This window comes from Lepisosteus platostomus, chromosome 27 (assembly GCF_059453375.1).
Source record: "Lepisosteus platostomus isolate fLepPlt1 chromosome 27, fLepPlt1.hap1, whole genome shotgun sequence".
NCBI lineage: Eukaryota > Metazoa > Chordata > Actinopteri > Semionotiformes > Lepisosteidae > Lepisosteus > Lepisosteus platostomus.
In genome coordinates this window covers 9,774,195-9,900,723 of record NC_142637.1, presented here as the reverse complement: position 1 = coordinate 9,900,723, position 126,529 = coordinate 9,774,195, and the positions used below count along the sequence as shown (strand labels likewise).

General features: G+C 48.8%; 6 protein-coding genes and 1 long non-coding RNA gene across 18 annotated transcripts; 3 read left to right on the top strand and 4 right to left on the bottom strand.

Moving 5' to 3' along the window:
• Positions 1-22,890: 22,890 nt before the first annotated feature.
• fsd1 (fibronectin type III and SPRY domain containing 1) lies at positions 22,891-34,009 on the bottom strand. The gene is made up of 13 exons (XM_088621854.1): positions 33,869-34,009; positions 31,817-31,908; positions 31,203-31,334; positions 30,376-30,477; positions 30,132-30,154; positions 29,556-29,677; positions 29,174-29,383; positions 25,049-25,147; positions 24,805-24,952; positions 24,584-24,666; positions 24,178-24,429; positions 24,013-24,101; positions 22,891-23,917 (listed from the first exon to the last, which is right to left on the bottom strand). The coding sequence occupies exons 1-13, from the start codon at positions 33,885-33,887 to the stop codon at positions 23,807-23,809; spliced, it is 1,482 nt and encodes a 493-aa protein (XP_088477980.1). The 5' UTR covers positions 33,888-34,009; the 3' UTR covers positions 22,891-23,806.
• Positions 34,010-34,388: 379 nt separating this feature from the next.
• LOC148639326 (uncharacterized) lies at positions 34,389-40,515 on the top strand. Of its 5 annotated transcripts, none has more exons than XM_088621862.1 (7): positions 34,389-34,498; positions 34,792-35,167; positions 36,666-37,046; positions 37,452-37,496; positions 37,643-37,684; positions 38,624-38,731; positions 40,090-40,515. In XM_088621862.1, the coding sequence occupies exons 1-7, from the start codon at positions 34,433-34,435 to the stop codon at positions 40,266-40,268; spliced, it is 1,197 nt and encodes a 398-aa protein (XP_088477988.1). In that variant the 5' UTR covers positions 34,389-34,432; the 3' UTR covers positions 40,269-40,515. The 5 variants fall into 5 exon arrangements, with proteins under 5 accessions (XP_088477988.1, XP_088477987.1, XP_088477990.1 ...); XM_088621861.1 differs by having other exon boundaries at positions 38,624-38,740; XM_088621864.1 differs by lacking the exon at positions 37,643-37,684.
• A 134-nt stretch (positions 40,516-40,649) lies between these two features.
• Positions 40,650-60,309, top strand: LOC148639325 (semaphorin-4E). Of its 5 annotated transcripts, XM_088621851.1 has the most exons (16): positions 40,666-40,791; positions 45,518-45,617; positions 50,806-51,107; positions 51,731-51,876; positions 52,015-52,077; positions 52,501-52,599; positions 52,686-52,785; positions 53,030-53,140; positions 54,628-54,779; positions 55,225-55,397; positions 55,582-55,738; positions 56,350-56,572; positions 57,091-57,206; positions 57,529-57,698; positions 57,826-57,878; positions 58,303-60,309. In XM_088621851.1, exons 3-16 carry the CDS (start codon positions 50,999-51,001, stop codon positions 59,070-59,072), a joined length of 2,442 nt encoding a protein of 813 aa, XP_088477977.1. In that variant the 5' UTR covers positions 40,666-40,791; positions 45,518-45,617; positions 50,806-50,998; the 3' UTR covers positions 59,073-60,309. The 5 variants fall into 5 exon arrangements, with proteins under 5 accessions (XP_088477975.1, XP_088477977.1, XP_088477979.1 ...); XM_088621849.1 differs by lacking the exon at positions 45,518-45,617 and having other exon boundaries at positions 40,650-40,791; XM_088621853.1 differs by lacking the exon at positions 45,518-45,617 and having other exon boundaries at positions 50,903-51,107.
• A 247-nt stretch (positions 60,310-60,556) lies between these two features.
• Positions 60,557-70,360, bottom strand: cactin. The gene is made up of 11 exons (XM_088621847.1): positions 69,854-70,360; positions 69,265-69,502; positions 68,908-69,219; positions 68,607-68,702; positions 64,159-64,304; positions 63,128-63,290; positions 62,939-63,053; positions 62,379-62,571; positions 62,155-62,277; positions 61,652-61,971; positions 60,557-61,319 (listed from the first exon to the last, which is right to left on the bottom strand). Exons 1-11 carry the CDS (start codon positions 70,168-70,170, stop codon positions 60,829-60,831), a joined length of 2,514 nt encoding a protein of 837 aa, XP_088477973.1. The 5' UTR covers positions 70,171-70,360; the 3' UTR covers positions 60,557-60,828.
• A 3,974-nt stretch (positions 70,361-74,334) lies between these two features.
• On the top strand, positions 74,335-78,995 carry LOC148639323 (uncharacterized). Its single transcript, XR_015930816.1, has 2 exons — positions 74,335-77,121; positions 77,177-78,995. It is a non-coding gene; the product is annotated as an uncharacterized LOC148639323 (long non-coding RNA).
• scamp4 (secretory carrier membrane protein 4) lies at positions 75,710-89,092 on the bottom strand. Of its 3 annotated transcripts, none has more exons than XM_088622006.1 (7): positions 88,808-89,092; positions 86,770-86,853; positions 86,431-86,559; positions 85,788-85,944; positions 79,505-79,606; positions 78,329-78,446; positions 75,710-77,624 (listed from the first exon to the last, which is right to left on the bottom strand). In XM_088622006.1, exons 2-7 carry the CDS (start codon positions 86,774-86,776, stop codon positions 77,445-77,447), a joined length of 693 nt encoding a protein of 230 aa, XP_088478132.1. In that variant the 5' UTR covers positions 86,777-86,853; positions 88,808-89,092; the 3' UTR covers positions 75,710-77,444. The 3 variants fall into 3 exon arrangements, with proteins under 3 accessions (XP_088478132.1, XP_088478131.1, XP_088478134.1); XM_088622005.1 differs by having other exon boundaries at positions 86,770-86,815; positions 88,808-89,091; XM_088622008.1 differs by having other exon boundaries at positions 86,770-86,815; positions 89,007-89,089.
• Positions 89,093-90,258: 1,166 nt separating this feature from the next.
• rorca (RAR-related orphan receptor C a) lies at positions 90,259-106,038 on the bottom strand. Of its 2 annotated transcripts, none has more exons than XM_088621992.1 (10): positions 105,607-106,038; positions 99,968-100,053; positions 99,396-99,537; positions 98,468-98,887; positions 98,261-98,382; positions 97,445-97,577; positions 96,328-96,435; positions 95,710-95,820; positions 95,054-95,166; positions 90,259-94,833 (listed from the first exon to the last, which is right to left on the bottom strand). In XM_088621992.1, exons 1-10 carry the CDS (start codon positions 105,611-105,613, stop codon positions 94,672-94,674), a joined length of 1,404 nt encoding a protein of 467 aa, XP_088478118.1. In that variant the 5' UTR covers positions 105,614-106,038; the 3' UTR covers positions 90,259-94,671. The 2 variants fall into 2 exon arrangements, with proteins under 2 accessions (XP_088478118.1, XP_088478119.1); XM_088621993.1 differs by lacking the exon at positions 105,607-106,038 and adding an exon at positions 100,612-101,039.
• Between the last annotated feature and the right edge of the window lie 20,491 nt (positions 106,039-126,529).

The following is a 126,529-nucleotide window of genomic DNA, read 5'->3' as shown; positions in this document are numbered from 1 at the left end:
TGTCCGTGTGGTTTAATTTAGATGGATACTTCTTCATCATTTGGGTCACGTATCCGCCAATCTGCCTCCTCCTTTTTAGAGGACGTTATAAACCTTTAGGAACAATATGATCTAGCAACAAGGTTATGTCACTGTAATTAGGCTTAAGACAATCAAGAACAAGGCGCTTGCCTTTCTTCTAAATTCTTTACGATCATCAGACAATTTAGGAAAAGACTTAACTAATGCAAATAATTCACTAGGAGACCAATGTCAATGTACATATGCTGGAGTTCCTTCTGGACCTGGAAAAGTGCACATTGGCATTTCACAAACAAGTGGCTCCGGACCGCTTTCTAATTTCGGTGGAGACTTTTTCTTTTTAGTACGCATGGCCATGACTTTAGCTGCAGCTTGCTGTTCTTTAGTTTCAAGACTAGTCTTATTTGAAGCTTCCCATTATTTCTGTGATTCCTCTTTCCATTAAATAAGTTTTCCAATTCAATTTCTTTCCTTTCTTCTCCTTCTCTTCTAAGTTTCCCCTTCTTCAGGAAACTTCTTTTTCCTAATTCAACTTTCCTCTGTCCATTCTGATTCACTTACAAAGATCCTTCATAGTTATGGGCCCCTAATTATCATATATAAATTATGTGCAAGTTCCCTTACACCTATTACCCTAGCTTTACAGTTCATGAACATAATTTTTTTTCCTAACCCAGGCTATAATTGTTTCTCCGAATTTGTCGTACATGTACTTTTGCTGGACTGCTCGGTCCCATTTTCGTCTTTGAATTTTAATTTCCCATTTTTACCGATCGGTGCCTTACTTAGAACCTTATCACATTAACTACTCCGCAGAGCAAAAACCACACGTCTGTGTTAAGATAAGTTCTTTATATGAGTCCCAGACTCATCAAACCCGCGTGAGAACACCCCTGTGGCTCGCTTCTCAAACTATTAATTTTTAAGGATCACTTACTGACGTCAGACAGCTGCCAATTCTCCAGACGCGTCTCTGGAAGGATAAACAGTTTATCCTCCGAGGTTCGTCCAATTTGCAAAAATTGTCCGGGTCCGGATGGAGTTTCAGCTGCCGTTCGCGTTCAGGTTTGTGATCCCGGACGAGCCCCCAAATTGTCATGGAAATATAACTATCAAGGAAGCCACAAGAGAGAGTTCTCACCTGAGTAAGGTCTTTATTTCAATATTGCAATATTGGGAGCCCTGCTGCCACTTCGCCAAGTGCAACCAGAGACTCAATTTGTTACAAGCAGTACAGGGTTTTTATAAGACGTTGCGCTGTAAAAAAGTTCAGCACTTGGTCCCTTCTAAAACTTCCCCTTTCTCTAAGAGAAAACAGATTACATCATAGAGCGAGAGAAGAAAAACTAGATTTGTTATTCAAAGCTTATCAGTTACTTTCAGCTAATTCTAATGACCCAGACAGCATATATTGTTTTGGTACATTGTCTTCTAAACTAACCTAAACAGTGTACTTTGTTGACGAACTGTTTTCTAAAACTCTGCACATACTGTAGCATAGCAGTTATATCCTTGAAATATTATCTAAAAGCACCAATATATTTTTTTGTAAATCTCTCTACATTTTTAAGAATCAATTAACTCATTAGATTTCCACTACAGTGTGTACACTGAGGACTGAGATATCCAGTGTGTTACTGTCAGTGTGTGTACAGTAAGGACTGAGATATCCTTCGAGTGTCTGTACAGCGAGGACTGAGATATCCAGGGTGTCACTGTCAGTGTGTGTACAGCGAGGACTGAGATATCCAGCGTGTCACTGTCAGTCTGTGTACAGTGAGGACTGAGACATCCAGCGTGTCAATGTGAGTGTCCTTACAGCGAGGACTGAGTTATCCAGCGTATCATTGTCAGTCTGTGTACCATTAGGACTGAGATATCCATCGTGTCACTGTGACTCTTTACAGCGAGGACTGAGATATCCAGCGTGTCACTGTGAGTGTCTGTACAGCGAGGACTGAGACATACAGCGTGTCACTGTCAGTGTGTGTACAGCGAGGACTGAGACATCCACCGTGTCACTGTCAGTGTGTGTACAGTGAGGACTGAGATATCTAGCGTGTCACTGTCAGTGTGTGTACAGTAAGGACTGAGATATCCAGTCTGTCACTGTAAGTTTGTGTACAGTGAGAACTGAGATATCCAACGTGTCACTGTCAGTGTCTGTACAGTGAGGACTGAGATATCCAAAGTGTCACTGTCAGTGTGTGTACAGTGAGGACTGAGATATCCAGTCTGTCACTGTCAGTGTGTGTACAGTGAGGACTGAGATATCCAACGTGTCACTGTCAGTGTCTATACAGTGAGGACTGAGATATCCAGCGTGTCACTGTCAGTTTGTGTACAGTGAGGACTGAGATATCCAACGTGTCACTATCAGTGTCAGCACAGTGAGGACTGAGATATCCAGCGTGTCACTGTGAGTGTGTGTACAGTAAGGACTGAGATATCCAGCGAGTCTCTGTACAGCGAAGACTGAGATATCCAGCGTGTCACTTTCAGTGTGTGTACAGTGAGGACTGAGATATTCAGCGCGTCACTGTCAGTGTGTGTACAGTGAGGACTGAGATATCCAGCGAGTGTCTGTACAGCGAGGACTGAGATATCCAGCGTGTCACTGTGAGTGTGTGTACAGTAAGGACTGAGATATCCTGCGAGTGTCTGTACAGCGAGGACTGAGATATCCAGCGTGTCACTGTGAGTGTGTGTACAGCGAAGACTGAGATATCCAGCGTGTCACTGTGAGTGTGTGTACAGTAAGGACTGAGATATCCAGCGAGTGTCTGTACAGCGAGGACTGAGATATCCAGCGTGTCACTGTGAGTGTGTGTACAGTAAGGACTGAGATATCCAGCGAGTGTCTGTACAGCGAGGACTGAGATATCCAGCGTGTCACTGTGAGTGTGTGTACAGTAAGGACTGACATATCCTGTGAGTGTCTGTACAGCGAGGACTGAGATATCCAGCGTGTCACTGTAAGTGTGTGTACAGTAAGGACTGAGATATCCTGCGAGTGTCTGTACAGCGAGGACTGAGATATCCAGCGTGTCACTGTGAGTGTGTGTACAGCGAAGACTGAGATATCCAGCGTGTCACTGTGAGTGTGTGTACAGTAAGGACTGAGATATCCAGCGAGTGTCTGTACAGCGAGGACTGAGATATCCAGCGTGTCACTGTGAGTGTGTGTACAGTAAGGACTGAGATATCCTGCGAGTGTCTGTACAGCGAGGACTGAGATATCCAGCGCGTCACTGTCAGTGTGTGTACAGCGAGGACTGAGATATTCAGCGCGTCACTGTCAGTGTGTGTACAGTGAGGACTGAGATATCCAGCGTGTCACTGTGAGTGTGTGTACAGTAAGGACTGAGATATCCAGCGAGTCTCTGTACAGCGAAGACTGAGATATCCAGCGTGTCACTTTCAGTGTGTGTACAGTGAGGACTGAGATATTCAGCGCGTCACTGTCAGTGTCTGTACAGCGAGGACTGAGATATCCAACGTGTCACTGTCAGTGTCTGTACAGTGAGGACTGAGATATCCAGCGTGTCACTGTGAGTGTGTGTACAGTAAGGACTGAGATATCCAGCGAGTCTCTGTACAGCGAAGACTGAGATATCCAGCGTGTCACTTTCAGTGTGTGTACAGTGAGGACTGAGATATTCAGCGCGTCACTGTCAGTGTCTGTACAGCAAGGACTGAGATATCCAACGTGTCACTGTCAGTGTCTGTACAGTGAGGACTGAGATATCCAGCGTGTCACTGTCAGTGTGTGTACAGTGAGGACTGAGATATCCAGCGTGTCACTGTCAGTGTGTGTACAGCGAGGACTGAGATATCCAGTGTGTCATTGGCAGTGTGTGTACAGCGAGGACTGAGATATCCAGCGTGTCACTGTCAGTGTGTGTACAGCGAGGACTGAGATATCCAGCGTGTCACTGTCAATGTGTGTACAGTGAGGACTGAGACATCCAGCGTGTCAATGTGAGTGTCTTTACAGCGAGGACTGAGTTATCCAGCGTGTCATTGTCAGTGTGTGTACCGTGAGGACTGAGATATCCAGCGTGTCACTGTGACTCTGTACAGTGAGGACTGAGATATCCAGTGTATCACTGTCAGTGTGTGTACAGTAAGGACTGAGATATCCTGCGAGTGTCTGTACAGCGAAGACTGAGATATCCAGGGCGTCACTGTCAGTGCGTGTACAGCGAGGACTGAGATATCCAGCGTGTCACTGTGAGTGTCTGCACAGCGAGGACTGAGATATCCAACGTGTCACTGTCAGTGTCTGTACAGTGAGGACTGAGATATCCAGCGTGTCACTGTCAGTGTGTGTACAGTGAGGACTGAGATATCCAGCGTGTCACTGTCAGTGTGTGTACAGTGAGGACTGAGATATCCAGTCTGTCACTGTCAGTGTGTGTACAGTGAGGACTGAGATATCCAACGTGTCACTGTCAGTGTCTGTACAGTGAGGACTGAGATATCCAGCGTGTCACTGTCAGTGTGTGTACAGTGAGGACTGAGATATCCAGCGTGTCACTGTCAGTGTGTGTTCAGCGAGGACTGAGATATCCAGTGTGTCATTGGCAGTGTGTGTACAGCGAGGACTGAGATATCCAGCGTGTCACTGTGACTGTCTGTACAGTGAGGACTGAGATATCCAGCGTGTCACTGTCAGTTTGTGTACAGTGAGGACTGAGATATCCAGCGTGTCACTGTCAGTTTGTGTACAGTGAGGACTGAGATATCCAACGTGTCACTGTCAGTGTCTGTACTGTGAGGACTGAGATATCCAGCGTGTCACTGTCAGTTTGTGTACAGTGAGGACTGAGATATCCAACGTGTCACTGTCAGTGTCTGTACTGTGAGGACTGAGATATCCAGCGTGTCACTGCGAGTGTCTGCACAGCGAGGACTGAGATATCCAGCGCGTCACTGTCAGTGTGTGTACAGTGAGGACTGAGACATCCAGCGTGTCAATGTGAGTGTCTTTACAGCGAGGACTGAGTTATCCAGCGTGTCATTGTCAGTGTGTGTACCGTGAGGACTGAGATATCCAGCGTGTCACTTTCAGTGTGTGTACAGTGAGGACTGAGATATTCAGCGCATCACTGTCTGTGTCTGTACAGCGAGGACTGAGATATCCAACGTGTCACTGTCAGTGTCTGTACAGTGAGGACTGAGATATCCAGCGTGTCACTGTCAGTGTGTGTACAGTGAGGACTGAGATATCCAGCGTGTCACTGTCAGTGTGTGTACAGCGAGGACTGAGATATCCAGTGTGTCATTGGCAGTGTGTGTACAGCGAGGACTGAGATATCCAGCGTGTCACTGTCAGTGTGTGTACAGCGAGGACTGAGATATCCAGCGTGTCACTGTCAGTGTGTGTACAGTGAGGACTGAGACATCCAGCGTGTCAATGTGAGTGTCTTTACAGCGAGGACTGAGTTATCCAGCGTGTCATTGTCAGTGTGTGTACTGTGAGGACTGAGATATCCAGCGTGTCACTGTGACTCTGTACAGTGAGGACTGAGATATCCAGTGTGTCACTGTCAGTGTCTGTACAGTGAGGACTGAGATATCCAGTGTATCACTGTCAGTGTGTGTACAGTAAGGACTGAGATATCCTGCGAGTGTCTGTACAGCGAAGACTGAGATATCCAGGGCGTCACTGTCAGTGCGTGTACAGCGAGGACTGAGATATCCAGCGTGTCACTGCGAGTGTCTGCACAGCGAGGACTGAGATATCCAACGTGTCACTGTCAGTGTCTGTACAGTGAGGACTGAGATATCCAGCGTGTCACTGTCAGTGTGTGTACAGTGAGGACTGAGATATCCAGCGTGTCACTGTCAGTGTGTGTACAGTGAGGACTGAGATATCCAGTCTGTCACTGTCAGTGTGTGTACAGTGAGGACTGAGATATCCAACGTGTCACTGTCAGTGTCTGTACAGTGAGGACTGAGATATCCAGCGTGTCACTGTCAGTGTGTGTTCAGCGAGGACTGAGATATCCAGTGTGTCATTGGCAGTGTGTGTACAGCGAGGACTGAGATATCCAGCGTGTCACTGTCAGTTTGTGTACAGTGAGGACTGAGATATCCAGCGTGTCACTGTCAGTTTGTGTACAGTGAGGACTGAGATATCCAACGTGTCACTGTCAGTGTCTGTACTGTAAGGACTGAGATATCCAGCGTGTCACTGCGAGTGTCTGCACAGCGAGGACTGAGATATCCAGCGCGTCACTGTCAGTGTGTGTACAGTGAGGACTGAGACATCCAGCGTGTCAATGTGAGTGTCTTTACAGCGAGGACTGAGTTATCCAGCGTGTCATTGTCAGTGTGTGTACCGTGAGGACTGAGATATCCAGCGTGTCACTGTGACTCTGTACAGTGAGGACTGAGATATCCAGTGTGTCACTGTCAGTGTCTGTACAGTGAGGACTGAGATATCCTGCGAGTGTCTGTACAGCGAAGACTGAGATATCCAGCGCGTCACTGTCAGTGTGTGTACAGTGAGGACTGAGATATCCAGTGTGTCATTGGCAGTGTCTGTACAGTGAGGACTGAGATATCCAGCGTGTCACTGTCAGTGTGTGTACCGTGAGGACTGAGATATCCAGCGTGTCACTGTGACTCTGTACAGTGAGGACTGAGATATCCAGTGTGTCACTGTCAGTGTCTGTACAGTGAGGACTGAGATATCCAGTGTGTCACTGTCAGTGTGTGTACAGTAAGGACTGAGATATCCTGCGAGTGTCTGTACAGCGAAGACTGAGATATCCAGGGCGTCACTGTCAGTGCGTGTACAGCGAGGACTGAGATATCCAGCGTGTCACTGCGAGTGTCTGCACAGCGAGGACTGAGATATCCAACGTGTCACTGTCAGTGTCTGTACAGTGAGGACTGAGATATCCAGCGTGTCACTGTCAGTGTGTGTACAGTGAGGACTGAGATATCCAGCGTGTCACTGTCAGTGTGTGTACAGTGAGGACTGAGATATCCAGTCTGTCACTGTCAGTGTGTGTACAGTGAGGACTGAGATATCCAACGTGTCACTGTCAGTGTCTGTACAGTGAGGACTGAGATATCCAGGGTGTCACTGTCACTGTGTGTACAGTGAGGACTGAGTTATCCACCGTGTCACTGTGACTGCACAGTGAGGACTGAGATATCCAGCGTGTCACTGTCAGTTTGTGTACAGTGAGGACTGAGATATCCAGCGTGTCACTGTGAGTGTGTGTACAGTGAGGACTGAGATATCCAGCGTGTCACTGTGAGTGTGTGTACAGTAAGGACTGAGATATCCTGCGAGTGTGTGTACAGCGAGGACTGAGATATCCAGCGCGTCACTGTCAGTGTGTGTACAGCGAGGACTGAGATATCCAGTGTGTCATTGGCAGTGTGTGTACAGCGAGGACTGAGATATCCAGCGTGTCACTGTGACTGTCTGTACAGTGAGGACTGAGATATCCAGCGTGTCACTGTCAGTTTGTGTACAGTGAGGACTGAGATATCCAGCGTGTCACTGTCAGTTTGTGTACAGTGAGGACTTAGATATCCAACGTGTCACTGTCAGTGTCTGTACTGTGAGGACTGAGATATCCAGCGTGTCACTGCGAGTGTCTGCACAGCGAGGACTGAGATATCCAGCGCGTCACTGTCAGTGTGTGTACAGTGAGGACTGAGATATCCAGCGTGTCACTGTGACTCTGTACAGTGAGGACTGAGATATCCAGTGTGTCACTGTCAGTGTCTGTACAGTGAGGACTGAGATATCCTGCGAGTGTCTGTACAGCGAAGACTGAGATATCCAGCGCGTCACTGTCAGTGTGTGTACAGTGAGGACTGAGATATCCAACGTGTCACTGTCAGTGTGTGTACAGTGAGGACTGAGATATTCAGCGCGTCACTGTCAGTGTCTGTACAGCGAGGACTGAGATATCCAGCGCGTCACTGTCAGTGTGTGTACAGCGAGGACTGAGATATCCAGCGTGTCACTGTCAGTGTGTGTACACTGAGGACTGAGATATCCAGTGTGTTACTGTCAGTGTGTGTACAGTAAGGACAGAGATATCCTTCGAGTGTCTGTACAGCGAGGACTGAGATATCCAGGGTGTCACTGTCACTGTGTGTACAGCGAGGACTGAGATATCCAGCGCGTCACTCTGAGTGTGTGTACAGTGAGGACTGAGATATTCAGCGCATCACTGTCAGTGTCTGTACAGCGAGGACTGAGATATCCAACGTGTCACTGTCAGTGTCTGTACAGTGAGGACTGAGATATCCAGCGTGTCACTGTCAGTGTGTGTACAGTGAGGACTGAGATATCCAGCGTGTCACTGTCAGTGTGTGTACAGCGAGGACTGAGATATCCAGCGTGTCACTGTCAGTGTCTGTACAGCGAGGACTGAGATATCCAGTGTGTCATTGGCAGTGTGTGTACAGCGAGGACTGAGATATCCAGCGTGTCATTGTCAGTGTGTGTACCGTGAGGACTGAGATATCCAGCGTGTCACTGTGACTCTGTACAGTGAGGACGGAGATATCCAGTGTGTCACTGTCAGTGTCTGTACAGTGAGGACTGAGATATCCAGTGTGTCACTGTCAGTGTGTGTACAGTAAGGACTGAGATATCCTGCGAGTGTCTGTACAGCGAAGACTGAGATATCCAGCGTGTCACTTTCAGTGCGTGTACAGTAAGGACTGAGATATTCAGCGCGTCACTGTCAGTGTCTGTACAGCGAGGACTGAGATATCCAGTGTGTTACTGTCAGTGTGTGTACAGTCTGTTGGTGTGGCTCACCGACCTGAGCCACACCAACACTAACCAGCCTCAGGACAGCACTGCTAGAGCACCACAACCCAGACTCAACCACATCACAGCACAGATCAAACAGCAATATCTCACACACTGGGACACACACACACAAACACAACATAAACTGGAATGCTACAGAACCTTAAACAGACAATACACACTAGCTGAATATTTGACCAAAATAAAAAATAACAAACAGAAACAGACCCTGACGAAGTACAGGCTCAGTGACCACAACCTGGCCATAGAAACTGGGCGACACAGGCAGACCTGGCTGCCCAGAGAGGACAGGCTGTGCTCCCACTGCCAGCAGGGAGAAATAGAGACAGAGGTGCACTTCCTACTGCACTGTGACAGATACTCTGGGATTAGAGAAACATTCATCCCGAAATTCAGAAATCTAATCCCAGAGTTCCCACACCTGCCAAAACCACAACAGGTCCCAATCCTACTGGGAGAGGGAGGAGGGAACTCAGTTGATCTGGCAGCCCAGTATGTGATCTCCTGTTACAGCCTGAGGAACAGTGAGTCCGTCTCCCAATAATGCTCCAGCCGCCTACAGTATATGTCGATATTATATAATATGTCTTTGTTGTAAATGTCTGTAACATGTCTGTAGATTTTACTTTACTTCTATTTTTTGTTTTGTTCTATGTTAATTTTATTATTTTTATTTGCTTTGGCAACACTGATTGTACCCATCGGTCATGCTAATAAAGCACCTTGAATTGAATTGAATTGAATTGTGTGTACAGTAAGGACTGAGATATCCTGCGAGTGTCTGTACTGCGAGGACTGAGATATCCAGGGTGTCACTGTCAGTGTGTGTACAGTGAGGACTGAGATATCCAACGTGTCACTGTGACTGTCTGTACAGTGAGGACTGAGATATCCAGCGTGTCACTGTCAGTTTGTGTACAGTGAGGACTGAGATATCCACCGTGTCACTGTGACTGCACAGTGAGGACTGAGATATCCAGCGTGTCACTGTGAGTGTGTGTACAGCGAGGACTGAGATATCCAGCGTGTCACTGTGAGTGTCTGTACAGCGAGGACTGAGACATCCAGCCAGTCACTGTCAGTGTGTGTACAGCGAGGACTGAGACATCCAGCGTGTCACTGTCAGTGTGTGTACAGTGAGGACTGAGATATCCAACGTGTCACTGTGACTGTCTGTACAGTGAGGACTGAGATATCCAGCGTGTCACTGTGACTGCACAGTGAGGACTGAGATATCCAGCGTGTCACTGTCAGTTTGTGTACAGTGAGGACTGAGATATCCAGCGTGTCACTGTGAGTGTGTGTACAGTGAGGACTGAGATATCCAGCGTGTCACTGTGAGTGTGTGTACAGCGAGGACTGAGATATCCAGCGTGTCACTGTCAGTGTGTGTACAGTGAGGACTGAGACATCCAGCGTGTCAATGTGAGTGTCTTTACAGCGAGGACTGAGTTATCCAGCGTGTCATTGTCAGTGTGTGTACCGTGAGGACTGAGATATCCAGCGTGTCACTGTGACTCTGTACAGTGAGGACTGAAATATCCAGTGTGTCACTGTCAGTGTCTGTACAGTGAGGACTGAGATATCCTGCGAGTGTCTGTACAGCGAAGACTGAGATATCCAGCGCGTCACTGTCAGTGTGTGTACAGTGAGGACTGAGATATCCAACGTGTCACTGTCAGTGTGTGTACAGTGAGGACTGAGATATTCAGCGCGTCACTGTCAGTGTCTGTACAGCAAGGACTGAGATATCCAGCGAGTCACTGTCAGTGTCTGTACAGCGAGGACTGAGATATCCAGCGTGTCACTGTCAGTGTGTGTACAGTGAGGACTGAGATATCCAACGTGTCACTGTCAGTGTGTGCAGTGAGGACTGAGATATCCAGCGTGTCACTGTCAGTGTGTGTACAGTGAGGACTGAGATATCCATCGTGTCACTGTCAGTGTGTGTACAGTAAGGACTGAGATATCCAGCGCGTCACTGTCAGTGTGTGTACAGTGAGGACTGAGATATCCAACGTGTCACTGTCAGTGTGTGTACAGTGAGGACTGAGATATTCAGCGCGTCACTGTCAGTGTCTGTACAGCGAGGACTGAGATATCCAGCGCGTCACTGTCAGTGTGTGTACAGCGAGGACTGAGATATCCAGCGTGTCACTGTCAGTGTGTGTACACTGAGGACTGAGATATCCAGTGTGTTACTGTCAGTGTGTGTACAGTAAGGACAGAGATATCCTTCGAGTGTCTGTACAGCGAGGACTGAGATATCCAGGGTGTCACTGTCACTGTGTGTACAGCGAGGACTGAGATATCCAGCGCGTCACTCTGAGTGTGTGTACAGTGAGGACTTAGATATTCAGCGCATCACTGTCAGTGTCTGTACAGCGAGGACTGAGATATCCAGCGTGTCACTGTCAGTTTGTGTACAGTGAGGACTGAGATATCCAACGTGTCACTGTCAGTGTCTGTACTGTGAGGACTGAGATATCCAGCGTGTCACTGCGAGTGTCTGCACAGCGAGGACTGAGATATCCAGCGCGTCACTGTCAGTGTGTGTACAGTGAGGACTGAGACATCCAGCGTGTCAATGTGAGTGTCTTTACAGCGAGGACTGAGTTATCCAGCGTGTCATTGTCAGTGTGTGTACCGTGAGGACTGAGATATCCAGCGTGTCACTGTGACTCTGTACAGTGAGGACTGAGATATCCAGTGTGTCACTGTCAGTGTCTGTACAGTGAGGACTGAGATATCCTGCGAGTGTCTGTACAGCGAAGACTGAGATATCCAGCGCGTCACTGTCAGTGTGTGTACAGTGAGGACTGAGATATCCAGTGTGTCATTGGCAGTGTCTGTACAGTGAGGACTGAGATATCCAGCGTGTCACTGTCAGTGTGTGTACCGTGAGGACTGAGATATCCAGCGTGTCACTGTGACTCTGTACAGTGAGGACTGAGATATCCAGTGTGTCACTGTCAGTGTCTGTACAGTGAGGACTGAGATATCCAGTGTGTCACTGTCAGTGTGTGTACAGTAAGGACTGAGATATCCTGCGAGTGTCTGTACAGCGAAGAATGAGATATCCAGGGCGTCACTGTCAGTGCGTGTACAGCGAGGACTGAGATATCCAGCGTGTCACTGCGAGTGTCTGCACAGCGAGGACTGAGATATCCAACGTGTCACTGTCAGTGTCTGTACAGTGAGGACTGAGATATCCAGCGTGTCACTGTCAGTGTGTGTACAGTGAGGACTGAGATATCCAGCGTGTCACTGTCAGTGTGTGTACAGTGAGGACTGAGATATCCAGTCTGTCACTGTCAGTGTGTGTACAGTGAGGACTGAGATATCCAACGTGTCACTGTCAGTGTCTGTACAGTGAGGACTGAGATATCCAGCGTGTCACTGTCAGTGTGTGTACAGTGAGGACTGAGATATCCAACGTGTCACTGTCAGTGTCTGTACAGTGAGGACTGAGATATCCAGCGTGTCACTGTCAGTGTGTGTACAGTGAGGACTGAGATATCCAGCGTGTCACTGTCAGTGTGTGTTCAGCGAGGACTGAGATATCCAGTGTGTCATTGGCAGTGTGTGTACAGCGAGGACTGAGATATCCAGCGTGTCACTGTGACTGTCTGTACAGTGAGGACTGAGATATCCAGCGTGTCACTGTCAGTTTGTGTACAGTGAGGACTGAGATATCCAGCGTGTCACTGTCAGTTTGTGTACAGTGAGGACTGAGATATCCAACGTGTCACTGTCAGTGTCTGTACTGTGAGGACTGAGATATCCAGCGTGTCACTGCGAGTGTCTGCACAGCGAGGACTGAGATATCCAGCGCGTCACTGTCAGTGTGTGTACAGTGAGGACTGAGATATCCAGCGTGTCACTGTGACTCTGTACAGTGAGGACTGAGATATCCAGTGTGTCACTGTCAGTGTCTGTACAGTGAGGACTGAGATATCCTGCGAGTGTCTGTACAGCGAAGACTGAGATATCCAGCGCGTCACTGTCAGTGTGTGTACAGTGAGGACTGAGATATCCAACGTGTCACTGTCAGTGTGTGTACAGTGAGGACTGAGATATTCAGCGCGTCACTGTCAGTGTCTGTACAGCGAGGACTGAGATATCCAGCGCGTCACTGTCAGTGTGTGTACAGCGAGGACTGAGATATCCAGCGTGTCACTGTCAGTGTGTGTACACTGAGGACTGAGATATCCAGTGTGTTACTGTCAGTGTGTGTACAGTAAGGACAGAGATATCCTTCGAGTGTCTGTACAGCGAGGACTGAGATATCCAGGGTGTCACTGTCACTGTGTGTACAGCGAGGACTGAGATATTCAGCGCGTCACTCTGAGTGTGTGTACAGTGAGGACTGAGATATTCAGCGCATCACTGTCAGTGTCTGTACAGCGAGGACTGAGATATCCAACGTGTCACTGTCAGTGTGTGTACAGTGAGGACTGAGATATCCAGCGTGTCACTGTGACTCTGTACAGTGAGGACTGAGATATCCAGTGTGTCACTGTCAGTGTCTGTACAGTGAGGACTGAGATATCCAGTGTGTCACTGTCAGTGTGTGTACAGTAAGGACTGAGATATCCTGCGAGTGTCTGTACAGCGAGGACTGAGATATCCAGGGTGTCACTGTCACTGTGTGTACAGCGAGGACTGAGATATCAAGCGCGTCACTCTGAGTGTGTGTACAGTGAGGACTGAGATATTCAGCGCATCACTGTCAGTGTCTGTACAGTGAGGACTGAGATATCCAGCGTGTCACTGTCAGTGTGTGTACAGTGAGGACTGAGATATCCAGCGTGTCACTGTGACTCTGTACAGTGAGGACTGAGATATCCAGTGTGTCACTGTCAGTGTCTGTACAGTGAGGACTGAGATATCCAGTGTGTCACTGTCAGTGTGTGTACAGTAAGGACTGAGATATCCTGCGAGTGTCTGTACAGCGAAGACTGAGATATCCAGGGCGTCACTGTCAGTGTGTGTACAGTGAGGACTGAGATATCCAGCGTGTCACTTTCAGTGCGTGTACAGTAAGGACTGAGATATTCAGCGCGTCACTGTCAGTGTCTGTACAGTGAGGACTGAGATATCCAGTGTGTTACTGTCAGTGTGTGTACAGTGAGGACTGAGATATCCTGCGAGTGTCTGTACAGTGAGGACTGAGTTATCCAGCGTGTCACTGTCAGTGCGTGTACAGCAAGGACTGAGATATCCAGCGTGTCACTGTCAGTGTGTGTACAGTGAGGACTGAGATATCCAACGTGTCACTGTGACTGTCTGTACAGTGAGGACTGAGATATCCAGCGTGTCACTGTGACTGCACAGTGAGGACTGAGATATCCAGCGTGTCACTGTGACTGCACAGTGAGGACTGAGATATCCAGCGTGTCACTGTGAGTGTGTGTACAGCGAGGACTGAGATATCCAGCGTGTCACTGTGAGTGTCTGTACAGCGAGGACTGAGACATCCAGCGTGTCACTGTCAGTGTGTGTACAGCGAGGACTGAGACATCCAGCGTGTCACTGTCAGTTTGTGTACAGTGAGGACTGAGATATCCAACGTGTCACTGTGACTGTCTGTACAGTGAGGACTGAGATATCCAGCGTGTCACTGTCAGTGTGTGTACAGTGAGGACTGAGATATCCAGCGTGTCACTGTCAGTTTGTGTACAGTGAGGACTGAGTTATCCACCGTGTCACTGTGACTGCACAGTGAGGACTGAGATATCCAGCGTGTCACTGTCAGTTTGTGTACAGTGAGGACTGAGATATCCAGCGTGTCACTATGAGTGTGTGTACAGTGAGGACTGAGATATCCAGCGTGTCACTGTGAGTGTGTGTACAGTAAGGACTGAGATATCCTGCGAGTGTGTGTACAGCGAGGACTGAGATATCCAGCGCGTCACTGTCAGTGTGTGTACAGCGAGGACTGAGATATCCAGCGTGTCACTGTCAGTGTGTGTACAGTGAGGACTGAGACATCCAGCGTGTCAATGTGAGTGTCTTTACAGCGAGGACTGAGTTATCCAGCGTGTCATTGTCAGTGTGTGTACCGTGAGGACTGAGATATCCAGCGTGTCACTGTGACTCTGTACAGTGAGGACTGAAATATCCAGTGTGTCACTGTCAGTGTCTGTACAGTGAGGACTGAGATATCCTGCGAGTGTCTGTACAGCGAAGACTGAGATATCCAGCGCGTCACTGTCAGTGTGTGTACAGTGAGGACTGAGATATCCAACGTGTCACTGTCAGTGTGTGTACAGTGAGGACTGAGATATTCAGCGCGTCACTGTCAGTGTCTGTACAGCAAGGACTGAGATATCCAGCGAGTCACTGTCAGTGTCTGTACAGCGAGGACTGAGATATCCAGCGTGTCACTGTCAGTGTGTGTACAGTGAGGACTGAGATATCCAACGTGTCACTGTCAGTGTGTGCAGTGAGGACTGAGATATCCAGCGTGTCACTGTCAGTGTGTGTACAGTGAGGACTGAGATATCCATCGTGTCACTGTCAGTGTGTGTACAGTAAGGACTGAGATATCCAGCGCGTCACTGTCAGTGTGTGTACAGTGAGGACTGAGATATCCAACGTGTCACTGTCAGTGTGTGTACAGTGAGGACTGAGATATTCAGCGCGTCACTGTCAGTGTCTGTACAGCGAGGACTGAGATATCCAGCGCGTCACTGTCAGTGTGTGTACAGCGAGGACTGAGATATCCAGCGTGTCACTGTCAGTGTGTGTACACTGAGGACTGAGATATCCAGTGTGTTACTGTCAGTGTGTGTACAGTAAGGACAGAGATATCCTTCGAGTGTCTGTACAGCGAGGACTGAGATATCCAGGGTGTCACTGTCACTGTGTGTACAGCGAGGACTGAGATATCCAGCGCGTCACTCTGAGTGTGTGTACAGTGAGGACTGAGATATTCAGCGCATCACTGTCAGTGTCTGTACAGCGAGGACTGAGATATCCAACGTGTCACTGTCAGTGTCTGTACAGTGAGGACTGAGATATCCAGTGTGTCACTGTCAGTGTGTGTACAGTAAGGACTGAGATATCCTGCGAGTGTCTGTACAGCGAAGACTGAGATATCCAGGGCGTCACTGTCAGTGCGTGTACAGCGAGGACTGAGATATCCAGCGTGTCACTGCGAGTGTCTGCACAGCGAGGACTGAGATATCCAACGTGTCACTGTCAGTGTCTGTACAGTGAGGACTGAGATATCCAGCGTGTCACTGTCAGTGTGTGTACAGTGAGGATTGAGATATCCAGCGTGTCACTGTCAGTGTGTGTACAGTGAGGACTGAGATATCCAGTCTGTCACTGTCAGTGTGTGTACAGTGAGGACTGAGATATCCAACGTGTCACTGTCAGTGTCTGTACAGTGAGGACTGAGATATCCAGCGTGTCACTGTCAGTGTCTGTACAGTAAGGACTGAGATATCCAGCGTGTCACTGTCAGTGTCTGTACAGTGAGGACTGAGATATCCAGCGTGTCACTGTCAGTGTGTGTACAGTGAGGACTGAGATATCCAGCGTGTCACTGTCAGTGTGTGTTCAGCGAGGACTGAGATATCCAGTGTGTCATTGGCAGTGTGTGTACAGCGAGGACTGAGATATCCAGCGTGTCACTGTGACTGTCTGTACAGTGAGGACTGAGATATCCAGCGTGTCACTGTCAGTTTGTGTACAGTGAGGACTGAGATATCCAGCGTGTCACTGTCAGTGTCTGTACTGTGAGGACTGAGATATCCAGCGTGTCACTGCGAGTGTCTGCACAGCGAGGACTGAGATATCCAGCGCGTCACTGTCAGTGTGTGTACAGTGAGGACTGAGACATCCAGCGTGTCAATGTGAGTGTCTTTACAGCGAGGACTGAGTTATCCAGCGTGTCATTGTCAGTGTGTGTACCGTGAGGACTGAGATATCCAGCGTGTCACTGTGACTCTGTACAGTGAGGACTGAGATATCCAGTGTGTCACTGTCAGTGTCTGTACAGTGAGGACTGAGATATCCTGCGAGTGTCTGTACAGCGAAGACTGAGATATCCAGCGCGTCACTGTCAGTGTGTGTACAGTGAGGACTGAGATATCCAACGTGTCACTGTCAGTGTGTGTACAGTGAGGACTGAGATATTCAGCGCGTCACTGTCAGTGTCTGTACAGCGAGGACTGAGATATCCAGCGCGTCACTGTCAGTGTGTGTACAGCGAGGACTGAGATATCCAGCGTGTCACTGTCAGTGTGTGTACACTGAGGACTGAGATATCCAGTGTGTTACTGTCAGTGTGTGTACAGTAAGGACAGAGATATCCTTCGAGTGTCTGTACAGCGAGGACTGAGATATCCAGGGTGTCACTGTCACTGTGTGTACAGCGAGGACTGAGATATCCAGCGCGTCACTCTGAGTGTGTGTACAGTGAGGACTGAGATATTCAGCGCATCACTGTCAGTGTCTGTACAGCGAGGACTGAGATATCCAACGTGTCACTGTCAGTGTCTGTACAGTGAGGACTGAGATATCCAGCGTGTCACTGTCAGTGTGTGTACAGCGAGGACTGAGATATCCAGCGTGTCACTGTCAGTGTCTGTACAGCGAGGACTGAGATATCCAGTGTGTCATTGGCAGTGTGTGTACAGCGAGGACTGAGATATCCAGCGTGTCACTGTCATTGTGTGTACAGTGAGGACTGAGACATCCAGCGTGTCAATGTGAGTGTCTTTACAGCGAGGACTGAGTTATCCAGCGTGTCATTGTCAGTGTGTGTACCGTGAGGACTGAGATATCCAGCGTGTCACTGTGACTCTGTACAGTGAGGACTGAGATATCCAGTGTGTCACTGTCAGTGTCTGTACAGTGAGGACTGAGATATCCAGTGTGTCACTGTCAGTGTGTGTACAGTAAGGACTGAGATATCCTGCGAGTGTCTGTACAGCGAAGACTGAGATATCCAGCGTGTCACTTTCAGTGTGTGTACAGTAAGGACTGAGATATTCAGCGCGTCGCTGTCTGTGTCTGTACAGCGAGGACTGAGATATCCAGTGTGTTACTGTCAGTGTGTGTACAGTAAGGACTGAGATATCCTGCGAGTGTCTGTACAGCGAGGACTGAGATATCCAGGGCGTCACTGTCAGTGCGTGTACAGCGAGGACTGAGATATCCAGCGTGTCACTGTCAGTGTGTGTACACTGAGGACTGAGATATCCAGTGTGTTACTGTCAGTGTGTGTACAGTAAGGACTGAGATATCCTTCGAGTGTCTGTACAGCGAGGACTGAGATATCCAGGGTGTCACTGTCAGTGTGTGTACAGCGAGGACTGAGATATCCTGCGTGTCACTGTCAGTGTGTGTACACTGAGGACTGAGATATCCAGTGTGTTACTGTCAGTGTGTGTACAGTAAGGACTGAGATATCCTTCGAGTGTCTGTACAGCGAGGACTGAGATATCCAGGGTGTCACTGTCAGTGTGTGTACAGTGAGGACTGAGATATCCAACGTGTCACTGTGACTGTCTGTACAGTGAGGACTGAGATATCCAGCGTGTCACTGTCAGTTTGTGTACAGTGAGGACTGAGATATCCACCGTGTCACTGTGACTGTACAGTGAGGACTGAGATATCCAGCGTGTCACTGTGAGTGTGTGTACAGCGAGGACTGAGACATCCAGCGTGTCACTGTCAGTGTGTGTACAGTGAGGACTGAGATATCCAACGTGTCACTGTGACTGTCTGTACAGTGAGGACTGAGATATCCAGCGTGTCACTTTCAGTTTGTGTACAGTGAGGACTGAGTTATCCACCGTGTCACTGTGACTGCACAGTGAGGACTGAGATATCCAGCGTGTCACTGTCAGTTTGTGTACAGTGAGGACTGAGATATCCAACGTGTCACTGTCAGTGTCTGTACAGTGAGGACTGAGATATCCAGCGTGTCACTGTGAGTGTGTGTACAGTGAGGACTGAGATATCCAGCGTGTCACTGTGAGTGTGTGTACAGTAAGGACTGAGATATCCTGCGAGTGTGTGTACAGCGAGGACTGAGATATCCAGCGCGTCACTGTCAGTGTGTGTACAGCGAGGACTGAGATATCCAGCGTGTCACTGTCAGTGTGTGTACAGTGAGGACTGAGACATCCAGCGTGTCAATGTGAGTGTCTTTACAGCGAGGACTGAGTTATCCAGCGTGTCACTGTCAGTGTGTGTACCGTGAGGACTGAGATATCCAGCGTGTCACGGTCAGTGTGTGTACAGTGAGGACTGAGACATCCAGCGTGTCAATGTGAGTGTCTTTACAGCGAGGACTGAGTTATCCAGTGTGTCACTGTCAGTGTGTGTACAGTGAGGACTGAGATATCCAACGTGTCACTGTCAGTGTGTGTACAGTGAGGACTGAGATATTCAGCGCGTCACTGTCAGTGTCTGTACAGCGAGGACTGAGATATCCAGCGTGTCACTGTCAGTGTCTGTACAGCGAGGACTGAGATATCCAGTGTGTCATTGGCAGTGTGTGTACAGCGAGGACTGAGATATCCAGCGTGTCACTGTCATTGTGTGTACAGTGAGGACTGAGACATCCAGCGTGTCAATGTGAGTGTCTTTACAGCGAGGACTGAGTTATCCAGCGTGTCATTGTCAGTGTGTGTACCGTGAGGACTGAGATATCCAGCGTGTCACTGTGACTCTGTACAGTGAGGACTGAGATATCCAGTGTGTCACTGTCAGTGTCTGTACAGTGAGGACTGAGATATCCAGTGTGTCACTGTCAGTGTGTGTACAGTAAGGACTGAGATATCCTGCGAGTGTCTGTACAGCGAAGACTGAGATATCCAGCGTGTCACTTTCAGTGTGTGTACAGTAAGGACTGAGATATTCAGCGCGTCGCTGTCTGTGTCTGTACAGCGAGGACTGAGATATCCAGTGTGTTACTGTCAGTGTGTGTACAGTAAGGACTGAGATATCCTGCGAGTGTCTGTACAGCGAGGACTGAGATATCCAGGGCGTCACTGTCAGTGCGTGTACAGCGAGGACTGAGATATCCAGCGTGTCACTGTCAGTGTGTGTACACTGAGGACTGAGATATCCAGTGTGTTACTGTCAGTGTGTGTACAGTAAGGACTGAGATATCCTTCGAGTGTCTGTACAGCGAGGACTGAGATATCCAGGGTGTCACTGTCAGTGTGTGTACAGCGAGGACTGAGATATCCTGCGTGTCACTGTCAGTGTGTGTACACTGAGGACTGAGATATCCAGTGTGTTACTGTCAGTGTGTGTACAGTAAGGACTGAGATATCCTTCGAGTGTCTGTACAGCGAGGACTGAGATATCCAGGGTGTCACTGTCAGTGTGTGTACAGTGAGGACTGAGATATCCAACGTGTCACTGTGACTGTCTGTACAGTGAGGACTGAGATATCCAGCGTGTCACTGTCAGTTTGTGTACAGTGAGGACTGAGATATCCACCGTGTCACTGTGACTGTACAGTGAGGACTGAGATATCCAGCGTGTCACTGTGAGTGTGTGTACAGCGAGGACTGAGACATCCAGCGTGTCACTGTCAGTGTGTGTACAGTGAGGACTGAGATATCCAACGTGTCACTGTGACTGTCTGTACAGTGAGGACTGAGATATCCAGCGTGTCACTTTCAGTTTGTGTACAGTGAGGACTGAGTTATCCACCGTGTCACTGTGACTGCACAGTGAGGACTGAGATATCCAGCGTGTCACTGTCAGTTTGTGTACAGTGAGGACTGAGATATCCAACGTGTCACTGTCAGTGTCTGTACAGTGAGGACTGAGATATCCAGCGTGTCACTGTGAGTGTGTGTACAGTGAGGACTGAGATATCCAGCGTGTCACTGTGAGTGTGTGTACAGTAAGGACTGAGATATCCTGCGAGTGTGTGTACAGCGAGGACTGAGATATCCAGCGCGTCACTGTCAGTGTGTGTACAGCGAGGACTGAGATATCCAGCGTGTCACTGTCAGTGTGTGTACAGTGAGGACTGAGACATCCAGCGTGTCAATGTGAGTGTCTTTACAGCGAGGACTGAGTTATCCAGTGTGTCACTGTCAGTGTCTGTACAGTGAGGACTGAGATATCCTGCGAGTGTCTGTACAGCGAAGACTGAGATATCCAGCGCGTCACTGTCAGTGTGTGTACAGTGAGGACTGAGATATCCAACGTGTCACTGTCAGTGTGTGTACAGTGAGGACTGAGATATTCAGCGCGTCACTGTCAGTGTCTGTACAGCAAGGACTGAGATATCCAGCGAGTCACTGTCAGTGTCTGTACAGCGAAGACTGAGATATCCAGCGCGTCACTGTCAGTGTGTGTACAGTGAGGACTGAGATATCCAACGTGTCACTGTCAGTGTGTGTACAGTGAGGACTGAGATATTCAGCGCGTCACTGTCAGTGTCTGTACAGCAAGGACTGAGATATCCAGCGAGTCACTGTCAGTGTCTGTACAGCGAGGACTGAGATATCCAACGTGTCATTGTCAGTGTGTGCAGTGAGGACTGAGATATCCAGCGTGTCACTGTCAGTGTGTGTACAGTGAGGACTGAGATATCCAGCGTGTCACTGTCAGTGTGTGTACAGTGAGGACTGAGATATCCAGCGCGTCACTGTCAGTGTGTGTACAGCGAGGACTGAGATATCCAGCGTGTCACTGTGAGTGTGTGTACAGTAAGGACTGAGATATCCAGCGAGTGTCTGTACAGCGAAGACTGAGATATTCAGCGCGTCACTGTCAGTGTCTGTACAGCCAGGACTGAGATATCCAGCGTGTCACTGTGAGTGTCTGTACAGTGAGGACTGAGACATCCAGCGTGTCACTGTCAGTGTGTGTACAGCGAGGACTGAGACATCCAGCGTGTCACTGTCAGTGTGTGTACAGTGAGGACTGAGATATCCAGTGTGTTACTGTCAGTGTCTGTACAGTGAGGACTGAGATATCCTGCGAGTGTCTGTACAGCGAGGACTGAGATATCCAGCGTGTCACTGTCAGTGTGTGTACAGTGAGGACTGAGATATTCAGCGCGTCACTGTGTCTGTACAGCGAGGACTGAGATATCCAGCGTGTTACTGTGTCTGTACAGTGAGGACTGAGATATCCAGCGTGTCACTGTCAGTGTGTGTACAGTGAGGACTGAGATATCCAACGTGTCACTGTCAGTGTGTGCAGTGAGGACTGAGATATCCAGCGTGTCACTGTCAGTGTGTGTACAGTGAGGACTGAGATATCCAGCGTGTCACTGTCAGTGTGTGTACAGTGAGGACTGAGATATCCAGCGCGTCACTGTCAGTGTGTGTACAGCGAGGACTGAGATATCCAGCGTGTCATTGTGAGTGTGTGTATAGTAAGGACTGAGATATCCAGCGAGTGTCTGTACAGCGAAGACTGAGATATTCAGCGCGTCACTGTCAGTGTCTGTACAGCCAGGACTGAGATATCCAGCGTGTCACTGTGAGTGTCTGTACAGTGAGGACTGAGACATCCAGCGTGTCACTGTCAGTGTGTGTACAGCGAGGACTGAGACATCCAGCGTGTCACTGTCAGTGTGTGTACAGTGAGGACTGAGATATCCAGTGTGTTACTGTCAGTGTCTGTACAGTGAGGACTGAGATATCCTGCGAGTGTCTGTACAGCGAGGACTGAGATATCCAGCGTGTCACTGTCAGTGTGTGTACAGTGAGGACTGAGATATTCAGCGCGTCACTGTGTCTGTACAGCGAGGACTGAGATATCCAGCGTGTTACTGTGTCTGTACAGTGAGGACTGAGATATCCAGGGTGTCACTGTCAGTGTGTGTACAGTACATAAATACAGTGTCACGCTAAAACGGCTGTATCTGCTGTTCTATGTGAGATGTCTAAGACTTTGCACACTGTGATGTCAGTGACCCTGAAGCCTCCTAGAGCACAGGACCAGCTCTGCGGAGTCAGAAAAGACACAGCAGCCCTGGGCTATTGTATTGGCTTTCAAAAACAGTGTCAGTGCAGACAGACAATCTGGAGACACAAGAAAAGCCAAAAGTATTTACAGGTGAGCAGTTTATTTTTTCCTTTAAATAAATTTAAAAATCCTAGGCTTGAAGTTGACCAAAAAGCAATGTGAGCCTACAAACCAAATTACATTCACACCACACCTGTCTCTTTCTGAAAGAGCAGGAATAATCACTTTAGTGCTTGTCATGAAGAGTCATCTTTAATAAATTAGGATGACAGGTGTTAATACTGGTTACCACAGCAGTATTCCCCTCCCATAAATCAAAACATCCTCTATCAAACACACCTTGTGTGGCACACTGATCCAATATCCCCAAGTCGCATGACTAAACATTGACCGTTTACAGCCACCAGGGGGAAACATATCACACAAAATGAAGGCAAAATTCATTTTCACAAATTCCTCTCAGAATTCAGCACAACCTTTACAAAACCACATCCACCTCCCCCTGCCAGTCCTTTTCAATCTGATGAAGCAGTTAAACAGTTAGGGATGCCAGACCTATCCCCTCCAATCCCCACAAGCATCAGTCTCTTTCAGCTCAGCTTCACCCCTCTGACTCAAGGGATAAGGGACTATGTAGCCTCAAAAAGGATCATCCTAGATTGTGATATTCGTGCTCATACTGAGACCCACTACAATAATTATTCAAGACTATTAAGATTAAAAATATATGTTACTACTTAAAAGGCACAACACATTGGCCAGCCATGGTGAAAAACTGAGGTGAGACAGACTGTATTCCTCCCCTGTCAGAGTCACAGGCAGAGTGTTGTGGATCAGATGTTGAAGAGCGCTGGTTCTGATTGATGTTCTGCAGTGACCAGGTCTGTGTGATGAGCTGGCTTTGGCTGAGCGAGGTTAGTGTCAGGAGCAGCCCCGGACAGCACCCAGGGCCGGGTTTGGATGAGGTTCTGCAGTGGTTCTAGCCCGATCCAGTGGGCACTAGGTGAGGCTGGCGTTGGAGCTGCTGGTGCCGCTGTTCCTCTTCTGCAGGCACTGCACAGCGCTGGGCACCTGCAGCCCCGTCTGCACCGAAAAACTGCCATTCCACACCTGCGGGGGGCGACAGCAAGCCAGGGAGTCAGCCTGTGTGCAGCTGTGTGACAGAGAGCTGTTTCCCCCTCCCCTCTCTCCCCCACAGTCCTCACCATGAACGCAGGAACTACAGGTTGGGTGAATCTGGATCTGAAGGTGTGGATCAGCTGCTTGGTTCTGGCATTGTAGAAGGACAGCAGGCCTGCAAGACAAGCAAGCCAGTCAGACTAGAGAAGGGGACAGGGAGGGACAGGGACAGGGCAGTGCGCTGCTCTCACCCTCCTCGTAGTTGCAGTAGACCCCGATGCGGTCTGGCACGGGTCCCTCCAGGCTGCGCGCCTTGTTGTTGTGCTTGGCGGTGAAGCTGAGCTGCAGCCAGTTGTTGAGGTGCAGACACCAGGAGGCGCTGCTCTTCCCCAGCTGGTCGAAGCGGCCCAGCGAGCGCAGCGCCACGCCCACCGCAAATGCCTTACTGTCGCGGTCAAAGCGCACCTCCCAGTACTGCTGCCCCCCCTCAATTGCCAAGTCCCCTGCAGGAGGGAGGGGGGGCAGACAGGCAATGAGGGAAACAGAAGACAGGAAGGGTAAGAGAGACCGCTGGACAAACAGGCTATACTCTGTCTCTGTATCCACCAGGACCTCTGTACTATCCACACCCAAAGCATCTGCCGCTCCCACTCTCACCCAGGACAGTGTAGGACTCCGCGGTGAACCGGTCTCGGCCCCCCCGAGACGAGGGCGCTCTCTTGGGAGACATCGCCGCTGTCCTGCAGGGGGCAGAGCAGAGACTGAGGGATAGAGCAGTCCAGGCTGACCGGACAGGAGACGGAGATGGACACTGACTGACCGCAGGACAGATGGAGATGGACACTGACTGATGGATGGACAGTGACTGAAGGACAGACCTGGCAGGAGAATGCATGGGCGACCCGGTCCGGTTCTTGTCCTTGCGGATGTCCTGGACCTTCCCGCCCGTGGCATCCCACTCCACACTAAGCTCTTCCACTCGCAGGTTCTGGTGGGCCGAGGCAGCGTCCAGCTTGAACAGGAAGGCTGTGAGACAGCAGGGTTAGCAGTCTTGCTCTCTCGGCTCCAGCCACCCGCCTGGTCCCAGAGCTCTCCTCACCCTCCCACCCCCCAGGTGCTCACCGCTTGTTTCCAAGGTAATGGGTTCTGAGAATTCCCCGGCCACAGCCTTGTTACACGCCTTCACACGGAACGTCATGTATTGCGTGTCGAACCGCAGACCTGCAGGCAGTACAGCACAGCAGTCACACACAGAAAGCAGTAATCACAAAGAGACACTGGTTATCACCCACAGACAGCACTAATCACACACAGACACCAGTAATCACCCACAGACAGTGTAATCACACACAGACACCAGTAACCCTACACAGGGCGGTGCGGTGGCTCTCTGGCTAAGGATCTGTGCCTGTGGCTAGAAGGTTCCCGGTTCGTATCCCGCAGCCGGCAGCCTACTCTGTTGGGCCCCTGAGCAAGGCCCTTAACCCTAACTGCTCCAGGGGCGCCATATAAATGGCTGACCCTGCGCTCTGACCCCCAGCTTCTCTCTCTGTCTGTGTGTTTCACAGAGAGCAAGTTGAGTATGTGAAAAGACACATTCCTAATACAAGAAATTGTATAGGGCCAATAAAGTGATCTTATCTTATATAACAGTAATCACACACAGACATCAGTAATCACCCACAGAAAGCAGTAATCACACACAGACATTGGTAATCATCAACAAAAAGCAGTAATCACATTCAGACAGAAGTAATCACATACAGGCACTGGTAATCACCCACAGACAGCAGTAATCACACACAGATACCGATCATCGCCCACAGACAGCAGTAATCATACACAGAGAGAACTGTGTGAGAACAATTAGTATGTGGAACATTCGGGGTCTGGGCTCGTCAGCATTTGGGCTGAGGAGCACTGATCCTGAGTTTATCAAGAATGTAAAGGAGACAGACATCATGATCCTACAGGGGACATGGTGTCAGGGAGACATGGCTACCCACTGTCCCCCAGGCTACAAGGAGATCATGGTGCTCTCTGTCAAAAAAAAACAAATCACCGAGGGCAGAGACTCTGGGGGGATCATTGTGTGGTACAGAGCAGAGCTCAGTCATACCATACAATTAGTAAAGAGAGAAGAGTCACGAGTTTGGCTTAAAATCAAAAGAAATATCATCTGTACAGAAAATGAGGTTTTCTTGTGTGCTGTCTACATCCCGCCCTCAGAATATCCTTACTATAGTGAGGGAATTCTCCCTAGTCTCCACACGGAGATCAGTCATTTCCAGGGCCAGGGTAACATGCTGCTCTGTGGAGACCTCAATGCACGAAGAGGCATACTGTCAGACTTCACCAGCACATAGGGAAACACTCACGTATTCGGACAATCCCCTCTGTACCACATACCGGTCACCTCACACAGGTGCAGCCATGACACCAAGGTCAACAGCACCGGGCGCGAGCTGCTCCAGCTCTGTCAAGGGCTGGGCCTGTACATCGTCAACAGCAGGACTAGAGGTGACTCTCTAGGCAGGTTCACCTACAGCTCAGCTCTGGGTAGCAGTGTGGTGGACTACGCCATCACCGATCTGGACCCCCCCTGTATCTGTACCTTCACTGTCAGGCCACAACCTCCTCAGACCATAGTCAGATCACACTCAGACACATTCCTAAACACTCTATATCAAACCAACAAATTAGCCATAAACTTGGCCACACAAAAACTAAATCACCTATTCCACAAACTAGCATCAAAATCTAAGCTAAAAATAACTAAATAAAAAAACATAAAAAAAACAAAAGCAATAGAAAAGTGGTTTGATACGGAATGCAATAACATCAGAAATTACTACGAAAACTCTCAAATCAAAAACACAGACAACCACACAACACAGATCTGCGCCTCAGCTACTGTGATTCGGTAAAACTTTACAAACACACGCTGAAAAAGAAAAAAACACATACATAAACAAACAACTTGCAGAAATTGAGGAGTCACTTAATCAGAACTGTTTCTGGGAGAAGTGGAACAATTTAAATAAATCAAAACCAGAAGAATTGGCCATCCAAAATGGAACAATCTGGCAAACATACTTTGAAAATCTCTATCAAAAACTCCCAAATACAAATCAATAATTAATAATCAATGAACCAAAACACCATTTATGAAAAACTTGAAATGTTGGAATTGGCTATCAAAGACAACCAAAACTCCCCAGTCACTGAGCAGGAGATACTGGACAAACTCCAGGCCCTCAGACCACGCAAAGCCTGTGGCCAAGATGGAGTCAACAACGAGATGCTGAGACAGAGCAGCTCAAAGTTGCAACAAGCCCTGCTCAAAGTCCTCAATCTCATCATGACAGTCGGATGTTTCCACGAGGCCTGGAACCAAGGACTGATCACACCCATCTGTAAGAGTGGAGACAGACTCGATCCCAACAACTACCGGGGCATCTGTGTGAACAGTAACCTGGGGAAGGTATTCTGCAGTATCCTGAATACTCAAATTCTGGCCTTCCTTACCAAACACAATGTCCTGAGCAAGAGTCAGATTGGCTGCAGAAGAACCTGGCACTGCTGGAGCAGTACTGTCAGTTCTGGGCGCTGATAGTCAATCTGGACAAGACCAGAGTCATGGTCTTCCAGAAGAAAGCCAGACCTTGGGGAAACAGGTACAAATTCACACTCAACAATAACACATTGGAGCACACATCCAGCTACACATATCTTGGTCTGACCATGAGCTCATCTGGGAGTTTTGACCTGGCAGTAAAGGCACTGAGTCAGAAGGCACTCAGGGCTTTCTACGCAATAAGAAGGAGGCTCCTCAACATCAACCCACTAACAAGAATCTGTCATCAAATATTTGAAAGTGTAATCCAACCCATTGCCCTATATGGCAATGAAGAGTGGGGTCCCCACAGAAACTCTGCACATGGAGTTCTACAGAAAAACACCTAACAACAGGTGCAGGGGTGAATTAGGCCAGTACCCACTACTGATAAACATACAGTATTAAATTATTGACTACACCTAAAAAACAGTGACCAAAATTCCTACCACCACAAAGCCCTGGTGAGCCAAGAGCTGAGCCCAAAACAGAGCCCCCTGAGCCAGCTGGTCCTGAGGCTCACTGACCCAAGCCACACAGACATTAACCAGCATCAGGACAGCACTGCTAGAGCACCAAAACTCAGACTCAACCACATCACAGCACAGATCAGACAGCAATATCTCACACACTGGGACACACACACACAAACTCAACATAAAGTGGAATGCTACAGAACCCTAAACAGACAATACACACTAGCCGAATATTTGACCAAGATAAGAAACAGCAAAAAGAAACAGACCCTGACTACTGTAAGTACAGGCTCAGTGACCACAGCCTGGCCATAGAAACTGGACACAGGCAGACCTGGCTGCCCAGAGAGGACAGGCTGTGCTCCCACTGCCAGCGGGAAGAAATGGAGACAGAGGTGCACTTCCTACTGCACTGTGACAGATATTCTGGGATTAGAGAAACACTCTTCCCTAAATTCAGAAATCTAATAACAGAGTTCCCACACCTGCCAGAATCACAACGAGTCCCAGTCCTACTGGGAGAGGGAGGAGGGAACTCAGTTTAACTGGCAGCCCAGTATGTGATCTCCTGTCACAGCCTGAAGAACAGTGAATCTGTCATCCAATAATGCTCAATATGTTTACAGTATATGTAAATATTTTATAATATGTCTTTGCTGGAAATGTCTGTTGATTTTATTTTATTTTTATTTTGTTTCATGTTAATTGCATTATTTCTATTTGCTTTGGCAACACTAATTGTACCCATCAGTCATGCTAATAAATCACCTTGAATTGGATTGAATTGAACTAATCACACACAGACACTGGTAACCATCCACAAAAAGCAGTAATCACATAGAGACCTGTAATTACACAAAGACAGCAATAATCACACACAGACACTGGTAATCCTACACACACAGCACTAATCATACAGAGACACTGGTAATCACTCACAGAAAGCAGTAATCACACACAGACAGCACTAAGCACACACAGACACCGGTAATCACCCACAGACTGCAGTAATCATGCACAGTCAATGGAAATCACATACGGACAGTAGTAATCACAAAAAGGCAGCAGTAATCACACACAGATGCTGGTAATCACACACAAACAGGGTGTAATTGTGCCACCTGTTCAATGTGTATTGTGTTGTGTAACCTGTACCTGTCAAGGTGTACTCGGTGTCGCGGATGCCCTCCACCACCATCCAGGGATGTTCCTCTTTGGCGCGTGGTGGCCCCGGGTGGTTGGTGCGACGGTACTCCAGGATGTAGTGGTCAATCTTGGAATCGGGCTCGGGAACCGTCCACACTACCCGGACATTGTTATCACACACCAGGCATTCCAACTGCTGGATCTCTGGGGTCCCGGGCACTAGGATAGAGGGAGGAAGCAGAGAGAGGCAGGGGTAGGAGAGTGGTGGTGTGAGAGGTCAGTGTCCAGAAATGACAGACAGAGGGCTGAGAGGTAGAGATTGATGTCAGGGAGACAGACATGGAGAGGAAGAGATGAAGGGGTAAGCAGCACAGGGCTAGCACTGAATTACCTGGCAGGAATTTGAGGGCCAGCAGCATGTTCCTCTCAGGGGAAAAGTCCACCATCAGGTGACTCATGTTGTCACTGACCTTTGGCTTCAGGGACAGACGGAACGCAGGGGCCATGGTCACACTGCGGACATACAGACACGGACAGCGTCAGTGTACAGACACACAGACAGGTTCAGTGAACAGACACAGACAGGGTCAGTGTACAGACACACAGACACTACAGGGTGTACCTAGAGAGGAACGCAGTACAGATGGACAGACAGTGTCAGCATACACAGTTACATGGCCATCATTAGCAGACAGACTCATGGACAGACAGGCAGATGTGGGATAAGGACACAGCATGGTAAGGGGATGAAGACTGACTGACTTTAGCCACTGATGGAGTGTTGATTGGTTTATGAACCCAAAAGACTACTGAACAGAGGCCGGAGACCAGTCTCAGAGTCTCCCAGCGCAGGGGGAAGGAGAGGAGAGAGGACAGGTGGTGAGAAAGAAGGAGGGCTGTGCCTGTCAGTGTTGAGAAGCAGGCTGACAAACTCACAGACTGTGAGGACAGGGGGGCAGTACTGTACCTATCCTTAATCTCTTTGGCAGCCTGTCAGGGAGGGGAGATAAACAAGGCAGAAGAGGAAAAGAGAGAAAGAGACAGAAGTGTTAGTAATTGACAGGCTCTTCAAAATGTCAACCAAAGATTTCCTCCACTCTCCCCCTCCCTCCTGCCCACAACTCTCACTGTATCCCCTTCCTTCAAATTAACTCTAGCGTTAGAATAGCAGGCTGAGCATTCCTGACACTCACACTGCCTGCAGGTCTCACCTGATTGAAGCTGTCAGTCTCGGCCGAACACAGCGTCTGATTGGCCAGCTCCAGCAGCTCCTCTGAGCTCTCCAGCGCCTTGGTGCACGCCGTCAGCTGGCTCTAACGGGACACGAGCAGACAGATCACAGGACAGCACAAGCATTCCCCTGTGGCCCAGCGACACAGAGGACAGAGGGCAGCAGTGAGAGCGCACGGCCAGCTGCACATAACTGGTCTGAAGACCAGTTCATCAGCAAGTCTGACCTAGCAGGAGAAGGTGCACAAGTCTTTCTACACCACAAGAAGGAGGCTCTATAATATCAATCCCCCCACAAACCTCTGGCTCCAATTATTTGAAAATATGAAGCAACCCATTGGCCTACATGGCAGTAAAGTCTGGTGTCCAGTTACGGACAGGGATTACACTCAATGGGACAAACACCCCATAAAAACTCTTCATACAGAATTCTGTAAAAACATCCTCAATGCGCAGAGAAAAACTCCTAACAGCGCACGCAGGGCTGAATTAGGCCAATACCCACTTATTAGCACATAGAAGAGGGCAATAAAACATTGGCTGCATCTAAAAGCACCTATAATAATAATGTTGTTGTTGTTGTTGTTGTTGTTGTTGTTGTAAATGTCTGCAAATGTTGTGCTCATTGTTCCTGCTTTGACATCACTGTTATCCCTCAGTCAGGCCAGTAAAGCTGGTTGATCTGAATCGAACAGCACAAGACAAGAGGGAACCACACAGCTGCTACAGCTGCGGACTCTGCCCAGAGGGCTCCTGATGGCGATGTGCTCCACTCCGGGGCAGCTGAGCTACGGAGAGACGGACAGACCTGCAGCTCATAGATGCGGCTGGCTCTCTCCTGCTTGATGCGGGTCACCATGTTCTCCTTCAGCTCATCCAGCACAGAGTACAGAGAGCTGAACTCTGCCTCCAGGTCCTGCTGCACACGGGTGGCGTTTCCCTGGGGGTCAGGGAGAAAGCGGGGCTCAGCCTCATTGTGTGAGCTTGTTGTCAACTTGTATTCGCGATTTGAGGTGCAGCTGAGCTTTTTAACATGTTAGAGCTGTATAATGTCTTATTATGACCTTGTGTGTCAGTCAGGCAGTGTGATAGTGTCTCAGTCACTGTGTCAAACAGTCAATGTGACAGTCAGGCAAATCTGTCAGAAAGTCAATGTGTCAGACAGTCAGAGTTTCCATCAGTCAGTGTATCAGACAGGCAGTGTGTCAGACAGTCAGTGAGTCAGTTAGCGTGTCAGTCAGTGTGACAGCTCTCAGTGTGTCAGACAGTCAGTGTGACAGCTCTCAGTGTGTCAGACAGTCAGTGCAACAGTTGTCAGTGTGTCAGTCAGTCAGTGAGTCAGTTAGCGTGTCAGACAGTCAGTGCGATAATCGGGCAGTATGACAATTGTCAGTGTGTCAGTCAGGAAGTCAGTTTTAGTACCTCCAGGTTCTGCAGGGTTTGTTTCACAGTGCACACAAAGTTTTGAATTTCCTCATTCTTCAGTGCCAAGGTGGTGGTGATTTTTCTCAAAGCTTCCTGAAACAGTAGAGGTCACAGCACAAGGGTTAGGAGACACACTGACACCAGGAGAATAAGGGGAGAGACCCTGACACCAGGAGGACAAGGAGAGAGAGACCTTGACACCAGGAGGATAAGGAAAGAGACCTTGACACCAGGAGGACAATGAGACAGATGCTGACACCAGGAGGTAAGGAAAGAGACCCTGACACCAGGAGGACAAGGAGAGAGAGACACTGAGACCAAGAGGTCAAGAACAGAGAGGCACTGACACTAGGAGGACAAGGAGAGACACTGACACCAGGAGGACAAGGAGAGAGACACTAACACCAGGAGGACAAAGAGAGACACACACTGACAACAGAAGGACAAGGAGAAAGACACACTCACACCAGGAGGACAAAGGGAGAGACATTGACACCAGAAGGACAAAGAGAGAGAGAGACATTGACACCAGGAGGACAAGGAGAGAGACACTAACACCAGGAGGACAAAGAGAGACACTGACACTAGAACGGCTAAGAGAGAAAGACACTGACACCAAGAGGACAAAGAGAGAGAGACACTGACACCGGGAGGACAAGGAGAGAGAGACACTGACACCGGGAGGACAAGGAGAGACACACACTGACAACAGGAGGACAAAGAGAGAGAGACATTGACACCAGGAGGACAAAGAGAAAGAGACACTGACACCGGGAGGACAAGGAGAGACACTGACTCAATTTTATTTTATGTCTTTCAAAATCATTGAAGCTTTCAGTGACTAAAGCTGAATTTGTCTCATAAGCAGTGTTCCTTCTCTGCGATAGTGGTAGCTTCTTTTGGTACCGGTACAAGGAGAGAGATGCTGACACCAGGAGGTAAGGAAGGACAGGCAGGCAGGACAGATGCCCAGTGACCCCTGACCTGTGATGCCACTCTGTGTGAAGGCAGGAAGCAATGCCCTCTGGGTAAAGGGACTACAAGCACCAGAGGAGCTGCGGATCAGCAGCAGCAAGGCCACCGATACAACACCCCAGCTCCTCACACATCTGCACATCCAGGGGCGCGGGCAGCTGGAGCCCCTTCTGACCAGCAGGGCACAACGCACAGTCCACCGCAGCCAAGCAACAGCAACACAACATGCAAAACAATATGCACGGAAACAATTCGTGTGAATGGCTTCTGATTTGGCTGGCTAGAAACTAGTGTACCTGCAGTAAGTGTAGAGATTCAGAGAGAATGCTCCTCTCTCCGTCAGTGCCTTGTTATAATGATGCTGATAACGACGCAGGGGCCATAGCGACCCTAACCGATCTCCTTGCCAACGGGAAGCCGTTAACTTGCCGTATGTACATACAGAACAGGATTCCTGATCAATAATGGTAAGGCGTGTCCCGTGTACTGCTGGGCCGACGCAGGTGGGCCCGCACACATCCTGGAATCAGAGCCGAACGGCGCTTTATCCTGCGGGCTCCTTCTTCTGGAGCGCAGGACACAAAAGACCGAGCGCAGCAGCTGTCCGTTGTGTAGGGTTTTTTGCCTGCTGTGAGTATACCTTACGAGCAGGGGTTTTAAGCAAACGTCGCGCCGACGGACGGTGTGACGGGAGAGGTGCACACCTGTCCTGTCCCGGGCCGCTCTCGGAGCTGTGGGAGCGGCCCTGCCGCCGAGGCGGACACTGCAGACTGCGGCGACGGTACCAGCCCTGCTGCAGCGCGGCACTTGTATCAATGCAGGCGGGAGGATATCGAGAACCGCGGCAGTACGAAGGCAGAGGAAGAACCGTTACTGCTCAGCTCGTCCTGACTCGCAGACTCGCAGCGCAAACGGCTCTGTTCCCCGCCGGCCGCCGGTATCCCGAGCACAGGTCGGCGATGCGCGGCGCGACTCCCTGCCACACGCGTTATTTCCCCACCCACCACCTACTGCAGCGAAAAATAAAAACATTCAAGCCGCCGCAGCTCATGCATCTGGGCCAACGAGCCCTACTTGCCTTCTGATCAGCCATGTCGCCTCCTGCGTTTCGCGCTGCCGTTGTGTTAATCTCCTCTTCTCCCTCCGCTCAGCTGTTCCTCAGACGGACCGGGTGCTGATGCTGCCTGAGCGCGCAGCATCCTCCTCGAGAGCGACCAGCGGCAACCCCGCCGCAGTGCGCAGGCGCCGGGCTGCTGGGTAATGTAGTTCAGAAGGGCCTGCGCAGCTGAGAACTGCTCAGCGCGAACTGATGCAAGTCGCTGTCGCCTAATTTGACAAGTGGGGAGGCGTGCAAGACTGGAAGCCACAAGCTATGCAGAATCACTTTCCCTGTCCTGCAGGTCTCCCGAGGTATTCTGCTATGTGTCACCTCAGACAAGTCCTGGAGGATATTTACAGAAATCCTCAAAAGATTTTGGCTCCAAAGTCCCGCAGATTGTTTTTTTTATTTGTGAACCATTGGCACCAAACTGCGAGGAACTGTTGAAACCACAGCATGTCCAAACTGCCAGCGGTAAAAGAGACACACAAGGTCTGCAGCCAGACCTCCCCGTCCCATGGCTGAGGAGGACAGAGCAGATGCTGACCTGCTTTCTCAGTGGTCTGTCCTACTTACAGCTCTCGCCCTTGTCTCACGAAAGACATGTCCAGGCCACGGTAAAGGAGGGATGAGTGCTGGGTGATTTTCACATGGAGAGACTACAGGGAGACACTGTGTGGCATCACAGCCCGGCTGTAAGTGTGTCCACACCTGCTCCAGTGCACACACACATGCACGCACACACATATACACACGCGCTGCGCTGATGCTCGTCTCTGGAGAGTACAGTGACTCAGGGAGGAACAGGGCAGTGAGAGAGAGACCGGGGAGACACTGGAGATGCTGGGCTTCTCAGGGGCACAGAGGAGCCCTGACCCTGAGCGTCAGTAAGTCACAGGGTGGTAACACAGAATTTACACTGAAATCTCTTTCTTCCTGTCCCTCTGCCCTCTCACTGCTGTCTGTGCCCCTTTCATCTCTCAAAGTTTCTATCCCTCTCTCTCTACTCTTCTCTCCCTCTCTCTCTTCTCTCTCTCCTCTCTCTTCTTTTCTCTGTCGCCCCTCCTCTTTCTACCCCCCTCCTCTTGTTCTCTCTCTGCACAGGAAACTCTACTGGTGCCTGAGAGCAACAGAGGGGGCTACACAGTCAATCCGCTGGGGTCCACCTGTCAGAGCGCAGGACCTGTGTGAGAGACGGGGGGAGGCAGTGCGTCTGTGCCATTCCGCTGCCATGGTTACTGGCCAGGGAGGACTCTACCTGCTGCTACTCACAGGTAAGAAACCAGGACACACCTGGGCAAGCCCTGGAGGCTCCCGGCGTCTTAGCAGATGTGGTCAGTAACAGTGTTCAGAAACAAACGAAACAAAAGTATTAGACATCGATCCAAGGATAAAGGTGTCATTACATTTTAAAAGAAGATTGAGGTTTGCTCTTGACATGTATAAGGTCACCTGCCTTTACAGATGGCATAAGGAAGCACAGCTTCTGCACCTTGTTCAGGGTGTATTCTGAAAAACGAGATCTAGGGTTTACAGAGTGGGTCTGTCTACAAGACAGATCCTGTAAGTGATGCTTTGAGCCGCTGAGCATCACATCTTGCGAGTGCTGTGCTGTTTCCTGCAAGCCGCTCCTGCCGATGCAGTGCAGACGTGCAGTCCGGCCAGCCGCCCCTCAGTCTGCACGTAGGCAGGAGTTCTGAGCAATCGACAGCCCCAGGCCCGCTGCAGACCGAGCTTGTCATACAGGACAGCACAGGCCCTGTCCCAGCCAGACAGCAGCCCCAGCGCCTCCTGTCCGGGAACCAGGGCCATGTCTGGGACAGCAGGCGCTGAGGAGCTGAGGGGACCACTGTCTAACTGGCTGCAGTAAAACAGAGGATCTTAATTCATTATAAACTGACAACAAGTAAGTCATGTTCTTTCTTCTAGTACACCTGGATACAAACACACACACACACACACACACACACACACACACACACACACACACACACACACACACACACACACACACAGATCTAGCTGCATCAGCACAGATCAGGTCAAACCACAGTACCCCCTCTTACACAACTGCACACAGACCACAGCAGCGCAGTGAGCCAAGATGAAACAGGGTTCAGAGTGCAGAAGCCCCCACATGTGGCTGCCTGGGGAGCAGTGCACTCAGCCAGCACGACGAGAAGCACGCTGTGCTCTCTCTGGGCTTCAATAGGGCCAGGGCTGTACCATGATCTCAAAGGGCTTTACTGCACTTTACTGTGCTTTACTGCACTTTACTGTGCTGTTACCACGATCTCTCTATGCTTTACTGCACTTTATTCTGCTCCTACGCATGCATGCCACATTAGTCCCTTAAAAACTACAATTTTGTTTTTCCATCCATGTTCGAAACCACTTTACCCAGTTCAGGGTCGCAGGACGTGCCAGAGCCTGTCCAGCAAGCCTCAATCACATGGCAGGGTACACCTGGGCAGGACGCCAGTCCATCGCCGGGCCCACAGACACAGACACACACTGTCACCAGAGGACACCCACGAGAACGAGGGGAGAACATACAGACTCCACACAGACAGCACCCCAGGTGCAGAACTGAACGTGGGTCACCACTGCGCCTGGACAATTCTGTTTTCTTCCATGATGACTCTTTCATAGAAACTTGTGAGACAGGCCAGACTGCCCCGGGGTCACTCTAGAGAGGACAGGGTCAGTCCAACGAGCAGGAGCTGAGAATGTTACCTTCCCTCTGTTCCCTCTCTGCCTGGTTGTGTCCAGTCTCGGCCGGCGCACAGAGTATCCTGTGGGTATCCCAGCCCCCCGGCCCGGTCATGGCCGCCGGCGGCTCGTCTGTCTCCCTCAACTGCAGCTTCGGGGCTGAGTCTGCGGCGGTGCAGCTCCGGGTGGAGTGGAGGAAGGGGGATCGTCCCGGGTCAGGCTGTCAGAACGGCACCAAGCTCATATCCGCACTGGCCTCGTCCAACCAGACATCAGCTCGGGATGGTGCGGGTCGCCTGGTCCAACGGGTGGAGGCAAACTGGTCTTCGCTGACCCTGACAGGGGTCACGGCCAGCGACAGTGGGCACTACGTGTGCGTCGTGGTGATGGAGATCCCCAGTCTTGCCTGGCACTGCAGCAACGGCACCCAGGTGGACCTCGGTGAGCAGGCGGCAGCTGGAGGCGCAGGGAGGGAGGAGGGGGGTTAGGGGCAGGAGGAGAGAGAGAGGACAACTGAGGGGCAAGCGGGGTGAAAGAAAAAACAGGGAACGGCGGACTAAGTGGATTGAGATGGACTGAGATGGACAGTGTGGACTGAGATGGACTGAGTGGACTGAGATGGATTGGAGTGGACAGAGTGGATTGAAATGGACAGTGTGGACTGAGATGGACAGTGTGAATTGAGATGGACAGAGTGGACTAAGATGGACAGTTCGAATTGAGGTGGACTGGGATGGACAGTTTGAACTGAGATGGACAGTCAGAATTGAGATGGACAGAGTGGACTGAGTGGCTGCTGAATGTCAATGCTAGACAACACTTACCACCCCTCCTTTTTGTCTGCAGAGATGAGTGATGGTCAGAGCAACTCCTCAGATACAGCCATCTCAGGTAACACACAGTCACTGCCTCTCCACCCTCTCTGTGCTTTTTGTGTGGAAGCCTGAGGCGTAGTGTCGGGGTACAGAGAGCGCTGGAGCTGCTCTGATACAGATAGTGTCTACTGGACGTGACATCTCTCTCTGTCTCCCCTGTAGTCATCAATGAAGACAAGAACCACGGCGTTACAAGCCCAGCAGGTTAAACAGGCTTCTTTCTTCTGTCATTCCGTTTCATCCCTCTCTCCATCTCTCCCTCTGTGACTGTTTATTTGCTCAGATCTGAGCCTAACACACACTCACCTCTGAGCCCAACACACACAGCTCTGAGCCCAACACACACTCACCTCTGAGCCCAACACACACTCATCTCTGAGCCCAACACACACAGCTCTGAGCACAACACACACACAGCTCTGAGCACAACACACACTCACCTCTGAGCACAACACACACACAGCTCTGAGCCCAACACACATTCACCTCTGACCCCAACACACACAGCTCTGAGCCCAACACACACTCACCTCTGAGCCCAACACACTCTCACCTCTGAGCACAACACACACTCAGCACTGAGCACAACACACACTCAGCACTGAGCACAAGACACACTCAGCACTGAGCCCAACACACACAGCTCTGAGCACAACACACACTCATCTCTGAGCACAACACACACTCACCTCTGAGCACAACACACACACAGCTCTGAGCCCAACACACATTCACCTCTGACCCCAACACACACAGCTCTGAGCCCAACACACACTCACCTCTGAGCCCAACACACTCTCACCTCTGAGCACAACACACACTCAGCACTGAGCACAAGACACACTCAGCACTGAGCACAAGACACACTCAGCACTGAGCAAAACACAAGCTCAGCTATGAGCACAACACAAGCTCAGCTATGAGCCCAACACACACTCAGCTCTGTGTCTGATAGCTGTGGTCACACTGTGACATCAGAAGTATTACAGACAATCACGAGAACAGAGAGAGATGAAAGAACACATCCTGTTTGCACCAAGTGTTCAAACCACACCACAAGAACAGAGAGAGAGCCCCCTTTCCCTCACAGCGTCTGACCCTCTCCGCTCTCACCCCTCCCCCTCCACTCTGCTCTCTCTGCAGGCTGGAGGCTGTGGTTGCTGATGTCAGTGGGGACAATAGCTGCAGTCCTGGCAGTGATAGCAGTGTGTTACTGCCTTCTGCGCTGGAAACAGAAACACAGGAACACAGGTACAAGAGGTGAGGGATGCTCAGCGATGTAACTGTTCACTTAATCATATAATTGAATTAATTAGCAAATATTAAGAAGCTTGTAGTATGACACTGAAATTCAATGTGATGGAGGAACCATAATTGGACAATCACTTCTCCAGCCCTGAGCTGATTTCAAGAGCTGCATTCCCACACCTGACCAGCAGGGGACTCTTTTACGGTTCTTGAGGCCAGAGCTACCTAGCCTTTTCACTCTGATCCACTGCCAGACTTTAATAAAGTGGTGGTGTTAGTGAAACCATTAGGGGGCACTCACCCTATGGTCTATGTGGGTCCTTATGCCCCCAGTATAGTGATGGGGACACTATACTGTAAAAAGTTCCATTCTTTGGATGAGACAAAAAAACAAGGTCCTGAGTCCCTGTGGTCATTAAAAATCCTAGGGCGGTTCTCAAAAAGAGTAGGGGTGTTACCCCAGTGTCCTGACCAAATTTCCCCCTGGCCTTTGACCATCATGGCCTCCTAATAATCCTCATCTCTGAACTGGCTTCATCACTCTGCTCTCCTCCCCACCAATTATAATAGAAGAGCATTGAAACAGCTCAGCGGCCTGCTGCAGCAGCATGGTCCCCTGGAAGAGTGCAGCCTGGGAGGAGATCTGAGCGCACCCCTGCAGAAGCTGCAGTGCGGACAGCAAACTCTCACTGGGCAGACAGTACAGCTGCAGTAGCTGCATCACAGATATCAAAGTCTAACTGCGCAGCTGCAGCGCAGACAGCGAGCTCTCACTGCGCAGACAGTACAGCTGCAGCAGCTGCAGTGCAGACAGCAAGGTCTAGCACAGACGCACTAATGGCAGCACTGCTCTGGGAGCTTCAGAGCAGACAGTCATCTTGTGTTGTTGTGTAACTTCCTCTCACAAGCTCCACGGAGAGGGTAGAGAGACAGGCTGGCGAGACAGAGAGGCAGACAGGTGGCGTGAGAGTAGGAGACAGGGTCTGTCTGTGGCTCTGTGTGTCTGAGTTCTTCTGTAACTGTTTCAGTGGTGTCCTTCACTATGTTTTGGTGTGCTGGAGTGGAGGAACCTCTGTAATTTCCTTTCTACACATCTGTCTTCCTGTTTGTCTCCTCGTCAGTCAGCAGTTCTCGATCGGAGTGTCAGCGAGAGAAACTCTTTGTGTCGCTAAGACAGTGTGTCGGCAGGAACTGTAGGTCAGGCCCTAGCGGAGCGGAGCTGGAGGGGCAGTTCAGCCCTGCTGGCGACGAGCGGCGCAGCGGTGATCTCAGTGTCAGTGTGCCATCGTGCAGGAGAGAGTGTGCGAGTCAGTGCGTCAGTACTCAGTACAGTCTGACGTCCTTCTCCCTGTGTCCTGCAGACAACCCCATTTATGAGAACATGACCCGGTCAAGACCTGTGCCACCCCCCAGTACCCTGGAGCAGAAGCCCCCGGAGCTCCAGTGCACCCCAAAACCACAGCAGAGGAGACTCCCTCCATCTTCTGCCGCCTGCCGCCCCACACCCCAGTCCCGCAGTCGGTCTGCAGTCGGAGTCTAACTGGGAGATTTCCGCCGTTCATGCAAGACCGCCGCCTCCGGAAGCGCTGTTCCCAACGGCTCCACTAGAGGGCGCGCCTGTGGCGGGGAGGCGAAGAGCCTGAGAAAGTCCCGCAGACGAGGAAGAGCGGCGGTGAACCAGACTGCAGTCTGATATACGTGATATGTTCATTTCATTAAACAACGACAGAGACCGTCAATAAGTTCAGATGCAGAAATAATAAAGTGAAACTCACTTTTTAAAGCCATTATTGTTGAAATGTAGTTTTTTTTTCAATTTTTAACTGTATTTTGTTTGACAGTTTTAGACAATTGTTACAATTACTATTCAAACAGAAGTTGCTGGCCGTTGGTATTTCACGCGGGGCTCCCGCGAGCCCCCCCGCACCGGGGTCACGTGCCGCGCGCGCCCCAGCTGCCCGTGGCTCAGGTGAGGCGCGCGGAGGTGCGGCAGTTGCTGCCGAGGAACAGAAAGCGGCTCCTTCAGCCCCGACTCGGCTCCCGGCGGGTCGAAAGGAAGAAAGGTGAGTCTGTCGGGAGGACGAACCGGGTTTTCGGCTGGCGGGGCTGTCCTCACACCGCTGGCGAGTCGAGCGGGAAGTTTGGTTGTGATCGCCGCTGTTCCGGACAAACCGGCGCCCCGGTCCTGCCGCAGCCGGACTGCTCCAGAGATCTGACAGGCGAGCTGTCCGGGTAACAGCGGGGGAAGTGTGGGGTAACTAGGGTAGCTGCTAGTGTCCCTGTGAGAGGGCGTCAGAGAGCAGCCTGGAGGACTGCCAGCGGTAACGCGTCAGGACTAATGCCCCTGAGGCTGAAGCTGGTAATGGGGTGTGCGGGACCTGTGGAGGGTCGCGGGGTGCAGTGAGAGAGGTTCGGTTTGTGCACCAGCGTCCTTTTCTTTCACGCTGTCTGAAACGTTTTCAAAGACCTCTTTCCCTCCTGCCTGACGGTCTTATTTCTTGTAAGCCCGTGGTCTGTGACTGTAGAAATAATTCAGACAAAATCGAGTCCGAAATTAGCTGCTGTGTGGTGGGTTTCGCAGGCGGGACGGAGGACCGGGGTACAGCCGGGCTGCAGTGAGTTGAACAGGGCAGCTGCTGCTGGTGTCTGTCAGGACTGGGGTCCACTGGGCACACGCGCTGGGGAGCCCTGCAGGCTGTGCTCTCTCCTGTCCATCAGCATGGCGGGTCCGGCAGGGTTAGTCAGCGCCGTGCAGCCCGGGCCAGGATTCAAACTGGGGGAGGCAGAGCGTCATGTGTTGTACAATTACATCGCTTCTAGCTAACAGGCCACTTAGGAAGGGCTCAGCTCGCTGGTTTCGTCATGATTATGGTTATTATCAGGTCAGTAAATCTGAAACCTAAGCTGAGCTCTGTTTGGAAATGAGTGCAAGATCTTGTGCCATATCCTCTTTTTGCGTTTTGCTTTGGAGCCTCATGTGTTTTTTTGCTCACTAAATTCCAGTCAGAGTTTAATGTACTAGAGTAAACTGCTTGTGTTGTAGTCTCCCAAGACCCCACCCACCCCACTCCGAAGAATGAAGTGAAAAAAATGATTTCCCAAGAGAGAGAGAAGCCATGCTTTCAGGTTTTACCAGTTATAATGATAGGCAGCAGTGGTTTAAAAATGGTCATTTATATGTGATGGCATAACTGGAATAACCTAACCAGTAAGCCCAAGCCCACCCTCTGTAGCCCCTCCACGCTGCAGTGCTGTGCAGTTCCCCTGCTCTTGATGTGGTAAAGCCTCAAATGTAAAAGTTCTCAAAGTTCCCCTACTCACTGTGATGTGTTAAAGCCTCAAAGAATGTTTGTAATAAACACACTGTGCTTGTCACGCTACTAAGAAGGAGGTTCTCATGGGAGGGTGACATTAATGCTAGTTCTGTTTCTCTTCTCCGCTGGCTCCTGTCGAGACTTGTCGGCCTGTGTTGGCTGGGTCCTGCTGGCTCCTGCCCTGGGAGTGCCTGACTGCAGGGGTTAGGGCATGAGGGCTGACTGCACTCTTACAACAAGAGCTCCAGAATTACTAAAGCCCCAGAAAACTAACATACAGCACTGTGCCAGCGCAGTCTCCCCGTTACTTGTCCTGGGACCTGAATGAAGGCAAGAGACCAGGACGTGTGTGTACACCTGTGTGCAGGGATTCAACACCTCACAGATGGGATCAGGAACCAGACTATTCAGCTTCTTAAAGCTTTATTCTGACATCCACAGGAGGTTAGTGCAAGGAAGCTAAAACCGCAGAGTCGCAGAATACTCTTGCCCTTTAGTCTGAGTTCAGATCTGAGCAGCAGAGCCCTCAGCATGCTGCAGCTTGTTAAGATGTTTGGATTCGGCAGTCAGCACTGCAACACAATAATCAAGCCAGGAAGAGACAGGAGCAGGCATTAGTTCTTCTGTATCCGATCGGAAGAGTTGTGTGTGGATCCACACGGAATTACAAAGACGGGAAAAGACACCTTCACAGCACTGCAAACACGGGCTTCAGGTACGTGACTCGGAGCAAAGACAGCAGGATTTCTGACAGAAGAACCTGAGCTGATTCCAGAACAAACAGTAGTCAAACGGAATCTGGCAATGCAGAGTTGATAAAGACACTCAGCATAGTGTTGGTCTTGTCAGAGTTCAAATGTAACAGTAAAAGGTTGCTTCCATTTCTTAAAAAAAGTTCTGATACACTGACCTCAATCATTTGTAGACTGAACACCAAATAGACAGCCTTGACACATAGTTCAAAATATAATTATTAATGCTAAAACATAATAATTGATAATTTTGGAGGCTTTTATAGATATCTACTAATACAGGAGCATTAGAACCACTGTTCTTTCTTTCTTCTGCGTTTTACAAGTTCACGGGTGATCCCAAAATCGGAGGACTTCAAAACACTTTATGAGCTGCAAAGGAACTTTAGAAAGACTTAGACCAAATTCACTAGTGAGCCAACACCTGACTGGTTGAAGCTGATTTTCTTCTGTGAAGACGCAACTGGATGAGATCCTTCAGTCACCACTCTGCTGTGCTGTTCCAGTCTCCTGCAGCAGGGCCGTCTCCTGCAGGCCAGTGTTAATTCAGGCCTCCTCTCCTCAGCACATCACTGTTGTTTATCTGCACCCTGGATGTTTTCTGTTTCATTTGCACCCATACCTATATACTAGGCTGCTGCGTCTGTAAATACTGTATAATGACAGAAGAAAGGTTACAAGCACAAGGAAGCCACTTGGTTCTTGTCAATCAATACTGGCCTTTTGATTCCTGGATCTCTTCCAGCGAATTCTCTAGGAACCTGCTCCGAGAAGCCCTCTGTGTGAGGGAGTGCTGCCTGACTGCAGTATTTAGGCTCTCCCTCTTGTGTCCTTGTTTCACTGCTGCTTTTCAGAAAGTTAAACGCTTCGGTGTTCTGTTGTAATAATCTCTGTGCGATTTAAGACAAGTTCCTTTAATCCATCTGAGTCAAGCATTTCTGTGAGGTTAAGGATGAACTCTTGTGCCTCTCTTTAAGCTGATTCCTCAGTCGCAATCTAAGCTTTTGATTGTGGTGTCCAAAATTGTGTGGTTTTCTAAATGAGGTCTTGCCACCACGTTGTGTAATTTTAATAACTTTATTTACACTACTCATCTGATCTCTTGACATCCTATCCTAGACGGGAAGAGAGAACGGTCAGATCTGGTAGCATTATTACAGTTTGAGATTGGAAGGTTGTGCTGGTTAACAAAACAAGCTGCACCAGCCCTGGCCCCCTGCTCAAGAGCAGCACTTATTTTCCACAGTGTAGGAAGGACAAGGGGGAGTCAGGGGTACGATCTCTGCCCGCTCCAGCATCCTGTGGACCCACCCTGACGCCTTTCAGAGAAAAACACTGTTTTTCTTTTTTAACTGCTGCACAGGGTCCCTGCAGTCTGCTGTCGAGCGTCAGGGGTTTGGGGAATTTCTGGATGAGCTGTGCTGCACGCAATACAAAGCCGTAATTCTCAGAGCAGTGGTCATTGTAATTCGCAGAGCTTGTTCGGTGCCCTCAAAAACACCCGAAGATTTCTGCCTGGCCCTGCGTTACAGCAGTGCTTTTCCAGGGAGTAGCTATGTGTTTGTTTTCGACATGTGCATGTAAAAGACTTGAGGTAACACAGAGTCCTCCCAGATGAATCAGCAAGCGCACAGCCTTCGTGAGTCATCACTAGGACAGAAGGGTTTCACAACATCAGATCGACAGCTTCTTGTTTATTGATTTTCAGATGCGTCTTCCATCATGGAAAGCCCTGTATGAAATGGGAAAATGTTGTTCCTCACAATATCTAGGCTCCATCAAGGAATGTCTGGGTGAAATTTTGGATTCACTGAGCTACTAGTCTACCAAGCGCGCGAGATGGGCAGGATGGCTGCATCTCATTAGCAGCCTGTCTTATGTTCTTCTCTTGATCAATTCAGTCGGTACTGAAACACAAAAATAACGCTACAGAAACTGGTTAAAAAAACAAAAGGCTGCCCCACTGTATGAGGGAAGGAACTCATTGTTGTGAATGGCTGTTGAAAGGAAAGTCTCAGTTGCGTCTCCCTGATGAATGAATCAATTCTGTTGTTCTGGACCGGCGCTTACTGCCTGGCACATACATGGCTATGTGTGGAGCTATTATCAACGTAGGAATAATTGAAATTTGACTTTGCGTCCAACTAAATTTTTATTTGTGTTTGAGAAAACCTATAGGCTGAAGTGTTTTCTCAGTGCACTTTCTGTCGCGGCTCTAGGTGGCATAGGAGGTGTCTTCATTCTGAAGGAGTCTGTGCAATTAGAGTTGTTTAATTCAGCAAAGCTGAACTCACTCAAACTCACTTGCTTTTCGCTACATTTTCCATCTCTGTCCCGGTTGCTGATGGGGGCCTGAATCTGAACCAGCATATTATGGGAGGTACAGATCTTCTTCTAGACCACGTGAGCTCTTCTAGACCAAGAGGTTATTTTAGGCTCAGACTGGGAGCATTACTACCAGACTGGTCTTTGTCAGATCACAGATCCTAAACAGTGTGGATGCAGAGCAGCAGTAATAAAAGCAGATGGTATATATATTTGTTTACGGTGGATATGAGCAATAAGCATATTGTATTGCTGGTCTGAAAGTGAGGAAGATCAGTATATTACAGTGTTGGAGAGACTGAAGGGGTGTGACTGAAGGTCCCAGGTGCTGTCTGTACAGGTGTTTTTTGAGCAGATGGCTGAAGGCGATCAGGTACTGAGCAGCCCTTGTGGATCAGTTCATTCCAGAGGGTGGAGAGAGAGGACAGTAGGGGACCCAGACCAGAGCCTTGGGGACACCTGAGGAAAGGACAGAGCTCCATACCGCAGATCAGCGAGGTAGGAAGAGAAGCAGGAGACCCTGACCGTGAAGGGTACCATCTGTTGACAGGAGAATGCAGAGGTCCACAGTGTGCCAGGTAGCAGAGGGACAGAGGAGAGGGAGATCCGACGGTACACTCTCCTCTTCTTTCAGTTTGATCCCTCGTTTGAAAGACTCTTCTCAGCTGCGTTTTGTTGCTGTGTGTGAGTGAAGTCAGACAGCCTGTTGAGACACCCGTCCGAGGCAGGAACTCCCCAGCTGCTCCCTGGCGGCCGCTGTGCACTGCCACTGCGTCACAGCTGTGCTCACCAGGCTGTCAACCGATAGGCCTTCTTGCCAGCTTCACCCCTGCTGCCTTTGTCTGAGCGCTTGTCTCGGGTTCCCCTGTTCACTGTTTACTCTGGGTGGGCACAAAGATCTCTTTGTTACTCTTTTTGCATGATGGGTTAGACCTAGAAATGAAGGACAAGACCTTTGAATTATTTTACTTCCAATCAGATTGCCTGTAGTGTACTTCTGAAAACTGTGCAGGGTTCTGGAGGGAAGCACATGTGCTCCTTCAAGTCGGCTTTCTGTACTGTTCAAGTTTATACACAGTGTTTTGCAAAATAGACAACAGGCACTACTATCCGAGTCAGTGATGAACTCTCCTGCTGTCTGTACTGGGCCTCGCTCTGTAAGCCTACTGGAGCAGACAGCAGTAAACCAGAGTGCTGACCGGGCCTGCAGTCTGACTGAGATTCTGGAAAATGTTAATAAACAGGGCTTGATAATGCTCTGTTTAAGTTAGGTTAAGAAGTTAGGTTAATGAGCAATCAATTAATAACTTGCATGGTATTCCAGAGTACTTCTAGATTGTGTTGTTATAATGCATGTGAAGCACGGCTCTAGGCAAATTAGAGCACTTTGCATGCAGTGTGTGCTGTATCTCTTATCTGTGGTAAGCATGTCAACATCGATATGAATCGGTTTTCTAGAGCAAAACTTCCTGCTGGTACTGTTATGAGTGAATGGTTATTTATTAACCCAGAGCTCCACACTGAGAGCTGTTGGTGTGAGCCGCTCAGTGGGAAAGGAGTGGATGAGTGGGGCTGGGTTAGCACTGGCTTCAAACTGTCAGGATTTCCTTTAACAGGAAGGGCACATACCTTTAAATCAATACTTGATAACTGCGCATGTACCAGAAATGTGACAAGTGTTTCTTTGAAAAATGCTTGTTTAACATTTATAGTCCAATTTGACTTCATTAGACAACAGCCTGACCTTCATGGGATTGGGATTGTGACACCATGACAGAACTCTGTTGAAGAGGCAGCACATTGTTGTTAACTCAGGTACAGATTCTGGTGACGTATTGAAAAAGAAGTCCACTGTTCACCTATTGGAGGCTGTAGTATGTTAATATTTTCGTAACTGCCTTATGTTAATACAGTTCTTTGTTGAATGTTTGTGGCCTGCAGTAAAGAAGTGAAGGTTGCTACTAAGAAGAGAAGGAACAGTTATGGTAATATTGTTGTTTACCTTAATCTGTGTCAACAGAAGTTCGGTCGTATTTCATTTCTATTGTTTTATTTCTTGGCATTCATGTTACATTTCCAACATTTTTGTGATCCCTCATTATCATTATATTCCATTCTGCTCATCTGTCTTGTTTCCTTTGTACTTTCACACAGTGGAAAACACTGTAAATACTCTCTTACCCTAACTTAGCTTTTATTCTTGATGAAAGTGTTATCAAAGCAGTAGGTGTGAGCAGTCCAGAGTCCATAGGCTGTCTGTTCATGCTGTCACTGGGTTTAATCACAGCCTCTGTCCTGCAGAGTTCCTGTGCTCTGTATCAACTCATCCTGAGAGAGAACAATTACATCATTGCCATTTGGTTTTCTTGTTCATTATAAAATGATTTTATTTTCCTTGTTTGGAAACTCTTGCACACGATAAGTGACTTGCAGTGACATTAAGGTTGTTATACTTCACTGGAGCTCTTGCTCCACGGAAATAAACTCTTGCATAGCTTTGTGTGAAATCATTTGGGTGGATTTCCTGTGTCCATTTCTAAACTAAATAGCATTTATCATTTTTCTCTGCTATGTTTCTGCTCATTTCTGTCCATTTTATTAGCAGCCTCATCTAGAAGTCATGACAAATGCACATTTTCCAGATGATCCTCAACAAACGTTAACAGTCAAAGGGCATTCCTGTCCAGGAGGTGGACGTTTCATTCTTGCTGTGTATCGATGCGTTCTCACTGTTATAGTGCACTTTCCCAGCCTCTCCTTTTGAGTACAAGTATTACTTTTTACTTCCTGAATGGACAGTTTCTGTTCCTGTGGGTAAAAGTAAAACTTAAATTTGCACACTAGAGCAGTGTAAATGCTAAAGAATTCTCATTTAATTTTAACATTGAATCTGAAATGAATTAAAGCTATTTGGGTTTCTCCTGTGTTGTTATCTTTTTGAGTGCAGCAGGGCAATTAGCGGTCACATGATGCTCTTGTAAATAGTAGTTACAACCCCATTTCCCACAAAATGCTGTAGGTTTGGGAAAAGGAAAAGATCCCTTTCAAGGAGCAGAAATACATAGACAGTAGTTCAAGGTGAAAAGGTAATCAAAAGAAAACATGTATTGAGCGCTGGAGGAACCTGTGTGACTGTCACCTCAGGATGTTTCTCAACAGCCAGGATATTTCAAAGCACTTTTATTTAAACCAGTATGTAATGGAGAAGAAAATGGTATACTGTAAAACTTTTTACATCTTTAACTCTTCTTGCTTGTTGCTAGACTACCACCCTAAGCTGACCCTTAGTTGAAGCCCAATTTCTATTGTACATAGAAAACAACCTATGTTTACTTTTGCTCATGCAAAGTTGAGTTTATAAATGTAATTTGATATTATTTGGCTAATGCATGGATACATTTCCAATACTTCAGTGCCCTCTGCCAGTCCATTCACTACAAGTCCCATGTGCTTGTCATGAGCAATTCGTTTAGCACCGGCCTGAGTCTGAGTCACTTGGCTTTTGTTCATCGAATGTGCTGAAGAAAAGATTCCTGGCCAAATAATATAAGAACACTCCAAACGGGCTGAGTTCCCACAGGGTCTTCAAGCTGTTTTCTGAGCCTCTCTGGTCCCTTGATTAATGGACCACGTTATTTCTGTCCAAGTCAATGGTATATTTTTGATGAGCTTTTCTTCTTGCCCCTGAGCACCTGGTAACACAGAGGACCTTGTTTGAAGGACAGGCCAAGGGTGGCTGTCGTAGCCGGCGCAGGAGCGAGTGAAGGCTGCACACCCTGACTGACTGTGGGGCATCACGCAGAGCTCCACTGCGTGACAGCGGAACACCTGAGACTGCCTGGATCTGCCCCAGGCCCGGCGTGCTCAGGCCTGCTCATTTGTTGTGTTGTAATTCACAACACAGAACCGGCCCGTCAGGCTGCTGCCTTGCTTTCCCCCAGTTAGAGAGGGGGTTGCTGTTCAGACGAGTGCTGTGGAGTTAGTCTTATTGAGTTGGAAAGGAAATGCGAGTTAATATTTCTATTGTTCCAGCTCCTCGGTTGTTATGTGAATGTTGTTTTTTTAAATGTTTTGTCTCTGGAAGGTGGTCCCTCTGAAGACTGACACTCTTCCTCAGTGGCTGCAGGGGCAGCAGGCAGGGAGCAGGAGGGGAGGGCTTTAGAATTAGACACAGCATGCTGCTTGTGTGCCGAGCCTGTGTCCGTGCCAGTGCTGATACGCGGGACATTGCTCTGTCCCCCGCTACATGGCCAGCAGCCATATCACCCTGCAACTCACAACTGGCAGCCGACTGAAGCCCAGCAGGTGTGAGCCTGGTCAGTACCTGGATCAGAGACCTCCTGGGAAAAACTAAGGTTGCTGCTGGAAGAGGTGTTAGTGGGGCCGCTCACCCTGCGGTCCATGTGGGTCCTAATACCCCAGTATAGAGACGGGAACACTATACTGTTAACAGGCGCTGTCCTTCGGATGAGACGTAAAACCGAGGTCCTGACTCTCTGTGGTCATTAAAAATCCCAGGGCGTTTCTCAAAAAGAGTGTCCTGGACAAATTTCCCATTGGCCCTTACCAATCATGGCCTCCTAATAATCCCCATCTATGAATTGGCTTCATTACTCTGCTCTCCTCCCCACTGAGAGCTGATGTGTGGGGAGCGATCTGGCGCACTATGGCTGCCGTCGCATCATCCAGGTGGGGCTGCACACTGGTGGTGGTGGAGGGGATCCCCATTACCTGTAAAGCGCTTTGAGTGGAGTGTCCAGAAAAGAGCTATATAAGTGTAAGCAATTATTAAATTATTGTTATTACAGGGGAGCGTGTCTCAGCCTGCATGTTTCTCTCGCAAACTAAACAAGCTCAGCTGCTTCACAGAAAGGAAAACAGTGACAGAACGAGTGTTGCAGAGAGTAGGAGGATCCTGAGTGAGGCAGGCTGTGGGTGGCAGAACTTGAATTGCAAAGTGCTCGAGCACGCCTTTCCCAGCGGTCGGGGTGTGGAGACTGCTGCCCTTCTAGTCAATTAACTTCATGCGTCTGTTGATTAGACCTACCTATCAGAATTCGTGTATTTATTGTTTTCTCGACAAGCGCACGGTGCTCTGCATGAACAGGACTTGTCAGCTCTGACTGCATAAGTATACCATTGTCCTTGCTCCAGTCGTAAAAGCACTCCTGAGAGGATTATTAAAGCCTTTTTCTCTGTTTGTCTACCTTCAGACCGTCACCACACTTTTCCACACCCTCTCCTCACATTGAATTACTCTGTACTCAGGCTCTTCTGTTCTGTTCTGATGCTCATCACTCTGTGAGTGTTGTAAGAGATAACTGGGCTGGAAGGATTAAAATAGTTAAGCTGCTTGCTGAGTGACTCGGTTTGGTTTGAGTTCTTTAATCTTGCTGTTAGGATTCCCATGTGAAATTGGACGAGCTGAGACTGCGTGCCAATCCACCTGAACACTGTGGTGTGTGACCTGACCCTACGCTGTGTAACAGCCAGGGAAGGTGCTCGACTGCTGAGCCATGTGGGTGAAGTTGGGGAGAGTTAAACATATTCTGAGTGCTGATGACAGCTATCGTTGAACTAATCTGTTGTTGGAGTTATATTATTAATGACCATTACTTAATTAAAAATATAGCCCAGTTCTAGGGGCGTGGAATCTTGAGGATGTTTTTCCTTCTGTTTTTTCCAGGGATGGCTGCGGGGGGCGTGATGTAGACTCTCCCCATTATGAGGGTGTCTTGTCTGGGCTCCCATACCGGCCACATCTGCAAGCATCTGTGTTGCAGGTAAAAGCTATGCTGGGATCAGATTCCAAGACCAGCAGAGAAACGAAAACCAGCCCTCTCTCCCTGTGAGCCTGCTCCTGGGGCGAAGCCTGCGGAATGAGTCCCCCTGCAGGCCTGCAGCCCCTGCTCTGTCTACTGTGCCTCCTGGCACGGGACACGGCAGGCTCTCCCCACTGCATCCCACGGAAGAGCGTCCTCTACCACAGTAGGTTGGCCCTCCCCGTCCCCACTCCTCCTCCACTGTTCTCTAAGACCACTTTACTCACAGCATGAACAGAAGAGCCAGCTACAACGGGTCTTCAGCACTATCAGTAAATTGGGTAAAATGAGGTCTTCAGGTTGTGTGTGCCAACGTGCTCAGGCTACTGTCTCACTCATTCTCTCTCTCTGCCTCTGGTACCAGTCTGTCTGTTGCTGTGCTGTCTGTGTGTCTTTGTCCTCTAGTCTCCTGGAAAGACAGAAGTGTTTGGATTTCAGTCTGTCCTGATCTCCCCAAACCGGCAACCTTCCAGCCACAGGCGCAGATCCTTAGCCACAGAGCCACCACAGCGCCCTCAGAGCCACAGAGCCACCACACCTTTATCTTGCAAATGTTTTCTTTAGAAGGCCAGTCTGCCTAAAAAACAAACATACAAGTGCTGACCTGACCTGTCAACAAGAGTAATATCTGTTCAGGACAGGAGAGTAGACCGGGACACATAGGTATCTTACTATATTTTTAAGAGACCAACAGAAGTGTTTCACAAAATCATTCATTTTCTGACTTTGCTCAATTTACTTAATCTGATTCTGTGCCACTGCTGCGCCCTGTGTCGTTCTGGCTGGCAGATGGAAATATAAAGCTGTTCAGAGAGGAGGGCATCTCCAACTACACCACCATGCTGCTGCGGGAGGACTTGGGTCTGCTGATCGTCGGGGCCAGAGAGGCCATCTACGCCCTGGATATGGGTGACATCTTCCGCAAGAAGTCCAATGTAAGAGCAGGTCGCTCAGGTTAAACTAGGTTTCCCATTGACTGTGAGCACCTTGGTGTTGATTATACAACACAAACAACACATTCGGAGCACCTGTGAGCATGTGTTTCAGGGATCCGATGTGCCTCTGTGTTTCAGGTGACCTGGCAGGTTATTTCAGATAAGCAGAGAGATTGCGTGAATAAAGGAAAAGATGCAGAGGTGAGTTTTTTCCAAAGTGAATTGGGTGTTTTGAACAGAAAGCTGGGTTCCGACTCCCAGTTAAGATGCAGGATTTGCTAATCTGTCAAAGCCTCAGAATTAGCCGGCTGCTGCCAAGCCTGCACAGGTAGTGGTGCAAAGCTGGAGCAGAGCTGCTGGGGTTGGGTGGGCTTGATCAGCCGAGACAGCAAACTGTTCAGTGACACTGCTCACATGAGCCTCCATTGCTGCTGTCAGGTAGGTAGCTAGCCCCTCCTTCGTTCGATGCTGACTGTGCTGTTGGTGCTGTTGGGCCTATGAAAACATTTCTGTGGACGAATGTTTGTTCTGTGTCCGGTTGTTGGGTTAGATGTAGCCACAGTAACTTTACACCACAGGATTTCTGTTCATGTTTTTAAACGCTAGCTCCTCATGCCTTTCCAGACAGAGTGTCGGAACTATATCCGGACACTCCACAAAATTGATGATGACAACATGTACGTGTGTGGCACAGACGCCTTCAGCCCCACCTGTGACGTCTTGGTGAGTGTGGTTTAGCCATCAGTATTGCTCAGCTGCCTGCTGCGTTCCCCTGCAGCTGCTCCTGGAATTGTATCTTGTTTTCACAGGTTTATAGGGATGGAAAGCTGCAGCTGAAAAATAAAAAGGAGGAGGGGAAGGGGAAGTGTCCCTTCGATCCGTTCCAGCGATACTCGTCTGTCATGGTCGGTATGTACACCAGCACACTGTCTCATGGGGCGTGGAGAGAGGAGACTGGGAGATACATCCAGCATGCTTCTTCCTGGGCATTTTTGCAAGCACGGCTTCTGATCTTATTCATTTTTCTTGAAAATACATGAGCGCCTTGCCCCAGCAGTAGTGGGTATCAGGAATAAGCTGTTGAAAACTCTTCTCTGGAACCCTTCTTTCCAATCAAACCTGGTCTCCGTCACTCACATCCTCTCTCTTCCAGACGGAGACCTGTACTGCGCCACCGCCATCAACTTCCTGGGCTCGGAGCCCGCGGTCCTGCGCAGCTCCCCCAGCGCCCTGAGGACCGAGTTCAAGAGCTCTTGGCTGAACGGTGAGATTCACACTGCAGGTTGTGACCGAATCAGCTAGCCTGTTGCAATCAAGCATTCAAATATCCATCCGCCCGTAACCGCCCTTTCCCATTTGGAGTCAAGGGGGATCTCGGCAGGCAGCTTGCACGAGGCAGGACCTACCCTGGATGGGACACCAAATCAAATCAAAGTTTATTTATCAAATGCACAACAATACGCAGCAGTACTTGCTGGCAATGAAATGTATTTTTCTGCGAGCTCACAAAAATAAAAAAAATCACAAGAATCAAAAAAATCACAAAATTGAGGTTACAATTTTTTTTTATTGAATAAAACTCAATATGAGTAGAGCTGTTATGTGTCCATGGTGTATGCAATATATACATGTAGTGCAGTTATGCTGAATACAGTGAAAACTGTGTCCGTGTAGCCATTACAGGTGATTTGCTGAAGGAGCTGCAGGTTGGCTATTTAGCAGTCTTATTGCCTGGAGGTAGAAGCTGTTCCGTAGTCTGTTGGACTTGGACTGATTGCTTTTGTTCCGTTTACCAGACGGTAGGAGGGAAAACAGTTTGTGACTGGGATGACTGGGGTCCTTGAGAATGGACCTGGCCTTCTTCAGACATCTAGCTGAGTAGATCTCCTGGATGCTTGGTAGCTCACAGCTGGTGATAAGATGCGCTGACTTCACCACCCTCTGCAGTACTTTGCGATCCTGGGTGGAGCAGTTCCCATACCAGGCAGTGATGCAACCAGTCCATCAAGGGGAACAGACTGACACAGACACACAGGCACACTCACACTAGCACCAGTTTTCCCAGAAGCCAGTTAACCCACCATCATTTTTGGACTGTGGGAGAAAACCATAGCACCCGGAGGAAACCCACATGTACATAGGGAGAACATGCAAACTCCACACAGACAGAACACCCAGATCTGGAATTGACCCTGGGTCCCAGTGCCGCGAGGGAGTAGTGCTAGCAATTATGCAACCGTGTCACCTCCGTTCAAATACATACTTTCTATACATGGATTTCTTTGATGATGGTGTATAACAGTGTTGTCCCTTTTTGTGCTGCCACAAATGGTTCTGTTTCTCTTGCCACCTGTTTCAGTGCCTGTCCAATCCTGTGGGTATGTGCAGGAAGAGCAGGAAAATAATTACAGGATGAAAAGATTACAGGCAGCCATAGGCTTGATTTGATGTATATAGAAGACCTTTTCCTGGAGAGCGCCTCGTCTTTACAGTCAGCACTGACTGAGGCAGGATCAGACTCACTGTACTGGGGTATAAGTAAAGTGTGCTCTTACCCATCAGTAGAAAAATACATTTGCAGTGGACCTCTTGTCTGGCTAGGATGTTTCGATTAATATACTGGTATTGATTATTACATGATGGTGGTTACACTTGTCTTAGATGATAAGGTGCCCAGTGTCTATATCAGAATAATCATAATAGTTAGTCATTGCTTTTCGTGCTGGTTAATGTGGCTCTATGTGGTGTCAGAGCCCAACTTCGTGTATATGGACGTGGTCCCGGAGAGCCGTGGGAACGCCGAGGGGGATGATGACAAGGTGTATCTGTTCTTCAGCGAGAGCGCGGTGGAATACGATTTCTTCAGCAAGCTCCCGGTGTCGCGCGTCGCCCGTGTCTGCAAGGTGCGTCCACACCGCCCTGCTCCTGCGCTCGATCCCAACCCCTTCTCCTCCAGGGCCAGCCGCTTACAGGCTGCTTACCAAAAGACTGGGGGTTCATGTTGACAGCATTTCTAATGACGTGACACAGCAATAAAAAAGGTAAACAAATATTATATAGTGCAGAATTTAAATCGAGGGATGTTACAGGGAGAAAGGAGGGCAGCTATCAGCTTGCTTTGATGTATATAGATGACCTTTTCCCTGTGAGTGCCTTGTCTTTACAGTCAGCACTGACTGAGGCAGGATCAGACTCACTGTACTGGGGTATAGTGAACAGTCTGAAGTTGTGCTGCAAGAAGAGAAGGTGAATTGCACAACTTATTAGTGAGTGTTGGTTTTGGTCTCCTGTTCTGGTGCGCTGCACGGTGCTGCAGGGCTCTGTCTGTGAGAGCTGTGTTGTGCGCAGGGGGACCTGGGTGGCCAGCGCACCCTGCAGAAGAAGTGGACGTCCTTCCTGAAGGCGCGGCTGGACTGCTCCGCCCCTGGGCACAGCCTGCCCTTCGTCGTGCAGGACGTCTTCCTGCTGCACTCCGCCGACTGGAGAGAGAGCATCTTCTACGCCGTCTTCGTCCCACAATCGTACGTGCTGCCTGGGACAGGGCTCCCGGCTCCTCCCGCCACGTCACCTCTGGGTGTCTGAGTCTGTGTCTGTGTGAGATGTGCGCCTCGCCGCTCAGAACGTTTCTGACCAGAACTGGTATTGACAGCATGTGTCATGAGTGCAGCGCGTGTGAAGAGTTTTCTGTTCGCTCATGCCTGGCAGGGGCCTGATGGATGTCTCGGCGGTGTGTGCGTACCGCGTGGCGGACGTCAGCCAGGTGTTCTCTCACGGGAAGTACAAGACGCCAGTCACCGTGGAGTCCTCCCACGTCAAGTGGGTGATGTACAGCGGGGAGGTGCCTGTCCCTCGGCCCGGCGCTGTGAGTGCCGCTGGACTGCGAGACTGCAGACACAAGTTGCCTGCCTCTCAGTGCCCTATTTATAATATAAAGACCTGGGGTCATCAATCTGAGCTAACCCTTAATTAATATAACAAAACATCCTTTTATTAGCCCTGTACAAATTCTTGCATTTGGAATTCGCTTTTTGCATACCCCAGCTTGCTCTCCATGAGACACACAGACAGCTGGGGGTCAGAGCACAGGGTCAGCACTATGGTACAGCGCCCCTGGAGCAGTTGAGGTTAAGGGCCTTGCTCAGGGGCCCAACAGAGTAGGATTCCTCTGCCGGCTGCAGGATTTGAACCTGCAACCTTCCAACTACAGGCGCAGATCCTTAGCCACAGATCCACGGCTCCGCCCTATTATTGAAGTAGTGTTTTTAGGTCCGGGGTTTATAAAGTAATTAAGGATAAATTCAGTAATTGATTGGAAGGTTTCACTGTCTCAAATCACCTGCAAAGGTGCACACATATACGGTATGTTAGAAACCAGTGCTGAGCTGCATGAGCAGGTCTGGGTGTGTGGGATGTGGGCTGCAGTGCCAGTGCCTTGCAGTGGTATCACTGTAATGTTCTCAATTCGTGCTGCAGTGCATCAACAACGCTACGCGGGCGATGGGCATGCAGCAGTCCCTCGACCTGCCGGACAAGACTCTGCAGTTCATCCGCGACCGGCCACTGATGGACGACGCCGTGGCACCGCTGGGTGGGCAGCCACAGCTGGTGAAGAAGGGTGCCCAGCTCACCCGTATCGCGGTGGACAGGGTGACCGTGCTGGACGGCCGGAGCTACCACGTCATGTTCATAGGCACAGGTCCGTGCAGTCAGCCAGCCAGCACATCGTTCTCCTACCTGTAGCACACCTAACCCAGACTCTCACTGCAGCATACACCGCAGCGCAGGGGTCACTGAGAGCTCGGCAGGCAACGCTCCCCTGCAACTGCACACAGACCAGGTCCTGTTTGCATAAAAACAAAGAGGAGTGTCATGTTGACACCAGCAGCGCTGTGCAGCTCCGCGTTGCCATCGGCTCTCACAAGGAAGTGCTGGATTTCTGGAGACTGTACTGAAGGCAACAAAAACTGGGTGAATTTGTCAGAGATTCTTTAAAAAAGTAACTGCAAGAAAATTCCATAGCAGATCTGTCCAATTTCCTGTAGCTCATGCAAGGTAGTGCACAGTATCAGAAACTTATTAATATGTGAGATGCAACAACAGATCAGGGTTGAATAGGGAAGAGCCTTGTTTCAGAAATAGTGCCTGTGTTAGAGACCTGGTCTTCCACCGAATTTTGTTAGCTTGTGCCTGAAACTGTGGCCCTTGTCTCTCTAGTGAATGGGTACCTGCAGAAAGCAGTGAATTTCGATGGCGAAATGTTCATCATCGAGGAGGTGCAGCTCTTCCACCCACCTGAGCCCATCAAGACGATGCGGCTGTCGGGCCCAAAGGTAGCGCCAGGCTTTATGCTCCCGAGCTGGGGTTTAAGGGGTAAGAACTGAGAACCAGCTTCAGCTTCACCCAGCTGCGGATCACCCGATCAGTGATGTGCTGAGCACCTGAAGAAGCAGCTTCATCTCATGTGTAGCATATTTCTGTTCTTGTGATTTTTTTCCCAAGTTTTTATCCATTTCTGTCTCGATGGCAGAGCGCTCTTCCTGGGGGCTCAGGAGAAAGAGCTGGCAGGGCTTGGTTTGCTCACGATAGGGCAGTTGAGCTGGAGCAGGTGTGATGAGAACAAAGGAAGAGATCCTGTGTGTCTGTGATCTGCAGGGGCAGCTGTACGTGGGCTCGGAGTCAGGTGTAGTCCAGGTTCCGCTGTCAGTCTGCAGCCGCTATGAGACGTGTCTCGACTGCGTCCTCGCCCGAGACCCCTACTGCGCCTGGGACCTGCGCACTGCGCTCTGTACCGCCATCCCGCGCTCTGCCACTGCCAGCCACACGTGCGTATGCCTGCTCTGTGCTCTGCCAGGAGCTGGGAGAAACAGTGCTCCTTCACTCTGAATCTGCTGCCCTGGGCTCCAGCCATGTGCAGCTGCTTCACCCTCTGTGTCATTCTCTCTCCTGCAGGGACCTAATCCAGAGCGTCAGAGATGGAGACGCCTCTCGATGCCCAAAGTCGGGTATGTATGCGTCTGCGAATTTCACTTAGATATAGTGTGTATTCCACCTTTAGCAGTTATAAAGTAGTTTGCACAAAGCCGTCATTATTCCTTTCTCAGGTCAGCACAGCAGTGCAGACAGTGTGTGTTAATGTGTTAGATGTTCTTCAGAGATATTCAGGAATTGACTGACTTATAGAACTGGGCTTGGCAGAATTTAATCTAAATTGGTAAATATTTTTTACCCTTGATTTTTAAAGACTGAAATTATTTACAGTTAATTGGTAAAATCACCTGGTGTGTAAAACAAGTGATTAAAAATGATTATATCATTGTGAAATTTCTCTATGGGCTTAGTCTCCTTGAAAAGTCCAAGGCCAGAGTACAGTGCAGGAGGACAGTAACGACAGGACTGATCAGTGCTGTCTGTCTGTTGGTGCTTCAGGAACGGTCAGACTGGAAAACTGCACGCTGATTCCCGGGAACAACATCAAGCTCCAGTGCCAGCCCGGGTCCAACCTGGCGGAGGTCGAGTGGCGCTTCCAGGACCGACTCATCCCCAACTCCGACAGCAAGTACTACATCTACAGTGACGGCATGCTGATCTTCAACGCCTCGGCCGCGGACGCCGGCGACTACACCTGCCAGTCTGTGGAGCAGGTCAATGGCCGCCAGTACCCGCTCACCATGGCCATGTACAAGCTGCTGCTGCGGCGGGACACCGACGAGCTCAGCCCTCTCACCACGCCTGCGGGGAGCTACCTGCCCAGAGACAGGAGCATCTTGAACAACAGCCAGTCTGCGTCCCAGGACCCCGACCTCCCCCTCCCACGCGTGAGGGAGCAGACCCTGGTGGCCCTGCAGGTCACCGTGGCCCTGCTGACCACCCTGCTGGCTGCCCTGCTGATGTGGAACCTGTACAGAGGCCACATCTCCATGCAGTGCTGCAGGGGAGCGGCGCAGGGGCGAGCCAAGAGCTCCCTGAGGCCCAGACAGCTGTCAGGCGGCCAGGTGGATTCCACAGCACACCAGGTGCCCTTCACACCCAAGGGGCTCCCCGAGGCCACGTTCCTGGTCCAGGGCTACAACGATAACACCAACAACAACCGCGGCCGGACTGCTGTCGCCACGAACGGAGCCTCCACCCGTCCGCCCACTGTGCTCCTGTCTCCCCTGGACGACCTGAAGTTCATCGATGACGAGTCTGAAATCTGACAGAGCAGAGAGACAGGGTCCTTACTTCTCAATGTGCTGTTTTAGAAATGGAGGCAGCTGATTTTTTTAAAACGTTTATTTTTTATGCGTGTACAGCCTTTACAGGCCTATCACTGATCAGCAGTGACATCCAGCTCTCGTTGCCTTGCTGTGCAAAGGGTAGGTGAACTCCGCTCTGTTTCACTGGTCACTTGGCCACTTTCAGACAAATCATTTTCGATTAGCAAGGCAGAAGAGGCTGCAATACAGTAAAAGGTGACTCGTGCAGTTAGAGAGAGTGTGTCAGGACAGAGCAGTTGCCAGCTGCTGGGGCTGGAAATCACTCTGTAGGCCAACGGAGGCCGAACCTGCTCTGGACTGGTGCACAGCGGTGACCCATCCCTGCTATCTGTAGCTGCAGGCTCTCATAAAGAAGCTGACAAACTGGTTTCCTCTGTGGATTAACTGATATAACCAGATGTAAAGTGAAAAAATAATCTTTTCTTCATTGTTACTCTGGCGTGTTCTAGTAGAAGGTAAAGCCAGGAGCAGATCAGGCTCCTGCCCTGTGGAAGTTTGGTCTGTGTCCTTCAGTCCAGACGGACTGAAAGCATTTAAAGTTATATTGTACTTTGCAAGTTTACAGTGCTATAAAAAATGTATTTATTAAGGTCCCTTTGCAAGCTTCAGAGTTTGAAATGTTTTACAGTTTCTGTGAATAGTTCACTTATTGCTACAGTGGGGCTGTGGCTCACTGCGGAGGGCAGCTCCGGAGCCCCTCTCTGGCCAGGGCAGGTGCCGTGTCTCTTAGTGAGCGGAGTGGTAAGCACACAGACTCCAGAGGAGCAGCAAGGGCTGGGCCCCTCTCTATACCCGGGCGGTCCAGAGAACTTCACAAAGAGTGCTGAACAACAGTATTATAAAATGAGGACAGCAAGTCGACTTGTTTTTTTCTGGTTTCAGAAAGATTTTTTGATTCCAGTATTACATTGTTTTTTTTTAATATTTTTCTGAGTCCATTTTTTTTATAATTCATACCTGCTTAACTCTCCTCACAGTGTGACAATAAGTCTGATTTGCTACACTGCATGTATTGTTTCAATACTTTTCTGCCAGATTATCAATTCTTTTACAAGGGTCACTGGGTTTAAAGAATGTATACTCAGATTCCTGATGTCCTTTTAAACATTAGTTTATGATTCGCTGTAGATCAGTTATTTTTCTTTTGTTACTCATTAATAAACATTCAAGACTGTAACAGATTTTACTCCTGGATGTTTTTATGCACCACTTGTGCAAGTACTATTCTGTGCTGCCAGGAATGGGGAGCCACAGCCTGCAGTCAAAGCCTGTATTTCCACAGTCTCTCTCCTCTGTGCTGTTCCAGGAGCAGCCAGTAGGAGTCACCTTTCACTCAAACATTCACAATCCACAGCCCTCTGTCTCACCAGGTGGTATTACCTATTACCTGATAGTCAGTTAGAACATACCCATTTCATAACATATCACTTTTAAAAAGACTTTATTAAAAAAAACTCAAAATGACCAAGGTGGGAGTTATACTGGTCCCTACCAATGAATGGTTACAAGATTTTCAAAAGTAGACAATTTCTTTATTCCTGTTGAAGTCACAGTATTTAATAATAATTCACGCCTTTAGTTGGCTAAACTATACCCAAACTGCAAGCTCCACTGAAACTCCAGTGGCCATCACACCAGCATCCCGCCGCCCTCGCCCTGCACAGTCCACGCTGCAGGTGCGCATCTGCTGGTCTCTTTATCGGCGGTACCGGTATCTCTTAAAGTGGAACCACAGCTGGAAGATGCCGTTGGCGAACTGGCAGCGGAAGCCGTGCCGGTGAGAGTACTCCCACTCGCGGTTCACGATCTTGAAGGCGATGTCCTCGTAGGGCGGCCCAGCATGGAACCGCAGCACGCCAAAGTCCTTGTTGTCGGCGCAGGGCTCCAGGAAGTACTGGGGCGTGGAGCGCTTGTCGATGAGGTCGGGGTAGAAGATGTTGAACTTGTAGCCCTGCACGATCTTGGGCGGCGGGTTGTCGAAGTCGTAGTGCGTCTGGTTGTACTTGTTCCACTCGAAGCCCGTGTGCACGCGGTTGAAGAAGCGCGGCTTGCGCGGACGGTACTTGTCGGCCCACAGGTACATCTTGCCCGTCAGCGGCATCTCCACGCTGAACTGCGCCTCGTCTCCGCCCATTCCCTCCCGCGCGCGCCGCACAAACGCGTCCTCCGCGCTCTCGTTGGCATCGCCTAGGGGGAGAGCTTCCGCCGTCATTACCTCACCAACATCCTCATTTAACTGCACTTTCCCTTTGCTTTGTAGACAATTTTAATCATTCAATTTGTATTCAACGCTGAAAACAATTTCATGTTTTATTTAAACTATTTATTTATTTAAGGCTTCCGTCTAGTTACCATGAGTGCAGCTGAGTTCTGTCAGCCTGTCTTTGTGTGGCAATTGCTCACCAGTGACCCGCAGCTGTGTGCCAGCGTGTCTCTGCAGTAGCCTGTCTGCTCACCTGTGACACCAGCTGTGTGCCAGCGTGTCTCTGCAGTAGCCTGTCCCTGTTGCGGTCGCTCACCTGTGACCCGCAGCTGTGTGCGTGCCTGTCTCAGCCTCTGGAGGTCCTCCTCAGGGTCCATGGTGTGGGTGTCCAGGGGTAGGTCAGTCTGGTTCAGGAGGCGGGGGCTGTAACGTCCAGAGTCATACTCCGCCAGGCTCTGCTGGATCAAATCCTCTTCTGTCAGCACGGCTTCGCCGGCTGGCCTGGCCTCGCCCGCTTCGCCCTCCTCCCCTGACTCTGACCTGCCTGCCTCACCTCCCTCCTCCCTCGGCCCGGAGGGAGAGGAGCAGGAGGCTGTGTTCCCAGGTTCCTCTGCACCGCCGGCCTCGCCTGGGGTCCTGCGCACAGAGACTCCGGTCAGCGCTGCTGCTCAGGAAGACGACACACGGGCACAAACGGTCTGCAGTGCACCGACAGCAGCGCACTGTTAGCAGTCCAAACTGCAGTCAGATACAACAGTGAGAACTGAACCCAGAAGCCTGAAGGACCTGCTCCGGCGAGGACAGAGCGCTGTTACTCACGCTGGCTCGGGGGAAGGCAGCTCCTGCTTCACAATGGGGAAGAGCGGCTCGCTCTCCACACCCTGCTCCTGCTTCAGCTTGTACAGCTTCTGCCTCAGGACCTCCTGGTGCCTCTCTCTCAGGCTGGGGCAGGGAGACACAAGCAAGTGCTCTGGGTCAGTACAGCAGGAACGGCCCTCGTGCCCCCTGGCCCCGGCCCTCAGGCCCCCCGGCCCCTCACTCACCGCGCTCTGGCCATGTATACCCTGACCTGCTGCAGCAGGCTCTCCCAGTAGCCGATGTCGAGGTTGGAGCCCCCAGCCGCGATCTTGCTCTCGATGTTCATCTGCAGCGCCTGCAGCTGGCTGAAGGTTTTGCCCTTGAACACGCTCTGCACGTCCGCGCTCACGGACACGTTGATGCCCTCACGGCGGTCGCCTGGCCTCGGAGAGAGAGACACACAGCTTCAGACGCACCTGCACATTTCACTGGCCTGTCGCGACTGCTTCCAGGTACAGGTGCTTTAGCAACAGTGTGCGTCCTTGCAAGACACTTGTCACCAGGCAGAGACAAGGGCAGGCAGGGACATAAAAACAGGCAGAATCATGACTGTTGGAGGCACTCAGACACCTTCACAGCAACTGGGGGGTGTCGCTGCTTCAGGAGGGGGGGCTTTAGTCAGCCAAGGGCTTCTGGGCTCCTGCTGGTGCCTGCAGCAGCTCAGCGGAACAGGTGGACTTGTCGAGGAGCAGTGTGTCTGTCCTCCTCTGCAGTGTAGGGCTGTTGAAACAGAGAGAGCTCTCACCCGGGCCCTTGCCCGACGCCTCCAGTTTGCGCAGCTTGCTGATCTCGTCCTCCGTGATGATCGTCATGTCGCGCCAGAAGTCCACATTCTTGCCCTGCTCCAGCTCCATGTACACCTGGAAGAGACGACAGTCAGTCAGGGAGCCAGAGGCGGAGTCTCGTGCGCGCGGGCGGCCGGACACAGACGGACCTTGATGTCCTCCAGGAGGTCGTCCATGTCGCTGACCGTCAGCCCGTTCAGGAAGGTGTAGGGCTCGTGCATCTCCACGGCCAGGTCGTCGTCCTCGGCGCTGATGTACTTGGCCAGCAGGTCGATGGGCTTGGCGCGCCCGTCCCGGATCCGAATCTTCGAGCTGCGAGCACAGCACAGGCGAGCTCAGGACACGAGCTCCCAAACAGGGGCGTTCAGCTGGAGAGACTGACCGACAGGACAAGCTAGCCAGCCCTCAGCTAAGTGGACTACTGTGGGAGGGGTGCGTGTTACTGTTCAACCACAAACAAAAGTAATTTTGGCCTGAAAATATGTTTTCTGGATTTTTTTTTACTTATTTTAACAGTTAACAATAAACACAATGAAAATTGTCCCCGTGTCTTTTTACCATAAATGCATAAGCTGTTTATTTCACGTGTGGTAAATATACTGTATAAAATGAGCTAAAGCTCACGAAACTCTAACACCCTACATAAGCAACTGACCTACCCCTACAGAGCATCAGTGATGTTCCTGAACTTTAATATATAGTATTTTGATTTTACATTCTGTTATTGTTTGTACATTTCTCTATTCTTATGGGGAAAGACTAGCATTTCTTTATTTCAGACGGTAAGCTTTAGTGCATTTTGCCTGTTAAATCTGAAGTCCCTTAAAGCAAAGACCTTAAAAGCAAGGGATTACTGAATTTAATTTACAAAGACCAGAACTGTGAAATACGCAGAAATCAGTCACTGCCTCAGGAGCAGTATTTCTGTGTGTGATTACATTACAAACAGCCCTACGCTTGGGAGAAGGTTACAATGCATTTTAATCATTCAAAGATACATGGAAAACGTGCAATTCTAGATACTGAGGGCTTGCAGTTCTGGATACTGGGAATCGCTACATGAACTGTGATCTTTACTGGTTACTAAATTCACTCAAGACAGTCAGACACAACCTAAGCTTGCTAAGCTACAGCACCGTGTGGCACAGTGCTGGGCGTGGCCGCACAGCGCTCAGCTCACCGCAGCTTGGCCTGCTGCAGATGGAAGTTGTCCTCTTGCTCCGCCCAGGTCTTGAAATGCTCCGCCTCCTTCTCCCGCTGCAGCATCTCCAGCTCCTGCTCCCGCATGGCCTTCTCCCGCTCGCGCTCCAGACGGAGCTGCTTCACCTGGGGACCCGGAGAGACAGAGAAACTCACACCTCGCTGAGACCCCGAAGTCAGAGACACTGGATCAATTTAAGGTGCTGTATTGGCATTACCAATGAGTAAAATCAGTGTTGCCAAAGCAAAACAAATACAATTAACAAAAAACAAACATCTACACACATTTACAATAAAGACACAATCATAAGATACTATATATAAACATATGGAGCATCACTGGGAGACAGACTCACTGTTCCTCAGGCTGTGACAGAAGATCACATACTGGGCTGCCAGTTAAACTGAGTTCCCTCCTCCCTCTCCCAGTAGGATTGGGACCTGTTGTGGTTTTGGCAGGTGTGGGAACTCTGGGATTAGATTTCTGAATTTCGGGAAGAATGTTTCTCTAATCCCAGAGTATCTGTCACAGTGCAGTAGGAAGTGCACCTCTGTCTCTATTTCTCCCCGCTGGCAGTGGGAGCACAGCCTGTCCTCTCTGGGCAGCCAGGTCTGCCTCTGTCCAGTTTCTATTGCCAGGCTGTGGTCAATGAGCCTGTACTTCATCAGGGTCTGTCTGTCAAATATTCAGGTAGTGTGTATCGTCTATTTAGGATTCTGTAGCATTCCAGTTTATATTGTGTTTGTGTGTGTGTCCCAGTGTGTGAGATATTGCTGTTTGATCTGAGTTGTGCTCTAGCAGTGCTGTCCTGAGGCTGGCTGGTGTCGGTGTGGCTCAGGCCAGTGAGCCTCAGAACCAGCTGGCTCAGGGGACTCTTTGTTGGGCTCAGCTCTTGGCTCAGCAGGGCCTTGTGGTGGTAGGAGTTTTGGTCACTGTTTTTTAGGTGTAGCCAATACTTTATTACTCTCTTGTGTATGTTTATCAATAATGGGTATTGGCCTAATTTGGCCCTGCACCCACTGTTAGGTGTTTTTCTCTGTAAATGGAGAATGTTTCAACAGATCTCCATGTGCAGAGTTTCTATGGGGTGTTTGTCCCATTTAATGTAATCCTGCTCTGTGAGGGGACCACACACTGCACTGCCCTATAGGGCAATGGGTTGGATTACACTTTCAAATATTTTGAGCCAGATTCTTATTGGTGGGTTGATGTCGAAAAGCCTTCCCTCTCAGTGCCTTTACTGCCAGGTAAAAACTCCCAAATGAGCAGATAGTCAGACTGGGGTATGTGTAGCTGGATGTGTGCTTCAATGTGTTGTTGAGAGTGAAGTGGTACTTGTTTCCCCAAGGTCTGGCTTTTTTCTGGAAAACCATGACTCTGGTCTTGTCCAGATTGACTGTCAGCGCCGAGGTCAGACAGTACAGCTCCAGCAGTGCCAGGCTCTGCTGCAGCCCCCGTTCTGTGGGCAACAGCAGGACCAGGTCATCTGCACAGAGCAGGAACTTGATCCGTGTGAGACCAGGAGCTGCAAACTGCAGATTTTTCCTTTGTCTTTTTGGTGGACGTGTTTTTTTTATTAGTGTGCATAGGGTGTAAATATGATCAGACATGCAGTGATCTAGTAAAAAGCCAATCTGACTTTTACACAGGACATTGTGTTAAGTAAGGAAGGTCAGTATTTGCATATTCAGGCTACTGCAAAATACCTTCCCCAGAGTACTGTTCACACAGATGCCCTGGTAGTTATTGGGATCAAGTCTGTCTCCACTCTTATAGATGGGTGTGATCAGTCCTCGGCTCCAGGCCTCAGGGAATCAACCTGCTTTCATGATGAGATTGAGGAGTTTGAGCAGGGCTTGTTGCAACTTCGAGCTGCTGTGTCTCAGCATCTCATTGTTGACTCCATCTTGGCCACAGGATTTGCGTGGTCCGAGGGCCTGGAGTTTGTCCAGTAGCTCCTGCTCTGTGATCAGGGAGTCTAGGGGGTTTCGGTTGTCTTTAATAGCCAATTCCAAAATTTCGAATTTTTCATAAATGATGTTTTGTTCCAATTTATTTGTACTTGGAAGCATTTGGTACAGATTTTCAAAGTATGTCTGCTTGATTGTTCCATTTTGGACGGCCATCTCTTCTAGTTTTCATTTATTTAAAGCAGGGCTACCATACGTCCGGATTTTCCCGGACATGTCCTCTATTTTGATCCTTATATCTCCGTCCAGGGGGAATTTTCAAATATCCAGAAATGTCCGGGATTTCGACACCATTATTTTCAGCATGAAGAATAATTAACAAAAGTTATAAAGACAGAAGGGAGAGAATTCCTTAACTTCTCTAGTTCGCTTTGCAACCTACGTTATCATTCAGTTTTCGTCCTGTATCTGTATGATTATGTCATGAGAGAGCAAAATCAGGCGTCAATGCCAGTGTCTTTACTCAGTCTGTGCAGTGCAGAAGCATTCCCTCAAAAGGCTCCCTTTTTCATTTCTCGTTCTCCTACCCTCAAACACAATGCCAAAGCGAAAGTGTAAACTCACAGCAGAACTAAAAAATACATTTCTGTGTTTTCGAAGTGGCAGAGAAGACTGGGAAGCTGAATGTTTGGTGTGTAAGCCTGGTACTTTTGTCTCCGTGGCAAATAAAGGTGTACTTGACTTGCAAGCTCATGTTGACTTAGACAAACACAAAAAGGCCATTCGAGGAGAGAGTTCGTTAACCAATATTTTGTCAAATCTGGAAGCAAAACAGACAATACTGTTACTGCAGCAGAGGGGACTTGTGCATTTCACACAGTTAAACATTGTGGGGGTAATCAACCACAGCTGAGAAAAATCCGATCTGCAGAGAAATATGCTTGGTCACATCAACAGAAAGAAAGGTAAAGTTCGACACCGCTAAGGAGGTAAGCCAGATAAAAATCTTAGTAATTATTAGATATTATTATTAACAGGCACATAATGTTTCTGTGCCAATACCTGATATGCAGGTACATTTACTACAGAACATTAAAAACGGGATATTTTGAAAACCCTCTCCATCCGGACCCCCTTCCCAGGTAAGGCAAAGGGAAAGTTCCTCAGGCTGCCCTCTTTTTTTGATGATCAAACATGGCAACCCTATTTAAATTGTTCCACTTCTCCCAGAAACAGTTCTGATTTAGTGTCTCCTCAATTTCTGCAAGTTGTTTGTTTATGTATGCGTTTCTTTTCTTTTTCAGCATGTGTTTGTAAAGTTTTACCATTTAGCTGTAGTGGAGGTGCAGATCTGTGTTGTGTGGTTGTCTGTGTTTTTGATTTGAGAGTTTTCGTAGTGCTTTTCTGATGTTTTTGCACTCTATATCAAACCACTTTTCTTTTGATTTTGTTTTTTGGTAGTTTTTTTATTTTGTTTTTAGCTTAATTTTTTTTTTTTTTTTGGCCAAGTTTATACCTACTTTTTTGGTTTGATACGGAGTGTTTAGGAGTGTGTCCAATAGTGTCTGAATTTCTTGATCATGCAGTATAGATTGATATCTGTCTAGGCTGTCTGTGTCCCTTCTGTATGCCTGGTTGAGGTCATACAGCTGGCTGGGCTGTGTCAGTGTATCTCTGTGCTGGTGTGCTCTCTTCATATAGAGTGTGATCTGGCTGTGGTCAGAGAGAGAGGAGTTTGTAGCCTGACAGTGAAGGCACTGATACAGGAGGGGTCCAGGTCAGTGATGGCGTAGTCCACCACACTGCTGCCCAGAGCTGAGCTGTAGGTGAACCTACCTAGAGAGTCCCCTCTAGTCCTGCCGTCGATGATGTACAGGCCCAGCCCTTGACAGAGCTGGAGCAGCTCGCGCCTGGTGCTGTTGACCGTGGTGTCATGGCTGCACCTCTGATAGGTGACCAGTGTGTTGTACAGAGGGGATTGTCCAAATATATCATGAGTGTTTCCCTGTGTGCTGGTGAAGTCTGCCAGCCTGCCTGTTTGTGTGTTGAGGTCACCACAGAGCAGCACGTTTCCCTGGCCCTGGAAATGACAGATCTCCGTTTGGAGACTGGGGAGAATTCCCTCACTGTAGTAAGGGGATTCTGAGGGCGGGATGTAGACAGCACACAAGAAAACCTCATTTTCTGTACAGATGATATTTCCTTTGATTTTGAGCCAAACTCGTGACTCTTCTGTCTTTACTAATTGTATTGAGTGACTGATTCAATAATCACCCTGACGTCACAGACACTGACCCTGACATCACAGACACCAATACAGGAGACACTGACCCTGACAATACAGGAGGCACCTGCAGAGCCTCTAATATCAGAGCCACTGATACATGAGACACAGCTACAGAGGTGAGGAACTATAACTAACTTGTTTTTTCAGTACTGCACTTGATCATTCAAACTAATGAAGTCCTTGAACAGAACTAGAAAAACAGTCCACATATCCCACTGACCCCACTGTACCTTCTGCAGTTCCCTCCTGTTTTCCTCCTGGATGCGCTTGTTTCTCTCCTTCAGTTCCTTCTCTCCCAGGTGACCAATCCCTTTCTTCTCCAGGGCCTGAGCAGCAGAAACACAGCACAAACAGCACTCAGACAGCAGCACCGCTGACATAAGTCATGTTGCCAACTCGCCAATACCCCCTCAACACTTTCTAATGCCCCCCTGTCTCTCCCCCCACCTCTGTCCCTGCAGTACCCCATTATCCCCCTGTCTCCCTCTCTCTCTGTCCCCCCCAGTACCCCATTACCCCCCTGTCCCCCACCTTCTGCCACTTGAAGGTGCCGAGCAGGTTGTTGTCTCCGAAGGGGTTGTCTGCGTTGGTGTAGCCCATGTACTCCTCACTCCAGCCCATCTTCTCTCTCTTCTTCCTCTCCTTGGCCTCCTTCTTGGCCAGGCGGCGGGCTCTCTTCTCCTCCGGCGTCTCCAGCGCCTTCATCATTTCCCTCTGCTTCCTGCGCTCCTCCCGGACTTCCCGGTGCTCCTGCGCTGCCGCCCCGGCGCCCTGGCGCTCGGGGGACCCCGAGGAGAGCGAGGAGACAGACGAGCGGGAGAGAGAGCGCTGGCCCCTGTCCCTGTCCCTCTCCCTGCTCCCCCCCCCCGGGCTCCCCCCTCTCCCCATCTCCCTGCTCCCCCGGCCCGGGCTCCCCCCTCTCCCCATCTCCCTGCTCCCCCGGCCCGGGCTCCCCCCTCTCCCCATCTCCCTGCTCCCCCGGCCCGGGCTCCCCCCTCTCCCCATCTCCCTGCTCCGCCCGGAGTCCCGCTCCGAGGACGAGGAGCTGCTCCTCTCCCTCTGCCTGGGTCCCTTCTTCTCCTTCTTCTTCCTCCTTCTCCCGTCCCTCGCTCCCCTGGAGCCGGAGCTGCAGAGGAGTGGAATCACAGGCTGAACACGCCGCACCGGAGCAGCTGAGCTACGCGCAACGAATACTTTCACAATCACAAGAGTCAGCCTGCCCTTCTGTCTAGATTTAGAATATATAAGCAGCTCTGTTTCTTAAAGCTTTAGCTCTTGCACAAGGCGTGACATGATCCTTCACTACCTGACCAGAGAGGGTCGCTGTAATCTGGGTCTGTCGTCTCCTGACCCTTAGTGTGATTATTACTTGTGTAGCGACAAGCCAACGTCTGCGCTGGCCAGTGACTGCGCCTTCCACTGACGTGCGTGTAAGGCTGTTCCAGGGCCTCCCGCAGCTCTGGTCCGGAGCACATACCTTGATCTGTCCCTAGCTGTTGATCCGCTGCTCTCCCGACGGCCTCTTCCCTCGCTGCTGGAGCCGGATCTGGATCGGGAGGACCGTCCAGAACCAGAGACGCTCCGAGACCCGTCTCTGCTCCTGCGGGAGGCAGACCGGGCCCGCCTCGACGCCACCTTGATTTCCGACCCGCCTCGCCGCTTCGAGCCCGACCTGCTGCGAGTCCGGACTCTCCTCCTCTCGGGGGAATGACTCCTGCTTCGGCGGGTCTGGTACCGATCCCGAACTCGGTTCCGAGACCCCGACCTAGACCGGTGGCGAGACTTCGATCCCATGTCGATTGTATCTCACGATTACGGGTCCTTGCGGTTACGCGTCGCATAAATACTGTCTGAGTCAGACAGTTTAAAGGAGAAATTTACAGTTTTTTGACGTTTTCAAAGAAATAAACGAAATAACTGGCCATTATACGGAAACATTACTGTAAAGTAAGTTGTGAATTAAATTTAAAAGGCACTGTTGTTTTTCTACGCTTCAATTTTAAGTTAGGCGAAACTGTAGACAGCCCTTCTCGACAGCCTCGGTCTTGTCTCGGTACCCGTCGCGCTAGTGTGATACTCGAGAGATTTGAATATGGTATAGGTTATAGTCACTATTAAAGCTTGTTATTATTCGGGTTTGAAAAATAGCAGTTAGTTTGGTCGTTTTTTCTAAAGAGTTTTTTTCTGTGTTGTGTGTCTTTTTTAATGCCAGAGGTATTCGTACTGTAATATAGTTCAAAGAAAGGCGATTTTTCTGTTTTGGATCATTTTTTACAAGAGATGCACTCAAGTCAGTCTGATTTTCAGTTTTGGAAGAGTCAATGGGGAGATGACATCTGGATTTCTAGTGGTATTAATCATTCAGCGGGCGTTGCCATCTCAAAGGGGAACTTTAAGGGGAAAATTCCTTATTATAACTGACATCACTCTGGGCGGTGGATATTATTAGTAGTTGACATTGATAAAAAGCAATATGGAATTGTTAATGTATATGCTACAAATAGCGAATCACAAAATACACATTTTTTTCAAGAGTTAGAGATGAATATAAAACAAGTCTTAGATTTTTTGAAGCAAAGACAATTTTGGGAGGAGATTTTAATACTGTACCTAATGAATCTTTAGATACTGTAGATGGCCCCTAAGGGTTAATAGTAGTTTGGAGTCAGTGGAAAAACGTGTGTGTGGATTTTGGGGTAATTGATATTTGGAGATGTCTGAATCTGGGAGTAAGACAATTTTCATGGTGGAATCGTGATTTTCATTTTCAAAACAATCAAGATTTGATCTGTGGTTGACTTAGAATTAGAAAGTCTTACTATTGATATTAATATGAGTCCAGCAGTTTTGACTGATCACAAAGGGATCTTTTTATCGATTTGTACGTCTGGCCCTTTGAAACCTAAAAACTCAAATTATTGGAAGTTTAATAAGAATCTCTTGGGTGATGAAAAATTTGTTTAGGATGCTACTCTAATTATTAGAGTTACGCTCTAAGGGATAAATCATTTTCTAAGAATTGGGAATTTATGAAGTTCAAAATAAGAACTTGCAATTAAAAGAAGTAAAAGATTAGTTCATTCTAAAAGAATTAAAGAAGATACTATTATTAAAGATATAATTGATCTAGCTTTAACTGCAAATTATAATCAGGAAGTTCAGGATTTACTAGATTTGCTTCAGTTAGACCAGATTTATGAAGAGAAAGCAGGAGGTGTGTTTGTAAGATCAAGATGAAAATGGCTGGAAGAAGGAGAAAAATCTAAATATTTTTATAATTTAGAAAAATAAATCTGAGTTTAATTCGACCAAAAAAATAAATATTAATGGTACTATTTCAGATAATCCTAGAGACATAGCCTTTTACGTTACTGATTTGTACAAAAAATGATATTCGGCAAGAAATAATAATATCACTTTATTAACCCTTTACAATTTCTTGCATTAGGAATTATCTTTTCACATACCCAGCTTGCTCTCCATGAGACACAGACAGGGAGAGAGCCTGGGGTCAGAGCACAGGGTCAGCCATCATACAGCGCCCCTGGAGCAGTTGGGGTTAAGGGCCTTGCTCAGGAGCCCAACAGAGTAGGATTCCTCTGCCAGCTGCAGGATTTGAACCAGCAACCTTCAAGCCACAGGCGCAGATCCATAGCCACAGAGCCACCATTCCACCCTACAGGGAGAACCTCAAAAGAGATGCCTTTTTATCTTCTGTAAGAAACGTATAGATGAGGCATTTTGATCTTATTGTGATCAACAGATTACAAAAAATGAAGTTAAGATTAATATTAATAAATTAAAAGATAATAAAGCCCCTGTGAATGATGGGTTAAGCAGGGAATTTCATAAGTTTTTTCAAGATAAATTGACCGTTTTTTTTAATTTGATGTTTTTAATGAATCTATACAAAAGGAAGAAATGCCCCCCTCTTTAAATACAGGGAGTTTCTCTTATTCCCAAACCCATTAAGGACAATTTAATCTTAGAAGATTGGAGGCCCATAACACTATTGAATAAAAGGTTTAGATCAGATTATTGATGAGACACAATCTGGGTTTATGAAAGGTAGACATATACAATAATATTCGTCTAATCTTGGATTTCATAGACTATAGTGATCTTATAGAAGACGACAGTTATATACTTTTTCTTGATTTTTATAAGGCATTTGACACGGTAGAGCATAATTTTATTTTTAAATGTTTGGAATTTTTTGGTTTGGGTCAGTATTTTCAGAATGTGATTAAAACTATTTATAATGGTTGTAATAGTTCAGTTAACTTACATAGTGGGACTTCTCCAAGATTTGATATTGGTAGAGGTATTAGACTAGGATGCCCTCTTTCTCTTTTTTGTTTTTATTAGTAACTCAAATTTTAACTCTTTATATTAATAATAGTGTTACGAAAGGTATTAATATCATCAGCTTGCAGATAATACGACTATATTTCTTCAAGATAGTAGAGAGTTGGCTAAGGCAATAGAAGACATAGGTACATTTTCTGTAGTGTCAGGATTATATCTAAATATTAATGCATGTGAATTATTCTCTCTTACAGAAGACATAGGTACCTTTTCTGTAGTGTCAGGATTATATCTAAATATTAATACATGTGAATTATTCTCTTTTACAGAAGACATAGGTACATTTTCTGTGGTGTCAGGATTATATCTAAATATTAATGCATGATAATTATTCTCTCTTACAGAAGACATAGGTACATTTTCTGTAGTGTCAGGATTATATCTAAATATTAATACAAGTGAATTATTCTCTCTTACAGAAGACATAGGTACATTTTCTGTAGTGTCGGGATTATATCTAAATATTAATACATGTGAATTATTCTCTCTTAAGGACTCAGAGTTAAATGTTGTTGCCAATATACCTGTAAAAAAGGTGGTGATTTAGGGATTATAATTTCTTAAAATCAGGAAGAAAGATATAGATTAAATTTTGAGCCTATCTTAGACAAAACAAAGAAGCAATTTCAGTCTTGGTTAATGAGAGATTTGTCTCTGATAGGTCGGGTTTTATCTTCAAAAGCAGATGGCCTTTCTCGCTTTGTATATGCTTCTCTCTCATTGGATGTCCCCAAGTATATTATTAATGATTTTGATAAAGTACATTATAACTTCATTTGGAAAAACAAACCTCATTATATAAGAAAGTCTCTTCAAACTCAACCTAGGAATTACGGTGGATTGAATGTCTTAGATTTTTATACTGCTAATATTATCTTTAAAAGCAAGTGGATTAGAAATTATACTATAAACAAAAATAGTATATGGAATTTGATTCCCAAGTTGGTTTTCAATATATAGGTGATCTTGAATTTTTGTTCAAATGTAATTTTGATATTAATAGAATTCCTCTTAAATTATCTAACTTTCATAAACAAGTTTTATGATGTTGGAATTTCATATATAAGCATAATGTTTCACCACATACATATTATAGTTGGAATAATAATAAAAATAAAAGTATATTTTTTCTGATTATGATAACAAAGTCTGGCTAGTGGAGTATCTTTGGATTTCTCTGATAATTTATTTTTGGATGGAGTAGATAGAAAAGAGAAAATGCAATAATAATTATATTAGGGACTTGTGCAATTCATTCAACTCGTGCATCTCCTTTTGGAATACTATGTTTAAGAATATACATTGGAAGTTAGTTTGGACAATTGCTGATAGATACTGTCTTACAAATAAAGTTAAAATAAATTTCATTTAAGATCGTTCACAGATTTTATCCTGTTAAATTGACACGTTCTAGATTTAAACATGAGCAAGATGACTTACGTGTATTTTGTAATAATGAGAAGGAATTTTTGTTACATTTGTTTGTTAATTGTATATATACAAAGCTGTTTTGGATAGAGTTGCAAAATGTTATTGTTAAACATTTAAAGGTAAATGTTCAATTGAAAGATAGCAAGTGCCATTTTCTAATTAGTGGTGTGCTGGGGCTCTGGGATTAGAGCAGGGGATGTTAACAGGCAGAACAAGCTCATCAAGAAGGCAAGTTCTGTCATTGGGTCTTATCTGGACTCTCTGGAGGTGGTGGCTGAGAGGAGAATGGTGTCCAAATTAATATCCATCATGGACAATGTCTCCCACCCCCTCCATGACATGCTTGTGGGAATGAAGAGCACCTTCAGCAACAGGCTGATCCACGGTGTGACAGGGAGCGCTACAGAAGATCATTCATGCCTACTGCCATAAGACCTTACAACCCAGCCACGGTATGTCTGGGGAGGGGCAGCACTGACCTGTTGTGACTCCATACCTGTACACCTGAAACCTGATTCCTCTGTAACAACTGGTGCTCAGTTTTACTGGTGTTCTGTCTACATCTGGTTTATAGACGTGCAATACATGGAAGAGGAATGGGCAATTTATTTATTATTCACAACTGTGCAATAGCTACCTACTCTGTGCAATATCCATACTGTGTATGACATCTTCCTTGTGAATCTCCCATATGGGATTTATAGAGTACCTACCTACCCACCAACCAACACATTAGTGCCAACTGCAACAACGGTTTTACAGATCATAGCTTTAGTGAGGTGATCTGGTGCTGCCTTGGATCTCTCCCAAAAACCTAGATATGTGAAAAACCAATTCCATTTTTTTAAGAGCAATATTTACCGTATACCTTAGTAGTCTTAGTGTCATTTCTAGTTTCTTCTTCAGACGAGTTCTTCATTAGAGAATGGTAGATTTTCGTTTTTTTGCTATTGTACATTTTTAATGTTACCGATCCTGAGACAATGAATTTGCAACCGATATAAACTCAGCAAGGTTTTGAGGTTCACAGTTCCTCTCATTCACCTGTGCTTCCTCAAATGTAGTCGGCTGTACCTCTGGACAAGGAAGAACTTTAGTTGCACACCAAAGTTCCCACCCATGTCTGATCACCATGCACTGATTGCCTGTAAACAACTTCTTAATCAGAATTAAGTGAGAAAGCTTACTGCAAGAGAGAGACTGCTTGAAGTTCTGGATCCTGTAGTTGTTGGAAACAATTGGTCAAAGTCAAAGTGCATTTTATAAATAAACATTTTTTTAAATAAATGTTATTTCATAAACGTGTGACTGCGCGTAGGAAGAAGTTAACCAAAAATCTAAGCAAGCAAAAACAACAATGAAAGGCCTCATTCAGAATAAAAACAGTCACTCATGACTGTGAGTAGGGAAACATCGTGTATTGTCTTCAGTGTGTCTTCTCAACAACACACTCCTTCTTCAGCTTTGCCTCCTTCTGATGTAAGTTCATGCATTTAAACTGTCCCCCGTTTTCATGACACACTGACACATGCTGTCAGGAAACAGCAATGTTTTATTGAGCTTAGTCCCTAAACAAGTCAGTCAGATCAGTTTTCCGATCCCTCAAACCAGACCAGAACATTTTTCAGTTTAAAAAAAAAAATCCCAAGATGGGTATATATTGAGAAATAAACATGTCCATTGTTTTAATCCAATTAACAGGAACAACAAGTTCTACCAAAAAAAAAAAGGAACAGAGTTCAACACCGCTGGCCAGCTGCTGGAGATGAACAGAGGAAGGAGGAATGATGAACGAAGGAATGTCTGGGATAAATCCCACGGAACGTCACAACAGCGATCAGATAAAACATGAGGGTTTAACTCCCACTAGAATGCACCCTCATGAAAGTGACCCACACAGAGAGGGGGGCAGTAAGGCATGTCCCCACAAGCGCAGCCACTGCTGAGACAGGCCTGCAGCTTGTGCTGACAGATGAGATTGTGGTGTGCAGAGAGAGAGGGTTGATTGTTAAGGCTCAGCAAGCAGACCCACATCGGGGGGTCTTGGAGTCTGAGACAGGGGAGCCCCCCTGACTCACACCCCTCAGACAGTCTTCCCCAGGCAGGGCGTGGGATTCATGGGTGTCCTCACCTGGCGCCTGGCGCGTGGAGTGAGGAGTGAGGGACAGTGCAGAGAAAGTCCCAGGTATACAGACATCAGTCTGCCACTCCAGCTTTCACCAGCTGCAGGGACCTGCAGACTGTGCTGATGTTCTTTAACGCCACTTCTCTCCCGACAGGTTTCCCCGAATTAAGGCCACAAGCATGAACAATCCCGTGCCTGCTGGAGTTGGCTTATGTGCACTGTATCTGGGAAAACCTGGACTGGACCAACCACTATCAATGGAAGTGTAATTGACACTCCTACATTTTGCCCATGATGGCAACTGGTGGTGCTAAGTGTGAGAACCAGCCAGTGGTCCAGAGCAACTAGGGGTAAAACAGTCTGAGTGGACCCCTCTGCTGTGCGGACCTGGGGAGTTGACATTCTTACAGCGGAGCCCAGCCTGTACTGGCAGAGCAGCGCTGCTGCTGCAGGAGCAAACAGGGTAGCTCAGCTAGCAACAGGTGAGCTTGCAGTCGAACTGTTCTTTCATCGCCTCCTGCAGCAGCATCTGCGTCAGGCCCTGCAACGAATGACCTATCTCCCCCTTGGCTTCTGCAGAGCACAAACCTGATAATCAGTGCAGGGCTGCTCATGTAACAAAATTCAGGAAAGTATAACAATAACAAACTCATTACGCTACTTAATATGGAACACCACATCTAAAATGCTTGGGCCCTGACAACTACCAAACCCAAAAGGACTGAAACCAGTCAGATCTAGTGCACAGAAGTCTGATCCACTCCAGGCTTTTTAGTGTTGTCAGTCACATTCTCAGTCCACAGCACCATAATCCACTCCAGGTTTTACAGTGGTGTCAATCACACTCCAAGTGCACAGCAGTATAATCCACTCCAGGTTTTACAGTGGCGTCAATCACACTCCAAGGGCACAGCAGTCTGATGTGCTGTAGGACTCGTGTACTACACTGGTGAAGCAAAAAGGCAAATATTCTGGAACCTATGTAAACCTCAAGTCTGTCTAAGCACATTTACTCAAAATAAAGTCAGAAGCATGAAACATCCAGCTGCACCAAGTGTTGCTAATAAATGAGAGCCCTGCAGCACATCTGTATAACCAGGCAGCAGAAGCCCTGTCTGCTGCCTCCTGGTGGCCACTTAGTGGATCACCATTGGCTGTTGTCAGGGTAGCTGGGCACGGTGGGGTATTCTGGCAGGCTGGGGCCGCTGCCCGAAATGGCGTGGAATCCTGCGTCGCGCACAGGGGCATTCTTCCACGCCCCACTGCTCCACTCCTCCTGCGCTCGCTGCAAGCTGCCCCCTCCTCCGCGGTACAGCCGGTGTACCTGCAGCCAGAGAGAGAGCAGCTAACTGACGAGTCTACACTCAAGAAGTAACCAATTAACACTCGAGAATGAACCAATGAATACTCCAGAATTAACCAATTAACACTCAGTAATTAAACATTTTAATACTCAATAATTAACCAATTAACACTATTAATTAATCAAACAATAACAATCAAGTAAACACTCTAATTCCCAATGAAACACTCAATAATTATCCAAGTAAAGTGCTGATCGGGTGGCCCGTGTGCTGCCTGGAGTTTCTGTCACAGTCAGTGAACAGTGCGACTCTGGCCAGGCGCAGGGGGAGTCCCACAGTGACTACAGCAGGCCTGCGGAGCATTCTCAGCACAAATCCGACTTGGACAAGAGCCCCAACACTAGCTGCGCTCCTTCTCACAGAGCAGGACAATGATTTCCAGCTTTTTCCCCCCACTGTTGCCTTTATTTGACGTCACTTTCATATTCTGTGTTTGTGAATGCTCACTTTGGTGCCTGGTGTTGAATTAAAACAAAGCCCTAATTCCCCATTATCTCCAAGGATACACTCAGTGACGCCTGTTTCACTCTTCTCTCTTAGTTCCGAGCATTACACAAGGATACACCCCTCCTGCAGGCAGCTGTGTTTAATACCTAGAAACCAGCACAAGAGTCCTTGACTGGGGACCCAGAGGTGATGCCGTCGCTCACAGGACTGCACTCACCCGGATCAGAGCCACACTCATCAGCAACGCCACCACAGTGAAGAGGATCGCCGACATCAGCATCACCACGGCCGAGCCGACATTTGAGCTGAAAAACAGCACTGCTGACAGCCAGCCACTACAGGGAGAGACAGAGTCGATAAGGAGCAGTGTTCATTTATTCACCAGTTTTTGATTTAGTCATAGTCTTAGTCAAGTCTAGTAGTCCTAGTCACCTTGTATTCACTCATTTTTAATTTAGTCCCATCGACTACATTTATCTCATAAATTTAATTTATCTGACTATAATTAATCTTACTTTAGTTGACTAAAACAGAATTAGTTCAGGTGGGGAGCTGCGTCAGCATGCGTAGGCTGCAAAGGAACAAGTAAGAGGTTTATTCCCTGCAGAAGAAAGAAAACCTTGAAGCCGAAACCTTGTGTTTTCTTTCTTCACGAAAAACAGAATTAGTTTTAGTCACACTTTAACCAAGCAGTTTAATTTACTGGTATAATAAAATGTATTTCTAATAAAATATTTAACACATCTGATAAGATTCTGTAAAAAGCACAGGTCTTTGCTGCACAATCTAAAGTGTATCAATCCCCAGAAAGGTCAAATATCAAATACAAGAAATATGAGTGCAATAAAGGGTTTATAATAAAATATTATTATACAGAAACATCATATGAATCCAGTGTTAATTTAGTCAAGAAAAATTATGATGAAAATGTTCGTCAAGGTGGAGAGGGGGAGTTTGGAGGAGAGGGGGTATAGAGGGAGGAGGGGGGGAGTTTGGACGAGAGGGGTATAGAGGGAGGAGAGGGGGAGTTTGGACGAGAGGGGTATAGAGGGAGGAGGGGGGGTTTGGAGGAGAGGGGGTATAGAGGGAGGAGGGGGGGTTTGGAGGAGAGGGGGAGTTTGGAGGAAAGGGGGTATAGAGGGAGGAGGGGTGTTTGGAAGAGAGGGGGTATGGAGGGAGGAGAGGGGGGTTTGGAGGAGAAGCAGTATAGAGGGAGGAGAGGGGGAGTTTGGAGGAAAGGGGGGTTTGGAGGGGAGGGAGAAGAGGGTAATGGGGGGTGGGCTGTAAGAGAGGAGGCCCAAGTGTTGGAGAGAGGAGGGCAGGGGAGTGAAACAGGGGTGTGTAGCCAGTTTTTCATTTTGCCCCCTGTAACCTGACAGACACGCGCACTCACCAGGCACCCCAGCCCGAGATGCCAATGGCCTGGATGACAGTGAGGATAAACTGCGCCGCAAACACAAAGAAGAAGGCCATGAAGTTGAAGGAGCTGTCAGCCCTGAGAGAGGAGAGAGGAGGGTCAGACTCACTCCTGCAGTTTGCAGGCCTGTGAGCAGGTGGGTCAAGTGTGTCAGGAGTGTGTGAGGGGGTGTGTCTGGAGTGTGCAAGGGTGTCAAGAGGGTGTGAGCGTGTCAGGAGTGTGAGAGGGAGTGCATGAGTGTTTGGGTGTGTGAGCAGTGCGTGAGGGGGGGGTGTGAGGGAGTGTGTGAGGAGTGTGTGAGTGTGCAAGGAGTGTGTGAGGGGGTGTGTCAGGAGTGCATGAGGGGGTGTGTGAGGGAGTGTGTGAGTGTGCAAGGAGTGTGTGAGGGGATGTGTCAGGAGTGCATGAGGGGGTGTGTGGGTGCGTGAGGAGTGTGTGAGGAGTATGTGAGGGGTGTGTGAGGGGTGCTTGAGGAGTGTGTGAGGAGTGTGTGAGGGGGTGTGTGAGGAGTGCGTGAGGAGTGTGTGAGGAGTGTGTGAGGAGTGCGTGAGGAGTGCGTGAGGAGTGTGTGAGGAGTGTGTGAGGGGGTGTGTGAGGGGGTGTGTGAGGAGTGTGTGAGGAGTGCGTGAGGAGTGTGTGAGGAGTGCGTGAGGGGGTGTGTGAGGAGTGTGTGAGGAGTGCGTGAGGGGGTGTGTGAGGAGTGCGTGAGGGGTGCGTGAGGGGTTGTGTCAGGAGTGCATGAGGGGGTGTGTGAGGAGTGTGTCAGGAGTGCATGAGGGGGTGTGTGAGGAGTGCGTGAAGAGTGTGTGAGGGGTTGTGTGAGGAGTGTGTGAGAGGTTGCGTGAAGAGTTGTGTCAGGAGTGCATGAGGGGGTGTGAGGAGTGCGTGAGGGGGTGTGAGGGTGTATGAGGAGTGCGTGAGGGGGTAAGTGGGTGTATGAGGAGTGCGTGAGGGGGTGTGTGAGGGGGTGCGTGAGGAGTGCGTGAGGAGTGCGTGAGGAGTGCGTGAGGAGTGCGTGAGGGGGTGTGTGAGGAGTGTGTGAGGGGGTGTGTGGGTGTATGAGGAGTGCGTGAGGGGGTGTGTGGGTGTATGAGGAGTGCGTGAGGGGGTGTGTGAGGGGGTCTGTGAGGAGTGCGTGAGGAGTGCGTGAGGGGGTGTGTGAGGAGTGTGTGAGGAGTGTGTGAGGGGGTGTGTGGGTGTATGAGGAGTGCGTGAGGGGGTGTGTGGGTGTATGAGGAGTGAGTGAGGGGGTGTGTGAGGAGTGCGTGAGGAGTGTGTGAGGAGTGCGTGAGGAGTGCGTGAGGGGGTGTGTGAGGAGTGCGTGAGGGGTGCGTGAGGGGTTGTGTCAGGAGTGCATGAGGGGGTGTGTGAGGAGTGTGTCAGGAGTGCATGAGGGGGTGTGTGAGGAGTGCGTGAAGAGTGTGTGAGGGGTTGTGTGAGGAGTGTGTGAGAGGTTGCGTGAGGGGGGGTGTGAGGAGTGTGTGAGGGGGTGTGTGAGGTGCGTGAAGAGTTGTGTCAGGAGTGCATGAGGGGGTGTGAGGAGTGCGTGAGGGGGTGTGAGGGTGTATGAGGAGTGCGTGAGGGGGTGTGTGGGTGTATGAGGAGTGCGTGAGGGGGTGTGTGAGGGGGTGTGTGAGGAGTGTGTAAGGAGTGCGTGAGGAGTGCGTGAGGAGTGCGTGAGGGGGTGTGTGAGGGGGTGTGTGAGGAGTGTGTGAGGGGGTGTGTGGGTGTATGAGGAGTGCGTGAGGGGGTGTGTGGGTGTATGAGGAGTGCGTGAGGGGGTGTGTGAGGGGGTCTGTGAGGAGTGCGTGAGGAGTGCGTGAGGGGGTGTGTGAGGAGTGTGTGAGGGGGTGTGTGGGTGTATGAGGAGTGCGTGAGGGGGTGTGTGGGTGTATGAGGAGTGCGTGAGGGGGTGTGTGAGGGGGTCTGTGAGGAGTGCGTGAGGAGTGCGTGAGGAGTGTGTGAGGAGTGTGTGAGGAGTGTGTGAGGGAGTGTGTGGGTGTATGAGGAGTCCGTGAGGGGGTGTGTGGGTGTATGAGGAGTGAGTGAGGGGGTGTGTGAGGAGTGCGTGAGGGGGTGTGTGAGGAGGTGTGTGAGGGGTGTGTGAGGGGGTGTGTGAGGGGGTGTGTGAGGAGTGCGTGAGGAATGCGTGAGGAGTGCGTGAGGAGTGCGTGAGGGGGTGTGTGAGGGTGTGTGTGAGGAGTGCGTGAGGGGTGCGTGAGGAGTTGCATGAGGAGTGTGTGAGGAGTGTGTGAGGAGTGTGTGAGGAGTGTGTGAGGAGTGCGTGAGGGGCTGCAAATAGAAAAAGAGGAGACTGTTCAAAGAGCAGGCACTCCAAAAACAGAAAGGCTCATTCTTAAAATACACTGCCTAAGAATCAGACTCCGTTAGTAAGGATGATAATCCGCCAACATCAAGTCATCAGATCACTGATTCAGATAGCAACTTAGCTCTGTTACAAGCAGGGTTCTGCTTCCAAGGATAGCTGCATCTCGTCCAAAAGAGAGACTCATCAGCCGCTAATGTTACAAGCTGAGGACATTTTGAATGATCCCGGTAAGTGGCCGACAACAATTAACCAAGGACTTCGAGACATTCTGAGGGGACCGCATCAGGTCAGAAGAATCAATTTCCCAGGGACAGCGGGCACAGAACATTATCCGCGTGTCCTTATAGTCGGACTTTAAAAAATGGGGAGACACTGGAGAGGCCATGGCTCATTTATTGGGTTAGCAAGGATGTTACCTTTTGCTTTTGTTGTCACGCACTCACGAAAAGTCGAATGAGCACATAGAATGGTTTAATAAATGAAAAGAGCTGGACACAAGGCATCTCAAAACACTGTAGACGCGCAAAATTAACGTAAAATATTAGCCGAGACAATGCACTGGCGGCTAGTGTTGTGATGTTAGGTAAGCCTAGTAATGGCCATGCAAAATATAGCATTCTGTGGTAGCATGGATAATAATAATTAATAATAATTGCTTTTCTGGACACTCCACTCAAACCACTTTACAGGTAATGGGGATCCCCTTCACCACCAGTGTGCAGCCCCACCTGCTCCCCACACACCAGCTCTCAGTGGGGGGGAGAGCAGAGTGATGAAGCCAGTTCAGAGAGGGGATTATTAGGAGGCCTTGACTGGTAAAGGCCAGGGGGAAATTTGGCCAGGACACCGGGGTAACACCCCTACTCTTTTTGAGAAACGCCCTGGGATTTTTTATGACCACAGAGAGTCAGGACCTCGGTTTTACATCTCATCCGAAGGACGGTGCCTGTTTACAGAATAGTGTCCCCGTCACTATACTGGGGCATTAGGACCCACATGGACCGCAGGGTGAGCGCCCCCTGCTGGCCCCACTAACACCTCTTCCAGGAGCAACCTTAGTTTTTCCCTGGAGTCTCACATCCAGGTACTGGTCAGGCTCACACCTACTGGGCTTCAGTGGGCGGCCAGCTGTGAGTTGCAGAGTGATATGGCTACTGGCTATAGACTGCTTGAGCATTAAATGGCAATTTCCTGAAACTTATAGAGACCATTGGCCTTTTTGATAATGTTGGCTGAACACATGAGTAACTTCTAAAGAAACGCATGGTCACTACTTGGGTAAAGGAATTCCAAATGAAATAATAGCAATACAAGCAGCCCAGAGTCAGCATGAAACTCTGACGATGCTCAAGTCAGCTACGTACTACTCAATAATTTTAGATTGTACCGCCGACGTGAGTAGAATCAAACAGATGACAATGATCGTGCGTCTTGTTTCAACACAGGAAAGCAGCGTGAAGATTAGAGAGCATTTCTTAGAATTCACAGAGCTGACAGATAATACAGGAGCCGGCATGACTGACGTTCTGATCATGAAACGTGGTGAGTTGGGGATTGATATTATGGACATGAGCGTTTGGCTGAAAATATGATGAATGACAGCGATTTCGACCAATTAGATCAGCTCTTTCGAAGTGGGCAGATTCAAAATGCAATTGCAATAGCCAATACATTTCAGTTTCCTCCAGGTCTTTAGATGAGTCAGGCTAGCCTCTTGTGGATATACAGTTGCTCTTACAGAGACTTCACGGAGGCTCCAAAGAAAAACATGGGATATATTCTTTTTTTGCTGGTTTTTGCTTTTGTGGTCATGTTTTGCTGGCTTATTGATTACTTATTGACACACGTATGCTAAAGTGCATCTTCTGATAAAAAAGTTTTCTTGCAATTGATTGCAATGGTGCTTTTCAGTTCTGAAAACAGTTTTGTGATGCTCCAGTTTTCAATTTTCATTGATATAAGGTTTTCTGTAAAGGTTTTGTGGTGTTGTTTGTTAACACATCCCAATGCAAATAATACACTACCCTGGTCCCACAGCTCACTGAGGGGAGGGGCAGCACAATTGTGTTTCACCTAGAGAGGAAGAATGGCACGTGCCGGCCCTGGTGAGGAGTGTGTGGGTGTGTGAGGAGTGAGCGAGGGTGAGAGGGTGTGTGAGGAGTGCGAACGAGTGAGAGGGTGTGTCAGGAGTGAGCGAGGGTGAGACGGTGTGTCAGGAGTGCATGAGGATGTGAGAGGGTGTGTGAGGAGTGAGTGAGGGTGTGTCAGGAGTGCATGAGGGTGTGTCAGGAGTGTGAGAGAGTGAGAGGGTGTGTCAGGAGTGAGCGAGGGTGTGTGCGTGTGTCAGGGGTGCGTGAGGGTGTGTCAGGAGTGAGCGAGGGTGAGACAGTGTGTCAGGAGTGCATGAGGATGTGAGAGGGTGTGTGAGGAGTGAGTGAGGGTGTGTCAGGAGTGCATGAGGGTGTGTCAGGAGTGTGAGAGAGTGAGAGGGTGTGTCAGGAGTGAGCGAGGGTGTGCGCGTGTGTCAGGGGTGCATGAGGGTGTGTCAGGAGTGAGCGAGGGTGAGACGGTGTGTCAGGAGTGCATGAGGGTGTGAGAGGGTGTGTGAGGAGTGAGTGAGGGTCTGTCAGGAGTGCATGAGGGTGTGTCAGGAGTGTGAGAGAGTGAGAGGGTGTGTGAGGAGTGAGCGGGGGCGTGTGCGTGTGTCAGGGGTGCGTGAGGGTGTGTCAGGAGTGCATGAGGGTGTGAGAGGGTGTGTGAGGAGTGAGTGAGGGTGTGTCAGGAGTGCATGAGGGTGTGTCAGGAGTGTGAGAGAGTGAGAGGGTGTGTCAGGAGTGAGCGAGGGGGTGTCAGGAGTGAGCTAGGGTGAGAGGGTGTGTCAGGAGTGTGTGAGGAGGGTGAGAGGGTGTGTCAGGAGTCAGTGAGAGGGTGTGAGGAGTGAGTGAAGGCTAGGGTGAGAGGGTGTGTGAGGAGTGAGCGAGGGTGAGAGGGTGTGTCAGGAGTGAATGAGGGTGTGTCAGGAGTGAGCGAGGGTGAGAGGGTGTGTGAGGAGTGAGCGAGGCTGAGAGGGTGTGTCAGGAGTGCGTGAGGGTGTGAGAGGGTGCCAGGAGTGCGTGAGGGTGAGAGGGGGTGTCAGGAGTGAGCGAGGGTGAGAGGGTACGTGAGGAGTGAGCGAGGGTGAGAGGGTGTGTCAGGAATGAGCGAGGGTGAGAGGGTGTGTCAGGAGTGCGTGAGGGTGTGTCAGGAGTGAGTGAGGGTGAGAGGGTGTGTCAGGAGTGTGTGAGGAGTGTGCGAGAGTTAGAGGGTGTGTGAGGAGTGAGCGAGGGGGTGTCAGGAGTGCATGAGGGTGAGAGGGTGTGTCATGAGTGTGTGAGGGTGAGAGGGTGTGTGAGGAATGAGCGAGGGTGAGAGGGTGTGTGAGGAGTGTGTGAGGGTGAGAGGGTGTGTGAGGAGTGAGTGAGGGCATGTAAGGAGTGAGCGAGGGTGAGAGGGTGTGTGAGGAGTGTGAGGGTGAGAGGGTGTGTGAGGAGTGTGTAAGGGTGAGAGGGTGTGTGAGGAGTGAGTGAGGGCATGTAAGGAGTGAGCGAGGGTGAGAGGGTGTCAGGAGTGCGTGAGGGTGTGAGAGGGTGTGTCAGGAGTGCGTGAGGGTGTGAGAGGGTGCCAGGAGTGCGTGAGGGTGAGAGGGTGTGTCAGGAGTGCGTGAGGGTGTGAGAGGGTGCCAGGAGTGCGTGAGGGTGAGAGGGGGTGTCAGGAGTGCGTGAGGGTGAGAGTTGGTGTCAGGAGTGCATGAGGGGGTGTCAGGAGTGTGTGAGGGTTAGAGGGTGTGTGAGGAGTGAGCAAGGGTGTGTCAGAAGTAAGCAAGGGTGTGTCAGGAGTGCGTGAGGGTGTGTCAGGAGTGGGTCAGGAGTGCGTGAGGGTGTGCAGACTCACCGAAAGGCCTTGTACAGGGGGCGGAACCAGCACACATAGCTGCAGGGGCTGAAGAGCAGCAGCCAGACCAGCGACAGCCCAAAGTTGGCACCATTACCCCCTCCTGCCCACCAGGCCACACAGGCCACCACGTTCACCACCAGGGTGGCTGAGTACACTGGGGAGAGAGAAGCGCTTGTACACTGACACACACACTAGTATACTAACACACAACAATACACACACTGACATACAGCAATACACACACTGACACACACACTAGTACACTAACACACAGCAATACACACACTGACATACAGCAATACACACACTGACACACACACTAGTACACTAACAAACAGCAATACACACACTGACACACACTACCACACTGACACACTAGTACACTGAGACTCACACACTAATACACTTACCAACACAGATACACAAATAAATAGGCACACTATTATATAGACACGTACACAGACACACCAGTACACAGACGCAGACAGAGACACGCACTATAACACTAATACACAGAGACAACCAACACCCACAAACACAAACAAGTACACAGACACACAAGTAGACTAAGACACACAGACAGACACACAGAGACTGCAGCACACTTGCAAGCTGACACACTCCGTGAGCAGCGACTCACAGATCCAGAGGTAGTACACCCTGCGGACCAGCAGGTGGTGCTGTGCTGGAATCTCCTCCTCAATGTCCTGATAGAAACACGGCTTCAGGGGGATGAAGCGGGGCAGAGGAGGGAAATTGTTCGCCCGATCTGAAAGAGATGAATGAGAAGGATCACACTGAACCCCACGGCCCCAGCTGACACCCTGATTTTCCTGGGCACAACGAAGCCACAACACTTCCAGCACACAAAGCAGCAATCAAAAGGCTTTAAAGAGTTGCCAAGAGCCACAAGCATAAAGGTGAGTTGCAAACTCTGCCTGTTAACTAAAGCTCATGAGCCTAACGATAGAGGACTCACCTGTCATGTTAGGCACCACAGTTTGTTTCTCCTCTCTCTGCTCCCACTGTGGAATAACAGACACACAGCAACCCAGTAGTCAGACTGCAAATTATATACAGCATCCTTCAACGGTAGAGTTCCTTACTCCCACCACTGTACTGTCAGTCCAGCACTACAATGTGATAGTCCTGTTACAATAGGGGCTACAGTCCCAGCACAGTAGGACAGTCCTGTTACAATAGAGGCTACAGTCCCAGTACAGTAGGACAGTCCTGTTACAATAGGGGCTACAGTCCCAGTACAGTAGGACAGTCCTGTTACAATAGGGGCTACAGTCCCAGTACAGTAGGACAGTCCTGTTACAATAGGGGCTACAGTCCCAGTACAGTAGGACAGTCCTGTTACAATAGAAGCTACAGTCCCAGTACAGCAGAACAGTCCTGTTACAATAGGGGCTACAGTCCCAGTACAGTAGAACAGTCCTGTTACAATAGGGGCTACAGTCCCAGTACAGTAGGACAGTCCTGTTACAATAGAAGCTACAGTCCCAGTACAGTAGGACAGTCCTGTTACAATAGAGGCTACAGTCCCAGTACAGTAGGACAGTCATGTTACAATAGAAGCTACGGTCCCAGTGCAGTAGGACAGTCCTGTTACAATAGGGGCTACAGTCCCAGTACAGTAGAACAGTCCTGTTACAATAGGGGCTACAGTCCCAGTACAGTAGGACAGTCTGTTACACTAGGGGCTACAGTCCCAGCACAGTAGGACAGTCCTGTTACAATAGGGGCTACAGTCCCAGTACAGTAGGACAGTCCTGTTACAATAGGGGCTACGGTCCCAGTACAGTAGGACAGTCCTGTTACAATAGGGGCTACAGTCCCAGTACAGTAGGACAGTCTGTTACAATAGGGGATACAGTCCCAGTACAGTAAGACAGTCCTGTTACAATAGGGGATACAGTCCCAGTACAGTAGGACAGTCCTGTTACAATAGGAGCTACGGTCCCAGTGCAGTAGGACAGTCCTGTTACAATAGGGGCTACAGTCCCAGTACAGTAGGACAGTCCTGTTACAATAGGAGCTACGGTCCCAGTGCAGTAGGACAGTCCTGTTACAATAGGAGCTACAGTCCCAGTACAGTAGGACAGTCCTGTTACAATAGGGGCTACAGTCCCAGTGCAGTAAGACAGTCCTGTTACAATAGGGGATACAGTCCCAGTACAGTAGGACAGTCCTGTTACAATATGAGCTACGGTCCCAGTGCAGTAGGACAGTCCTGTTACAATAGGAGCTACAGTCCCAGTACAGTAGGACAGTCCTGTTACAATAGGAGCTACAGTCCCAGTACAGTACAACAGTCTGTTACACTAGGGGCTACAGTCCCAGTACAGTAGGACAGTCCTGTTACAATAGGGGCTACAGTCCCAGTGCAGTAGGACAGTCCTGTTACGATAGGGGCTACAGTCCCAGTACAGTAGGACAGTCTGTTACACTAGGGGCTACAGTCCCAGTGCAGTAGGACAGTCCCAGTCCAGTAAGACAGTCCTGTCACAATAGGGGCTACAGCCCCAGTGCAGTAGGACAGTCCTGTTACAATAGGGGCTACAGTCCCAGTGCAGTAGGACAGTCCTGTTACAATAGGGTCTACAACAGGAATGAACAAGACAGTCACGTTACAGTAAGGGAGGCTGGTTCAATATGTGTTAGAATAAAAGTTGTAAATGAAAAGATCATCGCAGACATAAGAGAACAAGGCTAGAAGCGCCAGTCATCTTTTAAGAAATTAATAAAAAATCAATACAGAAATATTATCCTATGAATTGTGGTCAGTTAGATCAGGACCGGTACTGGCCGGGTTAGGTAGAGGTCCAGTAGAGAGTCCAGTACAAATCGTTACGTACAGACAGCACGTACAGTATGTCACCATTACCCACTGTAAATAAATTCTGAGTTTAAAAAATACGAACCAGGTAAAGAGATCCATACAGAATGAAGAGCTATGAAATAGACTGGTGTTTCACTGGTAAATAACACACAGGACCGTGAAGACGTACCTCGTTTTACAGTGATCGCCGGCACCGCTGAGCTCAGTACAGTAACTGCTATGGTTCACACAATCTGTTAGTCTGTATAAAGTTTATTTTCTTCCAGAGGTTACTGATAAAACACAGGCTAACGGCGCAAGATCTATGCAGCGCTCAGCACATTAACGTAACAGCTTCGTGATAAATAACGTTATGGTGTTATTAATACCTTAAAACCGCTAAATACAGTTTTGGATGAGCACAGTCCAGCCCCGCGGAATCCAGGAAACTGGCGCGGTGAGCCCCGGGAGATGTAGTCAAAGGTAGGGGCGATGTGTGTGGAGAGTGATGCTGTGTGGGACTACAGGTCCCAGGGTGCAGTGAGAGAGGGCGAGTCCGGGGACGTGTGACTTTGGACAAGTGATTATCTTGCGATGAGTCTGGATTCGTTCCCGACAAACAAACCCTAACTGGCATAACCCGCGCAAGTTCCTGCTCCGCACAGCACAAGGCTTTTAGCCTCTTTGCACCTGAAAAAGGTGCTTTATCCAGTCACCCCTCAACTTGAAATGCAATTAAAAATGTCGTTGTGTTAAATGTCAACACTTGTTAACTGCATCTCAAAAGAAAATGCTATAAATTCATTAAAGCTACATGTTATTGGGATATCGGTTAACAATTGGCATTAGGGGTGCCTGGTTTTAAAATCTGCGATGCGGCTGCGAGGCAGGGGCTGTCGGACACACGCAGGGAGAGAGGGAGACAGACTCCGCGGCTCTGAGAGCTGAGACGATGCCTCACCCGCTCAAGCCCGCAGGGCGGACACCCAGCTGGAAGATCAGTACTGTAGGAGATGTCTGTGTTCTTCTTGCAATTGTTTTCCTGGAGTTTGTTTCCAATGTCGGCCCCGTTAGGAACAGCGCAGAACTCTGCTGCTCTCCGCTCTGCCTCATCAGACTGAGTGGGGCCAGTGAGCAGATCCAACCTGTTTGGGTCATAAAGGCTGATTTGTCAGCCCTTTCCTGCAATATTTACTTCTAAGTAACTGTGTGTGTGCAAGACCGACAACACAGGGAAAGGTTAGGGTGTGCTCCCTTGTGTGCCTGGTAGTGTATCACATTGGGTTATTTCAGTGAGAGGGCTGCTAGGTTTAAACGGGCAGTCTGCAGTATTTCATCAGGCTCATCCCAGTCCCTGACCCTCCCCCTGAACAATCTGTCCTCGTGTGCTGCTTAAACAGAATAACGTCATCAGTCTTTCAGACGTGCAGAACAGAACATGTCTCCCGGCACATGACTGTCAGTGTAGAAATCACACTGACTCCTGAAGAGCGAAATCGGCTTTGGGCCTCAGCTTTAACACACCCATCAGCTGCCAGAGACAGGACTGATCTCTGCTTGGCCCATGGTTAGCAGTCTGTGGTCAGTCAGGCCACCCCCTGCCCCTGCCCTCAGTGACCAGAAACACACAAAGCACACAGCTTTCTATAAAAAACTTTATTACATTCTTAAAACCACAGACTTTATTCTCATAATACAACAACAGATGTCTGTACCTTTTCTCTTTTTATAGCTCCTAAAACTTTAATAATATATTATATAGAATATCTTCTTTTCTTATTAAAAATCCAGACGAGGCTTTTTCAATATATCTTTATATGATTTAAGAAAATAAAATAACATAAAGCAAAAGACAGACACAGAGAAGGAGTCCTCCTGCCACGGAGAGCAAATCACTTTTTCTTTTTTTTTTGGTATTTTTTTAAACTTATCGTCCTTTTTAAAAAAATAGAAATACAATTTTACAAGACAAAAACTAAAACAAGAAGGAAAGGTAGAAGAACTGACAAAAAGCATCACATTGAAACCACCTGCAAACCCTGAAATTAATCTTCGTCACTCTCGGCTCTCTACACTTTTCTCTTTCTGTAAACTGCAGTGTTCTCCAGAGCTCGGGCTGCTGCAGGAATAGTCCCAGAAGACAGGCGCAGAGCTCTGACATGTTTGTGACCCACAATCCCACACAGTTGTTGACATGGCGGTCCGGGTTCAAACGTGTCCAGGCTGGAGCCTGCGGAGAAAGGGGGTCTGAGAGGGTCCTGCTCTCTCCCCGAGTGAGTGTGAGATCGGGCTCCCTGTGTACCCCCACCTTCTGCAGCCCATTTCTCCTCAGCCTGGCACCCTGAGGCGCATCTGTCCCTGTCCTCTCGCTCCTCACCCCCGGCCTGGCAGCACGCACATTCATGCAGGCCGGCTGCATCAGCCATTGAAACAGCTCACAGCTCAGGACGCAGGATAAGGGGAGTGTGGACCTGCAGAGCCCTGGTGCAGCCTGCAGGAAAGGACAAGCGTCTGTGGACGAGGAGGAGGCAACAAGCCTGGGGTGCCCTTTGACCCCTGTGGGGCAAATGAGTCACACTGTCTGCAAAGGCAGGTGGCAGTTCTCACCTGGCGCCCTTCACAGACTGTGCGGTGACTCTGCACAGGGCTCTGTCTCTTCACATTTCATCACAACAAGCCTGGCGAACCCCTCTGGGTTCTCACAACCTGTCTCTTCTGCTCTGGTCTGCGCAGCCTGGTGAGCACACTGCTTGTTTCACCCCAGAGTGCGCACCTGCCCCTCGTGCACTGCAAGATTCGGCCTAGATCTGCCTTTCGCTCTGCGATTTCTGTCCCCCCTGGTGAGTTCTGCTCTTTCATCCTTCTGTACAGCTGCAGTACCAACCTCAAGCCAATACATAGCACTGTTTCACGTATAAACGTATTGCACCTTCCTGTGCTATGTGATAACACAGAGAGATATACAGCCATGCCAGGACAGCTATTCAACTTGCATCCCTTCCAATCTTCTCCATTCCGGATTTTGACACAACTAGATCCTTAACTGCTACATTGATCCTGAGGATTCTCTGTTAAACACCTGGTTGTGAAAAAATTCTGGGATGGAGTACATTGGAAGGGCTGCACGTTGAGTAGCTCTGGGCTAGAGGAAAAAAAACCTCCTTTTAAGAAGAGAACTACACTTTGTAAATCTACACTCTGTTTACAATCCGTGTTATCGACAACACAACACCCCCTCCCCCAGCTGGCAATACTCTGGTCCCCAAACTGCCCCTCCTGGACATCTGAACAGGGCAAGACTTCTCATGAATTAAAGCAAAACCAAGTAAATAATTATGAGTGGCTGCACTATCCCAGAAGCACAGAATTAATTACCAATAAACAAATTAATTAGTTAATGCACAGTAGGACAGTCTGCATTCAGGCTGCATGCTGGCACCATCCCATACTGAGTGTCTCATTAGCGCTGTTTTAATTACTACTGGCTTTGTGTTTTGGTGACAAAACTCCTCACACACAGGGACTTTGTTTTCTTACACGTATAAATTACACCTGGACCTAGGCTTCGTATACAAGATACACACAAGCTGGTGGACAGATCAGGTAATACACAGGTTATAAGACAAGAGGGCATTGGAACATCACCTCGTGACATTAATGAGGGTTCTGAAGTCTGTTCCCTGACTCCCCCTCAGTCTCTCCTGAAGAACAGACAGGAGTCCTAGACCTGTTTAAACATGCAGAGACCCAGAGGCCCACGGCTTCCTCTGGGCTTCACTCCTGGTGTTAAAACTGCCAGCAGGGGGCAGCAGGGGGCAGCCTGATTCCCACACCACACACAAGCTGCCTGCTTCAGTTAGGGCGGACTGTGCGACTGTCCTGCCTCTGTGATACCAACGCTTTCACTAAGAATACCGTTTGTACAAAACACAATCTCTGTATGAAATGTGCAAGAAACATTTGTTTTCTCACAGTTTCATCTCCTGGTGATTTGGGGCACAGGGTGTGATACTATACTGACCTTCAGTTACAGCCTGACACACACAGATGCTGTCCAACCTGATTCTGGGGCTCTCACTGTACAGAACAGCGCCCCCACAGCTCCGGGGGAGGAATTACATTATAGACACACTCCCTTGCTCCTCTCAGTTGCGCCCCCCGTCTTTTGCTGTTTGAACTCCAGTTTGTTTCCAGTCCCAACTGATTTTCCTGGTCTTCTTTGTCCAACTTGTTCCCTGTCCTCCCATTGCCCCCACTTCTCCAACGTCTGTTCTTCTCACCCAAGGAGTAGGTGAAGAGTCCCTAAGCCCTTCCCAGCTTCCCACTTCCATCACGGATATTTGTCCAAGAATCTTTTTCCTGGGCATTTTTAGTTGTTTTCCAAGCAGACAACAGTGCCCTGTCTTTCTTGCTACTGGACTCCAGGATCGGACCTGCATGGCTGTCCAGCCCCACACGTCATGCCCTTGCTGTCGGACTCAGCCACCACTCCTGTCTGCTGCAAAGATCGGAGGCGAAGAATCCTCTGTAGTTTCATTTTAGAGCCTCAAGGGTGGCTGGTGAGGACGGAGATCGTTTGAGATTGTTATTTCAGAAAGATGTACAAATGCTGACGATGTGGCCACTTGGGGCTGAACCTCCAACTGTGTTTGTTTGTCGTTTTTTTCTTTCCAAAGGTCCTGATATCTCCAGCACCCTGCAGGACCCAGCACAAGGGAGAGACCGAGGCACACAGTCTGCCTTGTAACACCTCTCTCTTTCACTACATCTACATAACATACACGGACATACAGGTATGTACACAGCACGTCACAACCTCTTGTCAAAATACTTGCTCAAGTTTTCGCCCTCTGCCTGTCAGTGGCGTCTCAGAGGGAAAGGGCAGTGGACTGAGGTTTGCAATTGCACATTAAGAGCAGCTTCAGAAAGGAACATGAGAGTTTGTGTTCGTGTGCGATGGGGGTTGTACAAACACATGCGTCATGTGTCACGAGTGCTTCGTGGCAGTGTGTGTGCGAGTGTGCGCGATGGGGGTTGTGCAGATACACAAGTCGTTTGTCTGGGTGCTTCATGGCAGTGTGGGTGCGCAAGCGTGCCTACGGAGGGTTGTGCAAATACATGCGCCGTGTGTCTGAGTGCATCGTGGCAGTGTGTGCGAGTGTGCACTGGTGGCAGTGTCTGTTGGGGGCGGGGAATGAGGGAGACAGTGAATTTCAAACCCGTCTGACACAGAGGTGCACATGTTCCCTGGGGCCTGCAGGCTCTCTGTGCCTCCAGAACAGGAGCTGTACAGCTTTGCTCTAAGATCACTCACTGTGCCTCCTCTCTCTCTCTCACCCCCCCTTCTATACTACAAAATATAGAAATTGATAGTTTTTTAAAAATAAATTCTTTTCTTGGTCCCTTTTTAACTGCTTTTTCCAGAAAAATACTTTTTTTTAAAAAAAAGTGCGAGGGTTTATGGGCAGTAATAAAAATGAGAAGAGGAATAACGGGAATAAGACACTAGAAGCAGACATTAAAGGAAGAGAAAGAAGAATTCTGGAGCTGTTTTGGACAGTAGTGCTGTATGTACATTCTGTTTTCAATAGAGGAATCTGCAGTGTGCTGTAGTATGTGCACTGCAGTGTCTGAGCTGTAGTGTGTGTACTGAAGTTTCTGCACTGTAGTGAGTGCTCTGTAGTGTCTGTGCTGTAGTGTGTGCACAGTAGTGTCTATAAGGTTGTTTCTGCACTGTAGTGTGTGCTCTGTAGTGTCTGTGCTGTGGTGTGTGCGTTGTCATGTCACAATCTTATGCGTTGTCATGTCTGTGCGGTTTTCCTGGGGACGGGTACATTCATGTTTGACTAAGCTGCATGCTGGTAGAGAGAGGACCCCCACGTCGACTCGGGCGATGGGGCCCTGCCCTAAAAGAGCTCGAGACGAAGGTGCATTTGGAGAGATCAAATGGAGGTCAGGGGTGTGTGTTGGACTGTCATTAAGTTCCTGGCTGGTTATGTTCTCAATTTTCCTTGTGTAGGGCTGTGTCCCAGCCTCCCTCCCTCCCATGTGCGTTTAGCTCTCGCTGGAGTCAGGGAAGATCATCTCACTCCCAAAGACCTCGCGGTACAGTGGTGGGAAGCTGTAGGCTGTCTCCGGGTGGACCAGGCGAAAAAACTCCAGCTTGTCAATGTGGAGATTGCAGATGGACTTCATGACTGGGAGCTTGGACACCATCTGGAAGGGGAAACGGGGAGGGAAGAAGGAGAGAAGGGATTATACGAGGCAAAACCAACGAGCAGGAGAGACGATCAATGGCGAGAGAGAAGGCAAGAGAAGGGAGCTACATTTCATTCCTTTCAACAAAACTTCAACTCTCGAACTTTCTTGCACAGAACTGTAAGACAGGCGAACAGTAAAGGACAGACACAGAGATACAGAAGCAGGCAGTCAATACCTTGGCCAGTTTCTCCTCGCTGGCGCCGCCCCGGTGGAGAGTGTGCTGCAAGGCCAGATACACTCGCTCCTGCAGCTTCTGCACCTTCTGAGAGTCGGTCAGCCATGGCCGGTCTGTAGACAGGGAGGTGTCAAGGCAATGAAATGAGCCGCACAGGTCATTGACCAATTAACTCATTTCGGGTTTCAGTATAGGATGCCTTTTCTGTAGTAATCACAATCACCAAGCTCTCCACAAATTCCCAGGAATGTCTAGGAAGTAAGAGTATCGCTCAGGAATCAGATTACAGATCAATCGGATTGGCCTGTAGCCAAGGACTCCCTGCAGTTGGGTTCAGGAATCAGGAATATCTTTTTCCCTGCAATCAGACTCTAAGTAATCAGATTTTGAATTCAGCTAATGGACTGCAAGTTTGGGTCTTCCAGAACCATGTCATTTTGATTCTGGGGAATCTCACAGCGGGGAAAATCAAATTCCTAAATCAGGAATCACTAGAATTATTTTCACTGTCTGATACTCCTTAACTGAACTGCAGTATAACCTACAGAGACATTTAAACAAAACTGACTGCTCCTCTGTTGATGTCCCTATTTCTATCAGCCTCCCGAGTGTCTGTCTGGGTGTCGGGTCCCTGTCTCTCTGAACACGGGCCTCACCTGGAGACAGCAGGACAGCAGCACTGAAGAGAGCAATCTCCTCCTCGGACAGCTGCAGACGACACAGGGCCTTCCCCAGTTCGTACACTGCACTGACCAGGTCGTCGCAGCCTGGGGGAGAGGGAGAGGGAGTCAGGATACGAGTCTCTGTGAACTTTGTACACACTTTTTCTGCTGAAGCTGCAATATTTTATGAGGTGGACATACCAAACTAGTTTGAACTGGAACTGGACACAAGGACTACTATGCAATTCTATACTGTGTTGTATAGAAACGAGTGCTACGAAACTAAGTAACCAACTGTGTTAAAAGAAGTTATCTCTGGCAAACAGGAAAGAGGAAGATGTGTGTGACTCCGGAATGCTGCTAATCTGATCAACACAGGGAGGCGCGATAGATAACAGAAACATATTTAAGGACTGTTCTAGTTTAATAGCCTTGAGAAAAATAAGTCTCTGTGGGTTTCGCTCCCATGCGCATTAAATTAAAACTTCTTTTAACTTCAGAGACGAACTCCTGGCTGTCTTTCAAGGGGGAGGCGGGAAAAAGTTCTCCAACAAGCACGTCGGCAGGAATCCTGGGATCCCGTTCACAGAGAGCGGACCTCCTGGCACTCACCTAGGGCTTTGAAGAGCTGCGTGCCGGCGAACTTGCCATCGAACAGCAGGGTGTTGTTCAGGGGGTTGTAGGCGCGACACATGCGGATGAGAAGCACCTCCAGGCAGCCTGAGCGAGGGAACGCAACAGCGCAGAGGCAGAGCGAGAGGGGGAGACAGAGGCTCCACCACGCACAGACAGACACACACAAGAAAATTGATTTCCAATCGGAAAATAAACAAATTTAACCACAGGAAAACATCATGAATGAAATCAGCAGTAATACAGATACAACACAGAGTGGAGTAAAAGATATTACCATTGATTTAAATCCGAGACGTTTCAAATAGTTTCAATAAACATTACAATACATTTTAGTTCACAAATTGGAGAACGGAAGCAAGGTGTCCGGGCAGAGCCAGAGACCAGGTCATCCATGATCATTAAAATATAATGGTAACGAACAGAGAGAGAACGTGAGAGGAGGAAAGTGGAAGAGAAGAAAGACAAGAAGAGCCATCGTTAAAAATATGAACAAGGGCATCACCGCCCTACTTCTGTCCCACAATGCAGAGGGAGGCAGAGGTCTGGGGAGGGAGGCAGTGTGTCTCACCCTCGCCCGCGCAGCCCAGCGCACCTCAGCCCTAATGTCATGTGAACCCCTCCCCGGCTCACACTGCTGATAGGCCAAGCTGGGAGTACAGCTCCTCTGTCCCCTGGTCTTACAGACCTGCAGTGTGTCTGCAAGGTTAGCTGTGGCCTATTCACGCAGCTGCTGCTATGTGGGGAAACCGCAGGGACTAGTCAGGCCTGGACACAGGCAGACAGGACTGTGGGGAACATGTTTCCACTAACGACAACCACACACCAGCTGTGCTCTCACTGAGATGACTGAGCGCCCCCTTGTGTTCACGGTCTGTGTACAGGCCATCTAATGTCATAAGAACCTCTGTCAATATGTCGGGTACAGCAGGGAGTTTATCTGGGGAAGCTGGTGCAGTATGAGTGTGCCCTTTGTAGGGTGCCGGTCGCCCCTGTACTGTGACAGTGGTCCCCACAGAGCATTTGTGGAACTCTGCAATGAATGTACCCCCTGCAGCGCATGCTGTGTGGCGCCGCCCTGATGGTGGGTATTGACCTGCTTTGAGAAGGATGATCTGGTCGTTCTGGCACAGGTCCATGAAGCCTGTGATGCGCTTGGCAAACTCGACCACGTACTGGATGGCGTTGGTGATGTGGTGTGCGCACTGCTGCCACATGGCCTCAGCAGACTGGGGAGAGAGCCACAGGGAGGGAGAAGGAGGGTGAACATTGCAAAAGGTCCCAACAACACTGGTTTGTACAGATGAAGGTTCAGCAGCCACAAGACCATATTCGGGTAAAAAACGCACCGTCGCAAGAAACTTGAGAGAACAGGGATTAATCTGAAACAGCTTAATGGCAGTACTGAGAACTTATGCCTTGAATCTAACATATCAACTGCAGGTATATATTATTTTTCCCCTTCTTACAAATCTGCTGCCATTTTGTTGTTAATTATTTAAATTGTTACAGAATGCACAACCGCTGTTTTCAATTACAGAACTCTTTGCCTGATTGACTGAATTGTCACTTTCTGTTAAAGCTCTTTTAACTGGGCTCCTGAAAAGTTGTCCACAAATCCAGGAGCTTGATGTGTGTGTTCTGTCTCAAGGAGGTGGAATTTGAAAAAGGACAGTACAGGTGCACACTCCACAGTGTACAGTACAGCTGTATACAGTGTACTATTGTACAGTACAGGTGTATACAGCACTGTCGTATAGTACAGGTGTATAGTTCACTGTTGTACAATGCAGGTGTATCCAGCACTGTTGCAGGGTACTGGTGTATAGTGAAGTGTTGTAAAGTACAGGTGTACAGTGCACAGTTGTACAGTACAGGTGTATACTGAAGTGTTGTACAGGCACTCAGTCACCTTGCTCTGGAAGGCACGGGTCTCCTCAGGTGTGTACAGGGTCCAGGTGAGTCTCTTCAGCTCCTCCCCGCTGTACTGACACGTCTCCAGGTGAGACTTCACCACATTTTGCGCCGTGCGCTCTGAGGAGAGAAGGTGCTGTCGTCACACCCTGAGCCCAGCAGTTACCCTCCCGGTAGTTAAGCTCCCTGCTCCCCACCCGCTCACCGATCTCCAGCAGGCTGCAGTCCTCGGCCAGTGGCTTCAGCAGCGCGTGCACCGTGTACAGGCCAGGCTCGTGCAGCAGCTGGTACTCGTGTCGGACGTGGCTGCCGTCGGGAGCCTCCAGCCCGCTGGGCTCGGGAGAGGACTGCGCCGACCCGAGCAGGTCCAGCCCACAGTAGCCCCCAGCTCCCTCGGGGGTCAGGGGCAGGTCGAACAGCAGGCCGTCGGGCAGCGTGGCGAGATCGTCCAGGTCGCTGAGGGCCGCGCTGGAGCCGCTGCTGTACGCCCGCACCGGGGTGTCCGCCTCCCCCTCCTCGTCCTCCCGCCGCGCGCCCCCCGCCCGCGCCTGCGTCTGCTGGTGCTTCTGCACCTCCGCGTACAGACTGTCCCGCTGCTTCTTCGACATGCGGCCGAACTTCACGGCTGCAGGAGACACAGCAGAGGCTGTCAGCACTGCCGACAGGAGGCGAGAGGGCAAGTATGTGAGGGGCAGGGGCGGGGGATGTGGGGTTAAAGGTGGAGTGAGCACGGAGTAGGGGTGGAGTAAGTGGGAAGTAAGGGAGGAGTAAGAGGTGGTTAAGCAAGGAGTAGGGGTAGAGCAAGAGGGGAGTAAACAATAGTAAGAGGGGGTTAAGCAAGGTGTAGGGGTAGAGTATGAGAGGGGTAGAGTTGTTGTAAGAGGGGAGTAAGGGTGGAGTAAGAGAGGGTTAAGGAGAGGTGGAGTAAGAGGGGGGTTAAATGAGGAGTCAGGGTGGAGTAAGAGAGTTGTAAAGGTGGAGTAAGAGGGGAGTAAAGGTGGAGTAAGAGGGGGGTTAAGTGAGGAGTCAGGGTGGAGTAAGAGAGTTGTAAAGCTGGAGTAAGAGGGGAGTAAAGCTGGAGTAAGTGGCGGTTAAGTGAGGAGTAGGGCAGGGGAAGGGGGAGGCGCGCTCACCATCGCGGGACATGCCCAGCGCCAGGCACTTCTGCAGCCGGCAGTGCTGGCAGCGGTTGCGGTTGGTGCGGTCGATCAGGCAGTTCCTCTGCCGCGAGCAGGAGTACATGGCGTTGTTCTGCTGGCTGCGCCTGAAGAACCCCTGCGAGCAGCACGGGGCACAGACAGAGGGGCACAAGAAACAACTCTTTCAGTCCCAGAGTCCCACACCTGCCAGAATCCGAACCGCTTCCTGCCCTGCTGGGGGAGGAGTCTCACCAGAGCCAAGCGTGACCTCCTGTCCCAGCCTGAGGAACAGAGCGCGAGTCTCTAAATAACAGTGGTAAGTGGCGTCTTTGTGTTGCAAACGTCTGTAAAGGCCTTGCACAGTGTTTGTACTTTTGCAACACTGCATAAACAGAGCTCTTTGAATTAGAACAGGACAGAGAGGCACACCGACAGGAGAGACACATTTAAGGTCAGATTCTTCAGGAAAAACATTTTTATGGGTTTCTCTGCAGACCTCGGCGCGTCAGATCCCCACTACCCCCAGAGATCTGCTGGGATCTGGTGCTGGATGGATCACTGCTCACCTTGCAGCCCTCACAGGTTATCACACCATAGTGGATCCCCGACGACTTGTCCCCGCAGATCTTACATGGGATCACCTCGATTTGAGCTGGAAACAGAGGTAGAGGCAGGCAGGTGTTAGTCTTCATCACTGCCACTCTGGGCAGTCAGCTACACATCAGCAACTCCGGGACCCAGGGTATGATTAGTAAACAGATACTTCCGTTTATTTTATTGAACAAAATTAAACCGTCCACATAGCTACTGTATTTGCTGAGGTACATTCCTGACTATAACATTAAAATGTAGAACAATATGATCATTAACCAACTAAATTAAATTACTAAATCAACTAAATTAAAAGATGTGACACTGACAGCTCTTCCCACACTCTTTCTTTGCCATTTAAAGCTTTGGAGAGATAAATAGAAGCCCTGTTAGGAGAAAAACGGGAATAAATAAGTTTGGTTGCTCCAAACTGTAAAAGCTTATTATATATAACAGCTTATTAAAACATCAAAATGAAAATAAATACAGTACTCAAGAAATCCTCTCGTGTTACAACACATAAAAAGCACATTACACACACATCAAATTAATAGCGGCTATAAAGCCAAGGACACAAAGCAGAGGCAGAAGATACTGGGGAGTATCAGTACGAACTTACTCTAATGCATCAATTACATAATACAACAAAAACACCCTTAATCATCTCGTATGCCCGAAGCTCTAGAAAACAAAAACATAATTAAGAGTTAAGCCCAGCACTGCGTCAGTACGGTGTTCATACTAGCACTTATTTATTTTTAATTTCCCTGTGTTATGTAAGTGTAACCGCACACAGGCCGCTAACTGGTGGCCGAGGCCGGCTCTGCACCAGCGGATGGGATGGAGAAGTGATGCGAGCGAATAAATATGAGAAACGGTCCCCGAGTGTCGGGCTCTCCCGGACCCGCTGTAAGCAAACAGCAGCCCGGCGCGGCCGAACCCGGCTCCCCCCCTCCCGCCTCCCCTGGTTATATAACCCCGGTCTGGCCGCATTCCGCCGGCACAGTCATTCGGGGAGGCAGGTCGCCCCGGCAACTCAGCTCCGACCATCCAGACCCCCCCCCCCCCACTACCACCACCTCGGGCTCTGATTGGCTATTACGTGCGTTACGGCCTCTCCGATTGGCTCCGCTCGACGTCACTCAGCTTCCCAGCGCAGTCAGGCTATTCCGGCGCGCGCTGTGTCCTACTGACATACTTTCTCATTCAAAAAAGGGGAGGCTCGTGGGCGGCGGCCTCGCGAGGAGGGTTTTGTTGTCTTCGCCGATTTTAAGGTGGAACTGTCTCGAGCTCTACTGACGCACCAAGTGCACGGACTGTATGGACATTAATTACAGACACGTTAAGTTTTCGTATCCTGTCATCATGTCCTATGCTTATGAAAGGCTTTGCAGAAAATGCAGATCACGTTACTGTAATCTCGTAATAGTTACATAAATGTGTCTTAATAGTTCAGGTGTCCTAATCGTGCAGCTTGTCCGTGGACAATTTTGTCACGCTAAGGTTTGTCAAAACAGAAAGCAATTAGTTTTCCCAAGGAATTCTGAAGTATTATATTTTATGTTTACCTACTTGATTTATTGCCATTTATTATGTAACTGCATCTAAACAGCATCTCTCAAACAAAACAGACATAACAGTAAATATGAGACATTTGGAACTCGCTGTACCCCATACAAGCCATCACTATGACAGCAACAACAAAATCTATGTATCTGTTACCAACGTTAAGCCACTGACTTGGATGTGTGAAACCAAGAGCTGTTACACAATATAATATTATATTATAATAATAGAATATTCTAATGTTTGTTGTGCGAGCAGTATCTTCATTCCAACTCCTCTGATAACAGGCACACGAACACATTTATTTATATCTGAAAGAGGTTCTCCTGAAATTAGTTCCAGATTTGATCTTCTGAACTATCGGACTACAGATTTGAATCAATGTAGCGTTGGATTGTAGAAGTTTTCTCAGTGTGTTCTGTTAATAATACACATACTGTACCTCCTGTCCCCAGAGCTTGCTGCCAAAGAAGAATCATTTTTTTCTACTGCTTAGCTGATGCTGCTTTCCTGGGTCAGTTAGTTTTACATTCCGTGTACAAAATGAAACAACAGATATAATTACATGTAGCAGCAAGCACAGCTAAATGATCGATCCCCAGATCAATAACCTGATAGCAACCGAACGAGCACAATGAGCCAAATGGCAACCCCTCATTAGCAACCTTCTTATGTCCTTCAACTCTTTTGTTTTAATTAGTGGAGAACAGGTCTCCAAGTTTGTGTGTGTGTCTTTGTGTGTATGTATCTCTGCGTGCACATGTGTGTGTGTGCGCGTGTCTTTGTGTGCATGTCTGTGTGTCTCCATGCGTCTTTCTGTGTGTGTTTTTGTGTGCATGTGTGTCTCTGTGTGTGTCTGTGTGTACGTGTCTCTGTGTGCATGTGTGTGTATCTCTGTGTGCACATGTGTGTGCCTCTTTGTGTGCATGTCTCTGTGTGTGTTTTTTGTGCTTGTGTGTCTCTGTGTGTACCTGTGTGCACGTGTGTATCTCTGTGTTTCTGTGTGTGTATCTCTGTGTGCACGTGTGTGCATGTCTCTGTTTGTCTCTTTGTGGTGTCTATGTGCATGTGTCTGTGTCTATGTGCGTATTTGACGTGTATCTCTGTGTGCACGTGTGTGTGATGCACAGTTACGTGAAGCTGTGCCCAGTACCAGTTTGCCCAGCGCACTCTCAGACACACAGATGGGGGACACCCCTTCAGCATGACCCCCAGACACGGCCGGACTCCAGGACTGATTCGCCACACACAGCAGTGGAAACAGCATCATTCCGAGCCGGAACAGCAGCGCTGCAGCTCTGTTCTTGCCAGAGCGGGAGCAGGAGAAGCCGAGCATTAAACCAGCGCACTGCACTGTGCAAAGGTCCTGTTTGCTTTGTCATTGTGTAACAGCCTCGCACTGCACACTCAGCCCCCTCGCCGCAGGCTCAGCACGTCAGCTCTCTGCTGCAGCCTGCAGGGCTACAGCTGCTGCACTGCCCTTCTGACAAACTCCCGGCTCGCAGCTCTGTGCCTGGGGAGCTGGTCCCAGCACCTACCCGAGGGATGCAGGAGCCAGCAGCTCTGTACAGCACAGGATTATTTTTAACGCCTGCTGTGTTCAGTGGACTCCGGTCCTCCAGGCTCTGTGCAGAGCAGCAGTATGTCTGAGCTGGTCCAGGCTTTTCCAGAGAGCTCAGAGAGCTCAGGCCTGTTTCCTTCACTCTGCCTGCGATTGCACCCTGAGACGTGTGGGCTGGCTACTGCCTCAGCGTTGCAGTTCTCTCCCCATCAGAGCCCTGGGCCTGGGACAGCGCAATCAGACCAGATGCAGGGCTGTCACTTGACCATGCGCGCAGCACAGTACACAGTACACCTGCTCTGCTTCAGGGCTGACATAACAGGACAGCGTTTACTGTGTCACTGCGGAACCAGAGTCTAGAGCACGCAGCCTTTAGAGGGCTGAGAGTCACCCCTGCAGATAGGGCCACCCCACAACTCCCACCACTCCCCAGGTACATGAGCAGCTGTCTGCCACTGCCCCGAGACTTGCATCACAGGGAGGGGGTGCTCATTTTACTCTGGCAGGGCCCTGCAGGACTGGAATAGCCATGGTTGTCCCTGAGGCGCTGGAGGCAGCACCTGGCCCCTGACGCCTCAGGAAAGTCCTTCACAGAGGAAGAGTCTGAACCACATGAACTAAACTCACACATTTCAAACCCGGTGAGTGTATTATAATAATAATAATAATAATAATAATAATAATAATAATAATAATAATAATAGCTTACACTTATATAGCGCATTTCTGGACACTCCACTCAAAGCGCTTTACAGGTAATGGGGTCTCCCCTCCACCACCACCAGTGTGCAGCCCCACCTGGATGATGCGACGGCAGCCATAGTGCGCCAGAACGCTCCCCACACACCAGCTCTCAGTGGGGAGGAGAGCAGAGTAATGAAGCCAGTTCAGAGATGGGGATTATTAGGGGGCCATGATTGGTAAGGGCCAATGGGAAATTTGGCACGGATGCCAGGGTTACACCCCTACTCTTTTCAAGAAACACCCTGGGATTTTTAGGTCCAGAGAGTCAGGACCTTGGTTTTACATCTCATCCGAAGGACGGCACCTGTTTACAGTATAGTGTCCCCGTCACTATACTGGGGCATTAGGACCCACATGGACCACAGGGTGAGCGCCCCCTGCTGGCCCCACTAACACCTCTTCCAGCAGCAATGGAGATCTCCCATCCAGCTCACACCTGCTGGGCTGCAGTCGGCTGCCAGTTGTGAGTTGCTGGGTGATGTGGCTGCTGGCTGTATGGCTGTATACAGTGGTGGTCTCTCATGACAAGCTATCACTATGAGTAAAACACATGTGCCTTAGCTTTTAACAGCTTTGCCCCGGCATACTTGCAATGCAGACTTTGAGTTAATCTACATTTTGTGTCCGCTCCCCAGGAAGCTGGGGTGTTGACTTCACGCACAAACCTCTCTTCTCGGCACTGCGTCACCAGTCTCCACGAGCGGCTCTGCCAGCCGGGACGATCTCCGCCTGCAGACTGAAGCTCAAGCTGAACTCCAGCCGCTTGCGTGCCGTTCGCACGGTGTCCAGCAGGGGCGCTGTTGCCAGGCTCGCATGGAACCGCATGGGCTCGCACATGCCCCCGCCTGGCCCGCCCCCCTCCCGCCCCTCCCGCGCGCCGTGTAACCCTCAGTGACAGAACTAGGTCAATGGAACAGCCGCCTCCCCTCCCTCACACAGCGGGCCACGCTGCCGCCACACAAAACAACAACAAGCGAGCCGGCCTCACGCTCACGACACGCGGCCCGCGCCCCCCAGACCCTCCCTGCACTGTACAGGAGATCACTTCAGCAGGCGGGGAAAATACAAAACTGTCTATTCATCATCATCATAACATATGGTTTACATTCAGGTGATCATGAAAAAAGGGAAACTTTTTCAATTTTCAATATTGTTGTTGGTGCAATAGCTCTCCAACAAGTTCCCAAGCTCCTCTTGCATAATCACAACAAAGTTGCAGCCCGGCCGCGAGGAGCCCCAGATCTCCTACTTCTTTCTAATCTGATGGTCTCGCGGCTCAGCCCAGCCGCGAGGACAAAGCCAGTGAATCAGCACGCGCTCTCTTGTTTATTTCTCGACTTGACGCGAGCAGGAAACATCTAGATGTTTTAATACAGCATTATGTATCTGAAAACCTGATGCCGGGAAGTTCCGTACAGATAAATTCTGAGCGTGCGGATGACTCCCTGTATCCATCTAGATTTCTGGAGTCTGGTGTTTTCATAACTTACTCTTTCTCAGCTCTGCGCGCAGCAAAACCGACAGGAGTCAAAACTCAGTGACAGCGAGCCCGAGCCCACAGTAATCCTCTCAGAGCAGCGCGCAGAGATTAACACGCACTGGCAGTACACTGCTCTGAAGAGAACACGTCGAAGATGCAAACACACACACAACATTAATAATGCAATATGAGACTTGTTAAAAACCGTGTTTTCTGTAGAACATTTTAAAAAACGCAAGTGACAAAATGATATAGCAACTCACCTCTCATTTCGTCAGCCTATTCAGTCTGAGTCATGAAACTCCACAGCAAGAAAAGTGAGCAAAAAAAATGCCTTTCTCCAGCTCCAGGAAAAGCTGTAAAGGAAAACTAACCGTTGCGTGCTTCTTATTCCTCGTCTGTCTTTCAAATGAAATGACAACAGTGTTTTGTATTTTAAAAACTCTTTTTCAGCTATCAGATTCGGTGCCCGAGACGCGACGACTGGACGGTGCAGCCCAGAGCTGATGCAGCCGCCTCTCTCTCTGCCTCTGTAACCTACTTTCATCTCTGCGCGTGGAATCTCACATGATCTCGCAGTGCCGGCCCGCCTCGTGCCCCGGGCAGCCGCGCGCGCGGCTCTGCGCGCTTAAGGTGGAACTGCGCAGGTGAGGAAGCGGGCACGCGACCGCACGGGCACCGCAGAGGCCACGCGAACGGCATGTGCGCAGACGGCCGTGTGGCCTTGCAGGGGCTGACACAGAGGCTGTTGTCCAAGGCACTGGTCAGATGCCTGTTGTTTCGGTATCTGAAACAAGGGAATGCACTAGATTAGCAAATGTATTGGATACCATTTGCTAAATGTTACTAACATACAGTATAATACTGTTACCTCTTACAGTTCATTTGAGCACTCCATTGCCCCAACAGCCTGGTAGTGTAGTCAGTTCTAGTGCCCCTCTCCTGACGATCAGCACAGGAATACTGCAGCACACTCACGCTGGAATACTGCAGCACACTCACTCTGGAATACTACAGCACCACACTCAGGAATACTGAAACACACTCACTGCAGAAAACCGCACCACACTCACGCTGGAATACTGCAGCACACTAACTGGGAATACTGCAACACACTCACTCTGGAATACAGCACCACACTCAGGAATACTGCACCACAGTCAGGAATACTGCAGCACACTCACTCTGGAATACTACAGCACACTCACTGGGAATACTGCAACACACTCACTCTGGAATACAGCACCACACTCAGGAATACTGCACCACAGTCAGGAATACTGCAGCACACTCACTCTGGAATACTGCAGCACACTCACGCTGGAATACTGCAGCACACTCACTCTGGAATACTGCAACACACTTACTCTGGAATACTACAGCACACTCACTGGGAATACTGCAGCACACTCATGCTGGAATACTGCAGCACACTCACTCTGGAATACTACAGCAAACTCACTGGGAATACTGCAGCACACTCAGTCTGGAATACAGCACCACACTCAATAATACTGCAGCACACTCACTCTGGAATACTGCAGCACACTCACTCTGGAATACTGCAGCACACTCACTGGGAATACTGCAACACACTCACTCTGGAATACAGCACCACACTCAGGAATACTGCAGCACACTCACTCTGGAATACTACAGCATACTCACTCTGGAATACAGGACCACACTCAGGAATACTGCAACACACTCACTCTGGAATATTACAGCACCACACTCAGGAATACTGCAGCAGACTCAGGAATACTGAAACACACTCACTGCGGAATACTGCAGCACACTCACTGGGAATACTGCAGCACACTCTGGAATACTGAGACACACTCACTGCGGAATACTGCAGCACACTCACTGGGAATACTGCAGCACACTCTGGAATACTGAGACACACTCACTGCGGAATACTGCAACACACTCTGGAATACTGCAGCCCACTCACTAAGTAATACTGCAGCTTAAGTGTTGTTTAAGGGGAGAACTCATTACAATCGCTACTTTTCAAAAAAGGCAAAGGGAGTGAACAGAAGGTTGCCTATTCACCAGAATGAAGGCTATACAGCTCACATTCTCAAAAAAAAAGTCAACGAACAAGACTGAGCTAATTTGATGCAAGTACAGCTACAATATAATGAGTTATTAAGGGTAAAAACAGAGTTTGCTTGAAGTAGAGCACAACTTAACTTCTGTGAAGAGGGGGAAAAGCAGGGAAAATGCTTGCAGCCAGGTTAAAAAAGCACTGTATGCGCAATACAATTGGCATCAACAAGAAAATGGATGAGTCAGTTACCCAAGATCAGAAGGAAAAAGTTACTTTCTTTGAAAAATTATATTCATCTGAAGCCTCTAGCACATTGGAAGATACGCAGTGCTTTCTTGCAGATACAGAGCTCCCAAACCTTAGTACAGAAGATAGAAATATTCTTGAGTCATCTCTCACTCTATCCAAAGTTAAAGAAGCCATTTCTTCCTTTTCTCACAATAAATCACCTGGACCCGATGGTTTAAAAGCTGAGTTCTACCAGACATTTCAGTCCATACTTAGTCCAATCTTACTGCAAACATATGTGGTTAACAGGCATGACTTCACTATCGTTTAGGGAGTCTCTAATAACCCTTGTATGTAAGAAAGGTAAAGGTGCATCATTGTGCAGTAGTTACCGCCCAATAAGCTTAATGAACGTGGACAATAAGATCCTAGCTAAAGTACTCGCTAATCGGTTAGGTAAGGTGCTACCAAAACTCATACGTCCAGATCAAACAGGATTTATGAAAAATAGATATGCATCAGATAATACAAGAAAGCATTTTAATTTGATTTATCACCCTAAACTCAGTAAATCAACATCAGCTATATGCACACTGGATGCTGAGAAGGCCTTTGACAGAGTTGAATGGAAGTACCTATTTAATGTGCTATAATTGTTTGGTTTTGGCCCATATTTTATTTAATGGGTTGGAATCCTACAGTCTATCTCAGTCCACAGGCATCTATAGTGACTAACAGCTGTATCCAAACCTTTTTGTTTATATAGAGGCACCAAACAAGGGTGTCCTCTTTCCCCTTAACTATTTAATTTAGCACTCTAACCTTTAGCCTGCAAAATAAGAGCATCAGTCCAGATAAAAGGTATGGGTGTTCATAAAAATGTTTACAAGATTGCTCTATATGCTGATGATGTGATACTGTTTTTAACAGATGTGCACAAACCAATTTCAGCAGCAGTGGATGTCATTGAAAGTTTTGGTAAGATGTCAGGTTCTAAAATCAACTGGAGCAAAACGGAGCTTATGTTTCTCAATTCATTATCGTTGAATCATAAGATTGCTCACCCAGTACAAGTTACAACAGAGATGGAGTATCTGGGGCTGCAGATAAAGTCTAGCTTGAAAGCTACCAGAGATGTTAATTTAAGAGACTTGTTAAATAAAATAAATCAGGACATACTCAGATGGAGATGTTAACCTATTTCCATGTGGGGTAGAATTAATATAGTCCAGATGTCAAAACTACCTAAAGTAAATTATACACTGAGAATGATACCTGTAGAGATTGACAATAAATGGTTTTAGGTGCTGCATAAAATGATTACATCTTTGATCTGGGAAGGGAAAAAAGCTTGTTGTTCTTTTGAAAGACTTAGTGCAGCAAAAAATAAAGGCGGGTTAGACCTACCCAATTTGTACAATTATTACTTCGCATTTGCTCAGTTCAAGCAAAGGAGTGGTTCAAATCAGAAATAGAAAAGGATTGGGTACAAATTGAGCATGATACAGCATCGGAGCCAGATATCTCCTTAGAAAGTTTGTATTATAGCGAGGCATGTCCTAAATCTTTAATTGAAACACCAATTGGTTCTTCTTTTAAAATATTAAAAAGCTGCAATAAAATTTGATCTTATGACGCTTCACTATCTGTACATCGACCATTATTTAGATCGTCAAGATTAACTATACTGTCAAGACCAATTAATTGGTCAGTATGGATTCAAGTGGGTGTTAGTAAATTGGGTCATGTGATTAGAGATAACAAATTGTTGTCCTTTTCTGAATTATCTCATCAAACATCTTTTTCAGCAAAAGAATGTTTAAATTACTCAAAAGTTAAACGTTTACTGTCTAAAACCTCTCTGTTAAGTGAATTAAAACAAGAACTGGATAATTATATCAATAAACTATTGCAGACTAATACACAAGTGAAGGCCCAGACATTTTACAACCTTCTCAATGCAAGGTCAGACAAGTCTTTTGAAAGTTGTGCATCTCAGCGGACAGCTGATCTATGTGTAGGGTCTGAGGACATAGATTTGGATACTGTGTGGCATAATGTTAGCTATCCAGGATGGGAGTACCTGGGAAAGACTAAGGCTGCTGGTGGAAGAGGTGTTAGTGGGGCCAGCAGGGGGCGCTCACCCTGCAGTCTATGTGGGTCCTAATACCCCAGTATAGTGACTGGGACACTAGACTGTAAATGGGCGCCGTCCCTCGGATGAGACGTTAAACCGAGTTCCTGACTCTCTGTGGTCATTAAAAATCCCAGGGCGTTTTTCGAAAAGAGTAGAGGTGTAACCCCAGTGTCCTGGCCACATTTCCCCCTGGCCTTTACCAATCATGGCCTCCTAATAATCCCCCTCTCTGAACTGGCTTCATCACTCTGCTCTCCTCCTCACTGAGAGCTGGTGTGTGGGGAGAGGACTAGCCCATCATCCAGGTGAGGCTGCACACTGGTGGGTGTGGAGGGGATCCCCATTACCTGTAAAGCGCTTTGAGTGGAGTGTCCAGAAAAGCGCTATATAAGTGTAAGCAATTATTATTATTATTATTATTATTATTATTATTATTATTATTATTATTATTATCCATTTAGAGCTATAAACAACAAACTGCTTCAGTACAAAATGTTGAACAGACTTCATTATACACCAGAAAAATTGAAAAATATGAAGTGGCATAATACAGGAATGGGTTCAAAATGTAACACACATACAGTCGTTCTGGACCTCCACAGTGCGGAAAAGTACTTAAGTACTTAAAGTAGCAATTCGATATAAAAATACTTTTTTGAATCTCTGTATTATTGCTAAAAAAATAATATTGCGAAAATGGGCGGACAGTACAGGACTGTTGTACAAAAAATGGATTAAAGAGCCTGTATCACAACTTAAATTTGAAAAGATTTCATAATAATTTACAGGGAAAACTTAATGAGTATAGGAATGTTTGGGGCTCATTAGAGACATACTTGATGTTAAGAATATTAGTAGAAAGTTTTTTTATTTTTTTTGTGAATGTCATTTTTTTTGTTATTGTCTAATAACAACAAAAATGAGAGAGTGAAAAATAAAAAATAAAAATAAAACAGTCCTCCAAGGTTGGGAGGGGGATGTAGGTGGGTTAAAAAAAGGAAGAATGCAGCACACTCATTCTGGAATACTGCAACACACTCAGGAATACTGCAGCACACTCACTGGGAACACTGCAGCACACTCATTGGGAATACTGCACCACACTCTCTGGTAATACTGCAGCACACTTACTCTGGAATACTGTAGCACTTTCACTCTGGAATACTGCTGAACGCTCACTCAAGAATACTGCAACACACTCACTCTGTATATGCTGTATACTACAGCACATTCATTGGGAATACTGCAGCACACTCACAATTAATATTACAGCACACTCATAGGGAATACTGCAGAACACTCACTCAGGAATACTGCAACACACTCTCTCAGGAATACTACCACAGACTCACTGGGAATACTGCAGCACACTCTCTAGGAATACTGCAGCACACTCACTGGGGACACTGCAGCACACTCACTCTGGAATACTGCAACACACTCTGGAATACTGCTGGATGCTCACTCAAGAATCCTGCAGCACACTCACTGGGAATACTTCAACACACTCACTGGGAATACTGCAGCACACTCACTCTGGAATACTGCAGAACACTCAGGAATACTTCAACACACTCACTGGGAATACTGCAGCACACTCACTCAGGAATACTGCAGAACACTCACTCTGGAATACTACAGCACACTCAGGATTACTGCAGAACACTCACTCTGGAATACTGCAGCACACTCAGGATTACCGCAGCACACTCACTCTGGAAAACTGCAGCGCTGCTCGGCAGTGGTATGGCCCAGGCTCGAACCCCTGACACCCGATTTATAGAGCTGAATCACAGACTGATACTGGTTGAGCAAGTTTGAGAACACGTAATGCCCCATTCTTTCATCAAGCTGACCTGTGCTCCTCACTGCGTGGATGTGTTTCTGTGGGGTAGGACAGGGAGCAATCAGTCACATCCCCAACACCCAGCCATTCCAAATCGAGTGGGAATATAATCACAAACAAGTGGCCATTCCAAACTTATCAAATGTGAGTCCAGTTTAATTGTGAATTGAACTACCTGCTGCGGGGCCACATAAAGCCCCTCAGACAGTGGGGTGCTGTGTCTGGCTGTGGTTGTGGGGGTTCAGTGTGGATGCTGAAACAGCGTTAATACCTCTGTTGGAGCCGACTGTGTTGATGATGCAATGGCCCGCAGGCCTGCTGTGTTATGAAATGCTGCACAGTGATGGGAGATTAAATCAAAGTAGGTCAGTGGAGCAGCACTCACCCCACACTCTGTCCCCAGCTCTCTGCCGGTCTGTCACCCCCCCATCACCCCACACTCTCTCAGTGTGAGCGTATGTGTGGGTCTGTGTGTGAGTGTGTGAAGGTGTCAGCGTGCATGTGAATGTGTGTGTATATGTGTGTGAGCGAGTGTGTGGGTCTGTGTGTGAGTGTGTGAAGGTGTCAGTGTGCATGTGAATGTGTGTGTGTATGTGTGTGAGTGTGTGTGAGTGTATGTGTGGGTCTGTGTGTGAGTGTGTGAAGGTATCAGCATGAGTGTGTGTCAGTGTATATAAGTGTGTGTGTGGGTCTGTGTAAGTGTGTGTGTGAGTGTGTGTGAGTGTGTGAAGGTGTCAGCGTGAGTGTGTGTCAGTGTATATGAGTGTGTGTGTGGGTCTGTGTGTGAGTGTGTGTCAGTGTATATGAGTGTGTGTGTGGGTCTGTGTGTGAGTGTGTGAAGGTGTGAGTGTGTGTGGGTCTGTGTGTGAGTGTGAGTGTGTGTGAGTGTGTGAAGGTGTCAGTGTGTGTGGGTCTGTGTGTGAGTGTGTGAAGGTGTCAGTGCGAGTGTGAGTGTGTGTGAGTGTCCTCCTGTGTTCTGCGTGGTTCTGGCCCACTAGAATTACAACAGAATTGAGTTTAGAAAGGGGAGCAGTAGGAGGTGGCTGGTCTCACATTCACACTCGCTTCTCAAACTCTCTCTGTCTCTACCTCTCCTTTCTCCTCCCCTCCTCCTGCTTCTCTCTCTCCACTCTGCTGCCTCCTTTCCCCTGCTCCTCTCTTCCTTCCTCGCTCTGTTCCTGCATCTCCGCCCTCCCGCTCTGACACTCTGACCCTAGACCCTTATGTAACCCAGCAGGGGAGGAGGAGGGGAGAGGAGCAGCTGCACGTAAGCAAGGGATCTGCGTCTGGGAGAGACGGAGAGGGAGAATGAAAGAGGGAGAGAGAGAGGGAGAGTGAAGGAAAGAGGGAGAGAGAAGGAGAGAGGGAGGGAGGGAGGGGGCACTGGAGAGAGAGGAGAGTTAGAGAGGAGCATGAGGGGGGTGGACAGAGGGAGAGCAGGGCTGGAAGAGGAGAGTGCGAGCACAGTATTCCAGAGGGATTAAAGGCTGTTCCTGCGCTCGCTTCTCTCCACTCGCTAATCTCCTCTCTCCGCAGCGCTGTAATCCAGCCAGATCTTTCACTAATCCAGTAAACCCCCCAACACCTGTTACTGCCTCCCCAGCCCAAACCTCCAGGATCAGTGGGTCAGTGTGCCACTCACAGCACCAGCACAGAGCACTCACAGCACCAGCACCAAGCACTCCCCACTCACAGGACCAGCACCGAGCACTCCCCACTCACAGGACCAGCAAAGAGCACTCCCCACTCACAGCACCAGCACCAAGCACTCCCCACTCACAGGACCAGCACCGAGCACTCCCCACTCACAGGACCAGCAAAGAGCACTCCCCACTCACAGCACCAGCACCGAGTACTCCCCACTCACAGGACCAGCAAAGAGCACTCCCTACTCACAGCAACCGAGCAAAGAGCACTCCCCACTCACAGCACCAGCACCGAGCACTCCCCACTCACAGGACCAGCAAAGAGCACTCCCTACTCACAGCAACCGAGCACTACCCACTCACAGCACCAGCACAGAGCACTCCGCACTCACAGCACCAGCAAAGAGCACTCCCCACTCACAGCACCAACACAGAGCACTCCCCACTCACAGCAACCGAACACAACCCACTCACAGCACCAGCACAGAGTACTCCCCACTCAAAGCACCAGCACAGAGCACTCCGCACTCATAGCACCAGCACAGAACACACCCCATTCACAGCAACCAGCACTCCGCACTCTGCACTCACATCACCAGCACAGAACACTCACACCACCCAGCACCAAGCACTCCCTACTCACAGCACCAGCACAGAGCACTCACAGCACCCAGCACAGAGAACACCCCATTCACAGGACTCAATACAGAGCACACCCCACTCACAGAACTCAACACAGAGCACTCACAGCACACCAGCACAGAGCACTGCCCACTCACAGCACCTGGCACAGAGCACTCACAGTCCCAACAGAGAGCACTCACAGCACCTGGCACAGAGTACTCCCCACTCACAGCACTAGCACAGAGCACTCCCCACTAATAGCACAGAGCACTCCCCACTCACAGCATCAGCACAGAGTACTCACAGCACCCAGCACAGAGCACTCCCCACTCACAGCATCAGAACAGAGCACTCCCCACCCACAGCATCAGAACAGAGTACTCACAGCACCCAGCACAGAGCACTCCCCACTCACAGCACTCAATACAGAGCACACACAGCACACCAGCACAGAGCATTCCCCACTCACAGCACCCGGCACAGAGCACTCACATCGCCTGCACAGAGTACTCACAGCACCCAGCACAGAGCACAGAGCACTCCCTACTCACAGCACCAGCACAGAGCACTCTCCACTCACAGCACTAGCACAGAGCACTCACAGCACTAGGTATGCCCTAAAGCTCCCTGCACCCCTGGGTATATAGCTGTGACCCCAGGCCCCGTCTCCCTGCGTAGCCTACAGGGGTGTATTAGATCTGCAGTAGAGTGGGGGGGTCAATCTGGGCCTGAGCTGCTGGCAGACTGGTTACAAGCTCGCCCGCCTGGTGGGGGAGGGGCTCTGGACACCCCCAGTTCCTCAGCACCCCCAACATGACAGAGCAGTTTGTCCCCCACTGTGGCCCCAGGCTCTGCGCCTGCTCGCTGTGGGCAGTTCGCAGGTGAGCTTGTGGCAGACGTCACTGTGCGCTATATTTAGGCTTCTGAAAACCTTAATTAGTTAAGTTCCCTTCACACACAATGGACGGGCAGGACAGACGGTGTTCCCATGGCAACCGCATGTTTGTTTATCAGAGGTGAGTCAGCAAGCTGTCACCGCATGGAGAGCCATGTGAGACTGACCTACTTACTGACACACACACACTGACACACTGACACACACACATCGACACACTGACACACACTGACACACTGACACACACACTGACACACTGACACACACACACTGACACACTGACACACACACACTGACACACCGACACACTGACACACACACTGACACACTGACACACACACACTGACACACTGACACACACACACCGACACACTGACACACACACTGACACACTGACACACACACACTGACACACTGACACACACACATCGACACACTGACACACACACACTGACACACTGACACACACTGACACACTGACACACACACACTGACACACACACACTGACACACTGACACACACACACTGACACACACACACTGACACACTGACACACACACTGACACACTGACACACACACTGACACACACACTGACACACTGACACACTGACACACACTGACACACTGACACACACACACTGACACACTGACACACACACATCGACACACTGACACACACACACTGACACACTGACACACACTGACACACTGACACACTGACACACACACACTGACACACTGACACACACTGACACACTGACACACACACACTGACACACTGACACACACACATCGACACACTGACACACACACACTGACACACTGACACACACTGACACACTGACACACACACATACTGACACACACACCATCACACTGACACCCACGCACTGACACATACACTGACACACACAAGCACCGACACACTGACACACTGAGACTGTGAGCCATGTGAGACTGACCTACTTACTGACACACACACACTGACACACTGACACACACTGACACACTGACACACTGACACACACACACTGACACACTGACACACACTGACACACTGACACACACACACCGACACACTGACACACACACTGACACACTGAGACTGTGAGCCATGTGAGACTGACCTACTTACTGACACACACACACTGACACACACTGACACACTGATACACACACCGACACACTGACACACACACACTGACTCACACACCGACACATTGACACACACACACCGGCACACTGACACATACACTGACACACACACACGCACCGACACACATGCACATGTACTGACATAGTGACACTCATGTGCATCGACAAACTGAAACACATTCACTGACACACAGACACACACACTGACCACTCAGGCAGAGAGGCAGGAGAAGTGAGAGGAAGAGAGGGACAGGAAGGGACAGGGAGGGACAGAGAAGGACAGAGAGGGACAGGGAGGGAGGAAGAATCAGGTGCAAGGGGGGAGGATGAGACTGACAGAGCAGGAGAGGGTCTCTGCTCTTCACACACCTCTGCCCAACCCCATGCTGAGTTAGAGTCATCTCTGCTTTATGCTTGGTGCTGTTCTGTCTTCGGAGTAACCCTGGACTTATTTTTCAGAGCTTGTAGTATCTGCCTTTGTCTGTGTACAGAGGCACAGAGGTAAGAGAGAGAGTTACTGTTTTGGGGGTAGGAGGCTGGGGAACAACACCAGGAAATAAAGCGCCTTGAACTCTGCTAGAGCTGTTGCTGTCCTCCTCAGCAGACTCTGAGGAACCGAGTATGAGCTGAACCACGCCCCCCCTCTCTCCCCCCCTCTGACTCTCTTCGATCTGGTGGCCTAGTTCTGCCCTTCTGGGCCTGCAGGCACTCTGGGATATGCGCTGAATCTCTCTCGCTTGCAAGCTAGTGCTCTCCCCTATATCGCTGAAGCGCACTGGCTACTGTCTGCTGTGTGAGAGTGTTAGTGACACTGACTGGTCTCTCTTTCTGCTGGTACTAACCCCTGTTCCCACACCCCTGCAGCTGAGAGGACTAGAATCTGTGGGCTAAACAAGAAGAGAGCTCGTTAAGAGTTGTCAGTCTCATTGGTCACTAATTGCACTTCAAAGTGCTCCCTCCATTAGGCAAAACAGTGACCCTAGTGGCGGTATGCTGCAGAGTGCAGTTGCGCAGTGCTCCGTGCACTGTACAGGAGTGAATCGTACTGCTCACAGACTGTGCAGTACAGCAGTGCTGTGGTACACAAGTATAATCTGAGAGCTGAAACAGTGCATCCAAGCTGAGGGGGGGGGGGGTAATTCTGAGCTGACCTACATACAGTTCTGCTCTGAGGAGACACACAGCACTGAACCGTGAGAAATACAGGCTGACAGCCCTGCACGCTCTCTTGCTCTCCCCTCTGACAGGCTCTCTCTCCTCTCTCCTGCACTCTTCCTCCCTCTCCTCTCTCCTGCACTCTTCCTCCCTCTCCTCTCCTCTCTCCTGCACTCTTCCTCCCTCTCCTCTCTCCTGCACTCTTCCTCCCTCTCCTCTCCTTTCTCCTGCACTCTTCCTCCCTCTCCTCTCTCCTGCACTCTTCCTCCCTCTCCTTTCTCCTGCACTCTTCCTCCCTCTCCTCTCCTCTCTACTGCACTCTTCCACCCTCTCCTCTTGTATTTTGTCTCTCTCTTCCTGTTATAATGAAAATAATTTCTATAACTTGACATTAAAAGTTAGATCACTCTTCCTCTCTGTGCCCTGCTGATGCCCTGGTCTGCTCCAGGCACACATTACAAACAGCCTCAGGGTGATTGTATGCCACTTGCTTTAACAGATTAACAGATCATGCACATCCCTTTAAGGCTTTCTGACCTCGGATGAGGTTTTTGGTGTTTAACCTGGGAGGTGGTCTATAAAAAGACTCTCCCTGTCCCTCACCAGCCCCTAATCCTCACACTAACCTCAGAAGCACACTGGACGTATTACTGACTGTTCTAATCTCAATCTCTCAGCCCCTCTCTGTCTCTCCCTCAATCCCTTTCTCTCTCCTTCAGATCAGATCAATGAGATGCACTGGCCTGACAAACTGCTCTCAGAGCCGGTAGAAGATGTAATAATAATAACAAACTTTATTTTATATAGCGCCTTTAAAGGTGGATTCTCAAAGCGCTTTACAGAATGAGAACAACAATAAAAAAGAATACACATGATAAAACAAAAATACAATACAGAGAGGAGACTGTGGATGGTGGTACTAGAAAAAGCAGAGGGGTGAAGAACAGAACCAGTTAAGTAAAGGCTCTTCTAAAGAAGAAGGTTTTGAGTCTGGATTCGAAGGAGTTCAGAGGAGGTGACTCTCCGATATCCTTGTGGAGAGAGTTCCAGAGCTTGGGGGCATAACAGGAGAAGGCCCTGTCACCCCTAGAGTGTAGATGGGCCTGGGGGACAGTTAGGAGAGCAGAATTAGAAGAGCGAAGGCTGTGAGGTGGGGAGTAGGGTGGTAATAGCTCAGACAGGTACTGAGGTGCTAAGCCATGCAGAGCCTTATAGGTGAGCATGAGGATTTTAAAGTCCACATGGAATTTGACAGGAAGCCAGTGCAAGGACTCCAGGATAGGAGTAATGTGTTCACTGGCTGCTGAATTTTGGACATACTGCAGTTTGTTCAAAGTAGATTTAGATACCCCAGCAAGTAGAGCATTACAGTAGTCAATTCGAGAGAACACAAATGTGTTGATCAGCCACAGTTAGTGATAACATAGGGCGTAGTCTTGCGATATTTCTGAGGTGAAAAAAAGATGTTTTGACAATATGCTGCACATGTGGGTCGAATGTTAAGCCAGAGTCAAATATCACCCCAAGGTTTTTCAATTTAGACTGTGCCACACTGGGCTTGGTCAGTACTGGAAATCCAGGGTGCTGCCCCAGCTGGTGTTTCTTCACCAGTAGGTGGCGCTCTTCCCTCTTGACCAGAATGTCCAGTCCAATGCCCCAGTATGATTGGGGACGCTGTGCAGTAGGAGGTCCTGTCCTTTGGATGAGATGCTGACCTGAGATCCTGGCTACTTGGTCATTAGAGGTCCCATGTTTGTAGGAGGGGGGGTGCCACCCTGGTGTCCTGCTCTCCCTGCTGATGTGCTGTGCAGGGGGGCGCTGAGGGTCTCCCAGGTGGGGAAGAAGGATCTGTAAAGCGTTTTAGGATCTTCTGGGCAAATACATGAGTTGCTGTCTTCATAGAAACCCTCTCCAGCTGCAACCTCAGCCCAGCCTCTCCCTGCATGACAACGGCTGCCTCTTTTCCTTCTGCCAGACCTGTGACTGATCCCCTGCTCCCTGACCCTGCCCCAGTTCTGTAAGCACCCTTCGCCCATTAGCACCAGTGCAGGTGCACAGCAGAGGCTGTTCTCTATGGGACAATTTATTTCCAATTTCAGAGGCATTTTTCCCATTCATCTGTCCCCCACATCCCTGATCCCCTGGTGATGGATAGTCACCATGGCAATAGGCCTGGAATAACACGGAGGTAAATGGTATCCTTTGTGTGAAAGCAGAACAATTGTGTTGCAGAATGAAAGGAGAAAACCAGGACGCCAATTTCTCTGAGAAACACGAAATAAAGAAAATAATAACAATGACCAAATCAAGATGTAGAGACAGCAGGATGTCTCCACATCCCTGACCACGTTCACACCCTGAGCCATCGCTCTGCCCCACACAGTGGGGAGAGATGGAAGGTGGCGGAGTACTGGCAGAGAGGTCCGATGGAAGAGGAAGAGAGGAGGACTGGGGCCGAGACCGAGGAAGAGTGAGAAAGGAACCTGTCGATGTAGAGAGAGAGGAGAGAACAGGGGAGTGAAGGGAGTCGGGGAGGGTGCTGGGATGACTTCGATGAGGACCGAGGACAGAAAGCACAGTAAGGCTGATGGAGGTGCTGTCCAGCGGGAACCAAGCAGAGCAAAGAGATGAATGTGTTTTGTGCTCGTCTCGTTGGCGTTACATGATTTCAATGAACCATGTCATTAAGGGTCCCAGGCATGGGCGTCAGAGCATGTTGCAACAGGAGCCCTCTTCCTGCAGACCTCCCCTGACCCAGCCTACGGTCAGCAGGCTGGTGCAGGTCTCTGGCTTCTTTCCTTCAAGGTCAGTTTAACAGACGGCTCTCTCTGGCAGCTACAAGCAGAGTCCCTCAGGCTAGCCTGTATCTGCACCCTCCTGCTCCTCCTCCCCGTCAGCACTGAGACAGTCTGAACAGAACTAAAACTGTCCTACTGCCATTTTCGATCTCTGAATCATTGTTTCGGGACCTGTACTAAACTCAGTAACTTCACAAGGAAAATTTGAGTGGCTTCTGTGAATTATTAGTGCCCATTTCATTATGTTTCATTCAGCAACAGTGTAGACAAACTGGAAGTATTGTTCAAGAGGTAGCTCAAATAGAATGCATCCCATGATCCATGTCTGTGGTGAACTGGGACAGAGCAGTCCCAGAAAAACAGGGGACAGAGAGAAACAGACACCGTGCGTGACGCGATTGAGAGATGGGAATCAGGTCTCCCACTGTCTCCCTGGCTGGAGCAGGTTATTAATGTGCATCTGCCACCCCCTGCTGGTCACAGTCAAATTCAAATTTCCAAATTCAAACAGCTTTTTAGGCTGATAGGTTACAGTGTTGCCAAAGCATATACAATTAATCTACTGTATATAAAGATATAATACAAATACATCACAGGACTTTTACATACAACATATAACACATAGAACCTTACTGGGAGACAGGCTCACTATTCCTCAGGCTGGGACAGGAGATCACATACTGGGCTGCCAGTTCAGCTGAGCTCCCTCCTCCCTCTCCCTGATTCTGGCAGGTGTGGGAATTCTGGGAATAGATTTGTTAATTTGGCAAAGAAGGTTTTTCTAATCCCAAAATATTTGTCACAGTGCAGTAGGAAGTGCACCTCTGTCTCTATTTCTCCCCGCTGGCAGTGGGAGCACTGCCTGTCCTCTCTGGACAGCCAGGTCTGTCTGTGTCACCCAGGTTCTGTGGCCAGGCTGTGGTCACTGAGCCTGTACTTTGTCAGGGTCTGTTTCTTTTTGTTGTGTCTTACCCTGGTCAGATATTCAGTTACTATTGCATTCCAGTTTGTATTGTGCTTGTGTGTGTCCCAGTGGGTGAGATAGTGTTTCTTGGTTTGTGCTGTGATTTGGTTGATTGTGATTTGTGTTGCTGTAGCTGTACCAGTTCAATTTGGGGTACCACAGGGATCAGTGATGGGATCAATATTGTTCTCTCTCTACGTGCTGCCGCTAGGTAGGATAACTTTCATTCGTATGCTGATGGTACTCAAATATAAATTTCGTTCACACCTAACGACAACTTGTCTATTATCACTTTAGTTAATTGGATTAAAGAAGTAAAGACTTGGATGTGTGAAAACGTGTTACTCAATTCTGATAAAACTGAGGCTCTGTTGTTTGGAGGCAACAATACTGACAGGACTACTGTAAATTCAGCACTTAACTTGGGGGATTTAAAAATGTGCCTCAAAGACTCAGCACGTAACCTAGGCGTCGTATTAGACACAAGGCTCTCATTTAACTCTCATGTTAAAACAGTATCAAAAACATGCTTCCTACAGTTAAGAAATATTGCAAAACTAAGACAGTTTCTCTCCACTCAAGACACAGAGAAATTAATACATGCTATGTATACAGCAGATTAGACTACTGCAATGCCCTACTATCAGTGAGTACCCACTACTCTTTCAACACCTAACAGCGAATTCAGAATGCAGCAGCTGGAACTGTTACTAGGAGCAGAAAGTACGACCATATAACCCCCATACTTAGCTCTCTTCATTGGCTTCCCGTCAGGTACAGGGCGGACTTCAAAATCCTTCTACTTACAAGGCTCTCGGAGCTCAGGCACCTGTCTATTCACCAGCAGCCATAACACCCTGCAGCTCCCAGCTGGCCGCCCACTGGAGCCCAGCAGGTGTGAGCCTGGCCAGTACCTGGATGGGAGACCTCCTGGGAAAAACTAAGGTTGGTGCTGGAAGAGGTATAAGTGGGGCCAGCAGGGGGCGCTCACCCTGTGGTCCATGTAGGTCCTAATGCCCCAGTATAGTGATGGGGACACTATACTGTAAAAAGGCGCCATCTTTCAGATAAGATGAAAAACCGAGGTCCTGACTCTCTTTGGTCATTAAAAATCCCGGGGTGTGTCTCGAAAAGAGTAGTGGTATAACCCCAGCGTCCTGGCCAAATTTCCCATTGGCCCTTACCAATCATGGCCTCCTAATAATCCCCATCTCTGAACTGGCTTCATCACTCTGCTCTCCTCCCCACTAATAGCTGTGTGTGGGGAGCATTCTGGCGCACTATGGCTGCCGTCACATCATCCAGGTGGGGTTGCACATTGGTGGTGGTGGAGGGGATCCCCATTACCTGTAAAGCTCTTTGAGTGGAGTGTCCAGAAAAGCGCTATATAAGTGTAAGCAATTATTATCATTATTATTATTATTTAATGGAGCTGATTAATGTATGCAATCCAAGTCGCCTGCTTAGATCACAGAATGCAGGTCTTCTTCATATTCCACACATTAATAAGAAAACAGTTGGCGGTAAAGCTTTTAGCTACAGGGCCCCTAGCTTATGGAACAGTCTCCCAACCCATATTCGGGATGCTGAGTCAATCTCAGGATTCAATCCAGACTGAAGACCTATTACTTCAGCCTAGCCTACTCACACCTTGCATCAAAGCCTGCTGTAACCATGGCTAGTGGTGTTGCTGTACATGCCACTGTGTGTGTCTCTGTGTTGGCCCACCAAGTACAGTATATACATCTGTTCTGACCAAACTATCCTATTCTCCTCCCCACATGTCCGGATGATGCCCTGGGCACAGAGATCTGCATGGAGTACTGACATACTGTACAGAAGACATGATGGATGGATTACTACCTTTAATCATTTATTCCTTTTTTTAATTGTATAATGTTAGTATGCCCAAAGGGGTTGGGCAGCCAGTTGACCTTGGACCCCTAGAGGTTTTGTTTTCTCCTTACTAAGGAGTATTTGGTTCCTCTCCTCCGTTGTCTTCTGGTCTTTTCTGTTCTGTATTCATATGCTTGGTCACTTGCTTTGTTAAGTGACTTGGGGGAACCTTGTTGTGAAAGGCACTATATAGAATACATTGAATTGAATTGAATTAGCAATGGTTATTGGCCTAATTTGCCCCTGAGCACATTATTGGAGGATGTTTCTACAGATCTCCATGTGCAGAGTTTCTATGGGGTGTTTTTGCCATTTAGTGTAATCCAGCTCTGTGAGGGGACCCCACACTTTACTGCTGTATAAGGGAATGGGTTGGATTACACTTTCCATACTCGCAGACAGATTTTTCTGGGGGGGGGGGGGGTGACGTTGTAGATCATCTTTTAAGCACATAGAAGGCCCTGAGTGCTTTCTCCTTCAGTGCCTTCACTGCCAGGTCAAAACTCCCAGATGAGCTCATAGTCAGACCAAGGTATGTGAAGCTGGATGTGTGCTTTAATGTGTTGTTGTTGAGTGTGAAGTGGTACTTGTTTCCCTGAGATCTGGCTTTCTTCTGGAAGACCATGACTCAGGTCTTGTCCAGATTGACTGTCTGCGCCCTGGTCTGACAGTACAGTCATCAACCCATTTTGAGTGTTCTCTAAATTTTTTTCAGTTGATTCAAGATGTTCAAGCTGTTCAATATTTTATTGCGATAACAACTAGTTGCATGGGATCTGGTTTGGTGAGCTCATGCAATTCAAAGACAGACAGCACAAATATACAACATAAAGCCAGTAATAGACAGCATCCATCCAACACATCTTTAGACACCCTCCTAAACACAGCCCAGTAATAAGTCCATGATGCACTTTGAATTGCATTTCTAGATCAATTTTCATCTCTAAGAACTATACTCCATGCTGAAGCTCAGCCCCGGTGTGGTGGTAAGGAGATACAATTTAAAATAAAATATACAGACATTTACAATACAGACACATCATAATATATTTACATATAAACAGATGGAGCATTATTGGGAGACAGGCTCACTTCTCCTCGGGCTGAGACAGGAAAACACATACTGGGCTGCCAATTCAACTGAGCTCCCTTGTCCCTCTCCCAGTAGGATTGGGAGTTGTTGTGATTCTGGAAAATATGGAAATTCTAGGATTAGATTTGTAAATTTGGGGATGAATGTTTGTTTAATCCCAGAATATCTGTCACAGTGCAGTAGGAAGTGCACCCCTGTCTCTATTTCTCCCCGCTGGCAGTGGGAGCACAGCCTGTCCTCTCTGGGCAGCCAGGTCTGCCTGTGTCGCCCAGTTTCTATGGCCAGGCTGTGGTCATTGAGTTTGTAATTCATCAGCGTCTGTTTCTTTTTGCTGTTTCTTATTTTGGTCAAATATTCTACTAGTGTGTATTGTCTATTTAGAATTCTGTAGCATTCCAGTTTATGTTGTGTTTGTCTGTGTGTCCCAGTGTGTGAGATATTGCTGTTTGATCTGTGCTGTGATGTGGTTGAGTCTGGGTTGTGGTGCTCTAGCAGTGCTGTCCTGAGGCTGGCTGGTGTCGGTGTGGCTCAGGCCAGTGAGCCTCAGGACCAGCTGGCTCAGGGGGCTCTTTGTTGGGCTCAGCTCTTGGCTCAGCAGGGCCTTGTGGTGGTAAGAGTTTCGGTTGCTGCTTTTTAGGTGTAGTCAATACTTTATTACTCTCTTCTGTATGTTTATTAATAATGGGTATTGGCCTAATTCGGCCCTGCACCCGTTTTTAGGTGGTTTTCTGTAGAAACACCCTCCATGTGCAGAGTTTCTTTTTTTAAAAAAAAAATATTTTAGAGAACAAAACAAAACCATTTTACATATAATCGGCATTATTCAGCCTTACTTTTACAATCAACTTTAGACTTTACATATAATACTATACAAAGCAAATTTATATGGGGTGTTTGTCCCATTTAGTATAATCCCAGTCTGTTATTTAGTGTCACACTTCACTTCCTTACAGGGCAACGGGTTGGATTACACTTTCAAATATTTAGGAGCCAGATTCTTGTTGGTGGGTTGATGTTGAAGAGCCTCCTTCTTATTGCGTAGAATGTCCTGAGTGCCTTCTCCCTCACTGCCTTCACTGCCAGGTCAAAACTCCCAGATGAGCTGATAGTCGGACCAAGGTATTTGTAGCTGGATGTGTGCTCTTATGTGTTGTTTTTGAGTGTGAATTTGTACCTGTTTCCCTGAGATCTGGCTTTCTTCTGGAAGACCATGACTCTGGTCTTCTCCAGATTGACTGTCAGTGCCCAGGTCTGACAGTACAGCCCCAGCAGTGCCAGTGCCACCAGTGATCTGTGTGTCATGTAGTGTGAGACCAGGAGCTGCAGACTGTTCTGACATATCTGCTAACTCACTGAGGAAATTGAACATTGATAGACTTGTTCATAGATATTGAACAGTGTAAGGCTCAGGCGGCAGCCCTGTCTCACTCCACGACCTTGGGTGAAGAATTCTGTTCTTTTGTTTCCAATTTTCACTGCAGATTTGTTCTCCGAGTACATTGATTTAATTATGTTGTACACTTTACCCCCTAGACCACTTTAGAGATGTTTATAAAACTGTCCTTCGTGCCAAATTGAGTCAAATGCTTTCTTGAAATCAATAAAGTAGGCAAAAAAAAATTCCTTTGTCGTTTTGGTGGACCTGGTTGTCTATCGGTGTGCGTAGGGTGTACAGTTAACATGATTAGATGTGTGGTGATCTGTTAAGAAGCCAATCTGACTTTTACTCAGGACATTGTGTTCGGTAAGGAAGGTCAGTATTTGTGTTTTCAAGCTACTGCAAAATACCTTCTCCAGCTTACTGTTCACACAGATGCCCTGGCAGTTGTTGGGATCAAGTCTGTCTCCACTCTTATAGATGGGCGTGATCAGTCCTCGGTTCCAGGCATCAGGGAATCAACCTGCTTTCATGATGAGATTGAGGCGTTTGAGTAGGGCTTGTTGCAGGTTCGAGCTGCTGTGTCTCAGCATCTCATTGTTGACTCCATCTTGGCCACAGGCTTTGCGTGGTCTGAGGGCCTGGAGTTTGTCCAGTAGCTCCTGCTCTGTGATCGGGGAGTCTAGGGGGTTTCGGTTGTCTTTAATAGCCGATTCCAAAATTTCATGTTTTTCCGTAAATTATGTTTTGGTCTGATTTATATGATATGGCCAGCAGCCAGATATGGCCAGCTGCCAGCAGCCGGATCACCCTGTGACTCACAACTGGCAACCCACTGAAGCTAAGCAGGTGTGAGCCTGGTCAGTACCTGGATGGGAGACCTCCTGGGAAAAACTAAGGTTGCTGCTGGAAGAGGTGTTAGTGGGGCCAGCAGGGGGCGCTCACCCTGCGGTCCATGTGGATCCTAATGCCCCAGTATAGTGATGGGGACACTGTACTGTAAACAGTGCCGTCCTTCGGATGAGATGTAAAACCGAGGTCCTGACTCTCTGTGGTCATTAAAAATCCCAGGGTGCTTCTCGAAAAGAGTAGGGGTGTAACTACTGTAAATGTAATTTCCCATTGGCCATAGATAATAATCCCCATCTATGAATTGGCTACATTACTCTACTCTCCTCCCCACTGAGAGCTGATGTGTGGTGAGCGTTCTGGCGCACTATGGCTGCCGTCGCATCATCCAGGTGAGGCTGCACATTGGTGGTGGAGGAGAGTCCCCATTACCTGTAAAGCGCTTTGAGTGGAGTGTCCAGAAA

Coding starts and splice junctions, on each gene's coding strand:
- cactin (XM_088621847.1), bottom strand. CDS start 70,170: ATGGGATCGAAGTCTCGCCACCGGTCTAGGTCGGGGTCTCGGAACCGA. Junction 63,291..64,158: donor CTGCAGCAGGCCAAGCTGCG/GTGAGCTGAGCG, acceptor CTGTGCTCGCAG/CTCGAAGATTCGGATCCGGG. Junction 62,278..62,378: donor GTATACATGGCCAGAGCGCG/GTGAGTGAGGGG, acceptor TCCCTGCCCCAG/CCTGAGAGAGAGGCACCAGG.
- fsd1 (XM_088621854.1), bottom strand. Junction 24,667..24,804: donor CCCATGCATTCTCCTGCCAG/GTCTGTCCTTCA, acceptor TGCCCCCTGCAG/GACAGCGGCGATGTCTCCCA. Junction 24,430..24,583: donor GGAGTCCTACACTGTCCTGG/GTGAGAGTGGGA, acceptor TCCCTCCTGCAG/GGGACTTGGCAATTGAGGGG.
- scamp4 (XM_088622006.1), bottom strand. Junction 85,945..86,430: donor GGTGTACTACCTCTGGATCT/GTGAGTCGCTGC, acceptor CTCTCTCCCCAG/TGTACTCAGCCACCCTGGTG. Junction 79,607..85,787: donor CCCCTGTACAAGGCCTTTCG/GTGAGTCTGCAC, acceptor CTCCTCTCTCAG/GGCTGACAGCTCCTTCAACT.
- LOC148639326 (XM_088621861.1), top strand. CDS start 34,433: ATGCTGACCTGCTTTCTCAGTGGTCTGTCCTACTTACAGCTCTCGCCC. Junction 37,497..37,642: donor CTCAGATACAGCCATCTCAG/GTAACACACAGT, acceptor TCTCCCCTGTAG/TCATCAATGAAGACAAGAAC. Junction 37,685..38,623: donor CGGCGTTACAAGCCCAGCAG/GTTAAACAGGCT, acceptor CTCTCTCTGCAG/GCTGGAGGCTGTGGTTGCTG.
- LOC148639325 (XM_088621849.1), top strand. CDS start 50,999: ATGAGTCCCCCTGCAGGCCTGCAGCCCCTGCTCTGTCTACTGTGCCTC. Junction 51,877..52,014: donor TCTTCCGCAAGAAGTCCAAT/GTAAGAGCAGGT, acceptor TCTGTGTTTCAG/GTGACCTGGCAGGTTATTTC. Junction 57,207..57,528: donor TGCGGCTGTCGGGCCCAAAG/GTAGCGCCAGGC, acceptor TGTGATCTGCAG/GGGCAGCTGTACGTGGGCTC.
- rorca (XM_088621992.1), bottom strand. Junction 95,821..96,327: donor GCAGCTCTTCAAAGCCCTAG/GTGAGTGCCAGG, acceptor CCTCTCCCCCAG/GCTGCGACGACCTGGTCAGT. Junction 94,834..95,053: donor GCGAGGAGAAACTGGCCAAG/GTATTGACTGCC, acceptor TTCCCCTTCCAG/ATGGTGTCCAAGCTCCCAGT.